The following is a 128,298-nucleotide window of genomic DNA, read 5'->3' as shown; positions in this document are numbered from 1 at the left end:
GATATTGCAGGCCATTCTAAAACTGATCCTATTTTATCTCAAGTTATTGAATGGGTCAGTAGGGGTTGGCCTTGAGGAAAGCTGTCAGAACAGTTCTTGCCATATAGTAAAGGTGGCTGGAACTGTCAGAAGTAAAAGGTTGTCTTTTATGGGGGAACAGAGTAGTAGTTCCCCAAACTTTAAGGGTACAAATTTTACAATGTAGGTCATCCGGGCATAGCTAGAATGAAAGCTTTAGGATGCAGCTATGTCTGGTGGCCCAACTTGGATTCAGAAATAGCAAATTGGGTGGCCAAATGCTCTCCTTGTCAAGCATCACGCCCTAATCCCGCAGGTGCTCATCCTAGGGTTTGGGAGTTACCACAAGCTCTGTGGGCAAGAATTCATATAGATTTCACTGGGCCAGTACAGGGGCATACTTTTTTGGTTGTAGTAGATGCATTTTCAAGGTGGGTGGAAATTGCCTCCATGAATACAACTACATTGGAGGCCACTATTAAAGAATTACAGAAACTATTTTCCACGCACAGACTACCGGACACGTTAGTGTCCGATAATGGCCCTCAATTCACTTCAGCAGTGTTCCAAGCTTTTTTAGCAAGGCTAGGAATAAGACATGCATTGGTAGCCCCTTATCATCTGCCAGCAATGGCAGAGCGGAACAGGCAGTCCGCTCCGCTAAAGATGCTTTACAACATTTGGGTTCAGGTCCTTGGGAACAGAAAATAAATCTGTATTTATTGGCCCAGCATTCAACACCATGCCCTTCAACTGGTAAAAGTCCAGTTGAATTATTAATGGGATGGTGTCTTCGCACCATTTTGGACAAGTTACACCCACATTATCATGCAAATGCTGCTCCAGAGTATGCAGAACACACTCGTAATTTTGAGTTGGGGGAAAGAGTATACGCAAGAAATTGCATAGGTGATCCTAAATGGGTACCAGGTCAGATAATTCAAATTACTGGCCTGTGCTCTTATAGGGTCCAGTTAGATGATGGTCGGCAATGGCGATGCCACATAGATCAACTTTGGCGCTGCAATGCACAGATAATTCAACCTGATAGGGCCCCATCGTCCAATTGTTCATCCTTGCCACCGCAATCAGAAGACAACATCATCCGACCAGACTGTTACCAATCCGGTTTCAACACTTCTACAATTCCCATATCTTTATCGCAGGAGCCCTTACCTGTTGATCTATGCCTTACAGCAGGGGAGGGGTCTCTGGAGGGGCTGACCAAGGAGTCAGCAACATCAGAGGAGATGCGAGAACAAACATCTTCTCCGGCAGAACAGAAAGAATTACAGCGCTTGGAAAGGATCTCCTGGAAACCTGTATACCTCAGAGACTATATGTGGGGGAGTGGTGCTACGTCCTGAGGTCTCAAGAAAGACATGCCAATCAATGGGCAAAAGTAATCCATTGACTCCGGCACGGGTGCAGGCTTGCGGAAGCCAGGCAGGCTTCCTATTGGTTAACAGTTTGACAGCCAGCATATAAAAGGCTGTCAGTTAAGTTTGTTGTTCGTTCATTAATAAATGGTTATTGTTACATTAGTCTCCTGGTATTACTTCAGGAGAATATCTACCAATTTTATTGTAAAATAATAAACCTTTGGATTAGATGACTTGTTTATTTTCTTCCTCAATGCTTATATGGGTGCTTTCAGAAAACCCACAAGCAAGGAATGAAGAGATTATCTACTGACATAATATCACGCTTCAAAACATTTGTTTTCACTACCGTAGCTGTTCAAAGAGAAATCCCATCTCAGGAAGTTCAGGCACTGAAAGAATCAAAGAGAAATGTTGATCTATCTATCAAGGTATATTGGCAAAGACCTCAGAAAACTCTGAAAATCAAATTCCAAGGAACCAAACAAGTACAAGAGCAGAAGTCAAAGGGTCTGGCTCCATTTTCATTTCTGGTCTTTGTTCATATCACAGTTCTTTCTCTGCAACTTGGCTGAAGCCCATGTCAGAAAAGACACCCTAACTAATCCATAATGATCTAGGATCCATAATGATCTAGGATCCAGGAATTATGAGCAATACAGAAAGTAGAGAACGTCAGATGCAGATTAGAATTTTACCTCATGGATCATGATCTCAATTGTGTGGCTTCTGTATGTTGGAGGAAAGAGATTCGTGGATGAAATAGTAGCAACTAAAATCATTTCGGTTTTTTTTTCCTTTACCATATTCTGTCTTTTCTTCTTTTTTTACACATACATGTAAACATACATATACATATATGTGCATATATGTGTGTGTACGTATGTATATGTACATATATATGTATACACACATAGACGTATACACATACATATATACACATACACACATAGTTTTTTTATTTATTTCTCAATTTAAAAAAATATAAATATTTCATCTTTCCTTAAGCAATGTGTCGCCTGGGTACAAATATTTCTGTTCAACATCCTTCCACAGATTATAATACATTGAACAGTTAAACATTGTAAAGCTCTTCATTTCCTCCTTAACGTATCTTCTAGTAAAAATACAATAATATTAAACATAGTTATTCTCATCACACTAATACTAACAATTGTCATTTTATTCTTATCTCTATCTTGACATATTTTGTATTCTTCTTTTTGCCTTCTTTTATTTCGAATTTCCTTTTTTATTCTCTAACCATTGGTAAAACATTTCCATTATCATATAATAATTGGTTTGTTCTTTCTCCTTAATTGCCAATGTTAGTCTATGCATTTCTGCACATTCTAATATTTTCCTAATCATCTTCTCTTCAGTTGGAATCTCTTCACATTTCCAATATTGTGCAAATACAATTCTAGCTACCACATTCTGTGTATATACATGCACTATGTCCCTTTCCAGTAATGGGTAAACATACCATTGGAAACTCATTCTATCTTTTTTTAAAAAAACCATAATCCAGCTTCTGGCAGAAAACATTTTTAAAAACCTAGTTTGATTTACTAGGAATATTTATACTGTTGCATTTTTAATCAATGACTAAGCTGAATTTGGAATTATTTGGAATAGATTTGCTTTTTATTAAAAAAAAATGATGTTTCTTATGAACTGTCACACTTGTTTGAGTATTTAGCTGCAGCCACCTATGTTAACTAGAAAATTATAATACTGACTCATAGTACAGATGTTATAATTCAAAGATTTATTTTCAGAATATAAACAGTTTTCTTTTGAGTAATCAAATCAGACCATGCAGAAATTTGAAAAACAGATATTTCTTTCAGGCAAAACTTCTCAATTACTTAACACTAACTACTGTATATACATATACATGTGCGTGTACGTGTGTGTGTGTGTGTGTGTGTGTGAGGTTTCCGCTGTTCGCCCATGAGGCCAATGTTGAGAAAAGACAGGAGACAAATTTTCTCGGGATGGAGCGACCCAGATGAGAACCTGAGAGCCCCTTTTATTGAGACAGGACAAAGGCAGGAGGAGCAATAGCATGTGATAAAAAACAGCCTGTAAAAGTACAATTTCTAATCTGCTGCTTCAGGAAAGTTCTTTCTATATGTGGTCAAATCCTGGACGTCAATGGTAGGGCACATCTCAGAATGTTATGTTATTCACTATCAGGATGTTATGGCTTTCTCGGAGCCAGTTGTCTCCTGTGTGATTCAGCGTGACCCTGCAGGCCCTAGTATGAACTAGGCCATGGAGGACACACACCTACACAAGGAACTATATTACAACATCTCCTACTTTTTTATTTTCTTTTTGTCAAAAAGACTCTTCTACCAGAGTTGTCAACAGTGCCTTTTGTTGCTGCATATCAAGGCTTGTTAATGCCATGTTGATACTCCTTTTCTGCACCATGCCCTCCACTGTGGACTGGATTATACTTCGGATGACAGGGATAAAACAGGGTAATAGTAGGAGGCCTAGGAAGATGCTGCCTGCCATAAAGGCGGCTTGCTTCCAGTTTCGGAAGATGCCCCCCAAGAACCCCGCATCATCCATAATCCCTGTCCACGTTTGTACGGGCACATGCACTAATCTTCTCAAGTCAGCAGTGAGATCAGCTACCACTTTGCCGGTTTCATCAATCTGTAGGCAGCAATTTGTCAGGTTAAACTTCCCACATACCCCTCCCTCTTTTGCAAGTAGATAGTCCAAAGCTAAGCGGTTTTGATAAACTGCAGTGCGCAGCTTATCCTGTGCTGTGGCAATGGCGTTAAGCGCCCTATCAATACGATTACCAGCTAATTCTAGCACTGCTTGCAGCCTAATTATTCTATTAAGCATATAAATTGGGGTCCGGTAACCCCACGACCCATCTTCCGCCCATGTTGCGGGGTCATAATAAGCAATAATGCGTTTGGGGGGCCATTCATCATCTTTCCAATTCCCAACCTGCACCCCCCCCCAAAACCCTCCCCCTGGTCTAGGGCCCTTTTCCTTCTCCAAACATCATACACGGAGATTCCCAGGTGTTGTCTAGCAGTGAGGGGTAGCAAGAAAAAGGAGGGTTTAATCCATGCTAAAATGCAGGTGCCTCCCCAATTGTGAGGGAGGTACTCATAAGCAAAATTTCCACACACCCAATACATCCCCACCGGGGCAGTCCAGTTTCGTGTTGAGGAGGAAAAGTAGGAAAAAACCGTGGTGTTCAACTGCTCCGGCTTGGAGATGTTGGCAGCCGAGGTCCATGAGGAGTTGACCCACTGGCCTTTGCAGAAGAGGGTGCCCACTGCAAAGGAACCATTGCGGAAGTAACAGTGGGTACCCACAATGTTAGTAGTCAATGTCCAGGTGGTATCAGAGGCGTGGGGCCGTATTGTGAGATTCCCAGCCCAGGAAAGTTTATTTAGTAACACTGGGTCAGCTTCTAGGGCTTCCCAGGGCCATTGTTCACCCATGTTTGTGCCCCCACATACAAAGCAATTTGTTACCCCCAGGGTTTGGGCAATTTCGGTGGCAAATTCCAGGAACAGGTTGCGGGCTTTGTCAGAGATGATTGGTTTTGCGTTGGTTCCAAGTCTTTCGATGGTGTCATAAACGGACCATTGTATGCCTCTGGACTCTTTGAGACTGTCAATCGTGATTGTAATATAGGTAAGTGGATCACTGCCCGTTCCATCAATTCCCAGGCCGTAGACTTCAATTTTAGGATGGTCTTTTGAGAGGGTGAAAGAGACCCTGTTGCTGTTCGGTATCCGACGGAAGGATTCAATAGTCTGCTTTGCTGTGTTCAAAGGGTTGTAGCATCCTCGGTAGCTGCCACCAGTGTGATCACAAACTCCGCGCCAAACGGTCTTCTGCGGGTCTCCCCATGATGCGCAGGGGTGAAGAAAGTATTCAGGGGGGTTTGGCTTGTTACGGGTGCAAAGGTATTTATGGTCGTGTTTGTAGGTTTCTCGCCAGGCGTGGGAGCCACAAGAGCGGAAGGCTATTTTGTCCATGGCCAGACAGACATCAATGTCAATAGTCCATTGTTCTGCTTTTGAGCGAATGGTGTGGTTAAGGTATGCAAGATAGGCTGCTCCTGCGTTCCCAGCAACAATGCCAAGACCGGCCCATATGGTGATGTTGTATTTGGTAAGTATTTCTGGGCTGTGGCATGTCACTGTAGTGCCCTGTTGACAGACACTGTATTCAATGGTAGGGCACATCTCAGAATGTTATGTTATTCACTATCAGGATGTTATGGCTTTCTCGGAGCCAGTTGTCTCCTGTGTGATTCAGCGTGACCCTGCAGGCCCTAGTATGACCTAGGCCATGGAGGACACACACCTACACAAGGAACTATATTACAACATGTGTGTGTATGTGTCTGTGTGTGTTCCAGCATATCTCCAGAATGCCTGGGCCACTGAAATGAAAAGGACTGAATTATATCTATAGTGTCAAGTCACAGTACTTTTGAAAGTGATAGTGTGCATTTTGGATTCAAATTCTGTTAAGATACAGCCTGTTGTGCCTTAAAATGGATTCTACTGTATGGCACAGTGAGGTTGCCATGGTAACAGATTCACAGTACTCCACAAGGGGGCTCCCTCTAATACAGCATTGGGATAAATACATACCTGGGCTACACCCCATCATCAGCTAGTTTATGATACAAAAAAGAAGTCACTGGAAGCTCCTAATAAGTACCCGCATAAATTCCTCTATGAGTGAGGTCATTCTCTAGCATAGCTCATAGCCACAGGAATATGTTGGATGGATCACTACATTCTGGAAATTCTTTTCCAAAATAAAATATCCATTAATTCCAAGCCAGAATGATAGAGAGCAGGAGACACATGTGTAAAACCAGGTCAGGGAAGATCCCTCCCTGGCTTTTATGACATGCATTTTAATATTTTCAAAATGCAATGTGAATTCAGGGTAACTGGGCAATGTGCCATTATACTGAGCCTCATTTGTACAAGTCTTAGCTCACATAACACCCAATGTCATTGTTTTATTTTGGCTTTGTAACCGTTATATCAAGAAAGACAGTTTGGTATAGTGATTAAGGACACATGAATTTTAGTCTCACTGCAGTCTTAAAATCAGCATTTACACTGATTTTACATTGCATTTACATTTAGTGAGGGACAGTCATTCTCTCTCACCCTTAGGAAGGAGACAAAGGCAAATCCTTTCTTTGCAAAAAAAAAAAAACCATTGCGTTTACATTTAGTGAGGGACAGTCATTCTCTCTCACCCTTAGGAAGGAGACAAAGGCAAATCCTTTCTTTGCAAAAAAAAAAAAACCATTGCGTTTACATTTAGTGAGGGACAGTCATTCTCTCTCACCCTTAGGAAGGAGACAAAGGCAAATCCTTTCTTTGCAAAAAAAAAAAAAAAAAAAAAACCATGCAGAAATTAGCCTAGTTGGTTATACCTTTAACCCAACTCAAGTATTTCTTTAAATAGGAATGCAGGAAATAAATTCAATAATATAAATGGTAGTGTTGGAAGAAATGTCCTCTGGGTTCAGCTCCAAGTGGGGAAGAAGACACTGGAGACATGGAGGCTGCTTGGAAAGATGGTTTTAATGGTGGATAGAACCACATGGCTTGAGTCCTGAACAGAAAAGGTGATCACATGCTTCAATGTTGGTGAAGAAGAGAAGAGAAGCTGAGTCCCTGGTTTTATGCCCTCTCTGGCCTTTGATCTTGATCTTATATTCTGATTGGTTGTCAGACTCCCATGGAGCCATGCAGGGGCAACTCTCTAGGCTGCATTTTGAATCCAGGTTTGGTTGAGTTCTCAGATGCCATGTGGTGAGTTGGATAAAGGGCCAATATTATCATGCCTTAATCCCATCACTACGAGCTGAAGGGGAGAACTCTTTATTATGTAAAGTGGACTAGTTCAGGCTTTAATGGCTCATTGACAAAGGGGGATGGGCAGGAAGCTGCAGGCAGCTATTCTGTCTTTTAAAACATGTTTCTTTCTTTTCACAGCCAGAGAAATATTCTGCCCTTTCAATATTTCCTAGGATATTTCATTTTTCTGGGAGGGGGCTGGGTGATAACTTCCTACAATCGTAGTAACCAGCTGCCAGATGGATTAGAAATTACTGAAGAATTGAAGATAGTCCCCCATTTTTCAAGGGAAAGTATCATCCTATTATTACCTCCTAGTTTAATACACTGCTTTTTCTCCAGCAGCACCAAGAACAGTGGCACACACAAAAGTCCTTCCATTTTCCCCCACAGCAAGTACAAATTGGGTTGAGAAAGAGACCCAAATCTCCCAGAGAACTTTGGTTGCTGGTTTCTCTGGTCCCAGTCCAACATGAAAAGCTATTTTCAAAGTCTTTTAAGGACGAAAGTGCTTCTGCTTCTCTCCAAATCACCTATAACAAAAAAAAAGGGGGGGGGAAGGATCATTGTCCTATTGCACGCACAGTATTTCAGAGGTGTAATCTTCTTCCCCTTAGTCTGGTAAATCTAATAATGTCCTTTGCATACGAAAAAGTCAGTGTATATATGGAAAACGAATTTACACAATCCCTTTATTCAAACTGCCAGGTGAGGAGTATTCTTGTGACGGTTACAGCATATTACCACATGCGGATGCCTCCTTGAGAGAATAGGCTAGCTAGCGCTTCCATAGGCAATATTGTAGGCAGATTTGACTGCATTCCCCAGAGTCCTCCGCGGCGCGCCTACGGCAAGCGAAGAGTTCAACTGAAAGAAATGTTGCCTTTGGACCGCTCTTTGACCCTAAAAGGGATGTCGATGCTGGGAGCCAATATTGTTGGCGATATTGGTTTACTGAAGTCGCTTCTATTTTCTGCCTCCCCTCAATTTTCCACAGCGGTAGACCAGGGTTCTCCGAAAGCGGAGTAGAAAGATCTTCGTTGCAATAGGTAGTTTGCAGACATGGACACTTCTGGGAAAGTAAGAAACGGCTTATTCTTCTTAGGGAAGAAGTAAACTAATCTAAGCTGTAAACTCATTTAAACGGGAAATGCGTCTGCTAATTTGTGGTTAATGTTTGGTGCGAGTCCCCCTGTTAGGATATGTAAATGATTGCTGGGGCTTCCCTCTTCTGCGAAAAACTAATAGAAGAACGTATAGTTTACATACAGTAAACCAGTTAAGCAAAACCAGGGCTTAATGCATAGTTTAAGACGGCGTACCTTCTTGCATGCTTTTCTGTGAATAAATGGCAACAGTAAGATTGAATGGAACAACGTGCAAGAATTATATAGCTAGAAATCCAATTTTTATTTAATTGTATTCAAATATATAATGAACTACACTGGCCTACAACCTCCCCCAGTTGGCCCAATGCATAGACAATGAGCAATTAATTCGTCTTGCTTGTTGGATCACGGTTTGCCCTTAAACTGAGACATCCTAAGTAAATATATCAATGGCTTTGCTTGCAAGACTGTAGCTGTAGTTACTGCACTATTCTTCATTTAGTAAGCCTAACGCAACTCAGATGGGCGGCGTTCTTGAAATATGCTAGACTATAATGCTGTTGACTTCTTTGTTGTTCACTATAAATCCAAACAGTATGTTCAGTGCGATCGATTTCTATTTAAATATGTTTACAGTTGAGAGACCAGATTGAGGTAGGAGTTAAGGAGTCAGGCAAGAAACTGGGAAATTGTGAGTTTCCTAGGATATTTCATTTTTCTAGGAGAGGGGTGGATCTTAACTTCCTACAACACAAAAGCCAACTGGATGACCTTGAGCCAGTCACTCTCTCCTAGCCCTCGAAAGCAGGCAGTGGCAAACCATTTTGGAAATCTTGCCAAGAAAACCTCAGGGAGCTGTCTAGGCAGTCACCAAGAATCAAGATTGCCTTGAAGGTGTTCTACCACCCAAAATGGTTACAATTGCAATCTAATTTTCATGCTATTGCAGCTACATTGACATCTGAAGCACATATAACTAGGGATTTAAGTTGCAGGAAGTTCTAAGTGCGTACATGACTGCATTCATCCCTTACTTAGAACATATAATAGTTCAATACAGCACTGTATAGTACATTATCTAGTGTGTATATGATTTCTGGAAAATGTATTAGACTATATTATAAGTCACTGATTGCACTGAGGGGGGATTAAAAACCTCAGGTTAAAAACCAAGTGATTTGTTAAGATAACACTGTTAATATATAATTGCCCAAAGAGGAAAGGGCACCCTGTTGCACCACTAGACTTAGGGTCATAGCTCAGTTGTAGAGCTGTTGTAGATTTCATTTACTACTTTGTCCAAGTTTCAAAGTAAATTAAAAATTGACATTTTTTTAGGTGGCTTGAAGCCAGAATTAGCATTTTGGGAAAGTGAATTCATGTTATGCCGCAGACACTATAGAATTTCTGATGGGAGAGGGAGTCTGTCAGGAGGGGGCAGACACACACACACTCTCTTAACATGTATGCCCAGTTTTTTTCCAGCTTGCACTTACAGTTGTCTCAAAAAGTAGAAAAGCACCAACAGTTTTCAGCCCCTCTAGTCAGAGGGGCTGAGATGAGGATGAGAAAGGGATGAGAAAGATTATCACTCTCAGATGTACAGTAGATAACATGGTGGATTAATTTCCATTTTTCCCAAATGGCAAAAAAATCCCCCTCTTCACATGTGGCGTATTGTGCTCCTTTATTGCAAAAAAATGTGTTATATGGAAGTGTCCACAGGATGGAGGCTTTCATTGAAACGACTAGAGTAGCATTACATCCTTTCAATGCAAGTTCTGCTCCTTTTATACACATGTACATCCTCTTGATGCATGTCCAAAGGGAGTAGAGCTTGTGGTGCAACTATGGGACATTAGGTTTCTCATTTGAGCCTCCTGTGGAGGCCTCTGGTGCTATATCTCAAAGGAGCTGATTACTCCTACTGGAACAGCATAACAGGTTTTCTCTATGACCCTCACTATGAGATGCTACATTGAGAAGGGTTTTAGGCTTCTCTTGGTTTCATCTGCTTCGTGCTTTGCATAGGATGATGCTAAACATATTTGTTTTTGGTTTGACTTTCCTAGGTTATCAAATGTAGAGCAGCTGTGGCTTGGGAAGTCGGCAAACCACTTTCTATTGAAGAGGTAGAAGTGGCTCCACCAAGGTCTCATGAAGTTCGTGTTAAGGTAGTTCCATTTTTATGAGTAATGTTCCACAGTCCTCTATTTTGGAAAGCACTGTTTTGTTCTTGAAGGAAAGCTTCAACTTGTCACTTTCATTAATCTGTTTTTCAAACATTTGCAAAGCAGTTTGCTAAATAAATACTTGTACATTGGCAACCCTTGAAAGGCTAAGAGAAAAGTAAGTGGGAATTATGTTTCATTCGCAGACCACAGTGTGGTCTGTTTGGGTTCACTAAATGTGTCCTGTGAATGCAGCCTTGCTTTCATTGAATTGTCATTTGTAATCTCTAGTTTACGTGCAATTTTTCTGGCACCCCATTTGTGACCTCTTACACTCATTTTTCAGTATTAGATTTATATTCCAACTTTTATTTGGGAGTCATAACAGTGTACCCAATACTACTTCCTACTTGTTCCCAAAACAACAACCCTATGAATTAGTGTGAGCAAAGAGAGAGAGAGAAACTGTGACTGGCTTAGTTACTCAATGAGCTTCTGGGTCTGAGGCGGGGGGGGGGGGGGTGAAATTCAGCAGGTGCTGACAGGTTCTGGAGAATCGGTAGCAGAAATTTTGAGTAGTTCAGAGAATCGGCAATTACCACCTCTGGCTGGCCCCAGAGTGGGGAGGAATGGAGATTTTGCAGTATCCTTCCACGCCCACCAAGCCAGGGCCACAGAACCGGTAGTAAAGAAATTTGATTTTCACCACTGGTCTGAGGATAAAATAAAGCTATGATTTCCCAATTCCTAGACCACCAAATCAACCACTATATCATACTGGATAAGAACAGGCTTAAAGGTGCAAAATGGATCCCAGAGGTTTTGAAAATTGTGGGTCTTTTCTGATCCCAAGAAATGACACAGCTATTTTAAAGAGTTGTAAATAGATTCTATATGTGGGCTCCCATGTTTTCAAAGCACCTTTCACCTTCCAATCCAACACAGTGCTCAGGTCTGCTCCATAGATCTGAATAAAATTAGTGGGGTGGACAGGGATGCAAAGACTCCTTCTGAGTTTGAGTTTGCTGCTATTAGTTTTGGCATAACCTCCCATCCCATTTTCCCAAATGATCATGCAATTGAGGCATGAGTGCTTCCTAGTCCAAGAAGCTACGTGGCATCATTTTGCAATTATCTTACTTCAGTGATTCATTTGCCATAAAAATTATGGAATATTTATCTTTCATACTCCATATGAAATTCAGTACTAAATGTTATAATTTACATAACTGCTGTATAAAGAAGACTGCTGATAAATTAGAGCAGCCTTTTCCAGTGCAATTAGAAGGAAAGATAAATTAAGGCACGCACAAAAGATAAATTGTGCAGGATAGTGTGAAGAAATGTGAATCGGAACACTTTGATTCAATTAAGGAGGAGGATTTTAACAAACGTAAGAAAATTTTGCATGTGTACCTCTTGCAATGTGACAGTTTGAATCAGAAATCCAAAATGGCACGAGAAGAGCTATCAAGTCGCTGATGACATTGATGAGCACTGCTTTGATATCAGGGAAAGACAAATTGGAATTGACAATTTCTATCTTGCACAGAAATTGCAATAGGCAAACAAGGTTTTCACGGCTTACATGCAACATGGCTTACTTAAGACACTGCTGAAAAATATTTTGCCCTGTTTACAAAATAACTGCACACTTATGAAGAATTATACTTAGAAACCAAGGCATACAATAAATATTATTCATTTTGAAATAATAGAAAATACTTGCAGCTCTGGTTTTAGATTTTGGCAGTGGTTTGCTCTTCAAGCTTGTTTCAGTTTAGTTTCTGAATGTTTTGTTACCAGACTAGGTAACATCATCAGTAGAATTATCTTGTCCTATTCTCCTTAGCTTATAAGTGTCTTGTGTGCCAGTGTGGTCATTTGGTTGGTTGTTCATTTGGAGCGCAGAATTAAAATATGGCTCCAAATGAACAACCAACCAAATGACCACGCTGGCACACAAGACATTTCTAAACTAGGGAGAATAGGACTAGACAATCCTGCTGATGATGTTACCCAGTCTGGTAACAAAACATCCAGAAACTAAATTAAAACAAGCTTGGAGAGCAAACCACTGCCAAAATGTTATTCATCTTTTTTCTGCCTTTAGGAGAATGGTGAAGATGGATGAATGGAGTGAATAGCATGCATTCCACTGGTAAAAATAAACAGCATTCTGCCCCATGGTCTGTGGCATCAGAGTAATTAGCATTTTTACATTGCATTTTCCTCCACTGTTGAGAATCCATTGGCTTATCCATATTCATACGAGATTATTATGCATAGGCAATTGGAAGCCCCTAGTAAATGCCCACAATGGTTGGACATAACTCTTTGTTCTCTATTTCTCTTTGTTCTCTACTATAGATAATAGCCACTGGAATATGTGGGACAGATGACCATGTTCTGGAAGGTTCTTTCCCCAAAGTAGAGTTTCCGGTCATTCCTGGCCATGAAGGAGCCGGAATAGTAGAGAGTGTTGGGCCAGGGGTGACATGTGTAAAACCAGGTACAGAGAAGAAACTCCTCTGGCTTTTTCATGTGCATTTTAATATAGTCAAAATACAATGGGTATCCAGCATACTGTATTTGCCATACGCTGTTGCATAGAGTCTGCATTGTACAGAACTGTGTTCAGATATTACAGTCCATGATTTCTTTAACTGGAGGTAATCCTCGACCAGTGGTGGGTTTCAAAAATTGTTGGAACCTACTCTGTGGGTGTGGCCTCCTTTGTGAGAGTGGCTTGCCACCCATGTGACTGGATGGGAGTGGCTTGCTGCCCATGTGATCGGATATGAAATTATGAATTAGTACTTAGGTTGGTCCAAGTAGCTATTCAGAAACTCTGGCATTGAAGCATGCAAGTCTTAAAGCTGTCAAGTTACAAGATCCTTGCCAGTGGTGGGTTTCAAAAATCTTTGGAACCTCTTCTGTAGGTGTGGCCTGCTTTCCGGGTCCACTGGTGGAACCTCTTCTAACCGGTTTGGTAGATTTGATGAACCGGTTCTACCTAATAGGTGCGAACTGGTAGGAACCCACCTCTGTCCTCGACTTAAAACCACTTGTTTAGAGACCACCCTTCTCCGGGCCCTGAAAAAAAGACTTACCATCAGTCCTCACACTTATGACCTTCTCAGCATCCCCATAATGACCTGACCAAAATCTGGGTGCTTGACAACTGATGTGTATTTACGTTGGTTGCAACTTCTTGGGGTCATGTGACCACTCTTGGCAATTTTCCCAGCCGCCTTCTGACAAGCGAAGTTAATGAGAAAAGCTTGATTCCCTTAATCATCCCATGATTCACATAACAATCGCAGTGATCCGCTTAACTGTGGGAGGAAAAGCTCAAAGGATTGGGTGTGACTCACTCAACAGCCTCGTTTAGCAAGAGAAATCCTGGTCCTAATTGTGATCATAAGTTGAGAACTACCTATATAGACTGTGTTTATAATAACACTATTTTTCCTAGACTACACCAGAGGTCCGGGAGATCTTGTCACACTACATAACTGAATTTGCTATTCATTGCACAAATTTCTCTGTCATATGACTTCATATTTAGAATAGAATAGAATTTTTTATTGGCCAAGAGTGAGATTGGACACACAAGTCTTTGGTGTATATGCGCTCAATGTACATAAAAACACAAGATACATCCGTCAAGAATCATAAGGTACAACACTTAATGATAGCCGTAGGATACAAATAAGCAATCAGAAAAAAATATCAATATCAACCGTAAGGATACAAGCAACAAAGTTACAGTGCTGTAGTCATAAGCAGGAGGAGATGGGTGATAGGAACGATGAGAAGACTAATAGTAATGCAGCCTTAGTGAATGGTTTGACAGTGGTGAGGGAATTATTTGTTTAGCAGATGGCGTTCAGGAAAAAACTGTTCTTGTGTCTAGTTGTCTTGGTGTGCAATGCTCTATAGCGTCGTTTTGGGGGTAGGAGTTGAAACAATTTAAGTCCAGGATGTGAGGGGTTTGTAAATATTTTCACGGCCCTCTTTTTGACTCGATTTAGACACATCTAGAGCAATTGTGACTCTTAGTGTCCCTTCACCCCTTCAATCTTCCTCTTTCCAACAAAGGTGTATGTTTTATAAAGTAATTTTTTCTCGCTCAGACCTGTACTTTGCACACCTGATGAAGTAACCTTTGATCTATGCAAACTTATGCAATGATGGTACATGGACTTGCCTTGAACCACAGATTGCAAAGCTGTAGACTTTAAGTTTCTACTTTAAAACCACAGATGCTAGGTTCATCCAATATGCTAAACTGGTATAGTGTGAATGAAGAATGTTTACGGTTAAATGAAATGAACTGCTTCTAGGACATCTGATTTAGTATTGCTTCCCCTCCCCAATTCACAAATGAATTACGATCTGAATTTTAATGAGTGCATTCAGAAGGCTGTTTCAAACTATGGCAAATATATCAGGAAAAGTCTGCTTTATAAATCTTGATTTATAACAATGTGGGTAATAAACATGATCTTTTGATCCAGAGGTTTCATGTTTTTTTCCTTTGTATTTGAAGGAGACAAAGTTATTCCTCTCTGTGTGCCCCAGTGTGGAGAATGCAACTCATGTTTAAAATCAAACACCAACTGTTGCCTGAAAACCCAGTGAGTTCCTTTAAAAACTTTTTTTTTTGCATATTTTTGGATTCAGGGCATTGCACATAAAGTTTCTTTTCTTCCTGACAAGTCTGTTTATCTCTGAAACAGCATCTCTGAACCACAAAATCTGATGCCTGACAAAACCAGTAGATTCAGCTGCAAAGGGAAGCAAATTCATCACTTCCTTTGGATTAGCACTTTCTCTGAATATACAGTCATGCCTGACTCTACCATTGTTAAAATTGATGCTGCTGCACCTCTGGATAAAGTCTGTCTTTTTGGCTGTGGGTTCTCTACTGGTTATGGGGCCGCCCTCAATACAGCCCAGGTGAGAAAACCTATTTATAAGTTGTCTATGGAGAGTCTCAATCATCCAGGTCATAGTGGTCCCCAAAGGTGCTTTTTTCCCCCCAAGAGGCAACTGGACTTTCTGGTTTTTATTTGAAGATGTCTTGCTTCTCATCCAAGAAGCTTCAGGACTAGATTCAGCAGTCCATCTGCATTTAAAAGACACAGGTCACTCTTTGGAAGACAACAAAGTCCATATTTTGGACAGAGAGGATGGCTGGTTTGAAAGAGGGGTCAAAGAGGCCATCTGTGTCAAAACTGAACAGCCCTCTCTCAACAGAAAGGGAGGGATACGACATTCTCTATCTCCAGTCTACAACACAGTCCTTTCAACAGTTCCAAGAAGGCTCCACACCCATTTGCACCACTCAGGTGACCCTGAGGACACAGATAAGCCTCCAGGTGACCTAAAGGTAAAGGTTCCCTGGCACATGCGTGCTAGCTGTTTCTGGCTCTAGGGGGCAGTGCTCTCCTCCATTTCTAAGCTGAAGAGCCAGCGCTGTCTGTCTGCCATCTCTGTGGTCATGTGGCCGGCATGACTAAAGACTGAAGGCGCACGGAGTGCTGTTACCTTCCCACCCACCAAAGTGGTCCCTATTTTTCTACTTGCATTTTTACGTGGTTTTGAACTGCTAGGTTGGTAGAAGCTGGGGCAAGTAATGGGAGCTCACTCCATTATGTGGCGCTAGGGATTTGAACCACTGAATTGCCGACCTTTCTGATCAACAAGCTCAGCATCTTAGCCACTGAGCCACCCCATCCCAGGTGACCTTAAGGGCCCACTAAAAGAATGCAAATGTCGACTTCCTGGGCGGGATCTTGCTGATGGCGGCAGCTTAAGAGACTGGGAAAAATGGATTGACTATATACAAAACAAATATGGGACTAAGAAATTACAGATAGTCTATGCTTAAGATTAGGAATAATCTAAACTGCTCAAAGTTAGTGTAACAGGAAGAAGCTGAGTTCAATGTAGAAATGTTATTAACTTCTTTTTTTTATTTCCTTTGTCTCAACGTATTTTAGACTGTGTTTGTTAAAAATCTATACCGTTTACGGGCTCTGGGAAGTCGGGAGGGAAGGGAGGTGGGGTGTTAGGGGGGATGGGGGGATATATAGTATGTGCTAGATTTTAAAGTAACGTGACGGCACTTGTATACTGTTGCTCTTTAATTTCACTGTAAAAATAGGACAAGCTGAATATATTAATAGATTGTAGAAATACACCGAAGGGAGGAGTAGAGGGATAGAAGAAAGAGGGGTAGCGAGGGTGGGAGAGAGGACTGTAGCGAGGGTGGGAGAGAGGACTGGAGGGAGGGGGAAAAGGAAGGGTGGGAGTGTATCGGGAGAGAGGAGTGGGAGAGGGGGAGGGGAAGTAGGGTAGAGGGGAATGATGGAGGGAAGAAGGGAAGTTGGAGGGGGGCGAAAGAAAGGGTGTATGGAGGGTCGAAGGGGTACATTGGGTTTCTATTTTGGGGGGTATTGCCAACAAGAGGAATGGCTGTGTTTATTGTTTAATGTTATATGGCCCCGGTTATGCACAGTATATATGTGACTGTACGAAAATGAAATGGAAAATAAAAACACATTAAAAAAAAAAAGAATGCAAATGTCCAGCTGTCTGCAAGGAGTATAAATCCTTCCATTTCCCACCATCCAGTCAGAGCTGAAGAAGCTTCTTGGATGAGAAACGAAACATCTTCAAAGAAAAAACCAGAAAGTCCAGTTGCCTCTAAAACAAAGCACCTTTGGGACTGTTTATAAGTTCTGATTGGCTCTCAAATTTTATTTAAGGCCTTCTCCATCAATTCGTTACACTGCTGGGGGTAGCTTGAATGTATCTCTGCTATCTTTCTCCCTGACTCCATAGGTTACACCTGGATCCACCTGTGCTGTTTTTGGTTTGGGAGGAGTTGGTCTCTCTGTGATCATGGGATGCAAAACAGCTGGAGCGTCTCGTATCATTGGGATTGACATTAACAGCGACAAATTTGGAAAGGCAAAAGAACTGGGAGCCACAGAATGTATCAACCCTCAAGATTACAAGAAACCCATTCAAGAAGTAGTGCTGGAAATGACTGGACATGGTGTAGATCAGTGGTCCCCAACCCCCGGTCCGCGGACCGGTGCCGGGCCGTGGAGTACCTGGCACCGGGCCGCGCAGCGACCGGGGGCCATGATCACTTTTCCCTCTAAGATTCTATCTGCCGCGCAGAGTTTTCTGTAAAGCAAACGTGGGGAAGTCCTTTGCAGGCGGCTAGAACTGGCCGCCTGCAAAGGACCTCCCCAGACTTGTTTTGATGAGCCGCCAGTCCTCTTGCTTCTTCTCCGAACGGAGTCAGCTGGGCTCTGGGTTATCCCTGCCGCCGCCTCCACCTCCGCCGCTTTCCTACTAGCTCCTGCAGAGGACTGGCGGCTTTGAAATGCAACCCCCTGGTCCCACCGGCCGCGGATTTGATTCGGCGTAAGTGGGGGCCGAACACATGCTGAGCCGACTTTGCGCAGTGGGGCGGAGTAATTCAACCCCCCCCCCAGAACGTTTGTGTGTGTGTGTGAGTGAGAGAGAGAGAGAGAGAATTGGATCAAAATTGGTGGCCAAAGGAGTGGAGGGAGGGAGGGAACGGAGGAAGGAAGCCCTGCCCCCTGTGAAAAAAACTGAAGATGGAGCAGTGAATGAATAAAGCATAAAAGCAACAAACAGTTAATGCGTAAGTAAGCTGAGGAGCAAGTTCTCAACTAAGGAAGCAATATAAGAAAGAAATATAAAAAGCTCAATATGCCAAAACACTTATTTTAGTCTTCATTTAATTACTTGTATTGTCGTCTGATGTAACATCTTTTTAAAGTTAACGTTAGTTAGAAAAGATAGGGTACAAAACTTAAATTAAAAAAAAAGTACATTCATTTTGAAAAATAAATGCAATACTTGATTAATTTCATATCTTTATTTAAAATAGCTTTGGCATGGCATATGATTTTATTGACTCAGTTGGAAATGATGTGGATGTTGTATCTGATTCTGAGGTATATATATATATTCTTAAGTAACATAACATATAGCATATTGGCTCCAGGGAAGTTTAATCAAAACAATCTGATATATAAACAATCAATGTGTCGTCGCGAACAACGCCCCCCACCCCTGCGCGCGCTCAGCGGGCCACGGTAAAATTATCAAAGGCTGACTGGTCCGCGGCGATAAAAAGGTTGGGGACCACTGGTGTAGATTATGCCTTTGAGGTTGCTGGAAGTTTGGAAACACTGGTATGTATTTAATCAAAATGTATTGGCTCTTTTGCCATTTGATGCTAGATTCAGTGAAAGCACTATGGTGAAATTTTGATTTAAAAGAACGTTCAGGCTAAGACAACATCTGCTACTACCAGCCATCTGAATATACCTCATTTGTGTAAACAATCTACGTTTTACTTTATTTGCATAAATCCATTCTTATGCAAGTGATATAAATAGCATCAATATGCAAGTGATAATACAATTTAAATCATTAATCTAAATTTAAACGAATTGTCTGAATTACTTTGGATATAATGGACAATCTGATATTTTGGAGAGATACTGGAACACAGATTTTGTCCACTGTATCCAAAGTTTGACACCCCTATTCTACAGTGTCTGAAATAGAGTAGGGATATGAGTCCTATTCCCTTCCTGCTTCTTGACAGCTGGGGTTCAAAGAGAAAGTAAATGGTCATCAAGACAACAAACGATAGTTCATCCCTCTATGGATCAATTGTTGGGGCGTAGTGGTTAAAGATCTTCAATCAGGGTTGGGAAGAGAGTCCATTGTCAACCACAAAAACTCACAGTAATTTCCTCTTTTGAACAACCTCATTTAGTAGCTCAAGACAATGAGTTCATAGTACATGGTAAAGGTGGATTGCTGCCATTCGGTCTAGTTTGACCGAACTAGTAGTAGAATTCAGGCCTGAGTCCCGGAACTGGCCCGACACGCCCCTGAACCGATTCCCTTGCCACCGCTGATATCGCTGCCATGTTGGATTTTAGTGACTGCATGTGCGCAGTTCACTGTAAATTGTTCTGTGCATGTGCGCAGAACAATTTACATTGAACAGCACACACACATGCAATGCGTGTTTGGTGCGCATTGTGGTTGCAAACCGGTAGTAAAACTGACAGCAACCCACCCTTGGTACACAGTCTAAAAATTGATCTCTTTTTATTTCAAATATCCTGCCCTTCCAGCAGACTGCCAAGGAAGTCCTCTTGTTTGAGATTAAACTCTTGAGTGTTAGTAGCTAGAGCCTGTATATTGTTCAGTTAAGATAGTTGGAAGATCAAATCTGTTTTTACTTATTTACCTATCTTTAAAAAAATTCATGCAGCTGCTCATCTCACAACAGGCACCCCGGACAGCGTTCAACAACCAGATAAAACACAGCAAATATAAAAAACAAGAATTGTAATTGTATTGAGCTTCTTAAGGAGGAAATGGACAGGTGCTATTTAAGGATACTCAACTGTCAGTCCTGAAAAAAGTCACTGATCAGCTTTCCAGAAAGATTAGAGAACCTTTGGAATGCTATCAGCAGTTTCAGGTGTAACTTCAGAGAATTGTTGGTAAAAAAAAATCATTTTGGGGAGTAGGGAGCTCAATAATTATTGTGAGGCATGAGCATCGGTAGTGGCTGTATAACGGTTGCAGAACATTCAGTATACATTTGCTTTATACCAGGGGTGTCAAACTCAAGGCCCATGGGCTGCATCCAGCCCAAGGGGTGTCTAAATTTGGCCCATGTGGCTGGCCTAGAAATAGCAAAGGACCGGCCCACGGTGCCTCTGGCAGCCAAAATGGAGCACGGGAGGACTGCACACGTCGTCGTCCCCTGCACCCCATTTTGGCCGGCAATGTGCTGCAGGAGGCCATCCAGGCTTAAAATGGGGCAAGGCCCCTGCACCCGTTTTGCCTGGCAAATTGCTGCAGGAGGCGTCCTGTCTCCCCCCCGCTACCCCTCGCCCACAGTCAGCCCGCAGCGGAGAACTACAATGCTGAGAAATCCAGTTTGACACCCCTGCTTTATACTAAACCAGCTGTTATTTATCTTTACTATTTCCAGGGTCAAATACCAGTATTTTTAATGTTCATCCATTGTCCCTTTTTTCTTTGCACAGCAAAAACTTTCTTAATTTCTTCCCTTATTTCCAACCAGGCAGCTGCTTTGGCCTCTTGTCACATGGGCTGTGGGATCTGTGTGGTGATTGGGATGCCCCCCCTAGGTGCTAAATTCCCATTGGATCCTATGCTGCTTCTTACAGGGCGCACCATAAAAGGGAGTTTCATTGGAGGTATGTTGACAGATGAAAGATAAGGGAACGCACCCATAAACAGATATTTTCTTTGTCTTTTTTTTCGTATGGAATGACGAAAAAGCTGCCATCTTTCCTCCAGAAAACGAGGCAGCAGTTAAGAGTAAGCATTTAGCAATTCATGTGCTCCCAGTTTTACTTTATTATTCTACATTTGATTTTACAACGACAAAAAAGTAATGTTACAAGTTTTGTTATGAGCAATTTTGCAATTTGCCAAAAAAAAAAAAAAGTTTGACAAATTGCAAAAATGTTCATGGGAAGCAGAGCCAACATCTAGTAAGTTACATTTGTTTTCGTTTCTTCTAGGCTGGAAGATGAAAGATTCAATTCCTCAACTGGTCTCCAGTTACATGGAAGGAAAATTTAAACCAGATGTTCTGATCACCCACATTTTACCGTTCAGTGATATTGGGAAAGGATTTGACTTGCTTCGTGCTGGAAAGAGGTGAGATTTCTTCGCCATCGTTACCTACTTCTAACAGAAATAGTTTCAGCTCAGACTTCAGTTTGAATTCCAAAAGCCAGATTGGTGTAGTGCAGGGGTCAGCAACCTTAAACACTCGAAAGAGTCACAAAAGTCCTAACCAGAAGCCCCCCGTTCATTTCTGGAGCCGACCAGAAATCCGGTTCCACCACCATAGAGTCTCCTCCTAATGTGGCATCCTTTTTCCTCTACCTGTCCTAACCGAAAGCCCTATCAATTGTGGAGCCGACTGGTAACAGGGAGATGTAGTAGAGGGATAAAAGAGCCACATGCGGCTCCAGAGCCGCAGGTTGCTGACCCCTGGTTTAGTGGTTAAGGCACAAGGCTAGAAACCAGGGGACCCATGAGTTCTACTCCCACCTTATACATGAAAACCAGTTGGGTGACTTTGAGCCAATCGCGCTCTCTCAATCCAACCCTACCCCACAAGGAAGTTGACATGGGGTAAATAGGAGGAAGAAGGAGGATTAGGTATATTTTCTGCCTTGAGTTATTTATCAACATAATAAATACAGGATTTAAATAACAAATAAATTCTGTTTCATCTACACATAGAGCAAATATTAATTTTGAAGCTCTGTAAAGACCAAAAGGGCTTGCCAGGAAACCGAAGTATTTACTGCACTTTTCTTAGATGTATATTTCACAGAGCAGTGAGGCTGAGTCTAAGAGTTCTCTAGATAAAGTTAAATGTTAATTGAAAGAGTGCATATTAAAGTCTTGTAAAGGTTTAATTCTACTAAGACATTGTTCTCATGGACTCTATATACACAAAGTCCTCCTCTCCCCCTCCCCCGAAAAAAATAGTCCCAGCTGGCAGCCAGATCAACCAGCTATACTCAGCAGCCGCTCTAACTAAGAGTCTCAGAGGAGGAGATGACATGGTTTTAGGTATCCCAGGTCTAAGCCACTTTAAACAATAAGCTATAACTTCTATTGCACCCGAATGCAAATTGGCACCTGACTTAACCTTAGCATGATGTGGGCTCTAGGGGATAAGCCAAACATCGACCTGGCTGTAGCAGTTTGTCCCAATTAAAGCTCTGAAGTTGCACACATGAATAACCTTATATAATGCATAAGACAAGCCTGGAAGTTAAAATTAGATCCTGACCTAATCCAGAGTCACTCCTAAATTGCATGCCCACTCTTTTTGGGAGAGAGTGATTTCATCAGGAATAGCTCCATGCAAAATCTAGAGTGATGACCTTTCACAATGAATATTTTTGTCTTATGTGGATTTGGTTTTAATTTGTTTTCCTTCATTCAGCCCATCACTAGCCTTAGGCAAACCTTCAAGGGAGCTACACCATTGCCTGATAGTGTTAGCTAGATAATTGCATTTCAAGGTCCCATCCAGTGGTGGGTGTCAGGCGGTACGCCCCAGTACAGGCGTACCGGTGCCTGCCGGGAGCACAAGGTACCGTTCTCATACGGTGCTCCGGAGGGACTACCCGCCTGCCTGAGCTCCTTACCTGTATTTGAGCTCTTTGGCACTTCGGCGCACAGAGCATATGGCCACGATGCTCCACCAAGCAGCCGGAACGTCCTGGAGGCGTCCCAGAGGTAATGACGCATGCGCACGCGTGTGCGCACGTGCATGTGGGAGACGCCAGGCCCCATTGCAATGTACTGGTTGCATTGGGATCCACAACTCACCACTGGTCCCGTCCCAACAGTTGATGGGTTCATTTGAAAAGCACTGTAGATTCAAAGCAGCCTTGAAGGACTTCATCATTTATGGAACAGTAGGCCTCAAGCAATACCATCTGGGACTATCTTGCCAGATAGGGAGGGAACCACTCAAAGCAAGCCCCGCTTCTGCCCTTTGGAATATCTTGCCACCTGAGGTGTGTTTGCTTCCTAACCTCTTGACTTTTCATAAGAGTTTTAAGATCTGGTTCTGCTAGATGACTTGGGGACCCAACTGGGGGGAGAGGGACTTCCCACTGGAGATGCTTGACTAATATCTACTGACATATATTATTGTTAAGGTTGGAATATGGGAGAGGCAGTCTGTGCAGCTGGGAAATGTGGCCGCTGCACTTGTTTGGGGTAATCCCACCTCATCCATCCCCCCCATGTATGTTCCTCCCTCATTCTCCATCTTATGTTAAGTGGTTTTATTTTAACTGCTGGGTCATTTTATATCTGATGGTTTTAATGCTTTTATGCTGTAAGCTGCCCGCAATCATTTGATACAAGATGGGTGGCAAGTAAATTTAATAATAAAATAAAAATAAATTTCCAAGGCTGCAAAGTCATCAAGAAAGATACCATGGCCATTGAGATGAGGACTGTTAGGAGAACTAAGAAAGTCAGAATTCATATTCCCTTTGTTTCTGTTCATCATCCATGAAGCTGACCAAGGCAGTTTCACTTCTATACATACTGACAGTGTTTTTAACAAGGGGCTACCAAGTGAGATAACACTGTAAAATTTCTTTGCATTTTTTTTTGCCTTGTGTGGGGCTCTGTTTCTGGCTTTCTTCTAATATTGAAGCAAGGCTGTTGAAGCAATTGATAAGTGGTTGGAGCACAGTTCTATGAGGCAATAAAGTTCAGGAGATCTGCTCAGATCTGCATTCAGCTTTTGGGGCTGATTTCCCAGATTCCTCCATTGTGTGGTGAGTTACCTCAGGAGTGAATCTACACCAGGGGTCACCAACCTTTCGGACCTCAGGGACCACTAAATTCATACTTTTAAATCCCGCGGACCACTAATATGATCTGCCTAATGACTGGCTGGGTGGATGTGGCTAGGGTATCATGTTACCGGTTGGGCGTGGCCAACTCAATGTCACTCACATCGAGAGGCACCTCACCAGCCCTACTCGCCCCTTGCCTCCCAGCCGCTCCTTGCCTCCTCACCTGGGCTACTTAGGGCCCCAACAGGAAGCAGTTGTTGGAGCTAAGCAGCCACCACGAGAAAGAGTTGGCAAAACAGCTCAGTTCAAATTGGATCTCACCAGAGAAGGAGGCTCAGTAGAAGCACCTCTCTGAGGACTACGAGCATAGGCTTTCCAAGCAGAGGGAAGACCTGTGGGAGTGCAAGGCCAGGTACCGGCACCTGGAGGCTCAGCGGGCTGAGATGGCTAGCCAGTTCCAGGCCATGATGCAGTCCCACTGAAACAAGGTTCTCCAGCTTTTTGCCACCAGCGGCACTTCCCTCCAGCCTTCACCCAGAGCCCCACACCAGGAGGCTGAAGCAGACCCCAAGTTGGAATTTCTGCCTCCCTCTGACCAACACAAAAAGACCCTGAAAGGGGAGACTCTCTGCAGCAACATGGATGTTCATTGCACGTATCCATCCCAGGGGGAGAAGTTTGAGGACCCCTGATTTAGTCTAATATAAAAAAAAGGCAAATAATTTTTCTGCGGACCACCAGTGGTTCACAGATCACCAGTTAGTGGCCGCTGATCTACACAATACACACATTGCGTGCCATTCTCTGTGGCCCATAGCTACTTGACTAGATGGGTTTTCCACAGCACTGATTTCTTACGAATGGCAAATGCTGTTGTCCTGACATTGCCACAAACAAGTGCAACCGTCCCATTTCCCAACTGCACAGCCTGCCTTTCCCATATTCCAAGATTAACAACAATATCTGTCAGCAAGCTTTGAAAATAGGAAATCAGTCACAGGCCCCGAATTTAAAAATACTTGTGTTTTGATCATGTTCCTTTACGAGAGGATGTGGAAAGTGAAGCCTGTGTTTTATTTTTCAGCATTCGTACCGTCTTGATGTTTTAAGTGGCTCAGCTTGCTGAATCGGTCTGGAAGTCTTTAGCATGGGAACCACGAAGATTACCCATTTCCTTGGCCCTATGTTTGTTCTGAAAATACTGGAAAAAGACATTCCTATTTTGTTTCTCGGCGTGTTTATGTTTAGACCATAGCATAAAAGACATGATTTACACGATGGAAAGTTGATTTTACTTGGCCCCAGATGAAAAAAAAAAAAATCAATCCAAATCATGATCTTAGTTTTAATTATCACAGAAAGAGCATAATCCAATTTTAAGGCTCCGAAGTGAGGGGGGGGGGGAGATCAATTGTATCTACCGTATTTTTCGGAGTATAAGATGCACCTTTTTCCCTCAAAAAAAGAGACTGAAAATCTGGGTGCATCTTCTACACTGAATGCAACATTTTTGGCCTGAAACCCCGCCCCCTTCACCAAAATGTCCATGCATAGCCTCTAGGAAGCTTTCAGAGTGCTCATAGGGAGGGCAGAAATGAGCAAAAACGGGCTGATTTTTGCTCAATTTTGCCCCCCCCCATCTCCCAGGAGCACTCTATAAGCCTCCTAAAGGCTATTCATGCCCTTTTTTTAAAAAACAGACCCGTTTTCACACAAAATAAACTATTTTTGGGAGGTCTGCAGAGTGCACAGATTTTTTTTTATTTGCCTCTTTGAAATCTTGGTGTGTCTTATACTCCTGTGCGTCTTATACTCTGAAAAATATGGTATATAAAATGTACCATGTTTCCCTGACAATAAGACAGGGTCTTATTTTCTTTTGAGCCCCAAAATAAGTGTTGGGCCTTATTTTTGGGAAGGTCTTATTAGCTTTGAGGTGCAGGAAGCGACGAGCATGGTCACCTCATGGCTGTTGCTATGTTGCGCATTGCTGGACCTGCCACTCCTTTTGCCGTGGCCATTAGCGTGACAGAAGAGTGTTCCCGCAGGGAAACAAGTATTAATTATGTTTGGCACTTTTGTTTATAAAAATAGTAAAGTTGGGATATAAAGTAAATAAATACAACTTTTTGATTACATTGCCTTAAAGTTTTCTTCCTTGTCTTTTGGTTGAAAGGAATTAATTTAAATTTGGCAACACATAGCCATAAAAAAAATCTTTACTCATAAATCATGTCCACGTTTTCCATTGCAGTATTTTACAGTTCTTTTAGCCAACATCCATTTCCCTGGTGGTAGAATGATTAGAATGCAGTATTGTAGGCTTACTCTACCCACAGTCAGGAGTTTGATCCTGACATGGCTCGAGGGTGACTCAGCCTTCCATTCTTCCAAGGTCAATAAAATGAGGATCTGGATTATTGGGGCCAATATGCTGGCATTATACACTGCTCAGAGAGTGCTGTAAAGTACTACGGAGCTATATAAAGTTTGTCTAAGTACTGTTGCTATTTCACTACCCTTCCCAAATTTATCAAATAGATTTTAAATACTGAAGATCTGCCTCTATAACATAAAGCCATTGATCTCAAAGCCATACTGATACCTAGAACCAGCAATCATGAGGACAAGACTAAACCAGAGGTGGAATTCAGACAGTTCTCTCCGGTTCAGGCAGACCGGTAGCGGCGGCTGTGGGAGGCTCCGCCCATCTGCCCCAACATAATGCGTGAGCACTGCTCATGTGCAGAAGGCAATGCATGTGCACAGATGCAGCACATCTGCTCCCATTTGCAAACCTGTGGGGAAGGTAAATGAATCCCACCGCTGGATTAAACCATGCTGTTACAGTGTCCGTAGCATAAATCAACTGTCAGCCTCTTTGATATACTTCCTGTATTGAGTGCCTGTCAAATGTGTGGTCTTCAAATTCCAGATTACCCAGTTGGGGATTATACAAATTGAACTCCAACAATTACAGAGCACCCATCTTGGAAAAGCTTGATGAAACTGGACATTAGGAACTGTTTGCCAATAATTAACTTTTAAAGTTATAGTTTAACTATTCTTGGCCTGTTCTAAATTTTTACATTTGTTTATCCTGTTTCAACATTTTACATGTTAATATTTTATTTGTACACCATCCAGGGTCCCTCTGAGAAGGAAATGGATGATTTCTATCATAAATGAATGAATAAAATACCTTTCTTGGCTTCAACATTAAGACAGGATATGACATTTATAATAAATTGCTGGCTAAGAGTTCAGAGACTATTGAAAATTACTGAAAGCTTAATTTGGGTTATGCTTTGGAGTAGAAAAGAGATCAAAATATTTGATCTTATTTTGAAAAAAGAAAAGATTGGCGGGGGGAGGGAAATCCTTTTCAAATGATACCAGCCATTTTGTTTGGCTTTATATGAAGTAAAACCATTTGTGTTGTGCGGGCTTTTGTGCTGATGGACAAAAATAGGAATGTTTTATGTTACCGTTTGTGTTACCCAGTCAGATATTAGAAGCCTTGAACAAGTTAGAGCCATGATGGTGAACCTATCATCCTCTCTGAAGGCATGCAAGCCATCACCAGCTCAAGTCCATCATGCATGTGCCCTCCCAATGGCCAGCTGATTTTTGGGTCTCTGCCACGCATGCACGGGAGGAAGGGCGCATGCACGAGACATGTGCACATGCATGGGGGTCGCATGCGCAGGTGGGGGAAGCACGGGGTTGTGGCAAAAAGGTTATCCATCAGTTAGAGTAAATCTCGGGACTCGAAGAAGATTGAATATCAAAGGCAGTTTTAAAAACTCATTTAAGTAGAGTTGGATGCTATTTTTAAAAAATTATGCACAGCTAGTAAAAAAATGCTGATATGAGAGAAGTTGTTTTAGAAATTCTCATGAAAAGCAGCCTTAGAGAACTATTTTTTAAAATATTCAGGTAGTCCTCAACTTACATCCATGTTTAGTAACCATTGAAAGACATAACAGAATTGGAAAAAAAATGACATGGCCAGTTTTCACATTGTACAATCTTTGATTCATGACCCAGTGATTTATTCAGATCAGACAAGAATTCAAATTATGCATGATATTACATCATGTTTATTGGGCTGTTGAACAAGTCACAATTAGGTAATTTACAGTAGATGCCATGCTTAGCAATAAACCATTTGTTTTATTTATCACAAATGATTTTTTGCAAGTTAAATCATTTTGCCTCTAAACTAATCCCAAGCAAAAATACAGTAACACCAATATATAGTAGTCACCAAAAAACCCTCATAACCATATACCGTTAAAACATATAACAAATTCAAAATAATAATTCCTAGTATTTACAACCTAAATATATTTGAAAAAGATACTTTCTAAATATCAGGAGTGATAATATAGTTCTTGTTGGTAAAACATTTCACAGGAGGAACCTACAAGAGAAAATGCTTCCTTCACAGTGCACCTCAATGACAAATAATCAGTTCTTAAGCCACATAAGGCTTTAAAGAATATAAAATTATGTTCAACTCCTGTATCATTGGTGTTACAAAGCAATATCGGGTTGTGGACATTTTGGCTAGCTGCAGTTTCTCGATGGTGTTGAAAGGCAGACTTGTGGACAGTGAATTAATGGTCCAAATGTAAAGTGATGAGGGCATGATGATGGTTACAACATCCCCTGTTCCAGAAATGGGCACACAACTGGTGCAACAACTGAAGCTGAGCATACGTTCCAACTGGTTTTCCAACAGGAGCTGAGTGTCCTAGAGATTGTGCTATCTTTAAATCTGCCTGCCTGCCTGCCTGCCTGCCTGCCTGCCTGCCTGCCTATCATCTCATCTCATCCATCCATCCATCCATCCATCCATCCATCCATCCATCCATCCATCCATCTATCTATCTCCCTTCCTCCTGGTTAAAAAATATATTTTATTATAACATGATCCATGATTTAAGGCTTTTCTTTATTTAAACCATTTTAGTTTTTTTAATGAAGATTCCCCCGCCCCTTTCTCTGTTTTGTTTTTGAAAATTTCTCTTCTGCATTGTGCCAGCCAAGTACGTTTCTACCAGCAAACTGCTGAAGTAATTTCATATTCAAGTGTGATTGCTATAGTTGTTGTTTATGCATCAATTCTATTCACTGATTGCAGCGGCATTTACTTTTAGGCTGTTTTATTTGGCTCAATTTTGCCTAGAACATCCTGCACTAGCTGTGCTTGTGTGTGGTATACTGACACACAAAATAGTCAAATATATTTCAGTGTAGAACAGGGATGTCAAACTTAAGGCCCAGGGGCCGGATCTGGCTCACGGGGTGCTTAGATCTGGCCCACACGGCCAGCCTGGAAACAGTGAAGGACCGGCCTCTACACAGCCATCCCGAGCTCCGTTTTTGCTGGCAGAGGGTTGCAGAAGGCCGTCACATCTGAAAACGGAGCTCGGGGGCCCATTTTTGCTGGCAAAGCACTTGGGTCACCACAGGCGCCCCCGACACGAATGATGTCAAACTGGCCACACCCACCCTGGCCATGCTCCCAGACCCTTCCCTTCAAGGTCAAACACAACTCTGATGCCGCCCTCAATGAAATCGAGTTTGATACATCTAGTCTAGAATATTGTGCAAACGTAACCGGAACAGTTAGTTTATAGTTCAGTGTATTGGGTCAATAGAGAATACATTGTAGCCTTGCATTCCAGCAACACAGGAGTAGAATTTGACAATTATTTTAAGCTATAATAAGCTATAATAAAAATGGAATAATTGAATCAATCTTGAGAAGCCATGGATGAATGAATAAAATAAGTCAATTATGGTTAAGCACAGCATGCAGTTTCAGCTTTTGTGTGGCTATCTTCTGGGAAGAGTCATTTAATGTTTAATGTTTCACATTCCCAAGGCAATGTGAGAAATTTACAGCTGTACTTTTGGGGCTAATTAGCATTGCACAGGCTGTGAATTTTGCTAAAGGTCCATCAAAAAGAAGTGCTGCTTTTCCATTTATATTATTTTGTCATATGAACTGTCACTTGTTTTAACAAATCTTCGCCTTGGCAAACGTGTTATATGTACAATGCTAGTCTAATAGCTATTCCACAAGGACTAATATTTCTCAATTATGATCCTAGCGGACACCAAACCTGTGGGATTAATACGGTTGCCCAAATGCATCATGTACTCTGCATTTATCCTTTATGTAAGTAATTTAAGCAAGAGAACATCAATCAACGATGTTTGTGTTTTGTTCTGGTTTATTTTTATTTTTATTTTGCTGGTACAGAGTAGTTCTTAATCAGAAACTTCTTTGGAACTAAGCCCTGAGGTCTGTATGCTTTTAGAATCTATCTTCTGGGTCTAGATGGCAGTTATCTTTGGATGGCTTCTTCTGGGATTGTTTTAAGCAAAACTCTTGGAAAAACATTGAACTTTTTAGTACAGTTGCAAACGAACCCTCCCCTTCCTGAGCCGACCTATCATAGATTAAACATTTTGTGTTGCACAGGGTGGAGAAAAGTTGCTCATGTATCTCTCACAGCCAAAGCAATCAAGGAGAGAAGTCATTTATAGAAGAGCTTGGACAGATTCTAAGCAGGGATCTTGGCATACATGGCGACTGCTGGGAAGGTAAGGAAGACTCTTAATCAAAACCTGCCCGGGCAACTTAATGTACAGGGTTATTAGACCACTTCTAAAATGGAAGCATTAAGTGCTCCATAAAAACGTATGGAGCCTTGTGTGAATTTCACTAGTGCTGACTTGTTCTATATACTCTGCAAAGGTCAGCCTTGAAGAACCATTCAACACTTGTGAATTCAAAAAGCAAAGCTGCCTGACAAGTACAAAATTAAGCGTTCTGGAGCATTGTTAAAATGACTGCTAAAATTCTGCCGTGGGTAAGAAAACATATAGTCATTTGGTTGCTTTATTAGAGTATAGTATTCTTAGCTTTCACCTGAACTCTAGGCAGGAAAATGCTGACCCAATCGGTCTTGTGCTTACAGTACTAAGACTTAGTACTATCTATGGAGTATTTAATATACTCACGATATCTTCTTCCTACATATTGGATTTTCTCGAGTCATTTCAAGATTGCATTGGAGATGCTGGTTAGTGACCATGGAATCACAATCTAATCTATAGTATTGGAACGGGGTAGAAAACTGTGTTCTTGTGTTTCCTGCTATTTTGCTCTGTTGAGGAATTTCCAGGATGACAGCAGGAGCAGCAGCATCTAATAAGCCCTGTGGACAAGTATTAGTTCCCATATATGTTATTGGGCAGTTTCGCCTTGGAGGGCTTTAAATATTGTACCATGTTTGCATTTAAGTGGATAGTATTTTCATTCAAAGAGTTTGGTGATGTGAATGTGGACAAGCCTTTATTCTTTACCATGCAGAAGACCAACATTATTGACAGCCAGTTTGGTCTAATGGGGAAGACACCGGTCTAAAAACCAGGAGACTCTGAGCTTTAATCCCACTTTAGGTTTGAAAGCTAACTGAGTGTCTTTGGGCCAGGGGTGGGTTGTGGCGGCTGCTACTGCCGGTTCGCTCAGGGACCCTTCATGCACGGATGTGCTTGATGCATGCTATGCGTGCATGTGCAGTACTAAAAAATGCTTCTGTGCATGCACAGAAGCCAAAAACAAGATGAACTGAGAGAACCGGTTCAGGGGCGTGGCAGGCCTGGGATGCCGCCACTTCCAGCAATTCAGACCGCCAAGTTACTACCTGTTCAGCTGAACCAATCCGAACCGGTAGGAACCCACCTCTGCTTTGGACTAGTCATACTCACCTCACCTCACAGGGCTGTTGTTGTATGGAAAATAGACGGGAGAAGAAACCTAAGTAGGTTTGCTACCTTGAGCTTTGAGTTATTTATAAAAATAATAAAATCTTATTTTTTTTCTTCCATGCAGAAAACTAATTGAATCTCACTGCCGTTTAAGAGAAATGTGCCAAGAGTAAACAAAAATAGTGTGTGTATATGTGCATGTGTGTGTTATTTCCAGAGTAATGTTCAGAGCAGGGTTTTCAGCCAAAAGTCTTTGGATTCAGTATTTAGCTAATACTTCTCCCTCTTGGAATCTCTTTTTGTGGCTTTACAAGCTCATCTAAATATGGGGAAAACTTTTCCACTTTCGTTTGTTTTGCATTTATGGTACGAGACTCTCCAGTAGCTTTTTTTTACTTAGTAATAAATTATGAAAATGTAAAATATTATGACTTGCAAACTCTGGTAAAACTTAAAATAGAACTATTTTGAGACAAACTCAATGTATGTGTGCTCAGGGTGAGGGAAACCCATTTCTTACATGTGAACAGAGATTGTACAAATGAAATGAAAGCTGGGAATAGTTGCTATGCATACATATCTGTACATGTTAGACATTCCTTTACTCTTTATGCTATGGATTCTTTGGTGTCAGTTGTGTGCCTTCAAATTTGTTTTTGACTCCTGGTAACTAGCCTGGAACCTTAACCACTACACAAACTGGTTTATAAGTAAATAAACCTCTGTTATTACTTACCTACTTACTTATGTACTGACCAACCTACTTCCGTCTGTTTATCTATCTGGTCCAGTGGTGGGTTGCACTTACTTTCACTACCGGTTCGCTGATCATGCACACGCACATTGTTCGTGCACATGCCTGACTCCCGCTGTGCGTGCATGTGCAATCCACCACCCTTGCGACAACCAGCTGACTGTTTAGGCTCGCACAGGTGCCGCACGCTGTGCGCATGTGCGCAATTTGCCTTTTGCCAAAAAAACAGGGTGGGCCAAACAAGCCACCGTACCGGTTCGCTCAGCTGCTCCGGGCTGCTACCGGTTCAGCCAAACCGGCAGCAACCCACCTCTGATCTGATCTATAATTAATTACATAGTTAAAATTTACAAACTAATTTTGGGCAAACAGGTGGAAGTTCTGTAGTATTTCCAGATAGGAATAGGTACAGTTTTCTTTTTCTAAAAAACATTTTCTTGGTTTCTGATTTTTGCAAGTTCAGTTACTTGGTATGTGAACATGTTTCTATGAACATCTTTCCATGGAAGTTTAGTTGCAGTTCTGTATATTGTATTTGCAAGCATATCTCCTAACATAAGGCAAGACCTTTTCTGATAAACACTTTTTTTCCTTTGGTGAACCCATTACAGATTACAAATATTAAGCTGCAATTGTATACACAGTTAGCTGAAAGTAAAGCCCAGTTAATATTCTGCATAAATATGAGTAGGAGACATCCCTCCTCCCACTGCTTAAAGTGTTCGCCCATCTATAACCCTGCAGAAAACTAGCATAGATTTTGTAGTCTTGATTGCCATTTGAGTTGTCTTCCTTTTGGCTTGCAGATCAACAATAGTGTCCTCATGCCCCATGCCAGAAAAGCTGTCTTCAATTTTCTGACTTCTCAGGGTCACCAGCAAACTAACTGCTCCAATATTAGTGTAATTCAGGGGTGTCGAACTTGATTTCATTGAGGGCCGCATCAGGGTTGTGTTTGACCTTGGGGGACTGGGGTGGCCGTGGCCAGAGTGGGCATGGTTATCTTGATGTCACTTGTGTCAGGAGCGCCTATGGTGGCCTGAGCGCTCTGCCAGAGAAAACAGACTTCTGAGCTCCGTTTTCAGCTGTGACAGCCTCCTCCAACCCTCTGCCAGGTTCAACTTCCTTCCTTTCCTGGGTTAACAGTTCTTGTCCCTCCTTTGGCTTACAAGGTGTATTCTGAGGATATATTTGCTCATTCCTCTGACTTCTTTTGATGGTCCATGTATACACAGGTGATTAAATGTAAAGCTGCAATCATCTGGGAACCAGGCAAGGCATTTTCGATTGAAGAGATAGAAGTAGCACCACCAAAGAGTCATGAAATTCGAGTGAAGGTAATGCAGTGAATCAGTTATTATTGTAATAAAAATTGGCCGTTATCTTAATACCTAAAACTATTGAGACTTGCTGGAAAGGCTAATGCTTAGGAAAACATAAATAACAAACAAGATGTGAACCAACATGCTGCTATCCGAAATGTTCCTGTTGATGGTTGCTCTATCAATCATCCACTTCTTGTTAGCTTTTTTTTTTTCCAAAGGGGTTTCCCTTCAGAATCATTTTGGAATAAATGTTTTGTATTGCTGTACAGTTTCTTGACCTCCCTTTTGTGCTTGGGTACCTGTTTGTGAAATAGGTTCTTGACTATATCACATTATTGGTGGTCCATAGACAGACAGACAGACACCCACACACCCACTCTATCTATCTGTCTGTCTGTCTGTGTGTCACAACCCCTGGTATGCCCAAATATGGGAGGAAGCATACTGCTTCCTTTCTCTGTCTATCGGCTCATCACAAGAGACCATCACGACAGAAAGCCATTATTTTTACTGTTGCCTTTGTTACATTTGTGTATTGTGTAATGCAACACAAATGTAACAAAGGCAACAGTGTGTGTGTGTGTGTGTGTGTGTGTGTGTATGTATGTATGTATGTATTTGTAGATTTTCACGGGTGTAGGTATGCTGGTCTTGTATTCGGGTCTTTTCCCGTGTAAGATCTCAATCTTACACGGGAAAAGACACAAATACCACAAGACCAGCCACTGACAATACCACTACTCTACAAAGCAACCTTGACCATGTGTCTGAATGGTCGCGCAATTGGCAACTCCAAATCTCGACTAATAAATGCTCTGTCCTACACACTGGCAAAAAAAAAAAAAATCAGAACATCAAATGCAAGTGGGACTGAAACGACCTCATAGACGACCCCCATTTTGTCAAGGACCTTGGAGTACTCATCTCAAATGATCTAAGCCCCAGAGCCCCCTGTAACAGCATTGCCAAAAAGGCATTAAGAGTTGTTAACCTAATTTTGCAAAGCTTCTTCTCCGGTAACATTGTGTTGCTAACTAGGCCATACAAAACCTTTGCCAGGCCAATTCTCGAATACAGCTCATCTGCCTGGAATCCACACTGTGCATTGAGCATTAATACGATTGAGTGGGTCCAGAGGTACTTCACGAGAAGAGTACTCCACTCCTCTACTCACAATAAAATTCCCTATGCCACCAGATTTGAAATTTTTAGCTTGGACAATCTGGAACTGCAGTATGATCTAAGCCCAGTACACAAATTTGTCTGCTACAACATCTTACCTGTCAACGACAGATTATGCATCAATGAATATTCTGCATCCAGAATGAAGATGACAACTAGTATAGATAGATCTAGTTTTTAATGAGACCACAGTTCAAATTTTGATAACACCCAAAGCAAATCATTTTGAAAAGTGCAACAGAGAGATCAATACATTTGGTGTTCTTTCTTGGGATCTCCAGGCAAACTAAAAATCCTTAGTCTTCTTTCCTTTAACTGCATAACTGTTGTGTGTTATGATTGGGGGGAATGTCCTCTTTGAAGGCTTCCACAAAGCATCTGCTGGATTCACTGTACAAAGAGAATGCTGGATTAGATAGGCTTTGAGTCTGGTGAAGCTTTTTAGGTAAAAATATGAGTTGGACCTAAGCGTTGAGATGACATACTCTTATTCGTACAGATGGTAGCCACTGGGATCTGCCGGACCGATGATCATGTATGGAAAGGATTTTTTCCAAATATAGACTACCCTGTTATTGGGGGCCATGAAGGCGCAGGCATCGTTGAAAGTATTGGGCCAGAAGTCACTTGTGTAAAACCAGGTAAGAATAAGATAGATAAATTATTCACATTGGAATAGTACAGTACTAGGAATTTCAGGCAATTTTGAAGATGCATCTGTATTTTGAAATATACAAAAGGGATCAGGTTCCTTACTCTCTTTTGATAATAATTACAAAAGGCCACATGCCCTGAATGCACACATATACTGCACTGTATGTATTCCAACATTGTTGGTTGTTCGGAAGAACTTGATGCGTATTGATGGAGACCCCTGCCTTAGTGGTTAGAGTCATGAACCACGGATGCCTTTTCTGCTGCAGCTCATACACAATAGAATTATCTACTCCAGAATGCCCATGCATTACCAACTTTTTTTAAGAGTTCCAATATTATTCTGAACTATTTTATATTTTTAATTTGTTGTATCTCATCCAGTGGTGGGATTCAAACATGTTTACTACCGATTCTGTGGGCGTGGCTTGGTGGGTGTGGCCTGGCGTGGCTTGGTTGGCATGGCTTGGTGGGCGTGGCAGGGGAAGGATACTGCAAAATCCCCATTCCCTCTTCACCCCATTAACCTGCTTTCCAGCTCCGTTCTCCTGTTCAGGACAAAAAAAGATCAGCTGGGAGTAAGGGAGGCAGTGGGGGCAGGGCCAGCCAATTTGCCGGTTCTCCGAACTACTCAAAATTTCTGCTACCAGTTCTCCAGAACCTGTCAGAACTGGCTGAATACCACCTCTGATTTCATCCAAACTCTTCTAATGGGTAGGCTGTGAAAACTGTAAATGAATAAGAAGTCATCCCATTTTTTTCTGAGCCTTTTCAGGGGCTGGAGGGGAGGGGGGAGATGCAGCTACTTAAAAACTTTGTTAACAGTTGACTTCCACGGGTGGGTTCCGGCTTCTGCTATTGCTCAGGGATGCGCTTCAGGAGGGGTGCTTTGTGCGCATGCGCAGTAGTAAAGAAAAGCTTCTGCGCATGCACAGAAACAAAAAACAAGCTGGCGCTGCCTATGGTGCCGCCAATAGAACTGGTTCGGGGGCGTGGTAGGCCAAGTTGCTATCTACTCGGCCGAACCAGTCCGAACTGGTAGGAATCCACCTCTGTTGACTTGGAAAAAAATATATAAGCTGTTTTAAAGAATAGCAAAGCGGTGATGACCTAAGATCTGAAATACACCTTAGGAATTATTATCTGTGTGTATAGCTTAAATATTGGTTCCTTGAACTATTATTAATATGCTGTGAGATTTTTAATCCCCAAAAGTTCACATTAAGACTTGATTTTTATTCCCTGCAAGGTGACAAAGTCATTCCTCTCTGTGTTCCTCAGTGCGGACAATGCGACTGCTGCTTGAGCCCAAAAGCAAACTGCTGTCTCAAATCCCAGTAAGTTTGAGATTATAGTATAATCTTTATTGTCATTGTACTTAAGTACAACAAAATTGGTTATTGTTGTACATATTACTTATTTGGGTTTTCCAGTTAGAGCAGGGGTGTCAAACTCAAGGCCCATGGGGCCACCCTGGAAACAGCGAAAAACCAGCCCGCAGCATCTCTGACAGTAAAAACGTGGCGGGGGGGGGGCATATGTGGCCCACCCAAGCTCTGTTTTTGCTGGCAGAGAGTTGCAGGAAGCCGTCATGGCTGAAAATGGAGCTCAGGAATCCCTTTTTCGCTGGCAGGATGCTCAGACCGCCACAGTCACCCCCGACAGAAGTGACGTCAAGCTGGCCACGCCCACCCCTGCCCCTGAGGTCAAACACAACCCTGATGCAGCCCTCAATGAAATCGAGTTTGACACCCCTTAGTTACAGTGACCATTTCTGACCAATCCAGTTTATTGACAAAAAACTAACTTGAATCTCCTCAAACAGCATTTATAAAGCTTTTCAGAGTGTGATGCCAGATGGAACCAGCAGGTTTACCTGCCAGGGTAAACAGATTCATCACTTCCTGTGGATAAGCACTTTCTCCGAGTACACGGTGATGCCTGAAGCATCTATTGTAAGAATTGACGATGATGCACCTCTGGATAAAGTTTGTCTCTTTGGCTGTGGCTTCTCAACTGGATATGGGGCTGCCATCAATTGTGCCAAGGTAAGAGGAACTTCATGCTTCCTGCATAGATTGGGAGACGAGTTTGTTCCATATCTTCTGGAAATGAATCTTGATTTGTTTGGCTTTTGTTGTAACTTGTGGTATAAATACAACTACTATGATTTGAGTAATCTTGATCTATTGTGATTGATTTACATTGTAAATATGGTGTTAACCTGTAAACCATGGGTTAACTTGATGTCAGTCTCTGGCTTGTTTTATTTTGGCTTGATATATCTTGTGAATCCAATTATTAAGATTTGTAAATCATGGTTCATGACTTAGTACAACAGAGTGGCAAACAATGGCTTATTGTAACATGGAAACTCAATCATGGGTCTAAACACACAAGTGTTGCAAGGATATCATGCTGCTAGTTTGGACACAGAGAAGTAATGTCAAACACCCTTGTCAATTTATTGAACATCATGCAATAAATTATATTTTCTGTAGTCTTTCCAGTCCTAGTTTTCTTACATATATATTCCAATCTTCTTGTTATAGTCCATTGGTTGATTTTATGCCATTGCTTTTTTTTTAACTAAAATGACTTTTACTGCATTCTGCTCAGTTTTAGTTATTTTATTTATTAAATTTAGATGCATCTTGTGGTTTGAGGTGACTCTGAGTTTTGTGTCCATGTTTGCCTTTTTGTTCTAAAGACTAGAATCTAAGTTTTCTTAGTTCTCATGCCATCTTCATCCATCCAGCTCCTGGTTTTGTTTGAGTGTCTTCCAACACAAGATTCTTCTTTGTGTGATTAATTTTCAGGTTGAGCCTGGTTCTTCCTGTGCTGTCTTTGGCTTAGGAGGTGTTGGCTTGTCTGTGATCATAGGTTGTAAAGCAGCTGGAGCATCCCGGATTTTTGGGATTGACATCAACAAGGATAAATTTATGAAGGCCAAAGAATTAGGAGCCACTGAATGCTTCTGTCCCCGAGATTTTGAGAAGCCGATTCACGAGGTGCTTGTGCAGAAGACTGGTCTTGGTGTGGATTATACATTTGAAGTGATTGGACGCACTGACATAGAAGTATGTAATTTGTGTTAGCAATAATCTCTTAGGTTCAAATTTCCATTTTGTAGCAGAAAACACCTTCAGATATTAGGATTAACATTCAAGCAGAAAATATTCTAGTGTCTTGGAGTCACATATTCTATTTTTGGGGGGAATGTTTTTCTATTTTCTAGGAAAAAATGTGAACATTAAATATATGTCCAACACATGCATACTTTGGTATCTTTGTAGTAGTGTCTGTGAGTCACATCTGAGATTATGATTATAAATAATCACATTCTCCTCCTCCTCCTCTTCTGTTACCCAGAGGACAAATGAGCAAAGTTATGTATTGGTTGGTCTTTCCAATTACAAGTATATACAAGTGTTCCTCAAGTTACGACCACAAGTGACCCAAAATTCATGGTGCTAAGTGAAACATTTGTTAAATGAGTTTGCCCCATTTTACAACTTTTCTTGCCGCAGTTGTTAAGTGAATCATTGCATTTGTTAAGTTAGTAACATGGTTGCTAAGTGAATCTGGATTCCCCATTGACTTTGCTTGTCAGAAGGTCGCAAAAGTGGATTACATGAGTCCGGGACATTGCAACTGTCGTGAATGTGAGTCAGTTGCCAAGCATCTGACTTTTGCTCATGTGACCAAGGGGATGCTGCAACAGTCATAAGTGTAAAAAAATGGTCATGAGTCACTTTTTTCAGTGCTGTTGAACTGTTGTAAGTCAAGGACTACCTGTACTGCCCATATTTTGACACTAGGTAAAAGAAAGAAGTTGCTGTGGCCTGCCAGAGTCAGACAATGAGAAGGTTGGGGAGGAGCATGGGCCAGTCCTGGAGGCTGGGGAAGGCTCGGACAAGGGCTCTGCATTGGAGACAGAGATGGGGCCGAGGCCGTCTGGCAGTGATCAGGTGCTTACTGAGCTAGACAGCAGTGAGGCAGAGGAACAGCTGGAGCCTGTTCCCAGTATGTGCATGTGCAGAGCTGCCAGAAGAAAAGAACAACTCAGAAATCAGGGTTGACGTGGGATTAAAGTCACAAGTGGAAATGATTGCCCCCCCCCCATAGACTATAAAAGAGGAGCGAAAGGGGAGTGGGCTTTTGTAGGAAACCGTTCAGTCGTTCAGATTTGTTTCGACTGTGAAGATCTGTCCGTGAATCTCAGAGACTCTGGGCCCAGTCTTTCATTTACATGGCAGCTTTCCAAGATAGATAAGGTCTGTAGTCATAATTACTCCTTTGAAAGACTGTTTGCCAGGCCTTGCTGAATGCTGAATGAGAGGAATTCACATTCGTTTAATAGAAAGGGTTTTGTCGGGATCAGGACTCTGCATTGTGCTTTTTGGGGAAGCCTAGATCAGAAGTGAGGAGAAAGAGGTACCCTGTTCTAGCAAGGAAGACAGCTAACCCATCCAAACAACCAAACCCCATTATCTGAATGAATCTACTGTCCATCTTTAATTCTTGTTTCCGAATGCTGAGTCAGATGCACTAAGGATCTCCTGCTCACTCTTGGATATAGCTGTATTCTCTTTTTTATATAAGCAACACCTCTAGGATTATGTACAAGCTATCCATGGAAAACTTACAGTCTGTTCACTTGAATTCTTTAGCTTGTTTTTCTTTGCGTCTGAAACAGGTCAGCGCCCTTGCATCTTCCCACCTGGGCCATGGGATGTGTGTGCTGGTGGGGGCACCTCCTGCAAAATCACAGCTCTCTTTTGACCCTGCTCTCCTGCTCACAGGAAGGAAACTAGTAGGCTGCCTGATTGGAGGTACGTATTGGCTAATGTGGGTCATAAGATACTTCTAACCAGTATGTGTATGTGATTCATTTTTCAAATGAAGATACTGTATATCGGGTGGGTTACTACTAGTAGTACTCCTGGTTAGGTGCGCATTTGCACCTAAAAAGCTCTGCACGTGCGCACAATGTTAAAAAGGGGGGGGGAGTAAATTTTTGCAATGAAGATTGTTCTGCGCATGCACAGAACAGAAAATAAAGATGACAGTGCCGATGATAGAACCAGTTTGCGAGCATGGCAGGCCGAGTTACTATCTAGTGTCGGCTGGCAACTACAAGGAGGAGGGCCTTCTCAGTAGTAGCCCCGACCCTTTGGAACGAGCTCCCCGTAGAGATTCGCACCCTCGCCACCGTCCAGGCCTTCCGCACAGCCTTGAAGAACTGGCTCGCCCGTCAGGCCTGGGGACAAGGATAATTCCCCTCCCGAATGATGAATGTATGTTGTTTATTATTTTATTATATGTCTTATCTTAATGTCTGTATCTCCCCTTCCCCTATTTTATGTGAGCCGCCCTGAGTCCCCTCAGGGAAAAGGGCGGCCTACAAATATTAATAAATCTCTAAATCTCTAAATCTCTATTCGGCCGAACCTGGCCGAACCGGTAGGAACTCACTTCTGCTGCATATAGTTTCAGATTGGTCCAGCTTGTTATAAAAGTATATAAAGTTGTCTTGACTTTTGTAAAAAATCTACTATCTGCTTCGTTTCAGCCTCTGAATTGTCTCATTTTCCATTGCTGAATTTAAGCAGAGAGTAGGAGGCTTTGGTTAGGAATGCTGTTTTGGTCAAGATTCTCAATATCTTAGGAATGGAATGGAATGGAATGGAATAGAATGAAGGAGAATGGAATGGAATGGAATGGAATAAAATAGAATGGAATAGAATGGAATAGAATAGAATAGAATAGAATGTTGGAAGGGACCTTGGAGGTCTTCTAGTCCAACCCCCTGCTCAGGAAGAAAACCCTGTACCATTTCAGACAAATGGTTGTCCAATCTCTTCTTAAAAACTTCCAGTGTTGGAGCATTCACAACTTCTGGAAGTAAGTTGTTCCACTGATTAATTTGTCTAAGTTTCAAGAAATTCCTTCTTAGTTCTAGGTTGCTTCTCTCCTTGATTAGTTTCCATTCATTGCTCCTTATACTGCCCTAGGGTGCTTTGCAGAATAGCTTGACACGCTCTTCTTTGTGACAAACCTTGAGATTAGCTACATTTTTCTTAAGAAATGACATTATAATGAAAAATGAATAATAAACACTAACCCCTTTGTAGTATAACAGCATTTATCATTGTAAGTATTGTGATATAATTGGAGAATATGCTTACAGTTCACCTTTCACCAGCCTAATGTTATCCAATTGCATCATTTCAATATTTTGAAGGACAAATTTATTATAGGTACACCAATGTTGGTGATCCTGTAAAAAAAAATAATTAAATTTTCAGTTCTTTTATGCCAAGAAATGAATAGCTCAATGAGTATCCCTGTTTGTTTTCTTTTAAAACCCAGGTTGGAAATTAAAAGATGCTCTCCCTCAACTTGTTTTGGATTATATGAAACATAAATTTAATACAGATGCATTAATATCTCATGTATTGCCTTTTGAGAAGATCAGTGAAGGATTTGAGCTTTTACTTTCTGGAAAAAGGTATGATTGTGTTGGCCCTTTATAGGCTGTCACATTTTATTTCTCTTATTTTGTCAGATCTATCTTCTAAAGATTTCATGCTGATACAGTTTCATCATTATAACTGATCTCTAAAGTACATGAGGCTAAGAAGTAGTGATGTCACAAGGACAACCTGTCATACCTATGGAAGAGAATATTTATAGAACAGGTTGAACAATAGAGTCCTTGGTGCTCTCTGAGTTTGAAAATTTTCTTGCAGACGTTTTATTACCAAACTAGGTACCATCATCAGTACTAGCTCTGATTATATTATCTAGCTTGGTAATGTAACATCTGCAAAAAAAAACCACCAAGCTCAGAAAACACCAAGGACCCCATGATACCCTGTGAACCTCAGAAGGAAGTTTTGTAGGAATTTGAACACACCAGCATTGGGATTCCAAATCTTTTTCTACCGGTTCTATGAGAGCGTGCTTCGCAGGCGCGCAGCATTCAAAGACCGCCCTTGATGTCAGCGCTGGTGAGCTGAACTGTTGTTTACTCAGCTGAGGCGCAGCAATCCGTTCTGCCGCGCAAATCAGCTGAGCAAAAAAACAAGGGAAAGTAGTGGTAGGTAACGGTGGGGGCGGGAGGGTAGGGACAACCAGGGGTGATATTTGCTGGTTCTCTGAACTACTCAAGATTTCTGCTACCGGTTCGCGAGAATCGGTCCAAACCGGCTGAATACCACCTCTGGAACACACATGTTTCTGATCAAGAGATCAATGTCACTTTTCAGCCCAAAGAACATGAATTTCCACATACTTTGGAAATGTCAAGATTGGCTTTGGCCAAATTATACAAATAAAAAATAGAATCAATGGAAATTGTTCTTGTTATTGTACAAATTGTTGTACACTGCCTAGAGTAACTTTTTGTGTTTTTATACAAATTTGATTAAATAAATAAATATTCATTTTTATAATATTTATCTTTTAATGTGGATTTTTACAACTGTTGTTTTTATATTTGTTGTTACATTTGATTGTTGCATGCTGCTCAGAGTCACTTTTGGGAAGCTGGGTGGCTATACGAATTTGATAAATATTCTTTTTTATATTTATCTTTTAGTATGGATTTTTATATTTTTATATCTGTTGTTTTTATGATTGTATAAACTATTGTTACATAATAATCTAGTGTTGCTTTTTGTGAGATGGGCAGCTATATATATTTGATTGATTGATTAGTGTACATTAGCTATTGCTACAGAGACTGTGCAAATGTGTTAATCCTCCTCTTTTTTTTCTTTCAGCATTCGCTCCGTTTTGCTGTTTTAAAACTACAAATTTAACCTATCTCACAGTCTCTTTTGCAGTCTTGTGCAGTTTTAATAGCATCTCAATTAATACTATACAACCATTTAGTCTGTGCTGAAAACATTTATAATAAATTACATTGGTAAACACATATGGAAAGCTATTTAATTTATAAGTTGCTGTGGAAAAATGCTTTTGATAAGCTATTAAGGGCAGTTGATCCTCCCCATCACCATTGCAGAAACCCATCCATCTTTCCACAGTATGCAAGATTGCCATTTGGCCAAATTCAATGAAAAAGCAAACATGAAATCTTGAATCTTAGATGGAAATGTCCTATTGTGTCAAACAAATGGAAACATTAATTGTGTTATGTTGCAATAATAAATGGAATCAATTATAATCCTTTTTGAATAGTAGACTTGTACCTATTGCATTTTAGCTAACCATTATTAAACAAATGAGATTGCTTTTTGCTATGTTTGTAGCTAGCATGCCACCAAAATTGCCTGGAACAGATTTGATGTCATATCTCAAACTTGTCTGAACTTTCTTTGTCAAATCCATTCTTGGGACAATACTCTTGTTAGGTCAACCCTACTTTGACTTTGTCCCCAAATCAGATATTTAAAGTTTAGATAATTTCCTTGAGGTGCTGCACTATCCTTCCATTTTTATAACTGGTTCTTCTCTTTTAGGATGATAAATGGTTTGAATTTAAAAGAAAACCTGTATGCCACCTTGAATTGTTTTATGATTAGGCATCTTATAAATTGAATGAATGTAGGAATGAAACAATAAAAGCAATATGTTTGCACCATTTCTGTGTCGCTTTCGGGGGTGAATTCCAGCAGATCCTGACAGGTTCTGAAGAACCGGTAGTGGAAATTTGGAATAGTTCGGAGAACGGGCAAATGCCACCTCTGGCTAGCCCCAGAGTGGGGGGGGGGGGGAATGGAGATTTTGCAGTATCATTTCCCTGGAATGAGGTGAGAATGGAGATTTTGCGGTATCCTTCCCCTGCCACATCCATCAAGCCACACCCACCAAGCCACACTATGTCCACCAAGCCACGCCCACAGTACTGGTAGTAAAAAAATTGAATTTCACCACTGGTCGCTTTCGTTGGTCATAATAAAGGCATAGATAGATTATAGATTTTGCCATTTATTTCTTTTGTGGTCTAGCATAGTGGGGGGGGGGGTTGTCTCTAGATTAAATCATAAATCTAGAACCCCCGATACATGGAGTAGTACACTTTCTATTCTCTTTTGGAAAACCAACCTGCATGATCATTAGCAAGCAATCGGCAATAAGCAATAAAATATTCTTACCCCAGGTAGAGGAGGCCCTGCCAGAAGATCAGTTCTTTGCTAAAATATTACAGCCCTCGCCCTTCTGTCCCTAATAGATAAGGCTGATAATCAAGTATGCAAAACTTTCTAGCTAATGTATCTGCAATAGGAAGAGAGGAGGTAGCACATTCTAAGTAATCTGTTTAGAACAGGAAGAGGGAGACAGCCCTTTTTCCATGTTGTCCTCGTTCAGAGTGATACGTGTTCTTTGATAAGGCTATCGTGTGACCTTCTAGGAGTTTTAGGGCAAGGATCTGAGCCAAGAATGAGATGCCTAAAAGCAACATGAAGGTTTTTCAACAAAATTGGATTTCTGTGGCTAAAACCAGCTATTGTCCTACACCACCTTTCTACCCATCCTTTCTACTTTCTTCCTCTTCTTTCTCTCTTTGAAACTGCTCTGCCTTTCTCTTCTTCTCTCACCTTCTCTTCCCTTTTCTCCTCTGCATGCCAGCCACTTACTTCGCTTCCCCTCACAGCTCTCCAAAATTCTCCACTTGCCACTTGGCTTTCTGCTGCTTTTCTCTCTACTTGTATCCAGATCTGGCACTCCTTTTCTATTCCTGCTGTTGGAAGAAATATCCATCTGGATATTGGAAGACACTGGAAACATGGAGGCTGACTGGAAAGCTGGTCTAATAGAGCAGAACCATTTAGCAGATGGTCCTGGTGCAGCTGACCACATGGAGTGGAGGGTTATTTATACCTTCTCTTGGGCCTTTCCCTTGAGCTTCCTGTTCCTGTGGCAAGGGCATCTATTCTATTGGTGACTGTCAGACTCCCATAGGGCCATATGGGGTCATGTTTGTCTAAATCAAGTTTGGTTGGAGCCTGGGCTGATGTAATGTCCTTAGGAGGTTTTGCAATGCAGTGAGCCCTGCTGCTAGATGGGGTAATCCTATTATGTCTTGAGGGATCTTAATCCCATCACCCTGGAGCTGAAGGTCTTTTGTTTTGTAGATAGGCTGGTCCAGTCCTTCTCAATGGGCACCAAATATCTGCCCAGGGCAGGGAGCTGGGGCTGAATTTCTGTCTTTAGAAACATGTTTGTCCTTTAGGAAAAATATAATATTCTGCCTTTTTAATAGTTCCTAAAATATTTCATTCTTCTAAGAAAGGTGCGTGCTAACTTTCTACGCCTACAAAACCTCCTAAATATATTTTTGCAGAACAGCAAGTAGAAAGCTCTTTGGTCCACAGTTTCTTTTCAAATTTTTCCTCTTTTTCAACCTTCTCCTGCAGGGAGTTTCTAAGGCGGCCGTTAAATCTTTATATTCTCTAATTTGACTTTTTTTTTAATGCTAATAGCTACACCCAACTGGAGGAAAGATCTCAAATCACACATATTAACAAGTTGTTGCCAAACAAGTTGATGCCAGAGTGATTTTTTTTTAAATGAATATACCTGGGGCGAGAGGAGAGATTACCTGAAAGGAATTTGCTCAACAATCTAAGCCGATAGAGGTAGATTCTTAACTGCAAAGCACTACACGTTCATTTCGACCCAGCTTTGGGTTTCAGCTTTCAGTTAGCAGGACACAACTGGCGGGGCTTGGAAATAAGTAATTCAATCCACCAATAGGACTTAATGTATTTGATTCTGTTCCAGATCTGGAATTTATTTACTCTTTGCAAGTATATGGAACTGGCTATATGAAGAAGCTCTTTTTCCCCCCACTCTCCCCTCCATTGTCTGAAAACAATTCGTTCTCCTTCAATAGAGACAAACAACTCTCTCATGCATGAGACAGTTGGCGTTTTCGCTGTCTTGGGAGCTTGGACTTCCTCCATTTCACATGGAATGGGCCTGATTCAGGTTATTACCAGTTGCAGAATGCATAAAATGAAACGACTTGCCTAGTATATAACCTCCCCGTAAGGGAGGATCTGAGTTTAAACTGCCATATTAAGCTGCCATTGAGGGCCCGTATACTGCACGAGTCAAAAAGAGGGCTGTGAAAATATCTACAGACCCCTCATATCCTGGATATAAATAGTTTCAATTTCTAGCCTCAAAATGACCCCCCCCCCCACAACAACTAGTTGCTAAACAATTAATTCCCCCAACACTGTCAAACTATTTAGTAAGACTGTATTAATATTATTCTTCTCCTTTCCTATTACCTATCTCCTTTTCTACTCATGACTATAACTTTGTTACCTGTATCTTTATGATTTATATTGTTTTATTTAGTTTCCTAGTACGATTTACGTTGCTTCTATCACTAAGTATTGTATCTTATTATTTATGATGAATGTATTTTTATGATGATTATGGTCATGATTTATCTTTTAGGTAGCTTTTATGTACAATGAGAGCTTCTGCACCGAAGACAAATTCCTTGTGTGTCCAAATACACTTGACCAATAAAGACTTCTATTCTAATTCTATTCTACATTATATCTACCCAAAATACTCATCTACACACACACACACACACACACACACACACAAACTTTTTCTTAGAACTCAAAACTGTATAAAATTCAGATGCATAAACAGACACAAACAAAAACACGCCATGCATGGGGATTTTAAATTGCCACTTCTTATCTTACATGACCATATGCCATGATCACTTCTTAGTGGTATTCATTTACTAGTAGGTATATATCTGGAGAAGAACTAAACATGGCAGACTACTTCATATACCTTGGCCAATGGATCTCAATGGAAGGTGATATAATAAAGGAAATTGAATAGTGTGTTAAATAGCAATAGTACTTAGGCTTATATACTGCTTCACAGTGCTTTACATCCTTCTCTAAGTGGTTTACAGAGTCAGTATATTGCCCCCAACAATCTGGGTCCTCATTTTACCAACCTTGGAAGGATGGAAAGCTGACTCAACCTTGAGTCAGTGAGATTTGAACTGCCAAACATCTGGCAGCTGGCAGTCAGCAGAAGTAGCCTGCAGTACTGCATTCTAACCAGTGCGCCACCACGGCTCTAAACTAAATGTGATTGGGAGGCATTCGGCAAGCTAAGCATAATTTTGAAGAACAATCTCCCTCTATGCCTGAAAAGTTTTCGATCAGTGTGTGCTACCTGCTCTAACATATGCCGGTGAAACATGGATGCTAACCTCACAATAGATACAAAAGCTACGAGTGGCGCAAAGATACATGCTCGGCATTACAAGACAAGATAGAAAAGCCTGCACATGGATTAGAGAACAAACAAAAGTACACAATATCATCAAGAGAGTAAAAGAATTGAGACCAAAGCTGGTCTCACATAGCAAGAAGAACTGAGGGCAGGTGGACCAAGGGAGTCATAGAATGAATCCAACTTGATAAAAAGCATCCAAGAAAGAGACCTAAAACAAGATGGATCCACGACATCAGGAAGTATGGCAGGCCCAATTAGCAAAAGAAAGCTCAGGATCTTATTGGTTGGAAGCATGCAGAAGAGGCCTTCATCCTGCAGTGGATAGACAATGGCTGAAATGATGATGATACAATAATTGAGAGTCCATTTGATATAGTGGTTAAGGCTTCAGGCTGGAAGCCAGGAGACTGTGAGTTCTACACTGAGCTTTGGCCAGTCACTTTCTCTCAGCCCTCGGAAGGACGCAATGGCAAACTACTTCTGATAAACCTTGCTACAAAAACTGCAGAGACTTGTTCAGGCAGTTGTCAAGAAACTTTTAGGTTTTAATTCCAGGCATTGAAAACAGGTATATTCTGTATTTAGTGTGATACATTATCATAAATGGATATTTGCATTAAAACCAGGGGTGAAATAAACTTACCTTCACTACTGGTTCACAAATGTGAGCGCATATGCAGTGTGTCAAAAACAGGACATGATGACGTCCAGGCGGGTGGACAGAGCCTCCCACTGCCACCGCTACTAGTTCGCCTGAACCGGTTGTAGTGGTGGGATTCAAATAATTTAACAACCGGTTCTCTGCCCTAATGACCAGCAGGGTAGGTGGGGCTTGGTGGTCATGTGACCATGTGGGCGTAGCCAACTCAACATCACTCACGTTGATGGGCGCTTCACCTTAGCTGTTACAATGTAATAAGGGTTAACCAGAGGCAGTTTCTCTAAGCAGGGCAATAAAGATGAGGCTAGAAACAACACCAGAATGTTTCCTTCCTGCCTTCCTTACAGGATTAGCCCTGTAAAGTGGAAAGAACCAAATGGAGATTTCTTCCAACAACCAGTTCTCCGAACTGCTTAGAAAGTTACCAACCGGTTCTCCCGAATAGGTGCGAACTGGCTGAATCCCACCACTGACTGGTTGGAACCAGATTAATTTCACCACTGCTTAAAACATTTCATACAAAACCTACCATTTGTAGCTTATTTTAACTTGGCTCTCAAGAGCTTATTTAGCTGCTTCTTATGGCAGGACAGTCTTTTTACAACCACAACCTCTTGTTAATTGAATTATGAAACTTTATACAAAGTTTCTAATGTAAAATGTTTGGCTCAGCCAACAAGGAACTCATAGTCTAAATATTTAGTGAAATATCTTGATAGAGTGTTGTTTCCATCAAAGAGGAAAAATATGTTACATATGATCTTGCATTTTAAAGCCCTTTTATTCTTTGAAACTATTAACAAAACAAAGTTAAACAATTGATGTGACATTTTAAAAGAATGCAATGAGTAATAGAAGGTTCCATAACAACTGATCTGTTAAGCTACACACTATATTGTAAATACTATTGAAATAAAGTCTATCCCATATTATAAGGCGTGCTGAAAGATCCATATCAGCATTGACAAATTGAAACTGAGTTTTCAGCTGGCTTATACATTGCATTAAGTCATTTTTTTAAAATCAAAAGTGGCTAAGTTCATATAAGTATTAAAACATAAACCACAACTTAGAAACCGCAACACTTGGATTTACACAGTATCCTATGTTCAAAATAAACAAATTGCCTTATGGCCTAGTGTAATATGAATTTGGCCACTGAAATCTAATTCAGAATATATAAATCACTTTCTTGTAGAGCCATTTGCCAAATGCAGACAAAAAAAATGTTTTTATCCCTCTTTGAAACTTCTTCCTGCCGACAGTTCATGCTATCTATAAACTTCTCCATTGTAATGGACAGCTAATCAAAATTTCAATCAGAATAGAGCTGGAAGGGACTTTGGAGGTCTTTTAGTCCAATCCCCTGCTCAAGCAGGAGACCCTATACCATTTCAGACTGTCCAGCCTTTTCTTAAAAACCTCCAGTGATGAAGGCAAGCTGTTCCTTTGGTTAATTGTCCTCACTGTTAGGAAATTTATCCTTAATTCCAGGTTGCTTTTCTCCTTGATTAGTTTCCATCCATTGTTTCATGTCCTGCCCTCTGGTGCTCTGGAAAATAATTTGACCTCCTCTTCATTGTGGTAGCCCCTCAAATAGTGGAATACTGCTATCATGTCACTCCCTAGTCCTTCTTTTCTCTTTTGACTGAATTTGTTTGTTAGTTTCTTACGTCTACAATATCCCACCTTGCATGAAGAGAAAAGTCTTTAATTGAAGACTAAATTTTGATTGTAAAGAGTAAAAAGATCTATTGTGAGATTGTCACAAACACTGGTTGATACCTGGCAACACGCAAAGCAGTTAGCAAGATACGCAACGTATTTGCTACTAGGACAGTTACCTTTATAATCCTTCTAATTGCTATATATGTTTACCATGAATACACATTCTTTTCTCAAAGTGCTAATTAAATTATTTATATACTGTAATTAAGAGGATAAATGCCTGGGAGAAATTATTAAGAAACCATTTAAGATTCTTTGTAAATGACCAAAAGCATGTTTCTGTCACTAACCCTGCTTTCAGTTTCCTGGAACTTGTTGATGGACTAAAAGTCCTCTTAAAATGAAATGTTCACTCACTGCGGGGAAAAACTGTGTAGTAACATGGAAACACAGACAATTACTGGTTCATGTTTTACAGTTGATAATAAATATAGAGAAGATGGGCACAAAACCAAAGAACTAAATGAGACTAACCATCATCAGTCTCCAAAGCAAGTGTGCATTTGCTATTTTTGACCAACCGTCCTCTTGCAGGCAATCTACAAATATGGAATAAGAAATCAATGCAACATCCTGTAATAGGGATAGGTAACATGGTGCCAGAAGACACAGTGCTGGCCTTATACATTTCCATTGCCTTCTGTCTGCCTTCCTGCCCCCACATGGTTTTAATACCATACATTCTGCTAATTAAACAATAACAGATACATAGTAGAACAGTGGTGTCAAATTCTATTTCATTGAGGGCCACAACAGGGTTGTGTTTGACCTTGGAGGGAGGGGGGGCAAAGGGTGGTCATGGCCATGGTGAGCATGACTGGGGCGTGGCCATGATGGATGTAACATGGGACTCATGTTGGGGGCACATGTGGTGGCCAAATGCTGAGGCCGGACTTCCATGAGACCCTCCCACACTCTCATTATAATCTCCTTCCTGCCTTCCCTTTCTTCTTTTTCCTTCCCTCTTCATTCTCCTTTCTTCTTCCTTCCCCTCTTTCCTTGCTCTCTTCCCATCTTCCCTTCTTTTTCTTTTTCTTTGCCTTTCCTATTTCCCTTTCTCCTTTCCTGTCCCTTCTTGCATGCTCAAATGCAAAAGGGGAAACATTTCTCCTTTTGTTTTATTTTTAGTTTATTTTGATAGCCCTCTACTAGCGAAAATGGAGCCGGGGTGTGTTTGTGTGTGTGAATCCCCGTGCCCAATTTTCGGCTTGGATGGCCTCCTGTAGCCGTCTGCCAATGAAAATGGAGCTCTATTTTTGCTGGCAGAGGGCTGTAGGAGGCTGTCGTGGCATAGGGTAGCCACGCGTAGCCCTCCAGCTCCAATTTTACTAGCGGAGGCACTTTGCTGTCCTTTGCTGTTTCCAGGCTGGCCCCATGAGCTAGATCTAAGCACCCTTCTGGCCGGATCCAGCCTGTGGGCCTTGAGTTTGACCTCCCTGCAGTAGAGAATAATCTATAAACTCTGTACTGCTCCCTATTCTTCATTTGGAAACCTGCTCAGTCATGTCAGAAAAACATGTAAAAGTAATCTATGCTGGTAAGGAATGATGGGAGGCCATATCATCTATTTTCTTGCTCTATAAGACTATCTGGGCTCACCATGGCAGATACTTTGTGAGTAATTATAAGCCTCCATCACGAATGACCCATTTCGTCACTACCCACGATAATCTTTCAACAACAGCCCATGGTCCCAAATATTTGCCTACCTTTGTACTAGCAAAATTTGTTCAAGACGATCATTATATCCCTCATAATAGTTCTGACTCCATGGTCGCAAACAAAACTTTATCAACAACCATAATGAACAAGAAGCGGGGGGGAGGACAAATCTGAATAGACAATAAGATGAGAATGAGCAGCTTATCAGAAATAGTACACAGCACAGAACGGAATAATACACTTCAGTGGTTAAATCAGATTCTAATGAAAATAAATTAGTATTGATAGAGCAAAACAAAAGGGGCATGAATGGAGAGATAAGATTATTTATTACATTAAGGTCCAACTACCTCAACATGATGTTACTCTGCAATCAATCTTTTACCAAAGAATTAACCCATAGAATAGCTGAATAATAATAGAAATACTGTAATATCACTCTAATAATTTTACCGGCTTTGAACACCTATTGTTTACAAAATATTCATACGGAATATAAATATTAGGTAAGGTAAAGGTTCCCCTCGCACATATGTGCTAGTCGTTCCCGACTCTAGGGGACGGTGCTCATCTCTGTTTCAAAGCCGAAGAGCTAGCATTGTCTGAAGACGTCTCCGTGGTCATGTGGCCGGCATGAATAAATGCTGAAGGTGCACGGAGCACTGTTATCTTCTCACCAAAGGTGGTTCCTATTATTCTACTTACATTTTTGCATGCTTTCGAACTGCTAGATTGGCAAAAGCTGGGACAAGTAACGGGAGCTCACACGGGTACGTGCTGCTAGGGTTTCAAACTGCCAAACTGCCAACCTTTCTGATCAACAAACTCACCATCTTAGCCACTGAGCCACCGTGTCCCATAACATTATAATATTGTACTATAATATAATAATAAATATTACACCATTGCAAATATGCTGCCAATTCTTGTTACAAATTTAAATGCTGCAAATAAAACAATAAGAACCTCCTTCTGGAACAAAAGGATGTCTTGACAAATGATATGTTACAGTAATGTTTACAACAAATATTGAATGCCATTCACTACAGCAGGAAACCATTGTTTTCTTTGTATTTATTCAGTGCATTTCTTATGCCATCATAATTATGTATATATTGGACAAAGGGCTTCGCAAATGATAGAATGAGTTTTAAAAAACCCAACAAATCCCTTGGCAAACCCTGCAAATATTTGAAACGAGGCCTTAAATTGTAAGGTTGACCATGAAAGCTCTGAAACCTTCACAAAAAAACACAAACAGCACCAGGGGTGGGTTGCTGCCAGTATTATTGCTGGTTTGGCAATTTTTGTGTGCGCGCATTCACTTTTACACTTAAAAAGGTCTGTGCATGCACAGAACATTAGAAAAGGGGAAAAATAACATTTCTGCAATGGAGATTGTTCTGCGCATGCGCAGAACCAAAAATAAAGATGGTGCCACCGACTATAGAACCGGTTCGGATGTGTAGTCTACTCCCTACGACCTACCTTACTACCTACTCAGCCAAACCGGGCCGAACCGGTAGGACCCACTTCCGAACAACACCACAGGCAAAGTTATAAGCAGTGTATCCATATTGCTTATTCACCCTCATAAAGAGAATTCATTCATGTCCCTTATTGTCAAAGGTTTTCAAATAATTTAAGAAAAATGTTTATGAGGTTTCAAAAACTGCAAACCCTGAATCTATCACAACTCTGTTCCCCTCAATAGTGGAACTGATCAAAGATCAAAGAACTGATGTTCTTTGCCCCATACAGATAGTCCTTGACTTACGACCAAAATGGAGCCCAACATTTCTGTTGCTAAGCAAAGCTATTGTTAAGTGAGTTGCTAAGCAAAACTGTTGTTAAGTGAGATTTTACAACCTTTGTGCCACAGTTAAGCGAGTCACTGAAGTTATTAAATTAGTAAGTGAATTAAGTGAATCCGTCTTTCCCCACTGACTTTGCTTCTCAGAAGCTAGCTAGGAAGATCACAAACGATGGTCACATGTCTCCAGGACAGTGCAATTGTCATAAATACATGCCAGTTTCCAAATGTTCAAAGTTTGATCTCATGACAATGGGGATGCTGCAACCGGTCATAAGTCATGAGCTGTTGTAAGTTTGAATAGTCACTAAACAAAAGGTTGTAAGTTGAAGTCTATTGTATTATTATTGTTTCTTAAATGCCAATCATGAATTGAAATTCCAAAATCCAGTTTATTACCATTTTGGGACATTTTGAAGCAAAAGTCACACTAATCTTAAATGGGCTTAATATAGTTTTGAGAAAATACCATTTCCCCAATATTCCTCCAAAAACAACAGTGGAAAAATCCTGAAAACTCTGGGCTGGACTAGCCTCAGGATCACTCTGCCCATTTTGAAGTAGCACCCACTCCCTGTAGCCTTGTCACTCACAGCATCAGCTATGACACATCCGCAAACAAAAGTTGTCACTGTACACAGTGAGAGCTTTCAAAGCATAATGTTCAGGGCTGCTCCAAACCCTTTTGTGGCTCAGCCTTCTGCCTACACCGTATAGCGTGCAGAAAGTATGAATACAGGCAATTACAGTGCTTGCTTCAGTTTTTAAATTTGAGTGTCAACAATTCTTGGTAAGTGTTAAAGAACAATCATTCCTGACCAGAGGTGGGTTCCTACCGGTATGGTACGGTTCGGCTGAATAGGTAGTAACTGGCGGACACATGACTGTACTGGTTCTATCCTCGGCGGCGGGATCTTGATTTTCTGTTCTGCAGATGCGCAGAACAATCTTCACTGGAAAAAAATGTAATTTTTATTCCTTTTTTAATGTGCGCATGCACAGACTGTTTTAAGTGCAAATGTGCATGCGCACGGCGGTTGTGTTTGTGCACGAGCGTAATGAGCGTGCACACAAAAATTTTCGGGAGGCGAACTGGTAGTAATGGTGGCAGGGGCTCACCCTTGTTCCTGATCCTATCTATCCTGTTTGGTTTTAAAAGAGAGAGTGGAATAAACCAGCATTAATATGAATTAATACTTATGCACTTCCACTTATCTTCTCTCTCTCTCTCTCTCTCACACACACACACACACACACACACACACACATCATCATCATCTTTTGTGTCCAGCAATTATCCTCCCCTTTGCCTCTGCACACTCCAGCACTCCCTCCGGTGGCCCACAATTCCTCTAGCGAGCCAATGGAAAAGCAATTCCAAGAAAAGAAATCAGTCAGTCCTTATTCACAGCCCTAATCTTCATTTTTCATAACAAAAGCAGCAAAACCTTCCCTACATTTGGCAGAAAAACCGGCAAGAAGGAAGAAGCTAGGACACTGGGCATCTTAGTTTCTGGAGGTAGGCGGAAGTTCACACCAATAGGAAGTTATCCTATCCTATATAGCGCAGCAGAAAGCATTGCAAAATTATCACACTTACCCCTTTCTCTGGAGCATGCAGCATTAATCAACCTAATTTTTCAAGACAGTTGGCTATCTCACAGCACTGTAGGGACACGCAACCATGACACACATCCCCTCTACGTGTAATGCAGAGAGTTCATGCAAAAAATAACTTTGCATGTACTGTACATGGTGTGTGTATAATAGCTTATTTTTGCAAACAGTATATCAAATGGTTATATCTTACTTGCATCTGGATACCATCTGCTTGTATATTTACAAAACAATTAAGAATGCTTTGACATGGTTCTGGCAGTTCGCACTGAGCAGAAACTATAGCCAGCTGGTTTCTGGGAGGTGTCCAAAGTAATACTGGGAATGTAAGCCAGCAAAACTAATTTTGGCAAGTGCTGAAAACTGGATTTAGTCCAAGCATACGAGTCTACAATCCCAATATGGGTATGAACTTTCACATGGCTGACATTGTGATTGAAAGGGATTAGAATGATTTGGTTTTTAACTCTTTGTTGGCCGCCCAGAAAATTTAAACATTTCATCTTTTAAAACGTTTTTAAAAATATGTAGACCCCCCAATGAAGGCTCAAAATAATAGGCAATAAAAATAAATCAAACATCTCTAAAATCACACTTCTCAAACATCAGAAAATTATCTGCCAAAAATAAACCAATAATTGTATTTTGATCCATAGTGGTTTGATTGACAGTAGTCTGATATTTTACTTTGAAATCTCATTAATCTAAATAGATTGCTTAAGCATATCCTTATGTCGCTCATTAAAACACTTATTTGAGGGAGATGGTTACTAACATTTAAATAGGCTACCTGAAAATTTTCTCTGATAAAAAATCCTTGCTTTTAGAAGTTCTAATCAATGGACAGTTGAACCTGTTTTCCTAAAGAAAATTTCCCACCAAAGTTCGGTATTCGCTATCTTCCTGTTCATGGGCTAAGGATAAGATCAAATGCCACAGTGTACTAATAGCAAGGGGGAAAAGTGTGGTTAGAAGGCAGGATACTATATATACCATATTTTTCAGAGTATAAGACACACCAAGATTTTGAAGAGGCAAATTAAAAAAAAAGTTTTTGCACTCTGCAGACCTCCTCAAAATGGCCCATTTTTCACAAAAACAGGCCTAATTTTTCCCCAAAAAGGGCATTAATAGCCTTTAGGAGGCTTATAGAGTGCTCCTAGGGGCTGGGGGGCAAAATCGAGCAAAGAATGGCCCATTTTTCACTTGTTTCTTCTCTCCCCAGCCCCCAGGAACACTCTGGAAGACTCCTAAAGGCTATGCATGGCCATTTTGGTGAAGGGAGCGGGGTTTCAGGAGGCAAAAAATGTTGTATTCAGTGTATAAGATGCACCCAGATTTTCAGCCTCTTTTTTGAGGGAAAAAGGTGTGTCTTATATTCCAAAAAATACAGTATTTAAGCAAAGCAACAAATACATATAATAATGCTTCTTGCTGACAAATAAGCATGATAATGCAAAGGGCTGGTTTGTCAAGGAGAGAAGGGAAATTAATATATAATTTAGAATAGAATGGTTGTCCAATCTCTTCTTTAAAACTTCCAGTGTTGGAGCATTCACAATTTCTGGAGGCAAGTTGTTCCACTGATTAATTGTTCTGTCAGTAAATTTCTCCTTAGTTCTAAATTACTTCTCTCCTTGATTAGTTTCCACCCATTGCTTCTTGTTCTGCCCTCAGGTGTTTTGGAGAATAGCTTGACTCCTTTTTTGTGGCAACCCCTGAGATATTGGAACACTGCTATCAGGTCTCCCCTAGTCCTTCTTTTCATTAAATTAGACATACCCAGTGCCTGTAACCATTCTTCATATGTTTTAGCCTCCAGTCTCCTAATCATCTTTGTTGATATCCTTTTGTGGCGACCATAATCGGATGCAGTATTCCAAGTGTGGTCTTACCACATTATTAAAATATTGTAAAATGTAGGAGATGGATATGACTTAAACATGTCATAATTAAAATGTTGTACCCTTGTGTTGTCCAGACATTCTGATGCTATCAATCATATTTAGAAACTGAAAGCTATTTTCAATAAGATCTTACTGACAGAGGAAGATTTAATTGAGGTACAGTATTTCTCCAGCATCATTGGCAGAATAAATTCCAATTGCTGGGATTTGGAGAAAAATGAACAGAATTCAGATTATCCCTCCTCCTCATACAAAGACAAATCAGACACCCACCCACTCAAATCCTTTCAGGATCATATTTCTACCCTGTTTTCCTGAAAATAAGACCTCCCCAGATAAGAAGCCCAATCGGGCTTTTGAGTGCATGCACTAAAATAAGCCCTCCCCCCAAAATAAGACCTCCCTGAAAATATTGCAACATACCAGCAGCCATGAGGTGACAACACTTAGTACCTCCTGCACCTCAAAAATAATAAGACCTCCCCGAAAATAAAGCCAAGTGCTTATTTCAGAGGGCAAAAGAAAATAAGACCCTGCCTTTTTTTGGGGAAAACATGGAAGTAAATCTAATACAATCCTTACATTTAAAACAAGCTAAACTCTTTAGACAAAAAAACCTAGCCTTTTTGCTTGGGTGGATACAGGCTATTGGAAGCTTCCAGGTGAATGGTTTATTTTGAAATAATATGTAGAATTTTAGGGTGGGGAGGAAGAAACCATCATTTTCCACTTTCCTCTCCTATTTTTCCCATTGTTTCTTTCCAGCAGTACTCCTGGTCTTAGTCCAGACTTTCACAACCAAATCTTTTTCATATTGGCTGCTGCTCAAAGTTCTGATCTGAAAATTGCTTTTCAAGGCTTATGGATATAGGCAGTTCTTGACCAGAATTTCTGTTGCTAAGCAAGGTGTTGTTAAGTGAGTCGCACCCAATTTTACAACCTACTGCCACAGTTTTCACTGCAGTTGTTAAGTCAATCGTCTGAATATTAAGCGAAACCGCCTTGCCCCATTGACTTTGCTTGTTGGAAGGCAGCTTAGAAGGTCTCAAATGGTTATCACATGACCTCGGGAATGCTGCAATAATTCTAAATACATGCCTGTTGCCAGGCATCCTAATTTTGATCATATGGAGATGTTGTGATGGTTGTAAGTTCAAGGACCAGTCATAAGTCACTTTTTCCAGTGTCATTGCAAGTTTGAACGATTGCTTAACAAATGTTTTTAAGTTGAGGACTGCCTATACTCCATTTCCCATCCTGCCTTCTGCAAATGCTTCCTGAGAATAGACCAGAAAAATGGTGCATGTGTAAATGCCCTAATGGGCATCACTTTACCTTTATCCCCCCCCCCAAAAAAAAATACTAGTAAATGACCCTTTCACAGATAATGCAAACCTGTAACCAAGGCCTTGGGAACTTCATTGAAACTAATATGTGAAAAGCTGGTAGGACTGCCTGAATGCTGGAGGGAACCTATTAATTAGACCAACATTTCTCAACCTTGGACATTTAAGATGGATGGACTTCAACTCCCAGAATTCCACAGCCTGCAGAGCTGGCTAGGGAATTCCAGGGAGTTGAAGTCCACCCTTCTTAAATGCCCAAGGTTGAGAAATGCTGGTCTTGTTGACGTTTGCCCATCTTAAACTAGCTAAGATTGAGAAACTTTAATCTAGACAGTTTTAAGTCAGGTTTCAGCTAGGATTCAACATGGAGGCAGCCTTGGTGGTGCTTGTTGATGACTTGAAGTAGAACTGGGGTGGGAATATTGCTCCTTGATCTCTTGGTGGCTTTTGATGTTATCAATCACAGTATCCTTTTTGTACCAATAATCAAGTTTGGGAATTGAGGATACTATTTTAGTGGCTATCTTCCTTTGTGGCTAGTTCCGATTGGTATTCATGGGGGGGGGGGGAATTGTTTCAGGATCCAATCTGAATCAGTCATTGGTATCAAAGATTTAGACTTCCAAGCTTTCGGACTCAAACTTTTGGAGTCCATCCTCAGAGAACTTCTCTCTTTATGTGTGCACTGGGCTCTTCTATGGGCATTGTATTTATGTAGTGCCTGGTTCAGAGGTGGGTTCCTACCGTTTTGGCCTGGTTCGGCCAAATAGGTAGTAACTCAGCCTGCCACGCTGCCGAACCACGCTGCCGAACATTGGCGCCACCATCTTGATTTTCAGTTCTGTGCATGCATAGAGCAATCTTCATTGCAAAAATTTAATTTCCTTTTCTAACATTGTGCGCATGCGCACACCTTTTTAGGTGCAAATGCGCACGTGCGAAGCTGGGAATGGGAATTAACAGCTTATCTAAATTGCTCTACTGATACCTAATGTTCATAGAAGTCACTGTGCTGAATCAGCAGTAATGCCAGCAGGAACCCACCCCTGGCCTGGTTGTGTGTGGCTTTTAGTGTTAATTGGTGTGTTGAGGGCCAGCAAGTTGTTGGTTGTTGTTTCCTTGTGCTGCTATGTCCTCAGTTCCTAACTATCGGTTAAGGTGGGGTTAAATCAGCAGTCCTGTCTGATGGACAAGGGGCCTATTTCCTAGGCTTCAATAATTTCCCTGGGTATTTTTGTCCTTGCTCTGCCAACCATCTTAGTAGCTGCGAAATTGAATGTGTGTTCTTTGTTGCAATGTGAGGCTACCAATGAATTCTGATCATCTTGTCTATGTTCTTTTAGTCTGGTGGTTAGCCTCCTCCCCATCTGCCCTATAGAGTCACAAGGGCAAACCTTGCAGGGAATCCGGTAAATTCACATTAGAAGTTTCTCCCACCTCCTTTACCGGATTCTCAGGGATATGTTAAACAGAATGAGGTGGGAGACCTGTATATTTGCCGTATATTTATCCTGGGACATGTATATTCGCCTTTATGCGTGATAGTTTCTTAGTCCCTTTCTTTGTGCTGTGCCCTTTCTATTTAACATATCCCTGAGAACAAAAAATGAAAGAAGCATTAGGAAAGAATACCGTAAAAGGGTTACAGTTGTTATCCTTTCCATCCAATCAACCTGCAAGAAAGCCACAGTCCTTATTCCATATATACCTCTGCAGAACCTGTGAAAACTACAGCATGATAGGAATTAGTTTATCTAAATTACTCTACTGACACCTAATGTTCATAGAAGTCACTGCAGCTTTCATGGCATTTGCAATTTCCTCATTCCTAGGGCTGAGATTCACCCAAGATCATCCAGCTGGCTTTGTGCCCAAGGTAGGACTAAAACTCAAGATCTCCAGGTTTTTAACCTGATGCCTTAACCACTACATCAAATTGGTTTTTTAAATTTTAAATACCGATCCAGTATATATTTTTTGCATTCCACATAAATAAATAGAATTAAGTACTTTGATCTTTAAGGGCTTATTTGGAAATAATAAATGTTAGAGAAACAAATGCACACATTTATCTTGTAAAAACACAGACGAAAGATTCATTCACCTTTAAAGTTTTTGTTGGCCAAGATTTTTTATATTCACATTCTTAAGTTTGTGTGCTTGTTCAGTTCTACATTTTATATTTTTTATAACTTTTCCAACTATACTTATTGGGGTTAGATACACATTATTTAATTAAAAACAAAAATTATACAAAGAATAGTTTGCCCATGATACTAGTCTCCTTTAACGTGGTCTCCTTTAATTCTGGTGGTGCAATATATAAACCTTACCGTAGCCCAACATTCCTGTAGTTAAGTGAGACATTTGTTAAGTGAGTTTTGCCCCGTTTTACGACCTTTCTTGCCACAGTTGTTAAGCCAGAGGTGGTATTCAGCAGGCTCTGACCAGTTCTGGGGAACCGGTAGCGGAAATTTCGGAGAACCGGTAAATATCACCTCTGACTGGATCCAGCCCCATCTATTCTCTGCTTCCAAGTCCCACCTGATTGGGAGGAAATGGGGATTTTGCAGTAATCTTCCCCTGCCACATCCACTAAGCCAAAGCCACATCCACAGAACTGATAATAAAAAAATTTGAATCCACCCCTGTATTAAGCAAATTAGTCAATAAGTTAGTAACCCAATTGTTAAGTGAATCTGGCTTGCCCACTGACTTTGTCAGAAGGTCGAAAAATGTCATCACGTGACCTTAGGACACTGCAACCGTCATAAATAAGAGCTAGTTGCCAAATGTCTGAATTTTGATCATGCGACCATGAGGATATAAGCCACTCTTTTCAGTGCCGTGGTAACTTTGAACGGCCCCTAAATGAACTGTTGCAAGTAGAGGGCTACCTGGACTTTAGGCCTGTGATGCGGAGGTATGACAGACGAGAATAAAGCATCTTGCTCGGCAGAGGTGGGTGAGAAAAATCCCCCCAAAAAAGGCGATTACTACCATGTTTGTGGTTGAACTAGAATGAAGAGGCTGCCTTATTTGGACAAGAATTCTGTTCATCTGTATCTTTTAATGTGGGGCTGGGTTTTTGCAGAAGTCGGAGAGACTTCCGACTTCTACCCTCAAAATGATGCTATGGGGCACTGCTTGTCAGAACAACTAGACACAAGGACAGTTCCCCACCCCCCATGCCGTCCCTCTGCTAAACAACTGATTCCCACAACACCGTCAAACTATCTAGAAAGGCAGTGTTACCATCATTATTCTCATCTTCCCTATTACCTATCACCTTATCTTCTTATAACTATAACTTTGTTATTTCCATCTTACAACTTAAATTGTTTAATTAGTATCCTAGTATGATTTATGTTGATTGCATATGTAGTATCCATGACTATTACTAAGTGTGGTATCTAATGTTTTATGATGAATGTATTTTTACAGTGGCTATGATCATGATCTATCACTATTGTTGTATGTACCCTGAGCGCTTACGCACCAGAGACAAATTCCTTGTGTGTGTAATCACACTTGGCCAATAAAGAATTCCATTCTTCTTCTTTCTTCTTCTTCTTTTCCCTTCCCCCTCCTCTCTTCTCCCTTCTTCTCCCTTCTCCCTCTCCCTCCCTCCTCCTCCTCCCTTCCCACTCCTTTCTTCTTTTCTCCCTTCCTTCCCCCTCCCTCCCTCCTCCCTTCTTCTCCTTCTTCCTTTAACCTCCTCCTCCTTCTTCTCTTCCTTCTCCTCCTCCTGCTCTCTTCGTCTCCTTCTCCCTTCAACCTTCTTCTTCTCCTCCTCCTCCTCCCTTTGTCTCATTCTCCCTTCAACCTTCTCACCTTCACTCTCCCTCCCTCCTCCCTTCTTCTCCTTCAACCTTCTCCCTTCCCTTTCTTTCTTCTTCGAGCAAGCAGCACCTGACAGTACCGCACTGCCTTGGGAAGGCGCATTTAGAGCAGGTCAGCCCTTCTAAACCGGGGGGGGGGGGGAGGCGTGTATTCACACGTCATCGCCTCTCTTCCCCCCTCCTCCTGTGGTAGGCAGATCCCTGGACGAGTGCGCATGCCTCGGCCTTCTTAGACGAGATCCCTCTGAAGTTGGTGATTTGGGCTGCCCGGTTCACGTGTCCCATGGCGAGCGGGGTAAGGAGACGCTTTTGCGTTGGCGCTTCAGAGCATCGGAACTCCCCCCCCGCCCCCCGAGAGCAAAGCGGCCGCGTACGGCTCAAGCTGCCTCCAGGCGAGCTTTGTCCTCGCCAAAAGCCGTGGGAAAAGGAGGACGAGAGGCAAGGGTGGCCCTGGGTACCAGCGACGGGGAGCTTGCGGCTTGCTTCCCAACCCCTCCAGACCTTTGCCAAAAAGCCTCACGGAGTTTAGTAGGGCTTCCTTCCAGTGGGCAAAGGGTTCTCCTTGGTTTTTTTTTAAAGAGCCCGTATTGGGCTGGCGAGACCCCCTGAGTACAACTTGTGGTATTTCGGACTACAACAGGTGGGAGAGGTGTTTTCTGTATCGCTTGCCTGCCAGGGGTAGTATAGGTAAACACAGTTGGAAGGGGCCTTGGAGGTCATCTAGTCCAGCCCTCTGCTCAAGCAGGAGACCCTACACCACTTCTGACAAGTGGCCCTCCAGTCTCTTCTTGAAAGCCTCCAGCGATGAGATTTGGGGGTTTCAGAAGACACTCATGTCCGTGCAAATATTCAGGCATTTTAGCAGCCGAATCCATGAATCCCAAGAACACAGCCTTGTGTTTCTCCGCTCAGACAAAAAGTTGTACTTGATTGTGGTCTTTGTGTGCTATTCCCCCCCCCAAAAAAAAACTTGGCTTGATTGGCTTGAGAAATCAGTGATTTCTCTGGTTGATTTGTCCTGATTTCTGCTTTGATTAGCAGAACAAACTTTCGAAATGCTTCAGGCCTTCAGATTTGGTTTCCTCACACTATCCCTCTATCTTCTAGGTTCACACCAATGCTACATCAAAATATGAGGAGTTTTTCCTTATTTCTGGATTGGGATGCTAGGTAGTGTGATTTGTAAGGCAATACATTCTGGGTTGTTTTACAAATCACTTTAGGAGTGATTTGTATAGCATGCTTTAGACTTGAATACATTCTAGTTTGGGGTATTATATGCGTAATGCATTCTAAACATAGTATAAAAGTACTTGATAGTAGCTATTCAACAAGCCATGTTTAAGTTTCTGGGTTTTGTAACATAAAATTTGCATTCACACATGCTTGTATTTGAATATTTTTTTAAAATTTGGCACATTTTCTCAGTTTGCCTCTTAATCTTTTCAGCCAGAGAGGAGTCCATGTAAGTGAAAAAAATAATATTACTTTCAAATACATCTTGTGCTCCCGATTTCCAGAATATACCCACACAGTGAGAAATTTGAGAGTATTGTAACATTTGTTTATTTTATGTAATTATATCACACTTTTATTATTTTTACATGTAACTCAAGGCAGTGACATTTTCCAATCATACCTTCCTCCTCCTATTATTCCCCCAAAACAACATCCCTGTGAAGTGGGTTGGACTGAGTGAGAGTGATTGGCCCAAAATTATCCAGCCGGCTTTCATGGCTAAGGCAGGACAAGAACTTATGTTTTCTAGCTTGGTGCTTATACAGTTTTTCAATAAGTGAACTCCTTCGGAAAACTAATGTGTTTATGTGGTCCTGTAACATTTTTCAACTTACTACTTTCCCACTCTGTTAGGACTATAATTTCCAGAATTTGCCTGCTGATTTGTTTGTGCAATGATATGGGTAAAGTTGGTCATCCTTACTGAGATTATTGCATATCCAAACAATTTACATGTTCAAGATCCTATAGAATTGAAACCAACCAATATAGCAGTTGCAGAATAATGAAAATTGCTTACAGAATATAATGCCCTGTATTTCATTACAGAATTCACTTTCAAGTGTTGCTTTGCCATTGCTAAGGCAAATCTTCAGAGCTTCAGGATTCCAACTACCAACTTAACATGGCTTCAGCATCTTTTATTTCCTCTGAGTAATATGGTGTTTTAACTAGTTACCCAAAACAGTACAGACTCTATAAAAATACAAAAATAAAAATTATTCTGTAGCTGCTTAAAAAACTGATTATTGCTTAATGCATCACTTTTATTTCTCTAGCCTTTTTCAATTTCTAATTGCTAACAATGCATCTTAGAAAATACTTTAAATGTTTACTCTAAGTTACAGAAAAATTGCTTGAAATTGATCTGTTAGCCGGTATAAATTAGGAAACTAGTGCTTTGTTCTCAAATCAGAAATTCTACATAACTACCGAGTCTAAATTCTTAACAAACATATCTCACTGTATTTTAAAATGGATTTATGCCTAAATACTTTGATCATCATGAATGCATAGTTGGTAAAGATAAGAACGCTGGGAAGACTGCAAATATTTTACTTGGCCATCACATTTTTGAACCTTGCTCCGTAAAAAAAAAAATGAATTTGTTTCCGTCTTACGATAGATTTTGCAACTTTGTGCATTGCAGTAAGAATTGAACAAAACGTTCAAGACAAAGCTTAAATCCAGATTTAAAAGGACAAGCGATAGTTCTGTGGAATTTTTTCCACTTTTCCCATTCCAAATGACATTGGCAAATTAAGAATTCTAGACCCCCCCCTCCATCTAAACATCTAGAGTAGGGGTCTCCAACCTTGGCGACTTTAAGACCTGTGGACTTCAACTCCCAGAATTCCTCAGCCAGCAAAGCTTTGCTGGTTGAGGAATTCTGGGAGTTGAAGTCCACAAGTTTTGCTGGCTGAGGAATTCTGGGAGTTGAAGTCCACAAGTCTTAAAGTTGCCAAGCTGGAGACCCCTGATCTAGAGTGTTAGCTGATTTTGTTAGAAGTGAAGATCCAATTCTAAGAGGATCTCCAAAGTTCCAGTAATGAGCAAACTTGAGTCTTGAATGGAAATGCTGGGATTGATTTCAAGATTCAAATGTGATCGTCTCCATTGAATTCATTACATGGAAACTTTCTTCTCTTCTTTAGGTTATCAAATGTAAGGCAGCTGTTGCCTGGGAGGCAGGCAAACCACTTTCCATTGAGGAGGTGGAAGTCGCTCCTCCAAAAGCCCATGAAGTTCGTATCAAGGTAACGAATCAAGGGTTGAGTTTTAATAGGTCTGCACGTGTTGGTGTAGTGTTCATTGCAGCTACTCTTAATTGCCAATGCGAGACCAATATTTGGGGTGACTACTTTTATACTTTACAATTCTTGCTTTCCATGATGAATGATAGAATCCAGTAATAAAATTAGTAATAATAATTGCAAGTATTAAGACTATACATTAGACCAGTGATAGTGAACCTTAAGGTTGCCTGCAGAAAAGCAGTTTGCCTTGGGGATTGCTTTAATGTCTAAAAACATAAGCTGAATCCTGGAAGTGTTCTGTCTATACCAGGGGTGTCAAACTCAAGGCCCGCAGGCCAGATACAGCCTGGAGGGTGCTTAGATCTGGCCCGTGGAGCCACCCTGGAAACAGCAAAGGCTTGGCCTGCAGTGCCTCTGCCAGTGAAAAACAGGGCCCCAATCCCCATTTTCAGCTGGAACGGCCTCCTGCAATCCTCTGTCAGTGAAAACAAAGCTTGGGAGGGCCGCACGGGAGGGCCATCTTTCACTGGCAGAGGATTGCAGGAGGCCGTCCCAGCTGAAAGTAGAGATTGGGAGCCCATTTTCACAGGCAGAGCACGGGCCACCACAGATGCCCCTGACATAAGTGACATCAAGCTGGACATGCCCCCCCCCCCCGGAGGTCAAACACAACCCTGATGCAGCCCCCAATGAAATCGAGTTTGACACACTTGCTCTATACAATTATTCATTATAACTTCCTAGATTATTGCTACTGCGGTGTGTCACACTGATGCTTTTACTCTGAGTGGCGCTGATCCTGAGGGAAGCTTTCCTGTTATCCTGGGTCATGAAGGAGCAGGAATTGTGGAGAGTGTTGGAGAAGGAGTGACTAAATTTAAACCAGGTAAGAAGTTGGGTCTCTTGATGTTCCACCAAGAGGAATAATGGCATAATAATGTCCGAAGAGTCTTGGTTTTCTCCAGTCAAGCATATTAGATGGCATGATTATGATATTGTTTCTGCTGCTTGTGCATCTCTGCCTCAGGTTAGAACATTCAGTTCTCTCCATTCCCTATTTGAGAGGTTCTGTTTTTTGCCTTAAAAAATAAAATGTGTTAAGCTCAGTGCATTGATTTTGCATATTCTGCAAACCAAAGAATAGGAGAAGTATGCATTTTTATCTGGCGGACTCCGGGAGACCACAAATTGTCCACCTTGTGCTTGAAGTTTTATTTATAAAAATAAAAATTCACATAGGCGAAGGCAACCTCACACAACCTCACAAAAAAATGTGAGGAACAGGGATAACCTAATCTACCCCACCTCTCTTTTATTGTGTCCCTTGACATATCCCCTACAATCCTTAGCCCCTCAAAATAGAGAAATGTGTGAATAGAGGAGTTCCCGTGTAATACACTGTACTTTTGATCAGCTGTAATTATTATCTGTTTTTCAGGAGACACGGTTATCCCTCTATATATTCCTCAATGTGGCGAATGCAAATTCTGCTTAAACCCTAAAACAAATCTCTGCCAGAAAATAAGGTTGGTGATTTTCATTTTCTTTCCTGTGTGTTACAGTAATCAAATGTGCTTTATTTGCTTTTTGGTAGAACAGTGTATGTGTGCACATTTGGCTTATCAAGTGGAACAAGGAGGGGTTTGATATATTTTCTCAGTGCCAAGTTTATACAGACAGCCTGTCCCATAGAACACAAATGTCTTCCTGGCAGCATTCAGTTTTCATTGCCGCAAATAGTTCTATGCCCTGTTGTGTCCATGCATGGGGATTTATAATCCAGCTCACTTGAGGAAGACTAACTCAAATGGAGGCTCATTATTAATGGTGTTCCTTTCCTAAATGCTGTGGTATATGCAGTAGATGAGAAAATTGGAAGACTCTTGTTTCCCATTTCATCTCCAGTTAGGAGAGAATTTTAAAGCTTCAGAATTCCCTTCAAAGCTGCTGTGTGTGAACAGGATGTAGACCTTGGACGAGAAATCAACTTGTTGGCAATCAGAAATAATATATCAATAGGATAGATAGATAGATAGATAGATAGATAGATAGATAGATAGATAGATAGATAGATAGATAGATGATAGATAGATAGATAGATAGATAGATAGATAGATAGATAGATAGATAGATAGATAGATGGAAGAAGGGAAGGAGGGACAGGTGCAAGGTAGGTAAGTAGGTAGGATGGTAGGTAGATGGATGGGTACAGAGGTGGTGTTCTACTGGTTCGCCCAAAATGGTAGCTCTGACTTCAAGACGATAGCAAACCGGTTCTCTGTTTCTGTGAAAGTGGGCCCGCCCGCCCACCTCTGTATTATACAAACCTTCATTTCTGCTTCTGAAGCCCAGTTGGTCAGGGGCGGCAAATTGAATTGCTCCTCCTTGCTCCTTTCCTTGTTTTTAACGTGGAAGTTCAATTTTCTCTTAACTGCACGTGGATGGATGGATGGATGGATGGATGGATGATTGATAGATAGATAGATAGATAGATAGATAGATAGATAGATAGATAGATAGATAGATATACAGACAGACAGACAGACAGGATAAGATAAGGGTTGACAGGAAGTTCTCCAGCTGGACAAACGGGGGTGTGGGCTCTGAAGAGCCTCACATGAACCCTGTCTGTCAAACCAACTCCGAGATCCTTTTTGGATCAGAAACACCACTCCCCCCAGAGGAGGGGGACGAAGAAGGGCAGTATCTCAGCAGATCCAGAGGGAGGCAACAGTCCCTTGTAGGTCGAGATTTGCCAAGTTATTGTCAGGCAGCGGTACAGACCTAAAACCCTGATTTGGTGCATTGTGTTTTTTGGTAGCATAAACCTGGCTTAAGTGTACCATACCGAGATGAAACTTAGTTATAAGGTTTGCAGCCTATATGAAGCAAAATCCATGTGTAAACCATGGATTAAGATTTAGCATGGTGAACCCAGGCAATGCCTGACAATAACTTAACGTATTGTGATATGTGAATGATGTAATTTTCCCACTGCAGAGTCACTCAAGGAAAAGGTGTGATGCCTGATGGTACCAGCCGATTCTCCTGCAAAGGAAAGCAAGTTCTCCACTTCATGGGAACAAGCACCTTCTCAGAATACACAGTTGTGGCTGACATATCCCTGGCAAAAATAGATCCTTCAGCTCCATTGGACAAAGTCTGCCTGTTGGGCTGTGGAATTTCTACAGGTTATGGGGCAGCCTTGAACACTGCAAAGGTAGGACACATGCTTCCTCTGCATTATTTTTCTTACAAGATCATTTTAATCCTTTTTTTTAAAAAAATTGATATTTATATATCCTATTTAGACACCGCCCCTCATAGAGCAAATCTGGGCGGTGATTATAATATAACACAGTGAGTAGGGAAGTGTTTCTCTTTTTAAAAAATAGTTTTTATTAAACATTTTAACCTTTAAAAACAGAAAGAAAAATAACAACAACACATACAGAAAAAAAACAAGGCACACATAACAATATAAAGTAGTTTTACAGCCCTCTGTATCGGCTTACATATTTAGCTTTAATAATTCTCTATTCTACATTGTCTTCCTATTGGTTTTAGCATCTATAATAGTGTAGTAACAGTTGTACTCACAATTGTAACAATAATAATTTGTTCATATCACCATTTTATTTATATTATGGTCAATACTTTAAGTTTGATAGTAATTAGTAACTTTGGTTAATTTTTATTCAATACTAGTTTAGAAAAAGCAAAAAAAAAAAGACTTCTATTTTCTGTTTTGGCTTCTGTTTTCTAGCCACTTATACTTTCTATTCCATATTTTATTTTATGGCTATTTCCAGTAGCCTACAAAGAAAACCTCTATAAAATGTTTTATAGATGGCATTTGCCCCCTGCGAGATTGCCCAAAATGTATCCAAATCTATCCCCCAAATGTTGGAGATGCAGCCACATGTCTGGAACATTCTACCATATGTGGGGGGTGTGCCCCATCACAAGGAAATACTTGTGTAAAATTCAGAAGCGGTTGGAAGAAATTACGGAGCAAAAGATAGAACTAAAACTGGAATTGTTCTTATTAGGAATATTAGACCCGAAAATGGACAAAAAAAATCTCAATACTACACATACTCACTGCAGCTAGGATTGCTTTCACACAGAACTGGAAACAAATCAATACACCCACAGTCGAAGCAATAATTAGAAAGGTACCATGGAGTTAAGGACAGTGTTTCTCAATCTTAGCACTCTTAAGAGGTGTGGACTTGGAGGAGGTGGCACTGGCTCTATAGGAGTAGAAGGCTGAATTTTCCTCAGTTATTGTTTGTTTTAATTCTTCATTCTTTCTCCTGCCTCTTTTATTTTACACAGGTAGATTAGTAATGCATGACAGCAAACCAACTATTAATCCAGGTTAAGGTGACATATAAAGCCACGGCAGGGTAACTAAACTAAGAACAGATCATGGCTATGGGTTGAGTATAATGCTTTCCGTATATTTTCCTCATGGCCCAGAGTTAGAGGAAACCTAACCAGAATAAAGCTTAACGTGATACATGAGCCTACCCAAATTAACTTTAAAGCACAAGTTAACGTTTGTCAGTTTTAAAAGCAGACTACACCTTGGCTTAGTTTCCCTGTGTAAGAATTGTTTTCTGTAGCTTTCTTTCCCACGCTATTCGTTCAATTGTCACATTTTCTTTCAGGTTGAACCTGGTTCTACCTGTGCCGTCTTTGGCTTGGGTGGAGTTGGGTTAGCAACTATCATGGGCTGTAAGGCAGCCGGTGCATCCAGGATCATTGGGGTTGATCTCAACAAGGACAAATTTACCAAAGCCATGGAATTTGGGGCTACGCAATGCATCAGCCCCAAGGATTTCAAGAAGCCTATTCAGGAAGCCCTGGTTGAACTAACAAATGGTGGAGTAGATTACTCCTTTGAGTGCATCGGGAATGTTGGTGTGATGGTAAGCACAATCTGAGGCCTCTTCTGTGGACCCACCAGTTTTATTTTTATTAAAGCTGCTTCTACATTTAAAAAAAAGTGAAATGGGAAGATGGTATGTTACAAAGTATGGGTCTCTAGTGTCATCATATTTACAAGGATATTTTTACAATATTGTGATTGTGCAGTATCTATACTCATGCCTTGCTTGTAATTTTTTTCCACCTCCCAAGAAAATAGCCAATGGTAAGCTTTGTATTGCTAATCCTTTGGCTATGGAATTATTATAGCACTAGACTTATATACCACTTTAGAGTGCTTTACAGCCGTCTCAAGGTTTACAGAGTCATTATATTGCCCCCAACAATCTGGGTTCTCATTTTACCAACCTTGGAAGGATGGAAGGCTGAGTCAACCTTGAGCTGGTGAGACTCAAACTGCTGGTAGTCAGCAGAATTAGCCTGCAATACTGCATTCCAACCACTGCGCCATCCCGACTCTTATTAACTGTTATTAACTCAGTGGTTAACTGAGAATCTGCTAAATATTTGTTTTGTGATTGGCCACAATCTTATGTTAGCTATTTTACAAGAGCATGGGAAATGTCTTTTTAGAATTCTATCTGTGCCCTCTCATTGAGCTATAGCCTTTCCTGTTTCTTCTGTGACCTCAATATGTTGCCTCCTTTTCCCTTCTACATTCAACAGAGAGCAGCCTTGGAAGCATGTCATAAAGGTTGGGGAGTGAGTGTGATAGTCGGAGTTGCTGGCGCTGGTCAAGAAATTGCTACCCGTCCATTCCAGCTGGTTACTGGACGAACATGGAAAGGGACTGCTTTTGGAGGTACAGCTGTGCTGGGATACAATATTGATATTGCTGAGCTGGGACCTTTTCCATTGCCAGTCTAACTAGTACTTGGAAGTTGGAACTCCAGCATCTGGAGAGCTCCCCCAGCAAGGACTGTAGCATTTTAGTCCCACCCTCTCTTTATTAAAAACTAGCCGATAACCCGGCATTGCCTGGGTATTTATTTATAGGGGGAAAATATCTGGACCAAATTTGGTAATTTCTAATGTTGGATTTTCCTCCTTATCAGAGGGAGCCCCCTTATAGAGTACTGTGAAGCCGTTACCATGGCAACTCCACTGTGCTGTACAGGAGAAACCAGTATGGCACAACAGGCTGTATTTTAACAGACTACATACCCCAAGGGGTATTAGGGTTGTCTTACCCCCCATTGTATTTTTCTCCAGAGGGGAAGTCATCTGTGTACCAAGTTTTGTTGAAATTGCTCAAGGTGTTCCAGTTATGCTGGAACACACACACACACACAAACAAACAAACATTTTTAGGTAGATAAATAGGTATGTAGGTAGGTAGGTAAATAGGTAGGGAGATAGAAGATAGATAGATGATAGATAGATAGATAGATAGATAGATAGATAGATAGATAGATAGATGATAGATAGATAGATAGATAGATAGATAGATAGATAGATAGATAGATAGATAGATAGATAGATAGATAGATAGGATATTTTCTCATTAGTGTATTCTTGGTGCCCAACTTTGTGTGATATTAAAGACTACATATACGTCTTTTAGAATGGGTTGGGAACTGTATGTAGATAGTGGAGAAAATGAGTTTGATTAAAGTAACATATTGAAAGTAAAAATATTTTTTCTTACATTCTACCCAGCAAAATAGCATCTCCTCCATGCTTTTTCCCCTTCTCCAGTTTAAATCCATTAAGTTGAAACTCAAAATTGGCAGCACTTTTAAGTAGTGATAGTTGTTACTGGTTATATTCCCATGTTCTAAAAAAAGTTTCTACAACTTCTAGAATTTATAATCCTTCTTAGATTATCTTCTATGTAAGATACATCATTTTTAAAACAACACACAAATTATGTGGGGCAGAACTCTTGCTTATAAAGAAAATTAAATGTCCTTTCCTGCACTTACAATGAAGATATTAGAGACGATTACCATTTTAGTTCTATTATACGCCAACAGTGATGTAAGATCTCCATTTTGGAATTTAAGATTCATTGTTACTTTTGTATTATTGTCTGATATTGCTGTAAAGATGCTTAATTGGGAGTATTTTATCTTGTGCTGAATCTGAATTAAGTAATAATTTTATTTCATGTCAGGTTGGAAGAGCGTGGACAGCATACCCAAGTTGGTAGCTGAATACATGTCCAAAAAAATAAAAGTGGATGAATTTGTGACCCATACGCTACCTTTTGAGCAAATTAATGAAGCTTTTGAACTTATGCATGCTGGAAAGAGGTAAGTGTTTTGCTGCATATTAATCTCAGTGGGCAGATAATCCCTACTGAAGAATGGACCTTATTTTTAGCTACGTAGGCCCCAAATTACTATTTAGTATTTAACCTGTACAACTGGCATCCTTTTTGTTTGTTTTCCCCTTTTTAATAGCGGCTTGGCTTTTTATACTTTTTTTTTAACCATCTCATGTTGCTTGGATCAGCTGCCTTTCTTTGAATAGGAAGTGGTATCAGTATGCCAGTTTGGGTGCTAGAGTATTTTCCAAGATATTGAGTTGATCCATTTAAAACTTCTTGGTGTTTTCTTCTGATGTGGGAACACAGCTGTTTTGGTAAGATATTTGGCTGTAGAAAGACAGCTTGTGCTACAGGTTTTTTTCAGGGCCATAAGCCTGATGCCTCAGGGAAGGGCAAGTGACCAGAATCCTTATTTTAAATTTAAACATTCTGTCTTTTCCTTGCAATCTTACACTGGGAAGAAATTAGAATGAGGGGAACTCAAACAGATAAAGAGCGGGCAAAGGGTGAATTACAGAAAGAAACCAATTAATTTGACTGTTCAGTTATACTTGATTGGAAGCGTTGCTGAATGCATGGAGCGCTACAAGATACTGTTATTTATCTGAAAATATGACTAATTTAAGATACCTTCTAAAACATATTGATAAAATATGATGCACAAAAATCCTCCAGTTGGTGCCATGTCAACCTCTCTCTTCCTTTCCTTTTACTGGAAATGATGAAATAAAAAACTGGAAATGGGATAAGAGAAAAATGTAGCTAGGAAGGAAGGGGGGAGGACTGTTTAAATTGCTGAGATTGATATGCAAAGGTTGCAGTGCTGAGCATTCTGGGAATTGTAGTCCTCACCTCTGAAAAGTACATAGGCTAGAGAAGGGTCATAAGACAAGAGCATTTTTGTTTTTACTGTACAAACAATTATTTGTTAGCTTTCTTTCTCTTTAAGGTACCTTAAGTTTAGAGTACAAAATATTTCTCTATTTACCTTCAATAATTTAATTTTCTTAAATGTCTTATTTACCAGAAAAAATAATGTCATCTTCTTGGTGACTATAAGCCAAGTTTTGCATAATTTGAGGAAAAATACAGCTTTCTTTCTAGAAAATATACAATAAGAAATATTACTTTTGTGGTATAGTGTAACTACACAGTTTGAAATTGTTTTTCTTGCCACTTTACAGCATCCGAACTGTTCTGAAATTTTAAAAGGTCTGAAGAAATAATGTTTAAAACCTTTCAACACACTTTTTGGAACGATTGTAATGATCAAGTTGGAACCCTCTTCTACAACAAAAATCATGGATCATGCCTTAAAATAGCACACACCAGTTGTTGTTTTTTAAATGCTGTATACAATCTAACTTTTTCCTTCTTAGTGGATCATGAAATATCAAATTGTAAACTGTAGGTTTACTTAGAATCAGAAACTATTTTTTAATACTTCTACTAATAATCAGTTTAGGCTATATCTGCCCTTGGAAAAAGAATAATGATTAAAACTTGTCATTACCTTATAAAGATATATTTATGAAGTTTTTTTTTCCCCTTTCAGATTTACCCACAATTATTCAGGGATTCTGTTGTAGTTCCGGTTTGTTTCAATAGTGGTAATGAAAGATAAGCAAAAAAAAAAAAAAAAATCTTACTATACTATGGATTGTGTGAATAGGCTGTGGTTTCCCAGAACATTCATAACCCTATGAATAAATAACAAAGCTCCAAGTTAGACCTATTATAGCTTTTATTCAATTGGGAGGGGGGGAGTAACAATAAGCAGAAAAGTCCCATCAATTGATCTAGATTACCCATACTCTCATATTTCACTGATATTTGCTCAGAAATATATGTTGCATTCCAGCCTTCCCAATTGCCAATGCGAGAGCACAAGTCACATAATTTCTAGATTTCCCTATGACATGATAAGACAGTGCCAGGGGCCTGAAACATCGAGATAATTTTAAAAGCTGTTTCCATAAGAAAATTGTTGGGTTGAGGTTTCACCTTTCTTGTTAAATCCACTGCTGCACAGTAATTTCAGATGTGGGTATTTTTTATTTTATTTTTTGACATGTAGGGTACAATTCAAAGACCCCTTATTTTTCTGGAATGTTAAACATGTTTGGAAGCTTGAAAATGTTATGGGCCATTCTCACAAAAGAGCTGAGATAGTGGTGGTTGATTTTACCACAAACCACCTTTCTGGTTACCAGAAAGGAGATTTGGGAGGAAAGGGCTAACTCCATGTCTTCTAAGTAGCAGTTGGAACCTAAAGCTTCTTTATCTCCTAGAGAAAAGGTTCATCTCAGTTAGCATAACTAGTAACTGGTAAAGACGGGTGTGAATAGCAAAACTACATGTAACAAACTGGTGCAGCTAAATTAACCTGCATTTCAACCTTTAGACCAAATGAACTTTCTCAGTCTCCTCCTCTTCAAAAGGTAGGACTGTTGGACCCATTGTGCAGTGACCAGAAATGTACTTCAAAGTAAGTGCCAACTACTATTTTAGGTCATTGGCGATAGCTGATTTACCATAACCAAAATGTCAGGGAGAGTCATAGAGTCAATATTCTGACCCAGCGAGGCTAATTTTTGCATCCGAGGCAGCACAGTTACTATAGTCTATGAGCAGCTATCACTTGCTTTCTAAAAATGTCATGGTATTCCAGCTGGAAAAAAAATCAGAGAAATGAAAAGGAATGAACTTGGTGGACACACTTTGAACTATCACTGTGGGAAACCAAGTTAATTCGTGTGGTGCAATAAGTATAGGACTCAACTGTCATACAGTATATGGTTCTAATTAGAAGCTCTTGTGGTAAGGCAACATGGAGTTCCAACTATCACATCAAGCAATAATATTTGATTTTTTTTAACTTTATGGGGGTTGTATGAAACCAACCCAAAGGCTTGTAAATAATCATGGTTTCTATCTTATCTCATCCAGCTGAGGTTCATTCAACTCAAATATATGAATGTAATAATAAAGCCAAAATTAGAAGTTGGCATTGAAGTACATCTAAAATTTGGTTCTAGAAGCAAAAGTGCAAGTGGTGCATGAATGACATATTTCCTCACCTGGTACATTTTCTCTGCTGCTGTTGGTCCCTATCTGAACTTGGTGGCTTTTCTGTTCTACCCCCTGGTCAAAGACACCATTTGACTTCCTTGGCCTAGCCCCTTTGTTACTGGTTTCCTTCCTTCTGATTCAGGCACCTCAATGTTCTGCCATGTCATTCTGGCTTTAAAATTCAGGTCCACTTTCTGGAAACTTTGTCTTGTTGGAACTTTGCAATGCTCAATTAGGTACCCTGATCTTCAGCTTTCCTTTAAAAGCCATGAAATTCCAGCAGTCGGGACATTTCAGCAGTCTTCTGTCCGAGCTCCTCTTTGCCAAATCTTCATTAACCAAAGCACCAGATCTACCTATACACCCTTTGCTAGACTAACTCTTCTAGAACCAGCCTTCTTAAAGGCTTCATCCCCCACAAATGTCCTTTCCAGGCACCCAAAGAGTAAGCAAAGTGTGACTCTCAGGGCAACAATAGCACTTTCATTTAGCTGCCCTGTCACAACTATACTTTTTTCACACACACGCAAAAAAGGAAAGAACAAACTCTAGGGCCAACCACCCAGACCTCTAATCTCCATTCAATAAATAAGTTACCCTTTTTGTCATACCTGTTCTAAACCTCCAAACAACAATAAAGTCAGATGTTGCTGGTGGAAGCCGAGATCATTTAAACAGCTTACAATGATTTTATAACTAACACAGAGCAGAAATGAGCACATTATGGCCATGATTTCATGACTTTTATTTGTCTTCATTTCTGTTGCTGTACTTCAACGCTGTACGGATGAAGTAGGTACCAGAATAAAAAATGGTTGAAAAATCATTCTCATTACAGAATACAGATGGAAACAGCCACTGGCCAACAAAATTAAGCCTTCCCTGACATCAACAAAGATAAATCTGTATAACCAATTCACATAAAGTAGGAGGGGACATTATACTATCACCTTTGTCTAAGGATCTTTGGGGAAAGAAGAATGATTTCCAGGGCTGTCCAAATCTTGCACATTTCAAAGGCATTATCTTTACTGCAACAGCTTCCTTTTCATGAAGCATCACATTGGCCATAGCACCTACACCTGGTTTGTCAAATGCCTAAGAACATTTCAGGAAAATAATTATGTGATAAAATGGGCCGTGGGAAACACACAGCATTATATCTTACTTTCCTGTCTGTGGCTCAGTTCTCATTACCACTGGCAAAGTTTTCCTCTTTAATCTGCAGTGAAGCTGATTTCAGTTGTTATGGGCTCAAAATTAACCATTTCTGATCCCGTTCCTGACAGCTGCATGTCACAATCCCAAAGTATCATTTGGGGTACTTTGGGGTATCTAGTGAGCCCTACAGTGGACAAACATTTGATCATGGCAATGAAGTCATATAAAGTCACAAATGTTACTATACATGGTAAACAGGAATTATTTGTATTTTTTTTTCTATTTCAGTTGGAATAATAGCTTTTTACTAGTAAAATTTTAGAACCTTATTGGCTGTCAAGTGCTACCCATTTTAAAGCTGTAATTTGGTAAAAGCTCAAACCAGGCAGGATATCTCAGTAATTTTGGCCTCCCTGCCTCACACTTCGCGGCTTTTCACAGAGAACCCCTGGGCAAAGGCAAACTCTCTTCATTAACTAATGGTTATTGTACTTCTATGTACAATTACAACAGAGGCAACCAAAAGGGAGTAGGAAAGGCAGCAAAGTTCTAGAGGGACTAGTACACAGTACTAGTTTCATTTTTGTAGTATTTAATGCCACCTCTGAGTTGTAAACAGATGAAAGCCTAGCCTGTTTAAAACTGCCTTTGCAGCACAAGCTAAGCAGGGATAGCCTTTGGAACAAGAAAAGTTCAAAACCTAAAGTAAGCTCTCACATTCACCATGAAAACGTTGTCTTAGGTACACCAGCTGACAACTGTGGCAGTGACAAAAACCATCTGAATCCCAGCTTTTTGTTTTTGCTGTTGTTTTCTTTTGGTGGGCAGAAAGGAAAACAAAGGGGTGCTACTTGGGAAACTCTTTTTAAAAGTTCAAACAGTGTCGGGGTCCTCTGCATCAGATTCTTCTGAGTTGTACAATGCAGATTTGCATTTCCCTTATCTATAGGCAATGACAAGAAAACAGGTGATGAAATCCCCCTTCCATCCTGTACATTAGTAAAATGCATAGTACAAATGCTCATTTCAAGGTCTTCACGTGGCTCATACTAGCACTGGGTCATGAAGTGAGGACGAATGCTATCCAACCGCCGGGTTAAGATGTCACACCCAGTATCTGTGACTAGGAGTGTGTGCTCAAACTGAGCAGACCGCTTGCCATCTCGGGTCACTGCAGTCCAGCCATCGGGCCAGGTTTCATCTTGCCACCCACCTAATGAAGACAACATAAACAGATTCAGCATAATGAACATAACACAACAGATACAGCTTCTGCAATTGTCTATGGAGAGTCTCAAACATCCAGTCATGGTTGTCCCAAAGGTGCTTTTTCCCAAAAGTTTTTTTTTCTTTGAAAACATTTTACTTCTCATCCAAGACGTTTCTTCAGTTGAAGAAGCAGCTTCTTAGATAAGAAGCTAAATGTTTTTTTTTAAAAAAAAAAAGTCCAATTGTCTTTTGGAAAAGCACCTTTGGGATAGCCCCATCAATTGTTCATTTTTTTTACTAAGAAAAACTTCAATTGTTCATTTTTTTAAAAAAAGAAAAACTTCAGTTTTTTATTTAGGCATACTGTATAGCTTATATATATAGAATGTTGGCCTGCTTTTCATTAAGCAACATCTCTGGAAGAAGTATATTAAAGTCAATAACCCTGCTATTTTCTCCCCTACAATCATCTTGGATAAAAGGGAATACAGGGCCCCCTCCTCCTCTATTTTGGGAAGCAATTGTTCCCCACCCTTTAAGAATGGTTCCAACATAAGAAAATGTATTGGTGCTGTTCAGAAACTAATTTTCAATCAAATCCCCAGAGAAGAGAATCTTTTAGCACTGGTTGATCTTTTAGCTAATGCTCATGTTTTTTCCAAGGTTTATTTTAATAAGCATGAGGAAAAACCTGTTTTCCAGTCCACTGGATCATTAATATTGTGTTGCTATCTGGAAAACATTTATTCACATATTCTACTCTGGGTATTACTCTAGTAATATAGACCATTTATAGCAGTGGTGGGTTGCCAAATTTTTTATTACTCATTTATGTGTATTCCTGCGTGTGTTCACGTGCGCAACGCTTCTGCACATGTGCAGAAGAGTCTGGGCGGAGCCTCCTGTTGCCGTTACTACTGGTTTGCCCAATCTGGGCCAAACCGGCAGCAACCCATCTCTGATTGATAGGCTCCATATCCTTATTGTCTCGGCTTCCTTGCACTCTTATTACTCAGTTTTTATATATTTTAACAAATTATCTCAATTATCTTCATATCTATGAAAAAATATGCAAAAGGGTCCAAAATATGTCAATTTGTGGAAGATACAGTTTTTTAAAAGGGGGGAGAACTCTTTTATCATGATGCCCTCTTATAATTTTATTTACATACATGACACTCAAAAGTATATTTAATAATTTAATTGTGCAGATTTTTAAAAAGCAAAATGTCATTATGGATTTTTTAGAAATTAGTATAAACTGACTAGAGAGCCTGTCAGATAGTTTAGGCATAAGAACAATCTTGGATACAATCTTTTGTACCTTCAAGAAAAGATGTAACAATGCAAAAATATGAGCAAGATTTCATCTCAATGATTGGAATATACTTTGCTTACAAGATAGCAGCTCCCCAGTGACCAAGAAATGTTCATATATATAGCTCCCAAATTAATTTCAAGAAATTTCTAGTTAGAAACAGAATTCCTTAGATTCATAACAGCATATTACCTTCACAGATCATTGGTTCTATCGTAAATGCATGGCCGGGCTTCATTACTCCAACAGCCTTATTTTCTGGGAAGGACAATAAAATATCGGGAAATGATCACTTCTCACAGACAAGACAGGAATGAAATACAAGACAATGCTAAAGTACCACAATGTACAGTAGTTGTACACAGTTTTTTTTTTTTAAAAAAAGCCTTTCTTTTATTTTCCTTCAGTTACTATAAAGTACTTTGGATAGAGGTATTGAAAGCTGGATCTAGTATAAAACAATTCACCCAAAACAAAAAGTAGATAGAAAAAAAATGAATTTACAAAAGTTTAACAATTTAATTTCCACTTTCCTACCTGCAGCTGCCAATCCTAACAAAAATAAATTCTAGTGATTTCCTTTCCACCCAAATAAATGTATACATGCTATTGTTAATGTGCTCATTTCTTTGGTAAGTGAGGGTATTATGTCATGGGTTTTTCTGGTTTTTTTTTAATTATTCTTATAGCTGCCCAGAATCACTTGTATGGGACAAGTGACTATATAAATCATATAAGTAATTAAACAAAACACCTAGAGTGCACATATAAGTGAATGTGTATACTTGCTAAAAGGTATATATTTAAAAAGGGCAGGGACGAGATAAATAGCCCCACAATTTAATAATTAGTGTTTAAAACTTTCTATAAAAGCTACTCCACTTATATAATTAAGAGATTTCCATCTGCAAGGAACAATTTCATGCAGAGTTGACAGAGAAAAAGACCTTCTTGGTGTTACAAAAGGGTTAGTATAATCACCTTCTTTGTGCAAGCAAGGAAATGAAAAAGAATCTACATCAAACCAAGGCAAATATATAACACGCACCAGCAATGTCAAGATATAGCATTAGCCTGGTCTTTTTAAAGCAATTAACCATTGTTTCATGAGTTGTTTCCCTTCTTTAAGGAAAGAATATAGGCAAAGTACGAGCTATATCCACATCTCACTTCTCAGTCTTGCCTGTGTTAACAGTCTTAAAACTAACTATGGTTTGCCTAAAAAAGCCATGACTGTACCTGCAGCAAATGTGGGGAAATTTCATTATTTTCAATAAGAGCAATATAACTTCATAATGTATTTACAGTTGCACAAAAATAGAAGACATTCACATATGTGTATTGTAGGTATTTTATTTAATTAGTTATACAATTTATGTACTTGTTCATCTCATCTCTGGGCAGCTTACAAGAATAATTAAAAACACTGAAAAACCCATGATATAATAAACCCAGTTACCAAAGAAATGAGTATAAAATCCTTCACCGGCATCTGACATCTGACCTTGTGGTAAGATTTACAATAGGATAACCATGCAATCTCATTTTACTATCCATCAATCTTCACATCCTCTACTGAGAAACACTTCCACCAATCAATCTGAATTATTAACTAGACTAGGCGAGAAGGGGAGCAGACAGGCAAGCTAACTAGGAAAGAATGGGATAGCAGGAAGAATTGTTCACATTACTAAAATACAGGCAGTCCTCAACTTACGTTCGTTTAGTGACTTATGACAATTTTTCAAGAGTTACAACCTTGCAGCATCCCCAGGATCACGCGATCAAAATTCAGACGCTTGGCATCTGGTTCATATTTATGACCGTTGCTATGTCCTAAGCAGTGGTGGGTTTCAAATCCTGTTCCAACCGGTACAGTTGGAACGGGGCCGGTGGCGATGCGTACAATGCACGCGCACACCCACGTGGCACACGCATGCATCTTAGCGCCTCCATGATGCTCCAGCTGCTCTGCACAGCATCGCGCAGGCACTGTATGCTTCTGCGCTGACACACATGCGCATGTGTGGCAGCGCAGAAGCTTTAAAACACAGGTAAGGAGCTTGGGCGGGTGGGCCCTCTGGAGCACCGTACCGGAACGGTATCCCGTGCTCCGGGCTGGCTTCAGTACACCCATACCAGGGCGTACCGCCTGCAACCCACCACTGGTCCTAAGGTCATGTAATCCACCTTTTTGACCTCCTGACAAGTAAAGTCAATGGGGAAGCCAGATTCACTGGGTTAGTACTGGGTTTACTAACTTATCGACTGCAGCGACTTGCTTAACAATTGTGGCAAGAAAGGTTGTAAAATGGGGCAAAACTCACCTAACAAATGTCTCACTTAACCACAGGAATGTTGGGCTCAATCATAGTTGAAGACTACCTGTATATTGTTTGTGGAGCCGCCCTTCAAGCCTACATCCACAACAATACTAACTGCTTTGGCCAGTTAAGGTGCTGACCACAGTATTCCGATTATAAAATAAGCCTTTGTGCTTCCCAACCCATTTTAAGATGTTCCTAAAGGCCGAGATGCACATATGTGTCTGTCACTTCCAACTCCAACTTCACTGTCTTTTAAGGTCATCAGCTATAGAAATGTAGGAAACAATCAGGTTTACTGATTGCTAGCAACACAACACCAGAGCAGATATTCCTTATACTTACTGGCATAATGTGGCACATTGGGAGCGGTGTGGAACAGCTTATGAATCCCATGCCCACAGTAACTCCGAACTACTGAAAACCCATTAGCTTGAGCGTGTTTCTGTATAATATTCCCCAATTCTCTATACCGTACACCAGGCTTTACTGCAAAGCAATGCATATGTTTAGAAATCACAATGAAAACAACGGTCAGTATGCATACACATATTCTCTTTTTTTGCACATGTGCACCTTCTCCCTCAAAGAATTGCACAAGAGCTCAGAATTTATGATACGGGTGGAAAAAGGAAGAAAAGGAAGACTTTTGATCAAATACTTTCAAAATGTAAAGGTTTCAAGTTTGGACTCACAGAACATTTCAACACAATATTCTCGGGGAGAACAAGCTTACCAGCTGTCCAGGCTAAAAAGACAAGTATCATTTCTAGTTTTCAGACACTAGCTCCACAGCTACAACTAAGGCATAATGCAGTTTGCATTGTTTGTGGGATGGCTGTATTTAAATAGGGTGGCAGACCAGCTGAATTTTAAAAAGAGGGTAAAGTCATGGAGGCTCAGGCTATAAACTGCTATTGGACTTGATGGCTGTTATATTACCTCTGAAATCATGAGCAGCAGCATTTGCCAAATCTTAGGGAACAACTGCTGAAAAGGGTCATCATTCCCCTTCTATGTTTGTGAACCTCCTAAAGGCATCTGCATGGCCCTCAAATGACAAAGAATGCTGAAAACATGGACCTCTGGCCAGGTTTGGCCTGTGGCTTAGGATGATGGGTGAATCCAGTTGTTGTTTATAACTTAGCATGATAGGCTCCTACTTTAATATGCTTGTTTTACTGAACATAGTTTTAACAGCGTCTTGCAAACCACAGTGGTTCTTATAGGCAAGAAAAAGGAAGCGCTACAAAGCCTTCAAACTGTGAGTCATAATATTTAGGGTAGGCAAGCCAACATTGTGGCAAGGATACACCCTCTTTTGTATGCTTCCTAAAGACTCTTAATATTTTTAACTCTTCCTCTTTTAATTACCACAAGTAACATATCTGTACTTTAAGAGAAGAAAATTTCCTCTGGTTTTCTCCAAGGTTTAACTGTTGAGAAAACAGTATTTATATATTAGTCCACTATGGATTTTCAATAAAAATGTAGCAAAGTGTTAATCATTCCTTGGGCAACATTAAAAAAAAAAACCTCCGTGTCTTGTTTAAGTCTGAGTATTAGTTTCCCCTGCAAATGCTAAAGCTCCAGGGGAAGAATTTTGATAATCAGTTTAATCTACTATTTTGTTATGCAAGCTAATTGCCTGTATTCTGAAGAATCTGAACTGCCTCCAGTAAATAACTATTTACATGCTTAGGATGCCTAAAGATTAAGTTTCATCTTATGTTACATTAATTCATGTTCACTATCTGGCTCAAAACATTTTTAATTTGTCACCAACATGCAGTTTTACAAGAGAAACAGACTACAACATTCAGCAAAGAATTCTAAACTTGACATTCCATTAATGTTTAGCCAGTGCTCTGGAAACGATCAATTTTCTGAAACTTTATTTAAGCCATTTATTGCGCTATTAAAATTAATCATTTTGAATAAGCCAGTCATCACCACCAAAAGGAAAAAAAAATTATAGCAATTTGGAACAGTGCAGTATGTTGATTGAGACAGACTCCTTAAGGGAGGCGCAGCTCAATGTAACTGATCTTCTATCTGTAATGTGTAAAAAGGAAGTCAGGCACAGGTTTCAAAACGCTCTTACCTGCATCAATTGCTTGCATTAGGCATTCATATGTCGTCTGAACTAATCGTTTTGCACCCTCATCGACTTCTCCAACATAAAATGTCTCATTGAGATCCCCATGATAACCATTACGATAAACAGTAATGTCAACTACAAGAAACAAAAGGAACACTCTGTCTTCATATTCTGTTTTTGCAATCATAACAAGCCTATGATCAACTATCCAAAACACATCACAAAATCAGAATCATCGTGTGTGTGCCTCAGGACTTAGCTCTTTTTCTCCTATTTTATTTGACATCCATATGAAACCACTAGGAAAGATACACCATCAGTCTGAGGCAAGAAATCACCAATATACTGATGACATGCAGCTGTATATTAGCTGATGGGTGCTAGGCTCTAGAGGGGAAATAATATCAATAATAATATCATATTAACTCAGATGAAATCCCAGCAAGACAAAATGACTGTTTATCCAAAAATTACCTAGAGCCATAATAATTTCATATTTAGTGTCTGAGGTGATTATAGCACCTCTGAAAATTTTTACCTGGAATCCTGGATTGAAAACTCTTCCTAAAACATCAGATAGAGACTGGGCCAAGGAAAGCCTCTGCCCAGCTACAGGAAATGCAAACATTTCTGCAAAAGGATGCTCAAGGGGTGATTATTTCTGTCCTTACCACCTCACAGTCGAGTCAAAATATTGTGCTTTATTTGGGCTGCTTTTGAAGACAAAACAAAAACTAGTCCAAAGTGCAACAAGTTGACTGTTGATGTCTTACACTTGGGTCAGCAGACTTTCAGAGTGCGTTGCATATGAATATTGGAAAATTAATTGACAACATCAATGGCTGTACCAACAACATGATAACCAAAACCCTCCTTGTTTAGTGATGAATTATCAAGAATTAAAAACAGAAAGGTCCTGTTAGTTCAGATTAAAAGTTTCTCATGGTGACTACCAAAAGGCATCTGAAGAAATAGCCATAACATCAGCACGTAAATATAATTTACAATCTGCTATGGCAATGCAAGAATTGTTTTTAAAACTGATAAACATTCAAGGGTCTCTTATGTATACAACCAGTTGAAAAACTCCCATTTTCAGTTCAGGCTCCTCTCAAAAAGCTTGACAGCCAAAAGGGACAGTTAGTTGGAAGATGCAGAGACTTATTTTTTAGAAAAAAATTGCTATAAGGTTTATGGCTTTAATTCTGGACAAATGTAAAAGTTTGAAAAGAAAAACAAAACTTAATCGGTTGCATCTGTATACAATTAGTCAAGTAGGAGATGAATGAACTATAACCAGTAAGCTTCCTCGGCAGTTTTTTTTACAAATATCAAAAATAAAACATATGTTTTGAAGTTTGGTAATCCCCAAAGCAAAACAAAACTAATTATTTTGGAAGGACATCATCGTTAGATAGATGTTTACATAGACTCTTTCTCCAATGGCGATATCCTTCCAAAATCCTATTTCCTATGAAAATATTTATTTGAAGTTTCCTACCATTAACAATATCGCCTTCTTGTAAGCGTCGCCTGTCTGGAATGCCATGGCAGATGACTTCGTTTACTGATGTACAGCAAGACTTAGGAAAATTGTAATAATTCAGTGGCGATGGGTAGCAATTTCTGGCAATGCATGCCTGAAAAGAATTTTGAATACGATTTTCACTCAAAAATATTCCAAAATGTCATTTTAATAAGTGCAGCAAATTTAAGAAAGCATAATTTCTGAAAGATGAACTAAAATCAACTATATAGGATTAGACATTTAATCTCTCCCTGGAACGAAGATCTATTTGAGACCCAATAGCATTTTTAAAATACACATGATGCCTGATAACATATTAGCTTCCTGATTTTTTTAATTTTAAGTATTAGGGGAAAACAAAAGTCAGATAGTACAGAGTCTGGCAGGTTTGCAGAAAAGTCTCAGGAACGCGCTGGTGCTACAGGTGCAATATTGGGAATCTATGAACTAATGTTATATAGCCACTCCTAACTATGCAGGAGATTAGTAAACTGGGGTTTTTTAAAAAAATTAAACACAGAATCTAAGCTTTAAAATATAGTAACAAAAATAGAACCTCATCAAAATATCCTTACTAAATGAACAGCATGATCTATTTCTTCAGTGGTAACACCTGGCTTCACCATCATGGCAGCAACATCTAAGACTTCTCTAGCAAGCTGCAGGATAAAGGAACAGAAATTATTCATAATGATAAACAATTTTCACGGAATCAATATAAATGCATATATGTGTGTGTGTGATTACATTTTCAAAGGAAGCATGCAAAGACATTTCTTTTTAGATTCTACTTCATTTTAAGTAATGTTGTGCATTATAAACTTACCCTACACACAACTCGCATCCCTTCTATATCTTCTGAAGAAAGGATCTTTATCTGAGAAGTTCCTTTAAGGGCCTGTTCTGACTCAGACATACCTAAAAGAAAGGATTATTACCATTATGATAACTAATAAATTGATCTCCCAGGTTTCCTCCAGAAAGCACAAGCTTAGAAAACTTATAAAGCTGTCCTCTTATTTTATCCCAACAATGACACCCAATGAGCTGAGTGATGATTACTCAAAAATCACTAGGGAACTTGTGGTTCAGTGGGAATTTAAATCTGGTTTATTCCAGCCCCCGATTCCAACTATTATATTATACTGGGAAATGATATCTATTCACAAAAATTTTTAGAAACAAATGCATGGTGGTTGCATGCCAAAAGCTATGGAAGGTTTACGTCCAGTAAACTACCACAGCATTAGCAAATAAATTAATGGTTAATATAAATCAATGGTGTGACCACATCTGGAATAATAATGTGTGCAATTTTGGGCACCACACCTTAAAAATGATACAATGGAAGTAAAGATTTGGAGGAAGATAAAAAAGGGGCTGGAACAGTTTCTCTGCAAAGAGAGGTTGCAATATTTGGGGCTTTTTAGTTTAGAAAGGAGACAACAGAGAGAGAATATGATTGAAGTATACAAATTACCTACAGTGTGGATAAAAAGAAAAAGAAGGCGAAGGTATTCTCTCCTTCCCAAAAGAACCAGAGGTCACCCATTGAAATTGAATCTTAAAAGAATCGGGACTAACTAAAGGAATTCTTTTTTACACAATAAGCAATTCAACTTTGGAACTCACTACCACAAAATGTAATCCTGGCTACTGGTTGGATTCCAAAGAGTTGGGATTAATGGTGATTAGTTTGATGGCAGTATAAGTGCTTCTGAAGGCCATCTACTGGAAGACTAGAGAGCTTTCCTATGCAATTGGTTGGTCATTGTGAGAACAGATTACTGAACTAGATGGGCTAGGGGTCCAATCTACATGGGCAGTGCTGATCTCTTATATACGGCTGGATCAGCTTGGATCCAGATGAAAAATTGGAATGCTCTGATGTTGAAATGTCTGTACCAGAATGTTCCATTCCAGAATGGTAGGTTTTGCACATAAAATCTGCAATTATATTTGAATTTTTTTTTAAAAAAGATAAAGGGTATTAATAAAAGTGAAATATAAAACAGGAGCAAAACAAGAAACCCTGGATACTACACATCTTATTTGAACTTCCCCTAATTCTTCTCAAACATTTGACAGAGTTATCTGACGAAATATTATGACCAAATGTGTGTTACCCAAAGGATGGCTAATGCTTGTTTGTCAAATAAAAAAAAAATCACTTATGCTTGAATTTGTTTGTTTGTTATTTTTCTAAAGCAACTGATCACCAAACCTGAAGTATAATACATCCAAATATTTTTGAGACATACCCATTCTGAAAAAGAAATAGTTAACACAGTTTAAATTAATCACAGGCTCAACAAATGAAAATTGTACTATGCCTATAATTACCTAAGGTGTGATCTGCATAATCTGGCCTTTGAATGTAACTCGGCACAGGCCTCATTGGCATCTAAATAAAGCACAATTAGGATCTGTTTAAACATATTTATTACCTTAGTCATTCTGAATGTGGATAACAGTTGCTAGAAAACAAACTATAAAATGGATATTTTCAAATCAAATGAAAGCATATATTAAAATCTCTCATCCAAGAGCCGCAATAGCAATAGCAATAGCAGTTAGACTTATATACCGCTTCATAGGGCTTTCAGCCCTCTCTAAGCAGTTTACAGAGTCAGCATATCACCCCCAACAATCCGGGTCCTCATTTTACCCACCTCGGAAGGATGGAAGGCTGAGTCAACCTTGAGCCGGTGAGATTTGAACCGCCGAACTGCCGAACTAGCAGTCAGCTGAAATAGCCTGCAGTGCTGCATTTAACCACTGCACCACCTCGGCAAGCCAAGTGTGTTGTTTGATAAGCCAGTGTCAGATAACAAGAGACACAACAATGGGAGACATCAGCAAAAGTAACTGGAAACCCAAAGTATATACCGTAATTTTCAGACTATAAAACACTCCAGACTATAAGATGCACCTAGCTTTTGGGAAGGAAAACAAGAAAAGAAAATCTGCCTCTGTCTCCCAGCAATTTGCCTCCTTGCAGCAAACAGCCTCGTGAGCTTCAGCACAGCCTGATTTAGCATGAGCAGCTGATTGGCGGTTGGATTGGCCTCCTGGAATCGCGATGATCAGCTGTTCCAGGCTGCAGGGATTGCCGCTGCCCTGTGGTGCCATCGCTGCCTATCGCCACTGCCAGCTCCATGAGCCCATTTTCGGCCTCCGGGCCCCATTTTCGGCTCCTTCCAGGAGAAGGGGATGGGCGGCAGCAATCCCCGCAGCCTGGAACAGCTGATAGGCAGTATTCCAGAGGCAGATCCAACTGCCAATCAGCTGCTCATGCTAAATCAGGCTGTTTGCGGCAAGGAAGCAAATTGCTGGGAGGCAGAAGCTGAAGGGTGGGGGCTGGTGGATGAGCGCGGCTTCGGCAACATTAGCTCTATAAGACGCACAGACATTTCCACCCACTTTTGGAGAGTGCGTCTTATACTCCAAAAAATACTGTCCAAAGGAAGAAGACAATACTCCAGGTAGACAGATGTTAGGAAATCAAAGAATACAGGAATACAATAGCAGAGTTGGAAGGGACTTGGTCTTCTAATCCAACCCCCTGCCTAGGCAGGAAACCCTATACCGTTCCAGACAAATTGCTATCCAACATCATCTTAAAGACTTCCAGTGTTGGGGCATTCATAACTTCTGGAGGCAAGCTGTTCCACTGATTAATTGTTCTAACTGTCAGGAAATTTCTCCTCAGTTCTAAGTTGCTTCTCTCCTTGATTAGTTTCCATCCATTGCTTCTTGTTCCACCCTCAGGTGCTTTGGAGAATAGTTTGACTCCCACTTCTTTGTGGCAACCCCTGAGATATTGGAACACTGCTATCATGTCTCCCCTAGTCCTTCTTTTCATTAAGAGAAGAAACTGAACTGGGGCCGGGAACTGGAGACAAAGGCAAGTGCACACAAATGTCCTTAGTAATTCTCAGCCTTTCTCTGAAGAAGTGGATGAAGAAAATCAACACTGAGCTCCAATCATATTCCTCTGGAGATCCTAAGCTCCATGAAGCCTGGTGCACCCTAGAGAAAAAGTGTTCATCTCCCGAGTAACCCTCCCAAGATGTCTATCTTTAAACCATTCGGTATGTTGCTCTGAAACCTAGCAATCACACTGAACTTCTGGGCTCAGAAATCAAGAGAGTTCTTCTCGTTTAGCTGCTTAAATTACAAGCGCAGAAGACAAAGAAAATACTGTTTCTGCTTCTGGTTCAGTCTAACACTTTAGGAAATAGGTCTCTGTTAGTACTCAAGTTCCCCAATGCTACCTCTTTTCCTCTAATCAGGTTTTCTCTGAAGTGGCTATAGCTTAAAAATCCTGAGCTATAGGAATGAAGCCCAAATAAAAATGATTTTAAAAAAATAGTCATTTGGACAATAGCCAGGTTTTCAGTAATTCCACCATTCCTTTTTATAGCTATTGAAGTAATTGTATATTTATGAAGTTTCAGTTTGAGAACCTGATGTTAAGAGACAAAACAGAATTCAGTAACTCTGAATAACAATGTCATACCACATTAATTCCCAAGCAGAAGTGGTAGTCAGCAAGTTCTGACCAGCTTTGGAGAGCCTGTAGCGGATATTTTGAGAAGTTCAGAGAACCGGTAAATACCACCTCTGACTGGCTCCGCCCCCATCTATTCTATGCCTCCCGAATCCCAGCTGATTGGGAGGAAATGGAGATTTTGCAGTAACCTTCCCCTGGAGTGGGCAGGGAATGGAGATTTAACAGCATCCTTCCCCTGACACGCCCACCAAGCCATGCCCAAAGAACTGGTAGTAAAAAAATTTGAATCCCACCACTGTTCCCAAGGCATAATGTGAGCCTTCCAAAAACCTTCCATTGAACTTGAAGTATTTAGGGTGGCAGAAGGAGAAAATATTAAATGTGTACTGCTTCAATTATATTTTGATTTGCCTTTTTTTCTCTTGCTTTTTGAGTTGAAATAACAAGCCCCCCAACAAGATAACATGCCCTTGCCTTTAAGGATTGCAGAAGCACTGCAGGAAGCCTGTTGCTTCAATTGTTTAAAAGTTTTCCAGTTTAAACTGGATGTCTCAAATCATTGCACTAAGAACTGCAGCTTCTATACAGAGCCAGTATTCCAAATTTTCTATAGACTCATCCAGCAAGACAACAAACTGGGAGTTCTCATTTGTATTAAAAGTTGCAAACTGACAGTCATTATTATATGAATGACAAGTGACCTATTCTGCAATGTACAGAAGAATTTACAATTTCATACTTTATGTCACACATTTAGCAGCTGCTTATAACCAGAGGGCAAGATTCTCAAAATCTTGTTTAACCAGATGTATTGAAAGGGAAAAAAGATTAGTTTAGAAAAGTATTGGCAATTATTTATGTAAAGCAATTTCCTATGTTCCGAAGTATGATATCATAAAAGGCTTAGAAGACACAGAAAACACATTCTGAAACAGGTTTGGCAAATCACATTAACAATGATTTGAGAAATCAGTTATAACTGTGACTCAGGAGAGCCAGCATCATAAAAATATAACTGTAACTAAATCATGACTGATTGACCAGAGAGAAAATGGAAGTAGGTAATAAAGAAACTTAAACCAAATTGTCCAGCACTGGGTACATGTTGTTCTTTGGCTTCTTCACATGAATCATTACCCAATTACAACAGAGACATTTAAATAAGTACTTTCTGATAAGTGGTAAAAAGGAATTTCTAGTAAATGGTTTGGGTAATGCTCTAATATGAATATAAGTTATTCTATCTTTATTCCTTTTGATTCTGCAATCACCAGCTACATTACCATCATAATCAACTACTGCATCCATGATAACAGAAATTATTTTTTCAAGTTAGTGTTTCTTCAAAGACTGAGATACTATTTTGTACATGAGTTTATCTCCTAGCAAAAAACCTAAACATTCTGTTAGCAGCTTTTATCCAAAGTCTTTATACAGGGCGGGGCATAACCTTTTCCTAGGGGGTCACAGCAACACTTGTAATAACAACACAAATAATTCATACACCATTCGAAAGCCCATCAAAAACTGAGTTTATTGACACGATTTAATAGTCAGTATGATTATCAGTAACCCAATCCGGATGACGTTTCAATTTGTTTGCAATCCATTTTCAATTGATAAACGTCGCTCCAGCATCGCGAGCCTCTCGAAAGGCAATGCATTTTATTCTGTCAATGATCCTTTGTTCTTCCGAATCGAATTTTCCAGCCATTCTTAAAGCAAATTTAACATTTAATAGCTCATTCAATTCAGTTTTTTATGGGCTTTAAAATGAGGTGTCGCGGAAGTTGTAAACTGCTGTCGATCTTGCTGTGACCCCCTAGGAAAAGGTTATGCCCCGCCCTGTATTTGGGCAGAAACCGAATTATTTGTCAGTCCGCTCTATGTGGTTATTTTATGAATTCACTTATTATGGCTTAATGCTACATTCAAAACAAATGACTATGGTTTATTCAAAAACCATGTTTAACTAATCCGAGTTTAATACATTATTAGTCACTACCTATACCAGGGGTTGGCAACCTTGAACACTCAAAGAGCCACAAAGATCCTAACCGGAAACACACAGACAGACAGACAGACAGACAGACAGACACACACCGTTCAATTCTGGAGCCGACCCAAAGTCCAGTTTCTCCACCATAGAGTCTCCTCCTAGTGCAGCATCTTTTTTCCTCTACCTGTCCTAACCAAAAGCCCTAGCAATTATGGAGTCAACCAGCAACAGGGAGCCACAGCAGAGGGATAAAAGAGCCACATGTGGCTCCAGAGCTGGGGTTGCCAAAGGCCTTAAAATATTTTATTTCCAGAGCCTATATGAAGTTGGAAGTCCTCCTCTAAAATATATATTTTAAAATGCCTGATTTGTTCTCATCAAATTGAGCTGCCTGTTTATATGCACAGTTATTTCCAAGCTGTGAAAATATTTGCAGAATAAAACCCAAATCTTCTATTATGGACTATCCACTAAAACAGATATGACTAATATTTCCTTTGTTCTATATGGAGCTGGTCTTTGACTTTAGAATACAATTGGAATCAGAATGTCTGTTACTAAGCAAGGTGGTGGTTAAGTGAGTTGCGCCCAATTTTACAACCTTTCTTGTCTGAGTTGTTAAGCAAATCACAGCAGCTTTTAAGCAAATTATGCAGTTATTGAATTTGCCTGTCAGACGTCATCAGGGAAGATTGCAAATGGAGATCACATGACCCTGGGACACTGCAGTTGTTGTAAATGTGACGCCAGTTGCCAGGTGCCTGAATTTTGATCATGTTAATCAAAACGCCAAAAATGGTGTTTTTCACAAAAATGGGCCCATTTTTTGTAAAAAAAAAACAAAAACCACGCATAGCCTTTAAGAGGCTTGTAGAGTGCTCCTGGAGGCCCGGGGGGGGGGGGGGGGGGGCGGGCAAAAACAAGCAAAAGACTTCCCATTTTTCACTCATTTTTGCCCTCCCCAGCCCCCAGGAGCACTCTGGAAGCCTCCTAAAGGTTATGCATGGCCATTTTTGTAAAGGGGGCACGGTTTCAGGAGACCAAAAATGCTGTATTCAGTGTATAAGACGCACCCAGATTTTCACCCTCTTTTTTGAGGGAAAAAGGTGCATCTTATACTCCGAAAAATATGGTAGGTACTCCTTGACTTACTTCACTTACTGACTGTTCAAAGTTACAAAGCCACTGAAAAAGTGACTTGTGACCATTTTTCACACTTATGACCATCGCAGCATCCCCATGGTCATGTGATTTACATTCAGATGCTTGGTAACTGGTTCATATTTATGACGGTTGCAGTGTCCCAGAGTCATATGATCACCTTTTGTGACCGTGTGACAAGCAAAGTCAATGGAGAAGCCAGATTCACTTAACAACCGTGCTACTAATTTAACAACGGCAGTGATTTATGTAACAAATGTGGCAACAAAACTCATTTAACAAATTTCTCACTTAAATTTTGGGCTCAATTGTGGTCGTAAGTTGACGGCTACCTGTATAAGCCTTCATGGAAGTAGACTTGATTCATAAAGACAAATAATATAATTTGTTATAAAACGTTCTCTTTAATGGATAATAGGATGTTTTAAATTGTCTGATATACATTATGGTAAATAACTATCAAAATTGTTTAACGTGTACACATCTTTAAAAAAATAAATGGACAATTACGTTCTCTAACTGGGAGCTATCATGAAAAAATTACCTTCCTGTGGTTTGACTGGCGGAAAAACTGAACAAAGTGACACATTTCAGTTATTTCACCCTATTTACCAGTGGATAATGTGGCCTGAGTTTCCCAGTATATCGATAACCAGCCCAGGGATCTGTGTTTATGTCTCCATCTACAGTCCAGGCAGAAACTTCTCGTTTTGCTTTGTCATCTTCTATAAAACAAAAGCAGAATCATCACTGATTTTAATTAAGAAACTTCATCAAACATCAGAAATTGAAAAGTTAGATGGATAGATGGAACTTCTTTCCCCTCTCTTCTTTAGAGCTCTAAATTCCCCTCCTCCCTCCATGCTTGCTTTTCCTGCAATGGAGTATAAAATGTACCAAGATTTTGAAGAGGCAAATTTTTAAAAAGAAGGTTTTGCACTCTGCACGCCTAGCAGGTTTTTACAAAAATGGGCCCATTTTTTTGTGAAAAAAAGGGGCATGCCTAGCCTTTAGGAGGTTTCTAGAATACTCCTGGGGACTGGGGAACAAAAACGAGCAAAAAATATGGCCCATTTTTTGCTCGTTTTTGCCCTCCCCAGCCCCCAGGAGCAATCTGGAAGCCTCCTAAAGGCTACGCACGGCCATTTTTGCAAAGGGAGCAGAGTTTTGGGAAGCCAAAAATGCTGTATTCAGTGTATAAGTCATACCCAGATTTTAACCCTCTTTTTTTGGGGGGGAAAGGTGCGTCTTATACTGCGAAAAATACGGTAACTCGGATACTATTTGTATAAAGATCATTTTTTTGCCAAAAAGCTATTAAAAAAATAAATAAATCCAAGTCAGTACTAAAGCACTGGCCTAGTCTTGCCTTGCCCAGTTGCACTGTCAAAACTCTACTGTACCAATCATGCTGTGTCTTTATTTTTCAGTTCCTCTGCCTCCATGAACTCATTTTTAAATGCAGGTAGTCCTCGGCTTACAACAGTTCATTTAGTGACCGTTCAAAGTTACAACGGCATGAAAAAAAGTGACAGTTTTTCACACTTACAACCTACCATCCCCATGGTCACGAGATCAAAATTCGGATACTTGGCAACGGACTCATACTTAGGACCATTGCTGAGTCCCAAGATCATGTGGTGACCTTCTGTGAACTTCTGACAAGCAAAGTCAATGGGAAAGCCAGACTCACTTAATAACCATGTTACTAACTTAATAACTGCAGTGATTCACTTAATAACTGTGGCAAGAAAGATCATAAGATAGGGCAAAGCTCACTTAATAAATGTCCCACTTAACAACAGAAATTTTGGGTTCTGCGGTCATAAGTCGAGGACTACCTGTATGTCACATCTTTCACTATTCCTAAAGCAGTAAAAGATCACAACTGTTTAAGAAACTAAAGTCCAAGGTCCCATTCAGACATAGAAACCTACCAATGTGTAAAAAGCATTGTCCATAAAATATCTAGAAAGCAATCAAGAAATATTTAAAGAAACGGACTAAAGTGTCAGATCATTTTCGTGACTGTACCACTGCAAGCTACAGTTGTGTCATGTGTATGAATGTTCTTCCATAAAAAAATAAGAAAATTTATATAGTTATAAAAAGGGAATCAAGGAAAATCATAACTTAAACCATTTTCCTCTGTCATCTAGATTAATATTTCCCATTGTGTTATATGACTCTAACTGCTCTGAATTATCAACTATGTCTACATTAGTACAGCCAATTGAACAAATTCAATAAACCATAGTTAAGCAACACATCATTCAGTGCAAGACATGGACTGGGTTTTTTCCTTTTCTGTTATACAAAAGACCATTCAATCCTCTATGAATCCTTGTATGATGTACCTCAGAAAGCAAACCCACATTTATTACATCAATAACAACCAAGCTGTTATTACAGATTGATTTTAGGATGATTTGATGTCACCATAAACAAAATAGATTGCAAAGAAAATATGATAAAATCAAAAGGATGTACTTGCTTACTTGCTTTCTTGTGCAGCAATTTGTGAGTAGCCCAGCTTCCTTTAAAACACTCCTAAAAAGGCAAATTATATAAATTTAGCAATACTTTGAAACAGATTAACTTTATATGGCTTACAGTTCCAAAAAATAGGTTTTCCTTACAGTTCGCTACAGTTCAAACAGCAGACCCTAATTGGATTTCTTTTTAATAAGGCTCAAAAGCCACTTGACATATAAATGTATATGCCTAATATTGCTTTTATATAATTGTAGTATATGTTTTAAAGCACTTTAAAAACATAACTTAGTTTAGTCTTGGACTGGAAACATGGAGCCCTTTTATATCTTTTTTATTATCACACTTATTTGCCACCTAACTCTCAGTTCAGGGCAATTCTGAGTCTTTTATGGGAATTATTTGTTGTGACTATATGAGCATTTATAGCCAACATATTGGGATGGGACATAAGTCTGTAAAAAGCACAGTAAACAAATTTTGGCATTTCAAAATGGAAAATAGTTTCCTGGAGCCTAAATGATAACATTCACAGTACTGCTATAGTACATAACTCACCATCACATCTACCTACTGGTTGTACGCTACCATTAAAAAATTAAACTTTTCATGCAGCTCAAAACAAAAATTTAGCAAAATCATGGAGAGGAGATTCAACCATTGCTAAATCCCTCATTCCCTAAGGCAACATGTAGATGGTTTCTTCTTACAATCCTGTTTTTCAGGAGCTTAGCCTGGAGTAGTTACTGCAAAAGGCAGCTCCATAGCACCACTAAAAAGGTAGACAGCTGAATTCCTCATATATGCAACATTTCCACACCTATCTTTTTTTATCCTTCAAAAATACATTCTGAATGCTTGATTCAACCTGGTTTCCTATACAAATATGTTCCTCGGCCCAGTTCTATTAAAAGCAAGCCTGACTTTCTTCATAATTTGTAAAACGATTGCTCTTTGCAACACGAGCAAAAATACAACACAAAGATGTTCCCATTTCCTTTTCTCCCAACTCTCATCATCTTCAAACATTAATTTACTAATGACACGGAGGTGGTTGCTGACTTTTAATTTTTTTCCCCATCTTGCTTTCTTGTATTAATTTTTTAAGAAAAATAATCAAATGGATTTCACACATCATAAACCTTAAAAACCTGACAGAAGCAGAGTCTGATCTTGTGACCTTCCAGCACATTTAACTTAAAGCCAATTAAAGTATTCATCATCAAAAAAGATTGCAAAAGGCTTCTTCCTTCAAAACCTAGCAAAACGTAGACTTGTATGAATACCACAGAAATCATGTAAAATTTAAAACAAGCATTTATTACATACGTACCCAAATTTTCCTGAGTTTCCACATTCATGCCAATCATTATGGACATTGCATGTGTTTTATACTATGCACTATACACTAAAACTATGGTTTATGCTTTTACTAGTATATACAAATATGAACTCGGGTCCGACTCCAAGCAACATCAGGATCCTTAAATTGGATAAATGAATCAGACTTAGATTACTGAGTATTTAAATAGGATTTGCAGTAGGAAAAAAAATGACACTTCCTTATAATTGCTCCCCAAATTTCTGTAGCCAGCTCAGGTAACACAGCTAGATGACTTTGGCTAATTTCAAATGAGCATGGTACCTGAGTGGTGTATCAATAGGACACCCAAGAACTCTTAGCAAGGCCGAAATATTGAAAAACCATTTTGGAAGGAAATCATGGCACATTATTTCTCTACTAGTTTTAGTAAAACAACATGGATATGTCCATACAGTCATCAAAAGCTGAAGCTGATTCAGAGGAATATTCCACATGGAGGACAGAAATGTCAGAACTTTGGAAAAGGGAGAAAGATTTTTCTTCTAAGAAAAAAAAAGAAGGCTCACCTGATTTTAAAAGGTGAACTATGGAAACAATGAAGATGAAGACAAGGCAGGCCACCCATGTTCAGAATCATTCTCAATTATGATTGCATTTCAGGATCCCTAACACACTGGAAAATTTAGAATAGTTCTGGTGCTAAGGCCTGATTTTTCTTCAAATCTGACACAGAAACTTGTTACAGTTAATATCAAAACCTTAGCCTGTGGGCTGCTTTTAGAAGGAAAGTTTTGGCAAAAATTCCCTGGGCAATCAACTAAAATATCCAAAGTGCAACAACAATCACTTGTTGACAGACTGGAAGAACCCAGCCCTTGGTTTTTTTTTCCCCTCTCCAAAATCTATCTTGTGAATCTTGATGACAGAACGGGGTTTTATTATTTTTAAAGTGGGGATGTCAGGCTTTGAGTGCTTTGTCCTTCAGCATGTATATGGGGCCTATTCCTAGCATTAATGAGCAAGAAAATGCATCTCCCCTTGCTTTAGACTTTCCCCACTTCTGACATGTAAACCCCAGGGTAGAAAAACCTTTTTTTTAAAAGGGGGTTGGGGTTGGATGGAGGTAAGGAGGTAAGAAAGAATTAGGGCGTTTTTAGTTCACTGGTACCAGAGTTGGGTGTGTTGGACTACAAGTGACATCGCTGGGAAGGATGGACGTTGTAGTCCTTTGCTTTACCAAATCCCAGGTTGAATGATAGCGCCTTCCTTTGGCTTTTCCTCCCTTAGCAACAACCAAAGGAAGAAGGCAAACTTGAGAGAGAGCGAGAGAGCGAGAGAGCGAGAGAGAGAGAGAGAGAGAGAGAGAGAGACGGAGACGCAGAAATCTCGGCAACGCCATCAGCCTTTCTGAATTCAGTCCCTCACTTCCCAGCAAAACGTGCTCGGGCGGCCAGAGAACAGGCCCGGGCCCAGCCAGCCTGAGTCACACCTGCCTTGGCAGGGCAGCAGCCGCCCCACATGTCCGTCCCCCCACCCTATCCCAGGAGCAGGCAAGCCCCGTGTCCCCGAGGCCCCCCAGTGTCGAAACCGAAAGAAAAGCGGGCCGATGCGGCCCGGTCCCCGGCTCGAATCGAGCTCCCGTCGTCGGGGGAAATCTCTTGCGGCCGAAGCTTTCCGCCGAGCCGCCCTTTGGCGGGCAAAGGACGCCCTCGAGCAAGCGGCGCTTTACCTGCGAGCAGAAGTAGGAGCCCTGGATGCCCAGCTTGATGCAGGTGGGGCACTGCAGCTTGGCCTCGCTGCTGCAGCCCGCCGTCTCGCACACCCGGGCTTCCAACGCCGCCATGCTGCCTGCTGCGACCGCCGCCACAGGAGCGACCCAGGCGGACGGCGGGAGCAGCAGCGGTAGCAGCCACCACCGGGAAAGGGCGGAGGGAAAGGCGGAACTCTCGGCCTGGAGGTTCCCGATTGAAACAGGGAGGGGCTCCAGGACCCGCTTGCCCGCCTCCCCTCCCCGACTCTCCCCGCCCTCTTGAAGAGACGGATGGGTGGAAGCGGAGCGAGGTGGCGTCGCTTCGGCCAGGCCCCACCGCCTGCAGCCGACTCGCCTCCCCGGGATCTCAGTCTCCGGCACGTTTCTCTAGCCGCCGAGAGTGGCTTTCCTCACCGCTATGTAAGCCCAAGGTTGTTCCGCGAGTTTGCGCTGGAGACACGCGCGAAGTGTCCTCATCCGGACTTGTTGCGCACCTCAGGCTTCGCACGACCAACTTACCTATTCGGATAACGGATCGTTGGTTTCCTCCGGGCTCGAGGAGCTTGCGAATTCACTGCCTGGGCTAGGTTGGCGATATCCCCGGGATCCTTACTGGAATGGGTTTTGGCTCTCCGATTTTATTTGTTTGCTTATTTACTTACTTAACTTATTTATTTTTTTGCTTTGATTTGATTTGTCAATCGTTTACAGAATAATAGGTATAAGAATAAATATGAGTATGAATGAAACGGGGACGAATAAATGGGGACAGTAGGACAAGGGCGATGGTGCCCTTATGTATGCCCCCTTTTACAGACCTCTTAGAAATGGGGCGAGGTCAACAGTAGATAGTTTAAGGTTGAAGTTATGGGGATTTGAAGATGTTAACAACAGAATCAGGTAGTGCATTCCAGGCGTTGACCACTCTGTTGCTGAAGTCCTATTTTCTGCAATCAAGTTTGGAGCGGTTTACATTGAGTTTGTATCTGTTGTGTGCTCTTGTACCACTAAGGTTGAAGCTGAAGTAGTCATTGACTGGTAGGACGTTGTAGCTGATAATTTTGTGTACTACGCTCAAGTCTGACCGTAGGCTGAGTATCTCTAGGTTGTCCAAGCCCAAAATTTCAAGCCTGGTAGTGTAGGGTATTCTATTGGTGTAGGGCAGAGGTTTTCAAACTTGGCAACTTTAAGAACTGTGGACTTCAACTCCCAGAATTCTCTAGCCAGCAAAGCTGGGAGTTGAAGTCCACAAGTCTTAAAGTTGCCAAGTTTTAGGACCCCTGGTGTAGGGTATTCCTGGGTTTGCTCGGACTTGAGGGACAGATTATGTTTTTCCTACTTGGTAGAGGATGTTAAGGGTGAAAGGGGAGGAGAAAAAGCCTTCTATCTAATATAAAGCGGGCTGATTTAGATCATCATTCCAATCCTTCTTATCCAAATTCTTTAATTGGAGGTAAAATGCTCGAAAAAGATCAAAGGAAAATCAATGCTTAACATCAGAAAAAAAATCCCGAAATAAAAAATATCACATTTGCACATAGTCCTTCTGAATCTGTTACATACAGGGTTTTTTTTTAATGCCAACTAATTCGCTGGTAGGCCATAGGCTGTCCTGGTGCACCAGTGTGCTTGTATACCTTGAAGCAGAGCCTAGGAGACCATCCCTTTTCCAATTGACTTTTATTTTTTAAATATTATTGTCACTATAAATAGATGAGTTAAAAGATGACATGCCTGCCACATACTACATACTTTTGTTGCCTAGAGCATTTCTCAGCCCCATAGTTATGATTTGAAAATAAAAATGATAAATTTCCACAAGCTCTTGTTTCATTTGGAAGTACCTCCTTCCATATTCATCCACAAAAATACAAAAAAAATAGACAATGAGATAAGGTGCGTTCTTGGGTGTTGAAGAAGAAACAATTTTACAAGTTTGGCTTCTGGTAGTTGTTCATGACTAGTCACTAACTTTCTTTGAAAGTTTGGCATCTTTTGTTTTTTTTCAATTAATAGCCTTGAGTACATTTAAAAGTATAAAATGCTTTAAATGACCATCATATATACTACATTAACAAAATTACATGATTCGGCATGAACAATTTTTAAACTGTTGTTTGGTTTCAGAACTGAATTCTGTCATAGTGAATAATTCTGTCATTATGGTGAGTATTTGAATCCAATCAATCTTCTTGGATTCCCAGTTAAATACAATATTATTCTGAAACATGGATCTAACTGAATTGAATTCATTGAAAGAGGACAATACTTTTTTTGGATAAAACAAAAAGATTTGGCTACTGCTTCTGAGTATATAAGATTGCAATATTAAAGTACTTTTGATTACGTAAATTATTATGTGTTTACAGTATATGACCATACTATCTGGAGATAAGGGCAGAGTTAAGGAAGAATTTATTACAAATAGTTGTTTTTTTAAAAAAGGTATTGCTAGATGCTTATTGTTAGGCCTTTATCATTAGTGTTATTTTGATTTTTATTAACATCCTAACAAACTAATTAACAATATTAAAATTCTTTTATTTGAATACTATAAACTCAAAGATTCAAAACTCCATGACGAGGATAGGTTTGATGGTTTATTTTCTTCTGTGATAGGTTTTTTTGGGGATGGATTAAAATGTTTACACATAGCTTAAAAAAGAACTATTAAGTGTACATGTTACCATAGCACAGTTATATTACTGTCTGAAAGGAATTCCATACTAAACAAAAAAAAAACCCTTCACAATATGGAGTTTTACCATATTGCACACTATCCATCAGAATGCTACATTTTGATTTCAATTCTTATGATAAACTGTATTATTTTCCTGAAATCAGAAGAGAAAATCTAAGTGGAAAATTGTCAGAAGAAGATCAGAGAAACAGCACATCAATTAAAGATTAAAAATAAAATAAAGGATGTATTTTGAAGTCATATTAAAATATTTAAGTGTAGTGTATAATAAAACATTCATTCCTTTCTGATCAGTAACAATAAAATAAGACATTGAAAGATGTTTATGCTGTGCATTGAATATGTGTTAATCCAACATTTCCTATTCCTTCACACTTCATAAATAATGAATATACTGGTATATACATTGATTCAATAGTATTTCACAGACTCACTCATTTGATTTTCAATAATTTTCCTTTTCTCTTTACCCCACTTTGCTGCATATCCATAAAGAGAATCAGTAATTACCACACATTTTATTCAATCTTTTATTTGATAGGAATTCTGAGTAAACATTCAGATTTCATTGTCAAGGTTTATCCTCACTGCTTGGTATTTCCAATACGAAGACATTCTGCTAACTGTTTTTAGGAGACATGCCCTCTTGTAGCAGGAATTTACATACTCTTCAGCTGTTTCAGTTTTAAAGTTATATTTGTCTGACACAAGTCTTGCTACAGGAATAGTCTACAATATCTCATTGACAGTGTAAATAATATCAGGCACAGGGATCTGGCCATCTCCCACTGACTACTTTCTACTTGTGGCTATGCTTTCAATGAAATTTAATACCTTGGGAAATGCCATTTCACCTATTTCAGAATCATTTTGCATTCTTAATTGGATATTTCTTGGTGCTACCTACTGAGACACATGTTGCCATCTGCCTTTCCTTTACAGTATTTAGTGACTTTAGATACCTAGGTAATGGGGTTAAATGGATGAAGAGTTATGTTGGTTTTGCTTTCTAATATGACATACTTCACTATACCAAACTGGCTCTCTTTTTACAGTGTTAAAATTTATCAGTCAAAATCAAATTTAAAGAGAATCAAGGCAGTAAACAAAAATGTGCATTACTCAAAAACATTGAACTAGAATGCAGTCATTATGTAATCTGTGGGGAAATAGTGTAATTTGCTGCAGAAATTAACACCAGATTTTGCAATGGAATTCCTTGAAACAGGAATATAGCTGATACAATCTCAGTGTGTAGCACACTATATGGAACTGTACAAACTATATTATAATACAGACAGAATAATCAAAGATGGGACAGATCTTTGGACCATTGGAGTACTTATAAGATAACATTACAGAATATACATTGTTCCTTTTCTATACAGCAGCTCATAAGACTTGTTTCCTGGATAGATATTTATTAAACTTTATGCCACTCAACTCTCAATGATTCTGGGCACCTCACAACCTTCAAAGAAATAAATTACAATACAACAAAAAATGAAAAAGATGCCAAGTGGGATGAAGATACGGTGCTGATATTTTCAAAGATGTGACTTTGTTTATTGTACAAGTGTTTAGATGCATTCAGATTGTTTTTCCTTTCTGACAAGAATAACTAAATGAATTTTGCAACAAATTGTCTTCAGTTTTGAATGAAAACAAATATATGTGTCCCAGGATAATGCTGCAAGATCCAATCTGGGTTGGTCACGGGGACCATGTTTTTTTCTTCTGAGCTTTCAGACTTGTACTGGAGTCTATTTTCAGGGAACCTCTCTAGCCAGTCTGGCTACAGTTCAAAAGCTTGAAAGATAAAACCTCTGGTACCTGTGACCAACCCAGAGAGGATCCTGTCTTCAGTTGTGTACAGAATGTCTTGTCTGAGTGATACACTCTTTTCTTCAAAATGTTTGTTATATAAGTCTTCCTCTGTTATTTTCTGGATGTATTCGGTTTCAGCTTCCATCATCCCCCAACCAGCATAGTAAAAAATCAGGAGTTTGCTAGCACTTTTTTGACTAACAGCGCATAATAAAATGTGTTAGTTGGAAAAGGGACTCCTCTCCTCCAGATTTTGTGCCCCCTCCCAAAGTACGGCTGCCCACCTACAATGTGACAGTTGCTCACCACAGGCTTTCATAGGGATGGAGATCCACCACATCTCAAGTTAGTTCACAAAGAAAACACCCTTAATGAAAATACAGAGTAAGCGAGAAATTGGGCAGCTGCACTGGAATCTATGTTCCTATACCGAAAGTGGGTCTCTCGTCAAATTATCTCTAGGATATATCCTCTGTTTCGGGTACGATTAAAACCCGAAGGTGAAAGAAGAACTGTTATCGCTCCCTTGTCTTCCCGGCTTGCATTCAGATTTTGGGTAGGGAGCTGAATGGTGGCGACCGGAGAGACGAGGGGCGGCTTGCATCACACATGCTGACACCCTGTGACAGAAAAGGACCAGCTGCGCCGTCAGGCCGGGCATCGGCGGGGGGATGCAGAGGTCACACCCGCAGGCTGCTCCGGCAATTGCCAATTTCGGACTCGAGGAGTCACTTTTCCCCACTCTGAGGAACCTCGCCTCAGCCTGACATGCCCCTGTCTGCCTTTCCCACGTGATTTCTCTCCTGGAAAGGGAAGGCGGGGAGAGGGGGGAAAAATTAACCCGAGACTACAATTCCCAGAAGACGCTGCTGCTTCTACTCCCTCTGGCAGCGGGCAACAACCCCCCTCCCCGCACCGGGCTTGCGCACGCGCCGAGCCGCCAAAACGGCCGCCGCCTCCACGTGACTCTCCACCGGCCAATCGTTTTCGAACCTGATTTGTTATCCGCCTTCCCTTTACCTCTCTCCTCCCCTCAGCGCTTATGCGATCAGAGCGATCTAAGATGGCGACGGTGGAACCGGTGAGTGTCCTTATTCCCGTTTCCTCCCTTCGGTTTACCCCCCCCCCTTTTCCCTCCCTTCGCCTTCCACTTTTTCTCTGCCCTCGCTCTGTCACGTAGGCTTCCGTGAAGATTGTGAAAAGACCGCTCGGCCCTGAAGGGAGGGTGACGGTGGACACAAAAATCTTAGCCAGAAAGCCCCAAATTGGGGGTGGGGGGGCAGAGATGGTTGGCGAAGAGGGAGGGCGGCCTGGGAAGTGGTGTATATGTGTGGCGCGCGCGCGTGTACGGCGAGCGAAAGGCGCCGGCGTGTGCGATGGAGCGCCTTGGCGGGAGGAGGATGGGAAGACCTGGGAGGCCCGGGAAAGAGAGGGGGACTCGGAGCGCGTGGGGCGAGCGGCCAGGATTTGTGCCGTCACAGTTTGGGCGGGGGCGTTGAGGGGGCGACGGGGAAGGAGGGGTCGTGTGACGGGTGAGGTGGCGAGAGGAAGGCCGAAGACGGGTGCAGGGCGAGGAGAATTCACCACGAGAAGAGTGGAGGGCGGAGCTCGGTCGGACTCCGGGCCCCCATCCTGGACATAACTTCTCTGTAATTCACCGTGCCAGCTAGCGGAGAGTGTCGCTTATGCCGGCCTATGTCTCCTTGTCTTCCCCGCGCCTGCCAGACTCAAAAAAGTGCCCAAACACTGGCGGAGAAGACCTTCCTCCACAGCTCCCATCCCTGATCTTCGTGGCTGCTCCCAATGCTGTCACAACGCCCGTTTGTTTCCTCGTCCTGCGGTCTCCGAACCAGGAGACAAAAATTGCTTTTTTTAAAAAGACCCTCGGCTTAACTTGTTCCCTTTTTCTTCTTTTGAATTTCCCAAGAAAAGTATAATTATAATTCAACCCCATAGAACCGGCTAGGAAAGGAAAAAACTAAAATTATTTCACAGGAGCATAATTTGGGGCGGATCTGTACAGGGTAGATCATTACGTTGTACTTCAGTTTTCAACTTTTCCATAAAGAAGGTCGTCTCAGATTTAGGCTTTCTTCATATACTTGTCCTATATTTAAATAGACTTTGCTCCTCTTCCCCCACCCCCCCCCTACCTGTGCAGAATTTTTAAGGCCAAATATTTTCAAATACTAATTTGTTGAATATCCCACACACACACACATTGCAACTACTGTATTGTAAGTTGAGTGCTGAACCACAGAAGTAGGAGTTGACATGCAATGGAAGCTGACAGTAGAAATACTAAGCAGGGGGAAATACTGGCATTGAACCAAGAGAACTGCAGTTGGCATTGACACTGTAGGTAGTGGCAAGTTAAACACTGAAGTAGTATTTCACTACATAGCATGCATGTACTATGTGCCTCTGCATCTAGTTATAAAAAATGTCGCTTGTCATGTTCCAGAGTAGGCACAATTTACAAGTGTAAATCGTTTTTCTAGTCCATAAATGTTGCCAGGGTTTTTAAGCTCAGAAGAAAAAAACCATGGAATGATCCATAATTACCACTAGATTACAGCTTAAAGCCTTTTGGGAAACTCCTTTTCTGATAGACCTCACGCACAATCCTAATTTTTATACTTTTATAAGCGTTATCCATTTCCAACGCAAGTAGAATAAGTGCATGTATACAGAAGAGTTATATGAATGACAGTTTAAAAACTTTGAATCATCATGATTGAAAGCCATTCTGGGTTATTTAGTTCAGTAAAGGTAAGCTGAAATTTTGAATATGTCCATCTGTGGTACTTTAATTTTACTTACTTGAAAGACATTGAGCGTTCATATAGTTTTGTTATGTTATGGGAATGAACTTCAAAAACATTCAACTACCAGCAAAATCAATGAAGCCAAAGTGGATATATTTAGTTCAGAAGTTTTATTGTGTGCAGCAATTTTAGTTGATGCTTCTCTTTTAAGAAAAGCATTTATTAAAAAGGTAGTTTTCACAAGCTAATTTACAATTTAACACGATTAAGTATAAAATCATGGGTTCAGTTTTCAGATGATCCACAAGTATGCATAAGGATTTTCATTCCTGTTTAGATTGCAAGTTAAAGGGACAACAAGTCTGTGTTGTTGGTTATTGAAAGATTTTCTTCACCTAAGGTATAATATATCTTATAACTGCAACTGAGAACAGGTAATAAAATTGAAAGTTACATATTTAATCAGTCTGTAGACTGATAATATAAAATGATTCTTTTTATATGCTAGTTTTTGTGTGTCATCTGTTAGATGGTAATATCATTATATCTCCAGATACTCTAGCACAGGGGCATCAAACTTGTGTCATCACATGTCGTATCAGGACTTCTTTCCCCTTTGCTAAACTGGGGGGGGCCAGCACATGACGTATGCGGGCCACGAGTTTGACACCTTGACACCCCTGCTCTACCATATAGAATGTACAAAATAAATCCTCATAGTTACCTTTATTTCTCATAGCACTTTCATTTAGAAATATTGCTTTTGTACCTGGATTATTATTTTTAGCCTTTGTTAACGGGCAAAAAAATGTCCTTATATTTTATAGATGTAAGTCTAAAAAGTGGCAGGAGTATACCTTTTACATGATAGTAGAGGTGTCTTCTTTACAGGTAGTCCATGGTTAATGACCACTTGTTCAGCAAGTTACAACAATGTGAGTGAGTGGTACTAAAATCAGTCCTCAAAGTTCTGGCCACCACAGCATCCAATCATTGCAGTCTGGGTGCTTGGTAACCAGCTCAAACAAAGGTTGCAGTGTGCCATGGTCATGTGATTGCCATTTGCAACTTTTCTGCTGGCTTCCTTCAAGCAAAGTCAATGGGGGAGCTGGCAAAGAAGGTTGCAAGTCACTCAGGTAAGTCTCCTATGCCCAGCAACTGCACCCAAATCTTGTGTGCCATCTCTCTTCCATTTGGCAGCCTTGCTATGCTTTTACCACACTCACATTATGCGTTTATCCCCTGCATCATTCATTCACAGCCTACTGCTTGCTTGCAAGCCATCTGGGACTTTCAACTTCCTGCTACTTTCCCCACAGTCTGGTTGTTGGAAGCCAGCAGGAAATTGTGAGAAGATCCTCACTTACCAACCACAAATCTGGTTTAATGGGGACTGCTGGGATTGTCACTGTGTCTAACCCTACACACTAATCCTAAAATGTAATGATGTGGTCATTAAGTGATTGGACATTGTCAGTAAATGATGGGCTGGAATTAGGAAATTGCATCCCAATTACTATTGTTAAGCTTATATGTGTGCTTGTGTGTGTGCGCGCGCACACACACACACACACACACTGAAATCATCTACGTTAATCATAACAAATGTTTCACACTAATTGTTTGAGACCTTAATGTAGCTAGCTTTATTTGCAACTGTTCTGTTACAGTACTTTTTTTTGTATTTTGTTATACAGTGGCTGTCCATAAAAGAATTTTGCAATAAATAACATTTGTACATGTTTTCTAATCAGATGTATTAGTGTATTACAATTGACAGTGATTTGTGCATATCTTAAATTCTATCATATGTTTTAATATTCCAGATCTTAATGAAATATATAGAAAGGGCAAGAAATCTCTATGAAAACGTAGCTGTTTTCAATGTAGTAAAGTTAGAAATAATTCAAAACGTATGTTGATTGGTACCATTGTCTGCTCTATTTTACCTGAATCATACATTTGGAGTATGCATGGGGCCTATGGTAATGAATCACTTAATAGTACATGCTATGAGAATTACTGCATTAAGAAAAGTAAAAGTTTGATATTTTTGCACACATTTGATAATATCCTTATTGTTTCAGTTATCTAAGGTGACTTTTAAACTTTACATTCATTCTAATTGTTCTAGAATGCCTATATTTGGAAAATATAGACATATCAATATTAAAAAAGATTTGCAAATGTTAATGGCAGACTATTTGAACATGGTGGTTAACTTTTAAATAAAGCTTTGGGCATAATATATTATTTTTTATAAAGAAGCAAGTTAATTGTTTATTTTATTTGACCAGGAAACCATTTCTAACCCTCAGACTTCAGAAGAGGAGAAAACTGAGAAAACTGAGACACCAGCAAGTCAGGAGATTGCGAGTCCTGAAACATACGTTAAGCATCCATTACAAAACAGGTGGGGCATATTTCCTTTAAATTATGTAATAGCATGTGACAAAACAGAATGAATTAGATATTTTGGAATGCATTTTTTTAAAATGCAGAATACATATCCACAAACATCCTCCTTTTGAAAAGTTGGGGAACATTTGTCTTTTATGTTAAATTACAGGTCCTTTATGACAACCTCTGAAGTGTTGTATGTTCTTTATGTTTCAAGAGATTTCAGTTGAAAAACACTATATAACAAGGTTCCATATCATTGTGTTGCAATTTTAAACTGGAAAGTATAACATATTAACTTACCATATGTTTCATACTATGATTTGTATAACATACAGTAACAATTTGAAGTGCAGTGTTGACAGGTAAATAAGTTCTTGGTTTAAAAGTTAGCTAATTGTCCTATCTACAGTAGTTTGAACCAAATCATACTTTGGACTATAAATAGTATACTCTTCCTATTCAGAATCTTTAAAAAAAATCAGTTTCTTCCCAAAATATTACTTTTGAATGCAATTAAAATCTTTGCCCCAATTTTCCTTGATCATCTTAATAAAGGTAGAATGTGGGTGATGACTGGGTCAGTACTTTTAGGTTTTAGTTGACAGAACAGAGCCTGCTAGTCTCAGAATTCTTTCAAAAAATTTTCAGCTGATGCAAAACTGCTAATCCCTGGGAAATAATCTTGATTTTAATAAAAATGAAGACACATTTTTGTTTTTCCTTTCTCTGTTCAGTTTTTGGAGCCCAACTTTCCACATATAACTAACTCAACACCTTAAAACAGCTCTTGATATGAAAAAAAAATGCACATGCCTGATTTGGTTAATATATCTACCTCCTGTTTTCGGTTCTTGAGCTACCATACAAGGCACTAAATACATTCAGAATTTCAGAAATGATATATAGCATCAGTGATATAAAACTACAAAGGTGATTCAAGGAAATAATCTTAAAAATCTTATAAACCATGACTACAATAAATAGTACTACTAATTAAATGTGCATATGAAATTATGTATAATAGCTTTTAATTATTTAGGATGATTTCTTTTTCAGTTTACAACTAGAACGATTTGTCAGCAGTAATCCTTCCAAAATTGTATGGCATCCTTCAACCTGCAGCGTTGTTCTAATTTGAAAACCATTTTCTACAAATAAGTATTTTGTGTCTCTGTGTATTGCTTTATAAACTGCATTTATTTATTCAATTTATGACTTTTCTGCATGACAATGTTATTTTCAGTAGCATTTACAGATACAATGTCTGTACAAAATATGCCTATAAAGATAAACACTTTCACTTTTTCAAATGGGAAGGAATACTTAATCTGATTCAATGTAATGAGGCCTGTCCAACCCGTGCCACCAGTAATTTAAGGCAGGGTTCTTCACCCTCCAGTCTGTGGACCAGCACTGGGCTGCGCAAACAAGCAAAGCCCCATCTGCAGGATGCAGGCAACATCGAAACCACACCCCTTACTGTTCATGGAAAAAATTCTTTCCGTGGTACCGGTCCCTGGTGCCCAAAAGTTTGGGGGCCATTGATTTAAGGGACAATAGTGTAGGATATGCAAAACAAAACACTTCATCGCTAGAATATTTTCTTTTTGTCAGAATATTTTTTTCTTTGAAATTGAAATTACTTTCTCTTTAGAAAGACATATTTTCAAGAATACATGAAATTCGAAGTGACCTGTTTGGGGAAACCTTTTCAGAAGCAAATGTCTTCAATCTATACTTAATTGCAGCACTATACCTTAGATATTATGCATAGCAGATATGTTTATAATTCCCATTTTATTTTCACATTTTGTTGATAGATGATGATACATTCCTGTTTGTGAATTGTCATATTTAATTACTATTTTTCATTTTAGGTTTCCAGTATTTTGTGCAAGAAAATGCTTTAAAGCCTGAGTAGACCAATAGCTAGATTTGAAGTTTGGTCTCAATATTAGCTACTACATAAATGTTTCTGAGGTGGTCAAAATTAGGAAATGAAAGCAATAATTCTTCCCAATGACTGTTGTTTCTCAAATATATATGAGATTGGCAGTGAGCAATATACCCTGTTTTCCTGATAATAAGACCTCCCCAGATAATAAGCCCAATCGGGCTTTTGAGTGCATGTGCTAAAATAAGCCCTCCTCTGAAAATAGGGCTCCCGAAAATACTGCAACACAGCAGCAGCCATGATGTGACCACATGTACGTGCATGCCTCCTGCAGCTGAAATATAATAAGACCGCCCCAAAAATAAGGCCAAGTGCTTATTTCGGGGGTCAAAAGAAAACAAGACCCTGTCTTATTTTTGGGAAAACATGGTATGAATTTACAAATTGTCAATATTCTTGGCAGAGACAATTTTATAGTAGTTTGTTTAAGGAACATGGCATGCTCTTATCTTAAATTTTGAATTATCTCAAATGCATGCTTTTGAATTATCTCAAAATGAGTGTTTTTGAATGTTATCTTTGTTTAATGTTTGTTTTAACCTTTTGCAGAGTAGAATTATTTTCCAGTAGGCTATTATCTGCATTTTTAAAGGGATTATATTAAAAAGTGGCATTTTATTTGTTAAATGTCCAAATTCTTATTATATCTTGTTTTTTCCCACTTACCCTTTTTGATGAATATACTCATGGTTACTATAGTTAGACCTATTGGTGATAGACGGTAGTTGATAGAATAAGTTGCAAAATCGTGATTTTTAAATTTTTGTATAGGCCAATAAAATTATGACTACAGAATTTAAAATACAAATCCTTCCAAGCCTGAAACAATAATGAGAGTATCAACGACTTTCTGCAAGTCATACCTATTAGTAGAAACTTGACAACAATCCATTTTATGATTATCAGACTTTAGGGTGGTACAATGGGTATGACGTGTAATCTGATTCTTCCTCAGAACAATTGAATGCTATATTTTTCTTGTAACGGGGGTGGGTGGGTGGGTGGGTGGGTATAAGGAATCCTAGTTTCTGAATCAGAAATTAATTGATTCATTTGTCAGCTATAAGTGCCACCAGAGGCTTATATATTATTTAAAGTTGTTTCAAATTATATAATTCAAACTGATTTCCTTAAGATCTGTTTCCAGAAAATGGAAATTTGGAAAAGCGGGGTAGTTTGATTATAGTCATTATATAAACATAGGTATGACTTCAGATTTATTCTCTAGTAGTGTTCACATTACTATAGAATCTCCCTTGTATGCTTAGGTGTTCATCGTTTAATAAAATAATGGAAATGAACATTAAACCTGTATATTTTGGGGGGTATTCTTGTTTTGTATTTTCCTTCCAAAATTTCCTCGTATGGTATGATTTCAGTCTCTGCCTTTTAAAATAATAATTATATGCCAATATAAAGTCATTATTTTTTTTTCAGGTGGGCACTCTGGTTCTTTAAAAATGATAAAAGTAAAACTTGGCAAGCAAATCTTCGTCTGATCTCAAAGTTTGATACTGTTGAAGATTTTTGGGCGTAAGTAAAATTGTAAATCAGATTTGAAACTTGAGTGTTTTTTTCATCTCATCTGTTTGTTCTTGAGGATTATATATGAGAAAATATAGGGGGCTAAGTTGAATGTGAGGGAATATTCAAAGACAAAAGTGAACCGAATTTGAAATGTACATTTAAAACTCTTGTTCTGTAACCTTAAATTGGGTGAAACAGTGCATTATAGGGCAACAATTTTTGAACCAAAATACCAAATGGGCTAATTTACAGAATGCTTCCAAAATCTGGGACACATGACTCCCGTGTGATTGAAATTGGCAAATTTGTGATTGCTTCAATGCTTCTGTGCCACTGCCCAGGGCCACAGTAAACTGGTCATCCCCTAGCCTTCTGGAGGCTAAACAGACCAGCCTCTCCTTTGGCTGCTGAAGATCAGGTAGGTTGGTCCAGACCTAGCCTTCCAAAGACTGGCTAGACTGATCCCACCATTGGCTTCCGGAGGGCAGTCAGCCCTTCCTGGTCATGCTGCCAAAAAGTCAGAAGTTATTTCTTCTCCCACTACGTTTTTGCCCAATCATCTGTTTCTCTGTTTAGGTAAGGAACTATCTCTAAAATGATGATCCAATGGATCATGGATTATCTAATTTAGACTTAAGTTTGGGAAAGTTGAAGGAATTAAATATTGTTACCTGCTACAATTATAAAAAGAGGGCACCCAAGAAACTGCAAGCGATTGGCTCTGTGAAGTATTGGAAATTCTGTGAACTGTATTCTCAAGTATTGTGATGATAATGGTGTTGAATTAGTTTTTAAAGTAATAATTATATGACTTTAATCACTGTTTTTCTTTTAATAAAATTTGCTATTAAGAATTATTAAAATTTAACCCCAAAATTTAAGATAATATATGTGTTTTTTGACATTTGCACATCTATAATCTTTAGTATTTGTGGTAATTCAGTTCATTGATTGTACTTATGTTTTTTTCCAAAATAGGTTATATAACCATATTCAGCTCTCTAGTAATTTAATGCCTGGTTGTGATTACTCACTTTTTAAGGTATGTGGAATAAACTTTTGAGTTTATTTCATCTTGTTAGGCTATTTTGGGTGTAATCTGCTAAGTAAAAGACTAAAGGTTATACAATTTAATAAAATATTGCATTGTAAAAATACCTTTTTCTATCTCTAGCAATGCATTGTGATGCTCCACTATCAACAACCCACAAATCATGGTTTACTGGTGCATTGCTAGACATAGCTAAGTCGACATTAGCATTTTTTCTAGCTCTTCCAGCATTCTGTTGTTTTGCCTTTTTACAGAACCTAGCTATATGTCCCTTAGCCCCACAAGAATAACATTTTCGAACAGTATAGGCAGTAGAATGTGACTCCTCCTGTTGTGGTCCAAGTCATACACGGATAAGACAGTCAGTCATCAATGTCTTTCAGTTAAGGGATAATCCAAATAACATAGTCCAGTATCATATAATCAGTTCGGTACTCAAAGTTTGCTAGCAGTTGCAAAACCTACAATAGCTCACGGCACTTTCTACAGCCAGCTTTCAATACACTCAGATCAGATCAGCCCAGCATCTAACAGAGAACTAACAGTCATTCTGGCTCCCTCTTATGACCGATTGATGAAAACAGCAACCAATCACATTTTACAGTATAATTTAAAGAAACAGGTATAGCATTGTTACATGATTTATATATTGCCAACCCAACCGTTAGATTATATTCCTAACATTATTAATAAAACTTACTACAGCATAACATTGACTAGTTTCTATGGTTATAATGTGAGATTTTTGTGTTAGTGTACATCTTAATATTTTGATATTTTCAAGAGTTGAGGATAAAATACATAACCAAAATTTGTTTAAATGTTGCTAATCTTGTTTTTCCTATTTTACCAGTCACTGTCTCTATTTTCATAATGTTGCAAATTAAAATATTTAATGTAATTAGGATGTCATTTCAATTTCTCTGTCAGAAGAGTAATATTCCTTTTTTAAAAAACACTGATACTTTTTCATGCATGACTTAAAATCTTTGTAATATAAGGTATATAAATTTCAAATATGTACAAGCGAATTGTGTGAATTACACATGTGAATATTGTGTTTTATGTTAAACTATACTTTTTAGGATGGTATTGAACCCATGTGGGAAGATGAGAAGAATAAACGGGGAGGGAGATGGCTAATTACACTAAACAAGCAGCAGAGACGAAGTGATCTTGATCGCTTCTGGCTAGAGACAGTAAGTTATTTTTATATTGTTTGTTCATTTTGGCTATATTTAAGAGAAGATTTCTTTTCCCAATTTCTAAACGGAAAGTCAGAGTGTACCAAATCCCTTCAGGTAATTAATTAACCATAGTTAGACCATTGCTACATCAGAGGGAATACAGAATTGGAAGGGATCTTGGAGGTCTTTTAGTCCAACCCCCAGTTCAGGCAGAAAATCTTATGCCATTTCTTCTTGGCATTACATTTTCTTCTTGGGTGGAGGCCTATGAAAACCATTGGTCTTGGAGCTTTGTGAATCCTTCTAAATTCTGGAATTTGATTCAGGAGATGTGTTACAAAAATGATTTCATGTTGTCTTGGATTAACACATCATTGTCATCCTAAATATATAGCAACGCTGGCAATCACAAAACTAATGGCATTGCAGTTATATTGATTCTAAGGAGAATACTGGAGCCAATTTTAGAGACTTGGTAACTGAAAGTTTCATGTCTCTGGTATGCAATGTATTTGTAAGCTTATAAAATGTGTTACAGGCCTGTCAATTGTCAGTGACCACTAGAGAAAGTGTGGAGAGCATGAGTTCTTGAATCCTTTGTCATTGCTTAATATTAGTGCTGCTTGGATCACTTCTCAAGAAAAGAAATTTAGAATCGAGGAATTGGCAACATCCTGAGCCACTGGCCCAGCTACTTCTCTCTTGTAGGAATGCACTGGAGAAACTTTTCTCAATGCTTTGATTTATTGATTCTTTTAAATGCATTTTTTTGTGTTTGCTTTTCTTCCATATCAAATATGCAGAGTATAGTGCTGAAATTCTTTTCAATATCTTCACTCGTTATAGCCATAGCGGTGTCTGCATTATATATACTAATATAGTCTGTTTCTACTCTATGAGTTCGGGGAAACACAAAGCAACTCTGCTCTGGGTCATATGTTGAGGAAGGTGGAAACTTGAGTATGAATCAGCAAGAAACATTATATCAGTCCCATAGGACAACGCTCCCCAAATTTTTCAATTTGGTGGACAGGCAGGGGGGAGGGGATGATTTTGTGTTAGTGGCAGGCACGGGTGTGAACACACATACCGGTAACTCCCATTTGTTCAAGAGACCCGCGCGCATACCGCTCATGCAAACGGAGCTGCGAGTTCAAGCACCTGCAGCTCACACAAATGGAGCTGCATGCATGCATACTCGCCTGCCACTACACAGCCCAGTTCCGAATGAGCTGCAGCCCTGGGACCCCTGCCATAGGATACATTTTTCTTGATTCCTTTTTTTCCTCCACAACTCTCAGTCTGATCTACCAATTTTTGATTTGATCTTTGTTTTGCTGGCTTCTTTCCCACCCTACCCCAATTGCCAAATTTAGTCCTATTCTAATACGTTTTCAGAGAGTCATCCTGAAGTGAGCAGGACATTTACAATTATTTCTAATCTTTTTATCAATAGCAATCATTGGCAGTTTTTATATTTTATGTAGTATTAGTAAACTAGGCATTCTGGTTTTATGTACATGCTGGGAAACACAAGACCACTATTTCTGAATTGTTGCCTAATTATCTCTTCCTTAAGAAAACATTGGGTGTTTAGGGAGGAGGAAAATCCTTCTTCTGTTGCCCAATCTAGATCCAGCCCATTTTCTAACCTCGCTCTTTCTGTCTTTCCCCAACAAAGTTGGTCCCATTTGGTTCAGTTTTGGGGGAGATATTCTATTATCTAGACAGAGTCCCAATTCCTCTCTATCTCTATTTCTTTTTACAAATTGCTTTATTTTGGAAAATATTATATGTTATCATATCAAATGGGTGACAGCTTTGTATGGGTGGCATTGGAGTGTCATATCTGGGATAAATTTTCAGTGAATGATGTGTAGCCCATTAAATCATTCAAATTAGTCTGACTTGTTTGTTACATTTTGGACCATAGATATCAATCACCTGTTTCTTGCAATTGGTCAAATTATTTTAGTAGTTTTTCTTGAATGTGTTGACACCATGCTTAGATTTGTGAAGGCCATTGCATATTTATGTTCAAGAAAGTTTTGGCAGGCGAATAGAACTTGGAAAATAAATGCATCATTTTTTTAAGGAAATGTTTCTCTTTTGGTGATTATTCATTCACTTTGGGTAAAATTGTCTTCAAATCAGGTGAATCAGTCAATGTTTTTTAAAGGATAATCTGGCATAGCAAGCAGGCTGTGTATGCCCTCCAAAATAAATATTGTTGATATAAATGTTTCTGGATTATAATTTTCAATGCACTTGAACTTTACTTCCGATTTTTCTTTGAGATTGAGTTGGCTTTATAGCTTTGATGATTAAAAATAAACCAAATTTTATTTAGTTCTCTATCATTTTAGATATGAAATAGGATTGTGTCATTTTGATTGGTTGCTTCTAATGCTTTGAGTACTAGACTTCTTTTTTTGCTGAGTGTTCTTTAATGAAGCTGATATAATGCTTTCCATATACCAGACGTGCACATTTGAAATTATGACATAGGGTGTCATTAACATACTTACATTATGCAGCTTTCTGTGTCAGTAACTGACATTCCAAAGCTGTCTATTTTCCAAATTGGTATGTAGAAGCTGTGATGGAGTAAGTGAATTTCAGATAATTCCTCAATTTATGACTGTTCATTCAGCAACCATTTGAAGTTACAACTGTGCTGAAGAAATGACTGGTCCTCAAAGTTAAGGCTGTTGTAGTGTCCCCACAGTTATATATCAAAATTCTGTTCCATTCATGCTTATGATTGAAGGCTCCTTTGTTTCCCTCTCCCATTCATGCTTCTTGGATGCCATGTACTCCACCACATACCTCTATTGCCCCCCCCTCCCCCATGATTGCCTGCAGCTCACCTTTATCACTTTGTCACCTTATTCCTCCTCCTGGTAGCCTGGAATCCAGGTCCTGGATGAGGGTGCAGCGCTAAGATCTGCACAATGAGTATGGCAGAGCCTTGTCTGCCAAAAGGAACTTTCTAGGCCTAGCTGGGGAGAAAGCAATGAGACTGCAAGGTGCAGTGTTGCATTACCAGGTGAGACAAGATAATCAGTAGTGGTTTTCTGGGCAAAGGTGGAGGCAACATGGGAGATGGTGTTCTGGATGGCAACAGAACTGGAAGAAGGGGAGCATTATGGACTTCCCAGAGGTATAACACATACTTTGCAACTCATGTTGCAAGCACTTTTGGAAAACTGGTCTGCTGGGACTCCCATTCGCAAAGATGCCCAGGCACTGCTATACATGCTGTCTGCACTGGAATACCTAACTAGCAAGGCTCCTCTTCCATGATATCTGGGGCCAGTGGCCCTTCAGTATCCTGGCAGTGGCATCTGGGCCCCTGAGCTCAAGCATGGCCAGCCAAGGCAGCAGGTGGCCCCTTGCTTCAAGAAAGGCTTCAAAGCCCATATCCACCCCTACCCTTCTCTGCAGAGTCGGCTGTGAGTATGCGGGATTCCTTTGTTTTTACAAGTTTACCTATTCCTTGACCATCCTTGCCAATGGGAAAATGAGCTGCATTATAGACGGGAGAACTTGACTACATTTTTAATATCTTCAATACTTTAAATGTCTTAAGGGGTTTTTTTTCTAATTAGCTGGCCCCTCCCTTCTATCATGTGACTCGTCCTTTCCAAGATTTCACTGCTCAACCCTCATGTGCATTTCCTAGTGACTATTTTTGGAGACAAGATTGGAGGCAAGAAAAGACACAAAACATAAGATTGGTGCAGAGATTTTGTATTTGGTGAATAAACTACTTTGTTCTCTGCAATGCCCAACTCAAACACTTATCCACTAGTTGCTCTGATGTGGATAAACAAACAGCAGGGTTGGGAAGAGTTCTTGTGTATCTCTACTTGATTAACTGCCATTACATGCCACTTTCCTGATTGGCTGGAGTATTGTTGTGTCTATCCCGAGGTAGAGTATTTCTCCCCACCCCATGGATTTTGTTAGCTTTGCAGGAGGACAGCTAGGTCAAGAGTGAGCAGAGCCTGTGGGTAGGGCCTGTCAATGCTGGGCTTTCCTCCACTCCTTGCTGAAGAGTGCTTGTAACTGCAGAGTGTGCATTGCGCCTCCTAGAAGCCAACTTTCCTCCCTTCCTCCAGTTCTACTGCCATCCCAAATAGCACTTCTCACATAGCATGCGCCTTGCTCTGAAAAACATTTCCAACTCTCCTTCTTCACCTGGCAATGGAGAGTGCTGCAGTTTGCCACTCCGCTGCCTCTTCTCTGAATAGGCCTGGCAAGCTCCCTTCAAGCCGATGTCCTAGGGCAGCACCTTCACCCAGCACCTGTAGCCCAGGGGACCAGCGGGAGGAAGAAAGGAGCAATGGTGGAAGGCAGCAGGAATATGTGGCAAAAGGGCAAAGTGGGGGAGATAGACAAGAGGAAGGAATTGCAGCAAAGCTTACTTTGGCAGGGTAAGAGAAGTGTAAGGTCTAACTACTGCAATTATGACTATTGAGACTTTTATAAGTTTATAAGTTTCTTTTATAAACCACATTACTTAGCAGTGGAAGTTCAGGTCCCAATTGTGGACATAAATTGAGGGTAAAAGTGGGTGAAATTCAAAGCAGAAACTAATAGAAACGAAACTCTGGCACAAGCCTTTAAGTCAGTGATAGTGGTAATCTCTTGGTGTTAGATTAAGATCCAGGGGCTAGTTGTGATTTATTCTTTGCTCTGCCATCAATGTTAGCGTTTATCAATAATCCAGTTTACTTTTTTTTTTTTTCATAAGAGTTATCTTTCTTGATGGAAGAAAGGGGATTTTGATGGCTATGCCTCTTGTACTATTCTTGAAACAGTCTTAATATACATGTTAACCATTAAAGAAGCTCTCTGGTATAAATGGGCTTCTAAGTCAAATCTCTGGGGAGATAAAAGTACCTTCTACTATACCAGCATCTTTTCTGTAGCAGCTTTCAACTGAGATCCCCCCTCCCCCGGTAATCTATTGTAATTTGTCTTTGTGGTACACTAAAATCAGTAAAAAATTACATTATTATATTGTGTAATTTTTTGTAAGTATTAAGTTGTATTTTGTTATTTAGTTTGTTATTATCTTCAATTTTGTAGCTGCTGTGCCTTATTGGAGAATCCTTTGATGACTTCAGTGATGATGTATGTGGAGCTGTTGTTAATGTTAGAACCAAGGGTGATAAAATAGCAATATGGACTACTGAATGTGAAAACAGAGATGCTGTTACACATATAGGGTAAGTTGATGTTGTAAAATTCCAGAATTGCTACTTTAGAAAATAGTGATGTTTCAGAAGCTTTGCTTTTATTTTTTGTTAGTTATGGTTAAATTCAGATATAAATTGTGTTCATAGGAAACAGATCAACTTTATAATTTAGGAAACTCATTTATTTCAATACATCAAGATTTGGGGTATAATTCTAATCTGTGTTTAATGAAAAAGACTTCCAGTATCCTTGTCATGCAAAAGAATTAATACTCACTTTGGGAGGGCCGCTGTCAAAATTATGGCTGTTTACATTTGAACCAATTCATAATTTGCAGCAGACTATTGCACTTACTTCTTTTTAAGACTCAAAATGATACATGAAGTAGCAAATGTGTCTTAATAATGTTACATGGCAAATGAAGCCAGTTTGGTAGAGCAGCTAACATTCTGTGCTAGAAATCAGGAGACCTATGAATTCTGGTCATCTTTTGGTCATGAAAGCCAGTTGGATGATTTTGGACCATTCACACTCTTAGCCCAACCCACCTCACAGACTGGGAAAAAGAGGTGGGGGCATTAAATAAATACACTGAATTGATAAAAAAGATAACATAAAAATTAAATAATAGTAGAAGTAATCCTCAACTTACAACAGTTCATTTAGAGACCATTCAAAGTTACAACAGCACTGAAAAAAGTGATTTATGACTGTTTTTCACACTTACAGCTTACATCCCCCGGGTCATGTGATCAAAGTACTTAGATTCATATTTATGACTGTTGCAGTGTCCTGGGGTGATGTGATCACCTTTTGTGACCTTCTGACAATCAAAATCAATGGGGAAGCCAGATTCATTTAACCACTATGTTACTTACTTAACAATTGCAATGATTTAACAACTGTGGTAGGAAAAGTCATAATTGGGGCAAAACTCAGTCAACTTGTCTTCCTTAGCAACAGAAACTTTAGGCTTAATTGTGGTTGTAAATTGAGGATTATACGTATTTTATAGCAAAATAATTTTTCCAAATATTTTTTTCCTATTGATATTCCATATGGTCCATCTAAATAAGAGAATTAAGTCATAGCCATAATGAACAAACTTTGTTGCAGTGATAATAACTTTATCTTTCATGTGTGAGTACAAGTGCAGCATAAAATAGTTAAATGCAATATCAAAAATTAATGCATGTACTCACTTCAATCTAATATAAGATCACAGCTAAAATAAGCAAGCCTTAGTGTTCTGAGTAGCCTTTATCAATTGTTAACACATATCCAAAATAATTCTGCATTAAAAATATTTAGTTTCACAAAGGTCCATTAAAAATAAACATTTTAGCATCTTTTAAAATAAGTTGATTCCAGATGACTAGCACTAAATTTTTAAAAAAACCTTTCATTCATGGCATGGCTATTTTATCATAAGGAGGTGCCAGCTGAACAATTTAAGTAAGTTTTGAACTGATTTTCCAAGTAACAAAATGCTCCTATACATAACTCAGTAAGATAGCAGCTTCTATTCACATTTTTGCAAATACCCAAAGTAGCAAAAGGTAGAAGTTATGTCCAGAACACTTCAGTTATGAATATAAAGCAAGGAGACACAAAGAGTTGTAAGGTTAATTTGGTCAGTAAACAGTTTTAGTAATTTATACTTGAGACATTTGGCATGAATCAGCTGCTTTGCTATTACTCTGATGGGGAGCTGACAAACTGATTAACATTAAATTAAAGTTACAAGTTTAGATAGTTTAGTCATTTGAGCTTTAAGCGAAAGTCCCTCATCAGTTTCAACTCTGGGTTGCTTTCTACTGAGGAGGCTTAGCTGACAGACCTAAAGATGAAAACTGTGGTATAATCAGGAACTTATAGGAAGGCAGTGATCTTTAGATGTAGAAAACCATCCTGGTTCCTATATGGTTTATTAATTTTCAAAACAAGAAATGTTATCAATCTAGTTTGATCATTCTTGTAAATATTAAATGCTTCTGTCTGTCTTTGAAAATCAGATAAGCAGTGACTAAACAAAATAGTGTTAATGCTTGTTTATGTGAAAATGTAAGCCATCTTTCAGAAAAACATGGTTTTAAGGGATGTTTAGCACAGGATCATCTACTACTGGAAGTTTACCACATAAAATTCATTATATGCTAATATGGCTGTTATCTGATTGTGATAAATGATAAGGTCAAATATTGGGTAAATAGTGTAAAAACATTTGGTATATTGAATTTGGAGCTTAAACAGTGAAAATTAATGCCATGTTTTTTTATGAACAATGCTACTTAAATTTATATTTTGTGTTTTTAATTTCCCAGGAGAGTATACAAGGAAAGGTTAGGACTTCCTCAAAAGATAGTGATTGGTTATCAGTCCCATGCTGACACAGCTACTAAAAGTGGTTCCACCACTAAAAATAGGTTTGTTGTTTAAGAAGACACCTTCAGAGTATTTCATAGGAGACTGCGTCAAGCAATCGAGATTTGGGAGCTGAACCAAAGCCTCTATAAAAGCAGAGTGGACTGCATTTAAATCTGATTTCCATCTAAATGTTGCTAAATTTGTGAAACTCATTTGCTTTGTCTTGTACTTCTGTTTTCTTCCTCACCCCCTCCCCACCCAATTTTTTGGCTGATGGTAACCTTTTCCAATCAAAGAATTTCAGTGCAACATTTGTCCCTCAAATCCATATATGTCTCCCTAACCCATTCTCTGATGCTTCTTAAGAAAATAACTATTATATTAAAAAAAAATGTCCTGAAAACAGTGCCATTTCTACAGGGGAATAAACTACTACTTTTTCATCTTTTCACTGTATGCAATAACATGTTTTGCTGGTTTGAAAGAAAAGTATGATGCATACATTTTTCTAGCAAATCTTTCTTTATACAGCATGATCATTGCTGTAATTGATGCTGATGGCTGCTAGATTTAATTTATTTGTTTCCCTTTTCTGATAACATTAGTGATATTCTGATTTCAGTTCTTGCTCATGTAACATTGGTGAAGGATCTGGGAATATGACAAAAGGTTTAATAAACATAATTTTGTGCATTCTATGGTAATTATTTTGTAATATCAAAGCTTTGCTACAAATTTCATGCATTTCAAGTCAAATCAGTGATATGTTTGTGTGATTTCCTGAACATAATTGTGGATTTAAAAAAAATGTTAACACCAGAATTACATTCCTTACTAGAAATAGTATTCCTGTTTTTGTATCTTATGCTGTATTTTAACACTTTGTATTCCTTAGGTTAAATTTGCTTTGGTTTAAGTACAGCTCAAATAGAAAAGCAGTCCCATTCATATTAAGACAGTGTACAAAACTGTAAATAAAATGTGTACAGTGAATTGTCTTTTAGACAAGTAGATTTGTCCTTTTATTTCATTATACTGAAGTGCTTTGTAATACTTTTGACAAGATAGTCTCTGTTGTGGCTTCTGTTGTAGTGTATATTCTAGAAAAGGATAAGTCTTAAACTACAGTGAATTCAAATCCAGGATTTAAATTCTATAGTATTATATCCATATGCAAGTCTTTGCTGTGGTTATAATTAGAATTAATGTGCTCCATGTATTGTTTAGCTGCCAGGCTAGCATCTCTAGAAGAACCAAAATGAATATCTGAACGTGTGCCTGGAGCAGCAAATGAATAACAGCAACAAAACCCTCTAGGTCTTGCTAAGTTTGGGGGGAGGAGTATAAATTTGTCAATTACACATTTATTTTGAGAAATGTAGCAAAATATTATTCTGGCACTTAATGCAGTTTTTTGAGACAATGGCAGATTAAAACTTATTTAAAGGAGATATTCCAAAATTGTCAATTTCAGTGTAAAGTGTAATGGTCGGATGATGTCATATTTCCTATATGAGAGGGAGATATGAGGAAATCTTGAAGATATTTAGCTGGCCTATAGCTAAATATTTTGGTCTGAATATTATCCATCAAGGCAGTTTTGCTGTCTCCCTGACTTTAGCTATATTACCTTGGGATATTTGCCTTCTTTGCTATAAATGTCTTAGAAATTTTGCCTAGTTATCCTGATTTTTGCCTTTTGGTTCTTGCAGTTTATCTAGCACTAGCTCAAATAGCATTTTGTGTAAAAAACTGATGCTGTATCCTTGCAGTTAATACTTCCCCTTATAATAAACAAAACAGCTCTTGTATTAAAGCAAATGTGGTTTGTACTAATGTCTAATTCTATTTGAGAAAAGGAAATGATTGACCAGTGAGAACCCAGTTGCATCTATCAGGGTAGTATCCATGGTATGAGAAACATTGATTGGTTCATGGTAATTTGAGGGCTGCATATAAAACTTTCTGATTGCCCGATAAGAAAAATCATGGCTGCATATTGTAGTCTCTTGAAAATATAATCTGATGAGTTTTGGAATAAATGGTTTAAATATTTGCATTAAACAAGCCCTAACTGGATAAATAGAGGATGATGAATGCGATCTGGAAAAGGCTGATTTGTCCCCTCAGCTCTTATCCCTCAGCAATCCTTTCCTGATTTAAATTGCTCACTTGAGGATGTTTGCCTTAAGCAGTAAAAATAGCAAGTGCAAGGATTTTAAGAGGCAGAAAGTGTGGGCTAAGTTAAAAGCGATCTATTTAACATCTTTTAACGCTCTGTCTAACATAGTTTGCTGAATTGGTATTTGGTGGCTGTAACGATGGGATGCTGGGAGCTGACCTCTGAATTTCCCATTATTTATTGCAATGCACCATGAAAGGTGACTGAGTAAATCTCCAGGTAGTGAAAACTTATAAAATCAGTTGCAAAGTGGCTGCGGATTTTTGATTCTTGTATTTTGCTTTCGTCTGCCTTCTATTTTATTACATCTAGTCATTAGCGCCTTCATCCCTATTTTTATCCAAATATTCTGAATATGTCTACCACCAAAAGATGTCTACCATCTTTTTGCTGAAGTGTTTTACTATATTTTAGTATTTTCCAACATTAAAATATTTGCTGTATGGTATAAAAGCCAGTTTGGTGTCATGGTTAAGGCATCAGGCTAGAAACAGACTTGAGTTCTACTCCTACCTTAATCTCAAAGCCTGTTGGATTATCTTGGGCTAGTCACGTTCTCTTAGGAAAGGGACCTAGGAAGGAGATGGTGACAAAACACTTATAAAAGACTGGGATTCAGACGAAATTGAACAGAAAAAGAAATCTGCGCCTTATACCATTTTTTAAAGTTAATAGTTGGATAAAATACTACATATGCTTGAATAAGGGCATTTCTAACATTGTATGCTTTTATTAATGCAGCCTAGTCAATTGCTTACTGTATTGCTATACTTGAGGCATTCAAAAATGCAGAGCTTTGTGAATTTTATTGGCTGATTCAAAATAAGTTATTATAGACCCAGTTTTTATTGGAAGAATCTTTGGTTTCAAATTCCATTTTCCTCCAGGTTTGGCAAACATACAAGTATACTTCTGATTCACAGGATGGATGTGATTAGGGATACTGTGTTACATGTATATCCTAATTAACCCTTTGCTATATTGGAGATGGGCAGTTTTCCATTGAACAACTGGAGGGTCTCAGTGATACAACCTCATTTTTCACCTGATTTTTTTTTATTCCCCTAGGAGAAAAGGCCACTTTCACATTTAAAAATTCTCCAAGCAACAAGCTCTACTTTGATGCGGTGACTTTGAGATGTCTAAGCAATTTTTTAAAATGAAAATAGTGTATTGCTTACCAAAATCTTCCTGCTCACATTTTCATCTTTATTTTTTGCTGTGAAAGCATTCAAAAATGGTACTGCAAAAAATTGCAATGCAAAGTGCAGTCTTAAAAATGCTGGTTTGTCACTATTTGAGTCTCAAGTTAGCAGCATGACTTATGGGCTATGTCTTCCTCAGTTCTGGGTTAGCAAGTGGAATTGCATTCCGTTTTTCCTTAGTAATCTACTTGTGGCAGTGAAGGATATCATCTAAATTTAATTTAGATATACATTCTAAAAGTATATAGGTATTTATATTTACTAGTAGTGTTGGTCTATTGCCAAAAATTGCTACAGTACTTATATGTTAAAGTGATATTGACTCTCATAATCACACTATGTGATAGAGATTAAATTCAAATGAATAATGGATATGAAATTACTAAAATATACTAGGGTTTTTTTCTATCTAGTTATGTAGAAGACATTCTCCACTTTTAATACTGTAAACATGTAAAAGTTTAAACTTTATATTTTCTAAAATGGTGTAACACTTACCATCCAAGAAGAAAAAACGAAGACCACGGAAGGGAACTTGTAAATTGACCTGAGAAGCATAAATCCCAGGATTCTTAATTATACAATTAAGGATAACTTTGCCCCAGGAGTGTCATTTCATGTCCCAAGTACTGCCAAGGGAGTTCTCAGATGAATTTGACACCTCTTAACTTTGGGGGAGCGAATTCTGATGTCAGAATAGCTCAACACAGAAAACAATGGAAGGATTATGTCTGGTGAAAAAAACCCTCCTCCCTTTCACCTCCTTCTCAAACAGGAAACCATAAACTGCTTACAACACTGGAAGATACTCAAAATGTGAGATACTTGATCTCCTTAAATAATTAACGGTGGGAGAATTCCCTTTAAACTTATTTTCACTGCTGGAAGTGTTGCTAAATGGGGTTGCTCTCAATGTTGCACCAAAATGTGCAACTTTTACAAATGGTAGGTTGTTGTTTTTTAACATTTAAAGTTATTGTTAAAAGTGACTTGATTGTAAATGGTGTGAACATTTGGTGTGAGCAAATGGTGGTCAGCTAAATTGCTATGCCCAGTTTCTAGTTCTAAATATCTTAACAACAGAAGGAGAAAAAACTTCCTTTTGAGACTCAAAAGCCAATTGGGCTGAGAAAAGTGATCTTCTCCCCACACCAGCATGGCTGGTTGTTTACCTGACCTTTCAGCATGAGGCATCTCTCATAGTCCTATTTTGGCTCCTAATCTGATGTGCTTAGCTCTTGCTAATAAGAGTTTTTAAAAAACGGTCAATACTTGTTTTCTCTGGGTGAACAGTTAAAAACTTCGTGTTTTTAGTTTTATTTCTTTCTCTTTTCTGGCCAAAGTGATTACTATTTGGTAACAGCAGGGTTGTCAAACTCTCATCATCACGTGACGTATCGCAACTCCCCCCCCCCTTTTGCTAAACCGGGGTATGGGCATGGCCAGCACATGATACATCCGGCCCGTGGGCCATGAGTTTGACACCCCTGGGTAACAGCAATGATATGCTGTCAGTGCACATGGCACTTAAGATTTTACCAGTATTTATTCTGCAAGAGAAGCAAGGGACTTCTTGTAACATGTGAATCCAGGAAACATTGCTTCATGGAAGTTTAGCAGGAAGTTTAGCTTATTGCATATTTGTTCTAGTCCAAAAATGAATATTTGACCAAGCCTTCAGTGCTTGTGATGAATATATAGTGTTTGTATATTCTCATGCACACAAAAATGTAGATTTTACAGATAGTTTTTTTATGTGCAAATTATTTTCAAAATCCATATCTCATCATTTACTGGCCAACGTGATGGATTCTTTTTTAAACTACCTAATTTGATGGAACCACGCTCAAGAAAGCCACAAAAACACTTGACGTGGACAGATGGTGTCTTTATATTTCCTCTGAAGGTTGGAGAGATGTTTAATTTTATAAATGATAAGGGGGTGCTCCTAATATTCTTTTTCTTTCTTTTTATCATCACTATCATAGTTACGATTGTATTACTATTCAATTGCTACCAGTAATGCCCATTATTCTATTATCTTTATAGAATGTTCTATACTTTTATTAGAATGTGTCAATGTTTTTTTAAATTTCTTAAGCCAGTTCTGCCCTAAGTAAAATCTTCAAGATTTCTTTTTCTGTTAATTTCCAGCATGTAAAACTCTTAAGTCTTTTTTACAATGTGCTAGCTGTCTTTTGCTGGGCTGCTACTTTTCCTCTCCTTTGGAAGGAAAAACTTTCGTTCAGATGCTGTACTCCTTTTGCAGAATGCCAAGACACAAATCTCTACATCAGTTTCAAAGTTGCAGGTTTATTGGCAATTCTGCCATGTTGATACTTGGGCGGGGAAGACAATAGAGATGCCTGCAATTTTACTAAGATAGCTTGGAAAAGAGACTCTTGGACCTAAAAATATATATGCAATCTACTATTTGATCAACTTCCAGTGAAAAGCTTTAGATGTTAATGTCATTAAAAAAAACAGCTTTTGACAATATGATCAAATGCTGAGTTTTGCTTGAATTTGGCTTTATGGGGCTGAGTAAATCTATTACGAGTTGTAAGCGAAAGTGATTCAGTGGCTGAATTTGTATGATACATTTAACCATGATAACAGCTGTGGTTGGAAGAGCTGCTGAGGTTTTGCACCACTTTGTAGCCGAAACTAACTCCCTCACTTGAATTCCCACAGCATTGCTAAACAAACTTATGGTTCCCTGTGATATAAGGTTAGCTAATTGTAGCCTAAATCATGGTTAAAATGAATTACAATTTAATCAACATGAAAAGCTCTGGAAATTTTTAATCCATCGAAGCTTTATTCTTTTTCCTTGCTAAAATCTTTGGAATTGCAAACATTTATTTAGAAGTTGTAAATGCTGA

At 39.6% G+C, this 128,298-nt stretch overlaps 5 protein-coding genes across 6 annotated transcripts; 4 read left to right on the top strand and 1 right to left on the bottom strand.

Moving 5' to 3' along the window:
- Nucleotides 1–8,176: 8,176 nt before the first annotated feature.
- On the top strand, nt 8,177–25,384 carry LOC116513180 (alcohol dehydrogenase 1-like). The gene is made up of 10 exons (XM_032224099.1): nt 8,177–8,365; nt 10,467–10,568; nt 12,936–13,077; nt 15,121–15,208; nt 15,311–15,530; nt 17,421–17,637; nt 18,771–18,814; nt 20,740–20,875; nt 21,206–21,344; nt 25,116–25,384. The coding sequence occupies exons 1-10, from the start codon at nt 8,348–8,350 to the stop codon at nt 25,138–25,140; spliced, it is 1,131 nt and encodes a 376-aa protein (XP_032079990.1). The 5' UTR covers nt 8,177–8,347; the 3' UTR covers nt 25,141–25,384.
- Nucleotides 25,385–30,514: 5,130 nt separating this feature from the next.
- On the top strand, nt 30,515–44,351 carry LOC116513118 (alcohol dehydrogenase 1-like). The gene is made up of 9 exons (XM_032223963.1): nt 30,515–30,652; nt 33,812–33,913; nt 35,583–35,724; nt 36,987–37,074; nt 37,563–37,785; nt 38,557–38,817; nt 40,437–40,572; nt 42,113–42,251; nt 43,528–44,351. Exons 1-9 carry the CDS (start codon nt 30,635–30,637, stop codon nt 43,550–43,552), a joined length of 1,134 nt encoding a protein of 377 aa, XP_032079854.1. The 5' UTR covers nt 30,515–30,634; the 3' UTR covers nt 43,553–44,351.
- Nucleotides 44,352–62,763: 18,412 nt separating this feature from the next.
- On the top strand, nt 62,764–74,594 carry LOC116513491 (alcohol dehydrogenase class-3). The gene is made up of 9 exons (XM_032224583.1): nt 62,764–62,869; nt 65,748–65,849; nt 66,594–66,735; nt 67,288–67,375; nt 68,850–69,069; nt 70,526–70,786; nt 71,472–71,607; nt 72,922–73,060; nt 74,262–74,594. The coding sequence occupies exons 1-9, from the start codon at nt 62,858–62,860 to the stop codon at nt 74,284–74,286; spliced, it is 1,125 nt and encodes a 374-aa protein (XP_032080474.1). The 5' UTR covers nt 62,764–62,857; the 3' UTR covers nt 74,287–74,594.
- A 209-nt stretch (nt 74,595–74,803) lies between these two features.
- On the bottom strand, nt 74,804–99,229 carry METAP1 (methionyl aminopeptidase 1). Its single transcript, XM_032224585.1, has 11 exons — nt 99,013–99,229; nt 95,965–96,016; nt 94,079–94,191; nt 88,134–88,194; nt 86,617–86,708; nt 86,366–86,449; nt 85,764–85,902; nt 84,266–84,397; nt 82,507–82,650; nt 80,030–80,095; nt 74,804–78,523 (listed from the first exon to the last, which is right to left on the bottom strand). Exons 1-11 carry the CDS (start codon nt 99,124–99,126, stop codon nt 78,360–78,362), a joined length of 1,161 nt encoding a protein of 386 aa, XP_032080476.1. The 5' UTR covers nt 99,127–99,229; the 3' UTR covers nt 74,804–78,359.
- A 5,334-nt stretch (nt 99,230–104,563) lies between these two features.
- EIF4E (eukaryotic translation initiation factor 4E) lies at nt 104,564–127,912 on the top strand. 2 transcript variants are annotated; one of them, XM_032223938.1, is made up of 7 exons: nt 104,564–104,642; nt 108,627–108,742; nt 112,124–112,219; nt 113,192–113,255; nt 114,350–114,463; nt 119,549–119,688; nt 121,984–127,912. In XM_032223938.1, the coding sequence occupies exons 1-7, from the start codon at nt 104,604–104,606 to the stop codon at nt 122,096–122,098; spliced, it is 684 nt and encodes a 227-aa protein (XP_032079829.1). In that variant the 5' UTR covers nt 104,564–104,603; the 3' UTR covers nt 122,099–127,912. The 2 variants fall into 2 exon arrangements, with proteins under 2 accessions (XP_032079829.1, XP_032079830.1); XM_032223939.1 differs by having other exon boundaries at nt 104,576–104,642; nt 108,648–108,742.
- The last annotated feature ends 386 nt before the right edge of the window (nt 127,913–128,298 follow it).

Source organism: Thamnophis elegans, chromosome 9 (assembly GCF_009769535.1).
Source record: "Thamnophis elegans isolate rThaEle1 chromosome 9, rThaEle1.pri, whole genome shotgun sequence".
NCBI lineage: Eukaryota > Metazoa > Chordata > Lepidosauria > Squamata > Colubridae > Thamnophis > Thamnophis elegans.
This window is presented reverse-complemented; position numbering and strand designations above follow the sequence as displayed.

Coding starts and splice junctions, on each gene's coding strand:
- LOC116513180 (XM_032224099.1), top strand. Junction 13,078..15,120: donor GGTGACATGTGTAAAACCAG/GTACAGAGAAGA, acceptor TTGTATTTGAAG/GAGACAAAGTTATTCCTCTC. Junction 15,531..17,420: donor CCGCCCTCAATACAGCCCAG/GTGAGAAAACCT, acceptor CTGACTCCATAG/GTTACACCTGGATCCACCTG.
- LOC116513118 (XM_032223963.1), top strand. Junction 33,914..35,582: donor GTCATGAAATTCGAGTGAAG/GTAATGCAGTGA, acceptor TTATTCGTACAG/ATGGTAGCCACTGGGATCTG. Junction 42,252..43,527: donor CTTTTACTTTCTGGAAAAAG/GTATGATTGTGT, acceptor TTTTTCTTTCAG/CATTCGCTCCGTTTTGCTGT.
- LOC116513491 (XM_032224583.1), top strand. Junction 66,736..67,287: donor AGTGACTAAATTTAAACCAG/GTAAGAAGTTGG, acceptor TCTGTTTTTCAG/GAGACACGGTTATCCCTCTA. Junction 69,070..70,525: donor CAGCCTTGAACACTGCAAAG/GTAGGACACATG, acceptor ATTTTCTTTCAG/GTTGAACCTGGTTCTACCTG.
- METAP1 (XM_032224585.1), bottom strand. CDS start 99,126: ATGGCGGCGTTGGAAGCCCGGGTGTGCGAGACGGCGGGCTGCAGCAGC. Junction 86,450..86,616: donor GGATGCGAGTTGTGTGTAGG/GTAAGTTTATAA, acceptor TTTATCCTGCAG/CTTGCTAGAGAAGTCTTAGA. Junction 78,524..80,029: donor AGAACCAATGATCTGTGAAG/GTAATATGCTGT, acceptor TGTCTTCATTAG/GTGGGTGGCAAGATGAAACC.
- EIF4E (XM_032223938.1), top strand. CDS start 104,604: ATGCGATCAGAGCGATCTAAGATGGCGACGGTGGAACCG. Junction 104,643..108,626: donor AGATGGCGACGGTGGAACCG/GTGAGTGTCCTT, acceptor TTATTTGACCAG/GAAACCATTTCTAACCCTCA. Junction 112,220..113,191: donor ACTGTTGAAGATTTTTGGGC/GTAAGTAAAATT, acceptor TTTCCAAAATAG/GTTATATAACCATATTCAGC.